The sequence below is a fragment of the Lontra canadensis genome, unplaced genomic scaffold, assembly GCF_010015895.1.
Source record: "Lontra canadensis isolate GAN:19392208 unplaced genomic scaffold, GSC_riverotter_1.0 scaffold99, whole genome shotgun sequence".
In the NCBI taxonomy this organism is placed as follows: Eukaryota; Metazoa; Chordata; class Mammalia; order Carnivora; family Mustelidae; genus Lontra; species Lontra canadensis.
The window spans coordinates 4,646,855-4,790,379 of record NW_022631093.1 but is presented as its reverse complement, the minus strand read 5'-3'; the positions used below and the strand labels follow the sequence as shown (position 1 = coordinate 4,790,379).

At 48.1% G+C, this 143,525-nt stretch overlaps 1 protein-coding gene across 5 annotated transcripts; it reads left to right on the top strand.

Moving 5' to 3' along the window:
• The first annotated feature begins 28,128 nt into the window (after positions 1 to 28,128).
• On the top strand, positions 28,129 to 100,657 carry LOC116855197 (core histone macro-H2A.1). 5 transcript variants are annotated; one of them, XM_032837682.1, is made up of 9 exons: positions 28,129 to 28,286; positions 37,322 to 37,527; positions 58,811 to 58,917; positions 59,356 to 59,553; positions 76,658 to 76,768; positions 85,794 to 85,884; positions 90,267 to 90,356; positions 92,373 to 92,547; positions 99,899 to 100,657. In XM_032837682.1, the coding sequence occupies exons 2-9, from the start codon at positions 37,356 to 37,358 to the stop codon at positions 100,062 to 100,064; spliced, it is 1,110 nt and encodes a 369-aa protein (XP_032693573.1). In that variant the 5' UTR covers positions 28,129 to 28,286; positions 37,322 to 37,355; the 3' UTR covers positions 100,065 to 100,657. The 5 variants fall into 5 exon arrangements, with proteins under 5 accessions (XP_032693573.1, XP_032693574.1, XP_032693570.1 ...); XM_032837683.1 differs by having other exon boundaries at positions 28,131 to 28,286; positions 76,661 to 76,768; XM_032837679.1 differs by lacking the exon at positions 85,794 to 85,884 and adding an exon at positions 83,991 to 84,090 and having other exon boundaries at positions 28,133 to 28,286.
• Positions 100,658 to 143,525: the final 42,868 nt, after the last annotated feature.

Here is a 143,525-nt window from a genome sequence, read left to right as displayed (position 1 = left end):
TAAGCCCTTCAGAAGATGTGCAAATGGGGGTGGGTCGACCACATGAAGCGTTGGCGACAATGTGTAAACCCACCTTGGGGGCGCTGCTAATCTTTCAGGTCAGGTCCTGGTGCCGCCGGGCGCCCACTGCAGGCATTGGGGGCTGGGGTGCCTCCTGCCAAGTCCCCTGCGTGATCCTGTGGCACAGCTGGGCAGTCCTGGGGCTCCAAGGGCCAGCCTGCCGGACTGTTCGCCAGTTCCCCCCTCTGCCCTGCCGTGGCCTGAGTGCCCTGTCCAGCCTTCCCTACAGGCGAAACCACAGCAGCTTCTGGGCCACAGAAGCCCCGGGCTCACAGGCATCCCTGGCCCCCAGTTGTGCCCCTGGGTGAGGTGCACGGGGCTAACCAGAAACACCTGTGTACATGGAATTTCCTGCCCCAGTTCAGCCTTCATTTCCTCCGCCAGTAAAAACCCAAGGCGTGCAAAGGTGAAAGAAACCAGCCAGTCAATCACCCAGACGACGGCCACCAGGGCCGCAGAGACAGAACTTTCTAAATTAAATTTTAATTCCCACCCGATGGCCTGGCCGGGCCAGCCGTGATTCAAACCGGGCAACCGGCCGCCTCGGCCAGGCAGATGCCCGCTCAGGTCCTTGCAGGAATTCACCTCCCCCCTGGGCCGGGGACGGTGGCGTCTGCCTTGGCCCTCAGGTTGTGGAATGAGACCCTAAGAATGAAAGGGACCCCCTTTCCCCTCAACCTCATTGTGCAGCTGCAAAGGCTGCCCAGCTGATGAGCGGCTCACTGCCCTGGGGCTGTTTGAATTATTAGGTGCTGGGGAGATCAGAGGCCACCAGTGACTCGGGGACATTTACCAAGACAACATCAAAGCCCAAGGTGCCCGGGGCCGGAGTGTAGGATAACGGTCAGAGCCTGAGGGTCTGCGCTCTGTCCTGGCCCAGTGGGTTTAGGTGAGGAGAGAGTCATAAAAATGCCTCCGTTTTTCCAGAACATTTTTCCAGCGATTCCTGCTGAAGAGAGGAGGGCGGCTTGGGGCAAGAAGAAGGGCAGTGTTGAGCTGCCCGTTTTATGGTTAAACCAACCCAGACGGTGTCTGAGATCATCACTTCCCGGCCACATGGCCGGCTGCAAACAGGTCAGCGGACTGAGAAGGACGCCCCGATGGAGTCCTGCCTCTCTATCCCCCATCTTAGCCAGCGATGGGAGGGGCGGGAGAGTGGCCTGGAGAGGCAGCACTGAGGTCACGCAGACCTGGTCTCCTAGCCCAGCATGTGCCCTTAACAAGTTACTTCTCCCAGCATCAGGGACTTGGTGCCTCAACCTGGGAATCCCAACAGCCCCTCCTTGTAAGACTGTGAGCTTGAAAGGAGCACCTGGGAGGTGCTTCAAGCCTACGGAATGTGAAAAGCCAGGGGGCCAGATGAGGCAAACTTCATCTGATTCTCTCTCTGCCGATGGCAGATAAGCTATAGTCACCAGGGGAACAGAGGTGAAGACCCTCTCTTCAGGAGCACCTGGCCCCATTCTGGACACCCCAGGCCCTACCTCCCATTCAGCCGCATGTGCAAGATGCACAGGTCCCCCTTCCCATCTCGTCTGATTGGTCTCCACATCAAGGAGGTCAGACAAGAAGATGCATCATTGGTGAGGGCCGGTGAGCCAGCGGATGGGGAGATCAGCATAAATCCTTCCTAGATCTGGAGAAACAACCTCTAGGGCAAGCCGCCAGGGGCTGCAGGCCACGACTGTCTCCCTGGCAGAGAACTGCTGAATGTTCCTTGGGAAGTGGAAAGCATCCCAGCTTTTTAATAGCCGCCATCTGCCATCTTTCTTTAAAATAGCTTTATGGTTTTAAAAATAATATAGGCTCATTATAATATACTACAGCTACACACCATAGCATAAGCGAATCTCACCAACAGCGTTGCGCCAAAGAACCCAGATACGAAAGCGTTCACACTGCATGCACGAGTCCATCGGCACAAAGCTTTAAAACAGGCGAATGGAAACTGGGGTTTAAGTCAGGAAATGGGTCATCCTAGGGGTGGGAGTGACTGTAAGGGGACACAGGGGGACTTCTAAGAGGTCTGCTGACGTTCTGTTTCTTGATCAGAGCTCTGGTTTACACAAGTATATTCACTTAGTGAAACTCCACGGAGCTACATATGCCTATAAACTTTACTGCATGTATGTTATAGCAATAATAGATTTCCTGAAAATAAATTAGTGGGTCAGTGGTGACACTGGGTGTACAAATAAATAGATAGAAAACACTCATGATCAGGGTAGAACATGTGGTGGTTTTCTTTCCTAAAAAGGGAAAACTTGCAAAGAGCTCACCTATCTTACCATCCAGAGTTAATTCCTCTAATATTTCAGTATTTTTTCCCCTTCCTACCTCTTCCCAGGTATGAGGCATGCTTATTTATACATGTAGCATTATTCTTGTATAGGAAATCATTTGTACAACTTTTTCCCCCTTGTTATCATATTGTACAGATTCTTACATGCATTCTTAATCACTCCTGAAAGCGATCTCTAGGATGCTGTCTTGTGTCACTGTGTGGGCACGTCATGTGTTCACCCATTGGTTCCCAAATGTGGTCGAAGATGCCACTCCCTTTGGGGTGGATATTTTGCAAAGTCTGCAGACATTTTTGGTGGTCACAGCTTGGAGGCTGGTGGTGACTACTGGCATCTAGTCATCTAGATTTGCCCTTCATACCACTAGATATCCTATAATGCCCAGGACAGCTCCTACAACAAAGAATTTTCTGACCTCCAATGTCCACAGCTGAGGCTGAGAATCCCCGGATAATCCTGTCCTTATTGTCATACCTACAGGCTACTTTCAGCTTTTCCTGTCATGAATGAAGCAATAGCACACCTCCCAGATAAACTGTTCTGTGCAACTCTTTCTCCTTAGCGTCCGTTTCTGTGGGCAAGCTCAATGCTATGGCCACTTGAAAGAGCTTGATCTATCCTTCTGGGCTATCTTCCCGAAATCGGCCTCAGTTTACACTCAACACCTGGCCCTTCCTCTATGCCTTTAGTGACAAACTAGAGACTTTTCGTCTTTTAGAAACTCACAGACCTCCCCTACTCGCCTTTGCTGGGCTGCCCTCTCTCACTGTGGTCCATTTGCTTTCTCTTAAAGCTTCCTAAGAAAGTGGTCCCCATCCCTCTCCCCTCACCCTTGTCCCTATCCATCCCTCAGGGCATCACAGAAGCCTCTGACCCTCCCCCCCCAACTCTATCACCACTGTCCTCAGAGTACCACAGGCCCCCCTTGAGCCAAATGACAAGGTGGATTTTCCACGCTCAGTGTACCCAATTGTCAGCCCATCAGCCATTGGCGAGCTCCCCACTCCCCAACTCTCTGAGAATATTGCCAGAAATTCCCAAGCCCGCCACCTCTCAGGGGCCATCATCCCAGGGCTCAGACATCACCCTTTCTCACCCAGGGGCAGAGGGAATTCTAGCCCAGCCTGCTCTCCAGAACTCCAGACCCTTGTTTCCAATGGAAACAATGCAACTTGGCCTCATTCTGGAGCTAGAAGACTTGAGCCTTCCAAATCGCACCTTCTCTGGGTGAGCTTTCTAAAATAAAAATCATAACTGCAATATGTAGATTGGCTTTGAATCCTGATTCATAGAAATCAACCTGGAAACAAACACATTTTGGAGAGACTGGGTTATTTGGCTATGAACCTTGTTTCAGATTTTAAGAAATTACTGTTAATTATGTGAGGGGGGGATAACAATGGTAGTGTAGTTGTATAAAAAAACAAACAAACAAACAAACAAAACTAATTTATAAAAGATGTTCCCTCTAAAGAGTGTGACTTGATTTGCCTTAAAATATTTTAGCAAAGAAGAAATACATTAAGAAAATTTGGAAAAACATTAATAATTGCTCACTTGAAGTATGGGCTCATGGAGGTTCACTATACTCTGCTCTCCACTTTTTATGGAACTTGTCATACATTCAAAAAACCCCACAAACCTGATCACAGCACTCTCCTGCTCAGAATATTCCAGGAATCTCTAGAGTAGATCCTAGAAGATCCAGTCCAGACTTTTAAATGTGTCATGCCAGCCTGAAGGGTCAGGCCAGTTTCTATTTTCCATCTTCCTGTCCCCTCATCTGTCCCCACATTGACAGATGATCCCTTTCACTGTGTGGAGAACACGGGGACTAACCTTGTCTGCTCTGCCTACAAAACTACTCATTTCCAAGCATCTCTTCAAAACGTTCCATCATTTCTGATCTTCCCGGTGTCCTCCAGTCTCTGACCCTTCAGGCCAAGTCTCAAGACCTTGCCCTGTCCACTGATCAACTATTTCATAGTGGCTTCTTGTCCTATGTTCCCCATCCCACCCTTACCCTTCTGGGGACTGAGCTCCCTGTGGGGGAGAGCTGTGTCTGGGGGAGAGCTGTGTCTTGCTCACTCCCACTTTCCAAGACTGGTGTGTTCCCAGAACTTGGGTGGGATTCAGTGGAAGTCAGAGGAGTGAATGAGTGAGTCTTTTTCCTTCTTCCTCTTTCCCTCCCAGAGATGAACAAAAATTACATTTGAGTTTTTTAGGCTAGGTTTTTTCTGTGCTATTCTCTGCCTGGGACATGACTAGAATCGTTTCTGAAAATGAGTTTCAGGAACTCAGAGTAGAAGTGTAAACCAATCTCAAAGAATACTTGAGTTGCCAGGCAACATAAGGACACAAGCACAAACTCTCAAATATCAGCCCAGAAATGTTTTGTAATTGCTCAGGGTGGTTCTCTTTGCTAGTAATCTGATTACTTACATGCACAGAAAGGCAGAGTCAATAAATAAGAGTAAATTGCATCAGCCACTGGGAGAAGAATGCCAGAACTGAGATCATGTCCCTCTGATGAAAAAAGAGCAATCCTGACCCTGGTCCTGGGAGAATCAGAGACAAAGAAGACAGAAGGACCAACTCCAGAAGGGGCCAGAACCCCAAGCCACTTCCTGCCTCTGGCCTTCGCTGTAGCCAACAGACAAGCTTGGCTGGGAAGGGGCAGGCGGGAGAAGGGTGTGGGCCAGGGCTCCGAGGGCTGGCATGGAGGTGGGCAGATCCCACCGTAAGCCACAGGCTTACTTGCGGGATCCCTGTCAGTCTTCTGCTCCCAAGACTGCCACCTTCGTGTACAGCCTGGAGAGACCTGTGTGCCCGTCCTCACTCAGCTGGTGCATGGAGTGGCCTACCTTCCTTCCGCCCAAAGTGTAAGGTTTGAGTGTCCTGCCTCAGGAAAGTGCAGCAGGCCCTTCTCTTTTGCTTCCTTGTGTTTCCCAAGCAAGGCAGGTGGCATGACCGGCTGCACAGCTGCATGCTAAAGGAGGCCCTTGGCTCACCCACATTGGAGACCCTTGGCAAGCCTGCTAGAAAGGCACATTGCAGAGCCCCACCCCAGTCTTACTGATTCAACAAGTCAAGGAGTGGGTCCTTGGAGCCCGCACTGTAGCAAGCTCTTTCGGTAATTCTTTTTAATTCTGGTAAAATATATACAACACGAGATGTGCCATTTTAATGGTTTTCCAATGTTCAATTCAGTGGCAGGCATTAAATACCTGCACACTGTTGTATAATCCTCTCCACTGCTCCCCAGACTTTTCCACCACCCCAAACAGAAGCTTTGTACCCAGCAACCAGTAACTCCTCCAAGCCTCTGGAAACCCCTAATCCACTTTCTGACTCTATGACTTTGCCTGTTCTAGATGGTATGTGTAAGTGGAATCGTACTTTAGTGTCTCACTTATTTCACTTGGCATAAATATTTTCAAGACTCATCCATGTTGTAGCATGTATCAGAATTCCATTCCTTCTTCCGGCAGAATACCATCCCATTGTGTAGATGCACCACATTCTGTGTACCCATTCTTTTGTTGGTTGAGATTCTTCCACCTTTTGGCTATTGTGAATAATGCTGCTGTGGACATCGGTGTGCTGGTATCATCTCAAGCCCCTGGTTTCCTTTTTTTTTTTTTTTTTTTTGGTGGATGTACCCAGGAGTGGAAATGCTGGGTCACATGATTCTATATTTAAACTTTTCGAGGGATGTCAAGCTATCTTCCCCAGAAGCTGCAGCATCTTATATCCCACCAACAATGTGTGCGTGATGATTCCATGCCCGTCTTCATTAATGCTTGTTATTTTCTTCCTTTTTTTTAAGGTTTACTTATTTATTTTAGCAAAAGAGAGAGGAGACACAAGCAGGGGGAGGAGCAGATGAAGAAGGAGAGAAATCTGCAAGCAGATTCCTTGCTGAGCACAGAGCCTGACGCAGGGCTCCATCCCAGGACCCTGAGGCCATGACCTGAGCTGAAATCAAGAGTCGGACGCTTAGCCTGATGAGCCACCCTGGTTCCCCACTAATGCTTGTTATTCTCCATGTTTTTTTATTATAACCATCCTCGTAGGTGTGACATGGTTTCCCTTCGGGTAATTCTGCTCAACATTCAATAGAGAGAGACAGGGACTCACAATAAAGGGAAGGGAGATCTGGGTCACTTTTCAAAGAATGAGTCTTTTTTTTCTTTTGCAAATGAACACTGTCTCCTCAGACTGAGCTCAGCTCCATGACCCATCAAGGGCACCTCAGAGTCCTGAAGAGAATTTGAAGGGTTTGGGGGTTGCCAGGGTGGGGGCAACCCTGGGAAGACTGGACAGATGAGAGTGACCCAGCTGGGGGCGGAGCCATGGGCTTGGTGACCAGGGAGCTGTGGAAGCTTACCGCCGGGGATCCACTTTTAATAAGATTTGCCAGGGGAAGGGATTGAGTCCGAGCCTCTCTCCAGGGTCTGATGATTTTATTTGTTGGCTCTGTACGATCACTCTGCCTTTTAGGAAGAGCTGCCATGAGAAGGCACAGCGGGAAAAGCGCCACGCAGCTTTTAATAAAAAGCCACCTGAGTCAGGGGTGGGGAGACAAACTTCTCCACCTTCTCCCCGAGACATCTGTGGAATAGAACTTGGTGGGCAAGGAACCAGGCTTTGGGGCTGACAATCAGAGGGGTTTTCTTGCATTCCAGGATTTAAGTCCAGGCTGAGTGAAAATCTCTCCGGAGGCCGGGGATGCCCCTGATGGCCCTCCATCATCCTGATCAAGAGACAGCTGCCCATTAGCTGAGTATCTGGCAAGGGTGGGGTGGGACCCAGGGCTGACCCCCGAGCCCCTGCAGAGGCTGCCTTCTCCCAAATGTCAAGTCCTGCCAGAAGAAACACTCGCTGCTTTAGGTAGAATTTTGCTTCTTCGGCAACCCCGGCCCAATTAGCATAGCAGAGCTCTGTGGGTAAGCTCGCTCTCAATGGGGCTTGTAAGAGCCACAGTCAAGAGATCAAATAACCCCCTTGCTCTCCGCACAACAGGCCTGGACTCCATCAGAAGGACACGCCCAGCCAGCCAAGACATAACTCCGGTGCAGACAGCAGGGCAATGAGGCAAGCAATAAAAAGGCCTAATCTCTTAAGGCAACATGAATTGTTGGCGAGAACATAAGGGGAAAGCAACATTAGCCAAGGATCATTTTCCTCTTGTTATAGATGCCTGCTGACTGCTTGGAAAAACCAAAGTGGGAAAAAAATCCTGCTAGCAACAGTGGGCGGCAAGATGCAATTTACAGAACTGGTTTGCCCCAGTTTCCAACAGCTATGTAGTTACCCTTCTTGCAATCACCAGTGACTGCCATGGGCTGAGGGCTTCTTCCGTGACAGACATTTTATACTTAATAGTTTGACTAATCCCGTGATTCTAAAAAATTAGTAGTACCCATCATCCTCTGTCAATTTGGTTCAGTGTAAGGAACAGAAGTCATACTAGATATTTCCAGCAAAAGGGGGTTTTTGTACCAGGAATCAAATGCTTCCAAGACTCTGTTAAGGGCTGGAGGAGCACATGCAAGGAAGCGACAGCCAGCTGTCCGCTAGAAGGACCCATCACCTAGCTGAGACTTCTGGAAGCTCTTATAGCTGCCATCATAGCCACCGTCACAACTGCCTCTCCCAGCCTGAGGCTGGTGACCTCATCCTTGTCCACTCCTCAACTCACCAAGGCCAAGCTTGCCAGCAGCCTGAGCAGAAGGAGGAAAGCTTTCCCCAGCTCCACCTTCCACACCTCCCATGAGCACCATCAACTGGTAGAACTTAGTTGTCATCCAGAACTCCAGATACAAGTGAGTCTGTGGGTTTTCCGGGCTCCCTGAAGGAGGAGCGTGGGATGAAGAATGAAAGCACCTCCCATTCCCATCACTCAGTTGCAACCCGACAGGTTAAATCACTCGTATGGGGTTACACAACTAGTGGGTAGTGGAACCATGACGGGAGCTCAAGTTCACAGGACGGTGAAGTCCATCCTTACCCATAGATTTCTGAGCAATTAGGGGGGAAAGCACTCTACATATTCTAAGCATTTGTATTAATTATAATTATACTGGGAGCTAATATTAGGTGTCGGATTAGATTGCCAGGAGATTACTCTGAACTGTACAAAGATAATGATACTGGCAATTGTGAGAAATAAAGCATTTCAGTTTCAGAGGAGAGAGGATAAAGAAGGTATGTGTGGAAGAAAAAGATATGGGACTAGTTGGGACTTAGCTGCAGGGTAAACCTGTTTCCCCCCTAGATTCCCATTCCAAGCTACGGGTCCTTGATCCCCTGCCACGGGTGGCCTGGAAGAGCCCTGTGGCACTATTGTTGAAGGATTAGCACAGAAAGGCAAAACTCACAACTGCTTACTCACAATTAGATGCCAGGCACCGAGGATTAGCTCACTGCATCAGCATGAAAACTTGTAAGGTAGGTGACTGCCTCCTTTGAATTTCATAGGCACGGAGGCTGAGTCTCAGAGAGATTAAATGACCCACTCAAGGTCATACAGCCAGTTTGTGACTAAGTCAGAATTGGCATTCAAGTCTGCCCAAGTCCATATGTTATGTCCTTCGCCCCTGGCTATGCATATACCCCATTGACTCTACAACCTCTGGCAGCCCTTCACAGCACACACAGAGCTGGATTAAGCCAAAACAACGGAACACCAGTTAGGTGAACGTTACCTGTGGCACAGTACTGGGGAACGACGCCTGGTACCCCAATCTGGAGAACTCTGTGAAGACAGACCTAGGCCTGGGCACAAGCTGGGGCTAGGGCAACGCTCTACACAAGGGATTCTTTCCAAGTCCATTAAGTATTATCTCCACTGCACCCCATCCTGTAGGATTGGGGGCAATTCCTAAAACCAAGTTGTTCCAAGTCGACAAACCCTGGTGGCTTGCTGTTCCAAACCTCCCATTGTACGCACAGAGAAACAGAGATTCTAAAAGAGGAAGCAACTTGCCAGGGGTAATTCAGATGCTGCAGTCAAGGGGAGGGCGAATCCCAGATCGCTTTGGTGTTTCCTCACCTTTGGAGCTAACACTTAAAGGAGAACCCAAGTGACATACTAGCAACTCAGTACCCTCAGAATATCCTCCCTCAGCACCAAGAACTCCCCCACCCCACCCTTACTTGTTGGTTTCTAAGGTAGTGATAATGTGTTATTTCTTGATGCAGGTGATTGTCACATGACTACACCGACCTTGTGAAAGTCCATTGAGCGGTTTTCTTACAGGGGTTTTTGTTTGTTTTTCGTTTTTACTTTTCTAGATTACGTCAAACTTCAATAAAAAGCTTACTTAAAAATAATATTGACCAATTAGATCTCCCCCAGGACCAAGAAAATATTCCACGTTTTAGCTGAAAAGCAAGTTTCCTCTCATCTTAAGAGGCTGAAAAAATTATATGCAGTGTTGCTGTCAACTCAGGATTTGAATAACCTAAGGAGGTGAATGATCCAAGGAGGTTTGGGGGCTCTTTGCAAAAGCAGAGACATTCTTTTTATTTTCCTTTGGAAGGCAGAAACGGATGAGACCTGTGGCAGAGACTTGAGAGCTGTTCACGACCATTTACCTATTCCTCCTGGGCAACCCCCAGTCTATACTTCCCAGCCTCCTTTGCAAGCAGGTGCAGCCATTTGACTGGATGCTGGCCAATGAAATACCTGAAGTAGGTATAAGTGATAGATATAAATTCCAAGTCGGGTCCATAAACTTTCTTATGTGTAACCATTGACTACGTTTTCCCAGCTACTGGCTAATTAGAGAGTTCTCTGAGGTCCTAGAAGAGGGTGGAGTCATGACAAAAGGAACCTGAGTTCCTGTGACATCAGGAGGAGGAGAGTCATGTAGGAGAGTCCCCTGACCAGAAAAACCTTTGCTAGGACACTGCACAAGCAATAGATACACTTTATTGTATAGTGAAACGTGCTGCTTATTTGTTTCCCCAGTTAACCTACCCTGAAAAATACACAAGTCGTTTTGACATTCAGCAAATCCAATTCTCCAAATCACCCCTACCTTCTCAACCTTGAGCCAGCCCCAGAGTATTTTTTAAAATCCGAGATGCCAAAGTGGAGTCTTGCCTGTTACTTATGGATTCTTAGTGCAGAAACAGTTTTAACAGGTACAATTCACCAGTTCTGGGTGAGTTTAGGGCAGGAGACCAGAGGAAAAGACTCATTGTAACAAGGTGTGAGAGTTGGCAGTCCTGTTTTTCTTCTAATCGTTCTGTCTCCTCCTTCGCTGACAGAGTTCAAAATGGCAGCATTCTCCAGCAGTTCAACTCAGGGGCTAACGGCTCCATACCACCAGGGGGCAATGCTAGAACAGCTGGTGCACACCATGATAACTGAACCATTGTGAAAGGGAGAGTAAGAGTCAGCCTTTTTTTTTTTTTTTTTAAAGATTTATTTACTTATTTGAGAGAGCTAGAGAGTGCCTGTGAGTGAGGAAGGGGGAGGGGCAGAGGGAGAGGGAGAGAGAATCCGAAGCACCTCCCACTGCTGACCTTGGAGCTCGTTACAGGGCTCCATCCCAGGAGCCTGAGATCATGAGTGGACCACCCAGCCACTGAGCCACTCAGGCATCCCAGAACTTTTTTTTTTTTTTTGAGTCAAATTCTATGGAAAGGGCAGGAGGCAGATACCATAATCATGGAAAGGTCCGTGGGTGATGGAATGCGGCACAGTGAGGAAAACATCTTCGAGATACACCCCCCCACACTTCTATCTCCCTTGCAACTGTTCCAAGGACTAGCTCTCTGTATTTTTCCCACATGTATTAAAGTTTTCCAGACTACCAAATGACTTCACTTATATACAGAATTTAAGAAAAAAAAAAAAACAAAGAAAAAAAAAAGAGAGAGAGAGAGAGATAATACAAGAAACAGGCTTTTAACTATAGAGAACAAACAGATGGGTCCCAGAGGAGAGGTGGGTGGATGGGTGGGGGGACAGGTGACATAGGTGATGGAGTTAAGGAGGGCACTTGTGAAGAGCCCCGGGTCATGCATGGAAGTGTCGAATCAGTACATTGTACATCTGAAACTAATACAACACTGTATGTTAACTATACTGGAATTAAAATTATAAACTTAATAAAAAATAAAATTATAAGTGAATATTAGGTCTGATCCTCCATCAAGATTTTTCAAAACCTTGACAATTTTCTAGGAAAATATATATTAGCAAAAAATAAAATAAAATAAGATTCCCCAGCTGAAAGATAAACTGTAGGTAGCAAGGAAAATTGTACTAAAGGTAACTTCCACCAGCACACTCAAATGTGGAAAGCAGTTAGAAAACAAAGACACTGAATAAAAATAGAAATAAAACGAGAGGCATGTGAGGGGCAAGCCCACTCTTGTCTCTGCTGGGCTGGGGGCCCACCAGACTCTGTAAGGAAATACCAGTTTCTCTAGCAGGAGCCTGTGGTTTCCTATGAAAACCCAGGCTTGAGTTCTGCTTCTTGGAATGGAGAACTAGCTTTTGCCCAGACCAAGCTTCTAGCTGAAAATAGCTAGAAAAAAAAAAAAGACAAAAATATATATCTTTTAAACGGTTTAGTGGCAGTAAAGAGCAAAACAGGATTTCTAGAAGCAAGATCTCAGAGAGAAGGGGAGCCCAGTAATCTGAACCGGATATATGGTGTTTTTTTTTTCCTCCTGAGATATTAGCTAACTCAGGTTTTCAGGTTGAAAAGCTATCAGAAAGTGGCAGCTTAGAAGCTGAGTAGAACTTACGACAGCCTCTCATCATTCTGCAGGAGCGAGGGCTGAAAGCTGGAGACCTGCCAATCAGGAGAGGGTGTGATGAGCCTTCAGGTCTTCCGTCGGGGTCCCAAAGCTTGATACCCTAGAATAAAAGAGTCTTACTGCAGATTTCCTAGAATAGAGAGCCAGAAGCAAAAGCTTGCTTGTGGACACTTTACTAAGAAAGGCACTTGCAAAGAGGCTGGAGTGAGGGAAAAAGGGAAGTGAGGCGGAGCAGAAGGGAACACATGTGCAGGGGAGGGCACTCTGAGCCCCGAAGAACACCAGTGCTCCTCAGCACTCCCCTCAAAGTCAGGGAAAATTGGAGCCCATAATAGACCAGAGCAGGAGGAGACAAAATGACTGAACACGAAGTGGTTCCCTGGAACAGAAAACGTATGTTAGGGGAAAACTAATGAAATCCAAACAAAGTACAGAGTTTAGGGAAGAGTCACGTACCCGTGTGGGCTCTTTGGTCGTAAATGCCCCACGGTCATGTAAACCCTTAGTAATAGGGGAAAATGGGTGCAAAGTATGTGGAACTTTCTTCACTATCTTTGCAACTTTTCTGTCACCCTAAAACTAACACAAAATTGTATTTTAAAAAAAGAGTAAACAGTAGTTTCTTTTTTCTTTTTTTTTTTTTAAAACAAGTAGTTTAAACCAAATGAATTTTCACTTTGAAAACACCCATAATAATGTCTTGTGGGATTGTAAATATGTATTTAACATTGCTTGTAATTAAATCATACACATATTAAATATTAATAAACATAAACACACATAATTATATTTTATTAGATACATAATTAAAACAGACAGTAATAGCAGAAAAAGCAGGAGGAAGGAGATAAGTGAAGTTAAGAAGTTCTAAAATCCTAGTATTATCCAGAAAATTATAAAAATATTCATTTATATTGGATTTTAATAAATAAGAAATGCGTATTATAATCTCTAGGTTCATCACTAAAAGAATAGCTGTTGAATATGGAACTCAAAACTAACAGAGAAAAAATAGAATAATAAAAGTATATGATACAAAAGAGAGTAAGAAAGGAAATGGAACTTAAAGAGGTGGGACAAATAGAAAATAAATGGTAAATTGCGATGCTTAGCCCCAAATATCAGCTGTAACATTAAGTATAAATGATGAAAAATTAGGTGTCTAAGAGCATACTTAGAGACAGCATTAACCAAATGCTACTTTAAATATACACTTTTACTATAAGGATACAGCATTATTAAAAATTAATGGGATGGGGGTCCTGCCTGGCTCTGTTGGTAGAATGTGTGACTCTTGGTCTAAGGTCATGAGTTCAAGCCCCAAGTTGGGTGTGGATCCTACTAAAATTTAAATTAAATGATAATAAAATGACATAAAATAAAAATCTGAAAATAAAAGTAATGGGATGGAAGAGACATTCAATTCAAACAGTAATCAAAAGGATGCTGGTGTAGCTCAATGGACTTTAAAACAGAGCATTACTAGAGATAAAGAGGGATAGTGTATATTAAAAGGGCCAATCTGCTGGAAATATGTAACAATTCCAAATCTGTAGACACTTCACAACAGAGGCTCAAAATATAAAAAGCAAAACTTGAAAAAATGAAAAGGGAAAGAGACAAACATACAACTATAGTGGGAGGCACTAATACACTTCTCTTGGTAACAGAACGAGCAGAATAAAATCAGTAAGGACTGAACAGAATTAAACTATACAGTAAAAAATGTTGACCTAACTAACATACATAGACTACTACCTCCCAACGTGAGAGAATGAATATATGTTCTTTTCAAGGGCACGTGACCATTGGCCCAAATTGAACACATGTGGAGCCATAAGGCAAATCTCAAGAAATGTCACAGAACCGAAATCCTACAGAAGATAGTCTCCGACCACAGTGGAATTAAGTTAGAAATCAGGAACAGTAAAATTACTAGAAGAACAGTTGACTATTCCAAGAGTAAGTGATATACTTGTAAATAACTCACGGATCAAAGAAGAAATCTCAATAGAGAGGAGAAACCTACTCAATAGCCTTGAAGACACAGCCCGCTAAAACTTGTGTGCAATGGAATGGAGGACTTGATCCTCCCCCGCAAATTCCTATGTTGAAACACTAATCTCCAATGCGACAGCATTCGGAAGTGGGACCCTTTGGAGGTCATTAGGTTTAGTTGAGGTGATGCTGGCGGGATTCCCATGATGAGAATAATGTCCTTCTGAGAAGAGGAAGGGACCAGACTCCTCTCTCTCTCTCTCTCTACCATGTGAAACTAGAGCAAGAAGACCAGGAAACAGGTCCTCACCTAGCACCTTGATCTTGGAATTCCCGGCTTCCAGAACTATAAACAGTAAATGTTTGTTGTCTAAACCACCCACATTTATGGAATTTTCTTAGCTGACTGAGACACTGTGGAATATGGTCAGTCTGGGCTTAGACGGAAATCTGTACCCTGAAATTCACGTAAGTGATGAAAGGAAACAGCATCTGTGTGCAGGAAGTTAAAATAATGACAGCAAATTCAGCTCAAAGAGTTCCCCCTCCAGGTAAATGAGGTAGTTTGTGGCAAGGCAATGCCCCCACTGAGAAAACCTAGAAAATTCAGAGAACTTATAAAAATCATATATTCAAAAGCATCAGAGAACTACAGAGGCAATTACAGGAAGTAAGATTTCACTGAGGAGCGATCTTTCCGCAAATGACTGCAGGATATACATTCCTTTCGAAAGATGTATATATGGTCAATTCATTTTCAGTAAAGATGCCAAAACAAACCAAACAAATTTTCTCATCAACTGGCAATGGAACGACTGAAGGTCCGAATGAGGGAAAGCAAAGCTTTACTTCCCCACCTCACACTATACATAGATTTAATTTGCCATGGATAGTAGACCTAAACGTAAAAGCTAAAACCATAAAGATATTCAGGAAAATATCCTCATACTCTGGGGCCAAAGATTTCTTAGATAAAACTGGAAAGACAAACCTATAAAAGAAATCATTGATAAAATGGAATTTATTGAAAATAAAAACATCTGTTCATCAAAAGACTATAAATAAAATAAGTGGGCAAGCCACAGACTGGAAGAAAATATTTGCAAGATATATAAGAAATAGTTAGTGTCCAGAATATATATGAATATATATACGACTTAACAGTTAAAAGAACAAACAGTCCCACAAAAACAAGCAAAAGACCTGACAGACATTTCACAAAGGAAATATTTGAATGGAAAGTAGCAGGGGTGGGGAGCAATGAAAATTCTTCTGTTGCTGGTAGGCACAAAAAAGGGTACAACTGTTTCGGAAAAACTCCACCAATTTTTTTGCATGTTAAATGTACACTTACATTTGAACCCAACAATTCCAATCCGAGGGGTTTACTCAAGAGATATAAAACATGTTTGTGACCCAACTTATTAAAAAATGCTCATCACACCTTTACTCACAAAAAAACTGCCAAACCAAACATCCATCCATAAGAGAATGAACAAACAAGTCGTGATACATTTATACAATGTATTGATTGCTATTCAACAATAAAAATTCATGAAGTATTAGCCCACACAGTAAAATGTATTGATCCAGGAACAAAAACAATGGAGCATGAAAGAGGTATACTGAATAATTCCTTTGTATGAAGTTCTAAGACAGGCAAAACCAATCTGAGGTGAAAAAACATTGAAACGTTAGTTGTCTCTGGGGGTAGAGATTCACTGGGAAGGAACTCAAGGGCGATAAAACTGTTGTGATTGTGATAAAGGAGATAATCCAGTGAAATATCCATTTGTCACAATGACACAGGTAAAATGTGTGTACCTCCATATACATACGTTTTACTTACTTAAAATAAAAGATTATTATCCTCATCAATTTGATGGGTCAGGCCACACCCCACTGCCCATCTTTTAAAAATCAGTTTAAACTGGGCATCTACACCAACCAAAACTTCAGGTCAAGAGCTCTGAGTTCCCAGATTACATCAGATCGGAGTGGAGTATTCTACACAGCTGTTGAAATTGTACCTCCTAACTTCCTTCCTTAGAAAACAGTCAGATTCATCTACACCAGAAAGAAGCAGCTGAGGAAAAAGAACTAATTTCACCAACAGAAAACTCATTTTGCTTGTCAAAACACCTGTTTTTCTACATATCCTGATACTTACTTTTAGAGGTTTGGATTCTTCCATGTTTGATTTTGTACGAGAGATTCTGAAGTATCACGTGGCCTTTGCCTCCTTTTCCAACCAATCTAGTCATTCTGGTTTGCACATTCCATCTTCTGAGAAGCACTGACAAGTCAAGCTGTCAGGCTCGTGCTTTCCACGATTTATGAAAGTTTTCCTTCCTGTGCATTTCCTTTAATACCGTTTTCTCCGTAGCCACACCATCTTTATTTATATCTATAGCTATATCTACCTCTATACATCTGGTGGGGGAGGGGCAGGGGGCAAGGGACAAGCAGACTCTGTGCTGAGTATAGAGCCCCATACGGGTTCAATCTCACAACCCTGAGATCATGACCTGAGCCGAAATCAAGAGTCAGATGCTTAACTGACTGTGCTACCCAGGGGCCTCTCTTTTCTTATTTTTAAAGAAAAAACATTGAAGACCTTTGTGCAAAATTCCTCATTAAAAAAAAAAAAATCGTCATCATCATCATGACCATCAAGGTGAGGTTTGGTTGGGAGAAGATGCAAGAATGGCCAAATTTGAAAATTGTCCACTGGACTTTGTTACACTCTCCTTATTTTGTAAATGTTTGAATTTTCCCATAATGAAATTTCTTGTTAATGAAGCTGCAATAAAGTTTTGAGACTTCTTCCAAGTAGAAAAAGCAGAGAAGTGGTTGCCAGCACGAATGGCAGTCTTTTCAGGAAAAATAAAAACGACCCACGTGGTAACACAGATAGGCAGGGGAGAACGAAGAGCATCACGAAGAGTAAATATGTGGGTAAACATCAATGAATAGAACCGTACAAAGTAATCCTAGAAATGGAGTGGAGTTTAAATTATATGTAGGAGATTTATGAGAATAATGAGAAGTTGAGAGCTAAAGTATTCTAGGTGAAAATAGTCTAGGATCGTGTTATTATTGGGAAGATAGAAAAAAACAAATTGTTGGTAAAATGTCAAGGACACGTCTTGTAATATGTGGCAATTTGTTGTAACAGTAATCAGAAACTAATATAGTATCCACTGAGAGTGTTTGCCAAAACCAATCTTCATAATCACGGTTGTGAAATGCTGATTTTCCAACTCCAACCTTCTCTCAACGTTTGCTTGTTATTTCAGTATTCTACTAAAGTATTCAGTATTCTACTAAAACTAAACTTCTTCCCTTCCTCCTTGTAAGTATGTATTTTTAAACATACATGTTATAATGAAGTATATATGCATAGGTGTGCATATGTGTATTATGAGATCTTTTTATTTTCAGTGTGAACTCAAGAATCACTCACATTGTCCCAGATTTTGCTCATGGGTGCTTTTCAAACTGGCTGTTTTGCTCTTATGACTTGACCCCTTCGTGTGTGTGTGTGTCTGTGTGTGTGTGTGTGTATTTCTCTTACTTTCTGGCTTAATAAGGTATCTCAGCCTCATCTTGTATATTTTATGTTCCAGCCTTAGGCTCAGGCATTTCTCCAAGAAGCTCTGCCTTCTTTTAGTCGGAAGTAGGGTCCTAGATGTGCTTATTGCTGCAAGGGAGGTCTTTGCTTCTTGGCCCTTTCAGCAGCCAGAGCTAGGAAACATATGAATGTATGTACATATACATATACACACATATACATACACATTTATGTGTATTTTATTTTTTAATTTTTTAAAATAAGATTTTATTTATTTATTTATTCCAGAGAGAAATAGAGAGAGGAGGGAGAGGTGCAGAAGAGAGAGACTCTGCCCTGAGGGAGGAGTCTGAGAAGGAGCTCTATCTCGGAACCCCGAAATCATGACCCACGCTGAAACCAAGAGTCAGATGCTTAATGGACCAAGTTTCATATTTTGGTATTTTTAGAAGCGAGTTCACACCCCCAACCGCAGTTCACTCTCACACAGCTCTGTCTTACCTTCCTCTATTCCATATTTTCTGAAGACTCGTTTATTTATTTTAGAGACAGAGGGAGAGACTCCCAAGCAGACTCCCAGCTGAAGCCGGAGCTGTTGAAGCCTGGAGCCTTACACGGAGCTCCATCCCACGACCCTAAGACCATGACCCAAGCTGAAAGCAAGAGTCCTGAGCCACATAGACACCCCTCCTCCATTCCATATATATATATCCCTTCTCCCCTAGTGATAATCGGACTCCTAATAACAATATTTACTCATTTGCTAAAACCATAATAGACCTAGAGATGTCTTAGAAATGATTTTCCCATGCCACTACGAAAAACAAAGTCAGTAAAAGTGGTTCAGGATTTGTTTGTAATTCTTCCCTGATGCCCTTTCTCATCACCAACTGAAAGTATCAAATACTGTATTAAAAAATAAAGCTTATTACTTCTTTCTCCTTGCCCTCAAGAGGGTTATGACATTCCCCTGAGATATGCTTGGGTTCATTGGTTTTAGTTTGACTTCAGTTCTAAAAATTTTCTCCCTGTGAGTACAGATGAAAGGCTAGTTTTTGAATGTGTAGAGCACTAACCTGCTTCCAAAAACCAGAGGTATGCAAAACAATATACTCAGAGAAATAGCTCTGCGTCCCTATCTTTCTGTCCCTCAACCTTTATAGGTAACTGTCCTCAGTGTTTTCTGGTTTACCCCACCCCAATCCCCCGCATTGTCCTCTGTAGAGAGAATATGTATGTGTTCTTCTTTTCCTTATATTCCTACACAAAACACAGCATCCCATATATGGTCACACTCTGCATTTTTCAATTAATGTTATCTCCTGGAAATCACTCCATAATCAGTTTATAAAGATCTTCATTACTCATTTTTACCGTGTGTAGTCCTTACTGTGTATACACGTTGTATCACACATATGTGTGTATGCACATCCTATCTCCTACGCTTGGATATGTAAGTGTTTGCAATATTTTGCAATTACAAATAATGAAGCAATGAATAATCCTGTGGGTTTGTATTTTCCTGTCACTGGGGTGTATTTTCAGGGTAAAATCTACAAGCAGTATTGCTTGGTTAGGGGTAAACTCAGAGATAGCTTTATCAAATACTGTGGAAGTCCCCTCCATAGAGTTGTGGCACTTTGTATCCCTGCCAGGAATATATGAGAGCCTGTTTCCTATAGCTCTGCTAACAGAGCACCGTTTCCAGCTTTTGAACTTTTGCGATACCTTGGTATAGTTTTATTAGTACTTTCCTTGTGAGTGAAGTTGAACATCTTTTCATATTGTAAGCTCCATTTTTATATCTTTTTGTTAATTGTTCACAACTTCTGAGCACTTTTTCAATAGTTCTAATTTTCCCCTACAATTTTCTTTTTTTAATATTTTTATCTATTTATATGACAGACAGATCACAAATAGGCAGAGAGGCCCGCAGAGAAAGAGGAGGAAGCAGGCTCCCCACCCAGCAGAGAGCCCGATGCGGGGCTCAATCCCAGGACCCCGGGATCATGACCTGAGCTGAAGGCAGAGGCTTAACTCACTGAGCCACCCAGGTGCCCCTCTCCCACAATTTTCACAAGAGATATATATACACATATATATGACTGCTAGGGACTGAATTATGTCCACTCACAGTTCATATCAAAGCCCTAACCCTCATTGTGAATATATTTGGGAATAGGCCCTCTAGGAGGTAATGGACATTGAATGAGATCAGAAGGATGGGGCCCTAATCCAATAGGAAACATCAGAGAGTACCCCTAACCCCCATCTGCACCCTTGCCCTCACCCTCACCCCCAGCACAGGCACACAGAGGAAAGGTCAAGTGAGGGCAAGTGACTTTGCTTTGGAAGAGAAACTGAACTGAACCAGAGCAGAGCCTTGACCTTGGATTTGACAGCCACTAGAGCTCGGAGAAAATTCTATTTTTTAAGCCCCCCAGTAGATGGCATTTTCTTACGGCAGCCCAGACAGATTAAGGTGGGAACAATACTTTTTAACCTGTGTTAAATTTTCCCAATATTTTCTTTCAGTGTGTCACTTATCTTTTGACTTTATGTTGGATTTTTTCCACGTGGAAGTTTTATTTTATTTTTTATGTGTCAAAGGAGGAGTATTATAATAACCTTTCCAATAATTGTGCAGTCATTCTCTAATTCTGTACCCAAACTTTACAAGCAGTAGTTTCTTAAAGTTGCATAGATTATTAAAACATCAGTGAACTGTTCATACTCTGTGACATTGTGCTTTGAGCGGATTTTCTTTTTAACCTACTCATGATGCTGCAGTATCATACATTAGTCATTTGGAAAATGCTAGTTCGCTAAGTTGTACTATCATATATCAGATATATAAGACCTTTCCAAATGTGTGCAGATTTTATTATACAATATCAGAAAATCATACTTGTTAATACCATCACCAATCTCATCAGAAAGTTTTTAAATATTGGGAAGCTGTCAAATCACGGTGGCAGTTACAAAAATGTTTAAATCTGCTTCTTTTGGGAAATTTTTAAATAAGTGAAATGAGCTCGCTGTGTGTGTGTGTGTGTGTGTGTGTGTGTGTGTGTGTTGAAGAACCCCATGACTGCTAGCAGTTTGGGGCCACTGCCTGGATGCAACTGAGGTGCCAATAGTTGACCCACAAATGTTTTTTTAATCATCAGTGCAAAGACAGCATGGTGGAAAAGGCATGTAAAGCCTTAGCATTAATTTTTGTTTAAGATTTTATTTATTTATTTGAGAGAGAGAGAGAGAGAGAGAGAATGTGAACAGGGGAAGAGGGCTAGAGGGCCAGAGGGAGAGGGAGAAGCGGGCAGGGAGCCCGATATGGGGCTGGAGCCCGATATGGGGCTCGATCCCAGGATTCTGGGATCAATACCTGAGCTAAAAGCAGAAGCTTAACTGACTGAGCCACCAAGGCGCCCCAAGCCCTTAGTGTTATTATGGAAGTACTTGTGATGTGCAGATGCTGTTAAAATGTCTCACATACCCCTCGGGGGTCCAGGGGCTGCACTTGGAAGACCACCGCTCTACAGGTTGCCTAAATTTTTCACATTGCATTTTCAATTCAGCACTAACTTCAAGGAAACTATATTAAATCTAGAGATGCCCAGAAAGAGGGAATATAGTCCTTCTTCCTTCTGATGTACACCCTAGAATGGTTTTCCTCAGCCCCTTTGCAATAACGTCACTGAGGGTAAACGTTCACCTGTACTCCTCTTGGAGAAGGGCATTAAATGCTTAACGAAGATGAGATGGGGTGTGGGTTGCTGTAAACAAGGGAAAGTGTCAGATGTTGCCGCTGACTGCAGATCAAAGAGAGGACTTATCTCGGAAGTAATCGAGCAAGGAAGAAAGGCTCCAGCCAGCAGAGATGACAAATACACCTGTTCGATGGAAAAGAGCCCATCTGTCCATTTGCGGGGGCGGGCGATGGTGGGGGAGGGGTTTACCAGAGGTTTTCTTTCCTGGGATGCCGCCCCACCCAACTGCCTTGAGTGCACACACACACTGTCCTTAGGGTGATACGTGTTGAACAAAACCTTAGGAATGAACTGGAGATTCCCTGGCTGGCCTTCCACAAACAAGATCAAGGAGAACCAAGGGAAAGAGTGACCCCCACTGTTTGACCCTCAGATCATCAGAGGTCTTGGAGAACATTCAGGGTGGGGCAAAGAGGCGCTGGGCAATGCAAGAATGTTCAAGCCTGCGCACTAGGACATCCTGTCCCACCTTCCCTGGAGGGCCATTCGGCTACCTGTGTTAAAGCTCCAAGCTGTGGTTTCCTTGATGAAACAGTCGGCCTGTGATAACTTATCCTCAGCCATCAGATGTGCACAACAGGTGTATCTCTAAGGGGATTCATTGTGTCTTTGTAATAGAGTTAGAAACATCCTGGCGGGGGGTGGGGGTGGGGGGGAGAACAGTAAGGAAAGGGGTTAAAGGGTTGATGGAACAGCCCCAGGATATTTGGAACAGTGGTTCAGAAAATGGGGTCCGCAGGGCCCCGAAGGTCACTGACACCCTTCCCAGGGGGTCTGCAAAGTCAGAGTTTCTCATGAGAATACTAAGACATTATTTAGACATTTCACAGTCTTGATCTTTGCACCAACGATGCAAACACGATGGGGGGTAGAACTGTTGGTGACTTAGTAGAGATCAGCAAGGGCGCCGAACTGCACTGATAATCCTTTCGTTCTTTATTGCCAAGCACTTGCAGGAAAAGAAAAAAAAGTTTCACTTAAGAACGTCCTTGATGAGGCAATAAAAAGTATTAGTTGAATCTTGATCCTTTAGAACATATTTCTAAACATTCTAGGTGACCAAATGAGAAGTGTGGATAAAACACTTCTACCACATTACAAACTAAGATGGTTGCCTTGAGAAAGAGCCTTTGTGTGATAGAGTTGTGAGCTAACCTAGCTGTTTTTAACATGAAACTTTTTTTTAGAAGATTTTATTCATTTATTTGACAGAGAGAGTGAGAGAGGGAACACAAGCAGGGGAAGTGGGAGAGGGAGAAGCAGGCTTCCCGCTGAGCAGGGAGCCCAATGTGGGGCTCGATCTCGAGACCCTGGGATTATGACCTGAGCCGAAGGCAGACACTTAACGACTGAGCCACCCAAGCGCCCCACCAAACATCATTTGTACTTGAAACAATGACTAACCAACCACAGGGTTCTGTTTATACTTTCATGGGCCTGGAACACTTTTGCCTTTGTGAATCCTTTTCTCTGTATAGAAGATATAAAAATTACATTTTATGACCACACTGCTATAAAGATAAATTAATATTATTAATCAAAATATTTTTTCTTCTATCTAAAAGAATTAACTTGCATCTTCTTTTTTCTGATTTTAAAAGAAAATTTTTCTGTGGACCCATAAGGTCCTGTGAGCCTTAGCAATGTTCCTGTTGGAGAAGTTGGGCCTGACTGGCAAGCTATAGTTGTTCAGACCTGGTTATGTGCAGGGCCGAATTCTCCATAAGGCACAATTTAAATATCTAGTGTTAATATATTTGTATTTAAATCAATGGAGGTTTTTTGTTTGTTTTTTTTGGGGGGGGTTTATGTTTTGTTTTAACAGAGGAAGGGCCCAATGAATGCAAAATGCCTAACACCCACAGAAATCATAATTCAGTCTTGCGTATATGGTAGGCATTTTCTTGAAAATGCATGAAATGAACCTGTCACTTCAAGGAAAGTAACTAACATTATGTTGCCAATGATAAATTTGAACTTTTCAAGCAAAAATTACAGTTTTGGGATACTTGTACTTTGCTGCTATAAGCTTTACAACTTAACAATACTTTAGAGTCTTTTGATGGTATCAGAAAACTGTTGCTATTAAGGAATGTAATTTTCTGGGGTGCTTGGGTTGCTCAGTGGGTTAAGCCTCTGCCTTCAGCTCAGGTCATGATCTCAGGGTCCTGGGATAGAGCGCCACATCAGGCTCTGTGCTCAGCGGGGAGCCTGCTTCCCCCTCTCTCTCTGCCTGCATGTGATCTCTCTCTCTCTCTCTGCTTGCATGTGATCTCTCATGTGTCAAATAAATAAATAAAATCTTTTTTAAAAAAAAGGAATGTGATTTTCTGATATTGTACAATGAAAGGTGCTCATATTTGGAAGATAAGAAGAGCTATATAACCCTGTTGAAACAACTATTTTCTAAATGACCAAGGTATGACTTTACTAAATCATGCATGGCTAAAACATCCATTCAAGATATAAGACAGATTAATGGACTCTTATGTTACTGAGTTTATCGTTCAGTTTTAGATTCTGCATTGCAATTAACCTTTAAGAAATGACTACTTCTTGAATTTTGGTGTAATATCAAAGAAGAACATGCAAAAGAATCTTAGGAGGCTATTAAAATCCTCTGCTTTTCTTTTTTCTTTTTCTTTTTTTTTTTTTTTAAGATTTATTTATTTATTTATTTGATAGAGATCACAAGTAGGCAGAGCGCCAGGCAGAGAGAGAGAGGGAAGCTGGCTCCCTGCTGAGCAGAGAGTCTGATGCAGGGCTCGATCCCAAGACCCTGGGATCGTGACCTGAGCTGAAGGCAGACGCCTAATGACTGAGCCACCCAGACGCCCCTAAAATCCTCAGCTTTTCCCCCCAAATACGTATCTGTCTATGGCTGGATTTTTTTTCTTTTTTAAGAATACTTCAATACATGCAGTAGCTGATTAAATACAGGGACTATCAGAATCTAGCTATTGTTTATTAAATCAGACAGTAAAGAAATGTGCAAAATTGCAAAACAATGCTACTCTTATTCCCTTTTTTGTTTAGAGCATGTAATAGTTTCTCGTACAAATCATCATATATTTTTGTATATTTAGAAATGAATAAATTAATAAATATTAAAAATTTTCCTGTTTTAATTTCTAATACAGCAAATTTTGATAGATACAACCTACATAAACAAAAGCTCTTTAAAGTCCTCACTAAGTTTTAAGAGGATAAAAGCGTTTTAAATCCAAATAGTTTGAGAGTTGCTATTGTAGAATAACTACCTGGTAAAATGTTCAAAAAAGACCATTAAGCTTGAAAAGCTGGTGACAAGGAGTAAATGCAGTGGAAATACAAATATATTTACTATCAAGTGGATACGGATACAAGAGCTGGAAGAAGAGTGGTGGTTCTCTCCCAGTGGGATACTAAGGAGATTTTCATATTTTGCGCATTTTGATTTTCCAAGTTCCACATCGCAGACATGCATTTCTTTTGCAATTGGAGGGAAAAAAGCTGGTGAACCCCCCGAGCCAGATTAGGTGAGGGGACAGGTCACTGAGGAGGTGAAAGAACAAGGCATACGAAATAGGGAGGAGAGAAGAGAAAAAGAGAGAAGGTGGAGCCTTCTGGAGAGAAGGAGAGAGAGGGCCTTTGCCTGAACAGCTGTGGGGAACAATATTGCTGGTGAGTTCTACGAGAACAGTGCACTGTAGAGAAGTATTGGGGATAAGATGGCTGAGATCACCTCTTGGGGGTGGGGTATAGACTCTAACTCATGGAAGGTGGTGTGGGACTGAATGGGGAGAAAAAGACCCACTCTGCCCTTGGGGGGGGGGCGCGTGGAAGCCTAGATGAGCACCTAGAGGAAACCAACCCCCAAGAAGTATGCTTCAGGAGCAAGTTACAAAAACTCAGGTCCTGGATGAACCTGGATTTGAACCTCACTGCCTGTCCTCTCTGTGATCTCAGGCAGATTTCTTGCCCACCCCCCGCGCAAATGTATAGTGCCCTTATCTGTAAAATGGGAACAGAAATGTATGAGAAAGCCTGCCTATGGTGAGGGTCAAATTATGGGATATATATGCTCTTCACTAAGACAGAACCGATGCTGGGGTGGACGGTTCTTGGCCACCTAGGGTTGCAGAATTACTTCTTGGCCTCCTAGGGTTGCAGACTGGCATCTGTTAGACAGTCATCTTCTGTGTCTGACCTTGGCCATCGCTGTGGACCTGGGAAAGAAAAACCCCCAGGTCTGTCTGCTGCCAGGACACCAGCAGGCTATAGGAGCCTCCCCCTCTCCACACAGGCCTGGCCTTCCGTTCAGCTGCAGTGTTGTCTCTTGTTAAGGTTTCCAGGAGTACCTCCTACATTTTGGACCAGGGTCTGGATAGCGTGGCAACACATGGGCATGGGCCTGGCACAAAGTAGTTGCTCAGCACAAAGATTGAATAAACAAAGTCTGGCATCCTTCTGACTTGTTGCGGCCCACAGAAACCTCACCTGTTGCCTGACCTCTGCAAAACCGAGGGGCCTGCCCAAGGACCTGGGGAAGGACACAAGAACAAGGGAGGCAGTCTCTGCACCTTCCCTGACACCCATCTGTAGCTTCCTTGAGGGAGTCTCACACATCCTTAATGCTTTTATGGGGAACCCAAAGAATCATCATTTCTCCAGTTTCATCTGTTGTTACTCTCCCCTTTACTCATTTCACTCCAACTCTGCACTCATTATTCCCTTTTTTAAAAAATTGAGATATGGGGCACCTAGGTGGCTCAGTCGATTGTCTGACTCTTGATTTCAGCTCAGGTCATGATTTCAGGGTTGAAAAATTTAAAAAATGAAAAAAAATTTGCAAAACAGTGTTCACTACAAGCCATTTATGTATTCATTAATCCAGTTAAGTACTGAGGCCATACTTTGTGCCACACACCAATGTGGGTGATGAAGATTAAGCAGTTAAAAAAATAGGCAAAAATCCTTGACCTCTGGGAGTTGGAAATCCAGTAGGGAAATAAAGACAAGAGGCTAAAGAGTTGACCTGTCAGATAGTGTAACTGCTGTGAAGAAAACTAAGGCAGAGAAGAGGGAGAGTGTAAGATGGGATGGCGTTTCAAATTTTAGAGAAGGCCTCCCTGAGAAGGTGACATTTAAGCAAAGACCTGAGGGAGTAAGCCATGCAGATGGAGGAAGGAGGAAGTGTTCCAAGATTAAGAAGAGGAAGTGCAAAGGCCCTGAGGCAGAAGTGTCTGTGAGGTGGTCAAGGACTAGTATGTTCTGACTACAGAAAGAAGTAATTATGTGATGTAATAGAAGTGGTAATCATATTGCAACATATAAATGTATCTAGTCAACCCATTCCTTAAATTTACACATTGTTATATGTCAGTTTTTATTTATTTATTTGTTTGTTTATTTATTTATTTATATGAGAGAGCGGGGGTGGGGAACAGACGTAGAGGGAAAGCAGGCTCCACACCCAATCCAGAGCCCACAAGGCAGGGCTCCATCTCAGGATCCTGACATCATGACCTGAGCCCAAATCAAGAGTTGGAGGTTTGACCTACTGAGCCACCCAGGAGTCCCCGCTTTGCAAATTTTTAAAGTGTGATGTGAAAGCAGCACATCAAGGGGAGGAGGTTACCCCAGCTGCTACCACGACAGCCTGAAATCCGGGTGTGGTTTTGAATTAATTCTCTAATCTCTTCCCATCACCTTCAGCAAGGTACACTAAACTTCACATTCTTCCTGGCGGGTGTGTATTATTATTTAAATTTGGTCCACAGCTGGGTGCCGAGGTGGCTTCCACCATCGCAATTTGGCCAAGAAAGGGAAGGAAGTAGAGAAAAGGCCCTATTTAGGTATCCTGGATGGGGCACTAACGCCTTCGAGCAAGAAACCAATTTAGGACTATATAGATGGGCTTTGTAGTGGTTCCTTCTCTTTCTGCTTGTCTGCGGCTTAAAAAAAAAAAAAAAAGTGTGTGTGATAATCACTTTTGATGGCAGTAGATCCCAACTTGGGTCCAATAGTGAAGGTTGGATGAATCAAAGTAGTTAACCGCTTCCATGGACAAAGCAGGTCCAGATTTCCGGGGGTCACTGTAAAGAAGCCCAAGGGAGCCAAAAAGGGCTCGGCGGGGGCTTGCACCAAAAGACAGCGGCAAGTTCTGAGGTGTGCGGGCGGTGTGCACTGCTGGCTGGTAACAGCAGTTATGCCTCCCCTTCCCCGGGCTAACGGGAAAGCTTCTAGGGTTGAGTCTGCCACCGTGCCGTGCTCCGGCACACAGTAGGTGCTCAGTAAGTGTCGCTGGAGACGCAGAGGCTGGGAGGCGCGCGGGAGAAGCTTCTCTGCGGGGGACCAAAGCCTTTCCCAGCACTGGGCTCAGGGCGCGCCCGGGGCTCGGCCCTGCGTCCGGCGTCCAGCCTCCAGCCGGGGTGTCCGCGGGGCCTCGGGGCGGCCGGCGGACAGACCGGCCGACCTGCGGGCGACGGAGCGCGGAGGCCGCGGCCCGCGCAGCCGCGGGACCGGGGTCAAGGCCGGGGCGCCGGGGTGGCGCGGAAGGGGTGGCCGGACGCGCGGGGCGGCATGGGATGTGACGAGCGGCGCGCTGTGCATTGTGGGAATCCCGGGGCCGCGGCTACTGGTTCCAGTTCACTCGGCAGCGGAGCCGGGCGGAGGGGGCGAGCGCGCGGCGCGCGGGCGGGAAGCGAGGAGGCGGGCGGGCGGGCCAGCGAGGAGCGCGGAGAGAAAAGGCGCGAGCGGCCGAGAGGGCACGGGCCGGACACCTAGCTGCTGCCGCCGCCGCCGCCGAGCCGCCCCGTAAGTGCCGCGCGGGCCCCCTCGCCGCGCGCCCGGTCCCCCGCCGCCCGGTCCGGTCGCCGCTCTTCCGGCTGCGGGGACCCGGGAGCGGCCGGGCCTGGCGCGCACGGGCGGCGCTCGGCTGGGCTCGGGTCGCCGCGCTCCGCTTGGCCCACGCGGGGCCTCGCGAGCGCACGGCGCCCTCCCAGGCCCTGCCGGGCCGCGCGGGATTCTCTCTGGTTTTGTTCAAGCAGCAAACCCGGAAGCCAACTTCTCTCCAAACCGCGTCCTCCTGCCCGCGCCTGGGCGCTTTTGTGGGAAGGCAACAGTGCTGGCCCCTCTCCCGGCGACCCTTCCCGGGGCGCGCGAGCGGGCTGAGTCCGAGGCCCGGGGAGGCCCCGCGGCGCTAGCCGGCCAGCCTGGGCCTGGGCGGCCGGGAGCTGCGGTGCGCGGAGTTGTACTTGGTGAGGCTCCCGCCGGCCCGGGTGTTGCCGGCCCCCTGCACAATAAGTCGGGGCCGAGAGCCAGGTGGCGGCGGTGTAGGCGTCTGGCTCGGTCTCTGCGCAGAGGGGAGGTTGGCGGCTGGGGGTATACACTCGTGGGATCGGAGCCAGGCAGGGCCCAGGAGGGGGTTGTCCAGGGAGTGGCTGGAGAGGGAACGCGGGAACACTCCCCCCCTCCACCCCCCCGTTGCCCTCGTTCATCTTCTGATCGGCCTTTTGTTTGCTTCGTGGCTGGGAGTTTTTTAAAAGGTAACTCCAGAAGGCTGTAGGCTCCCAGGGTGGAGAAGGCCGGGAGGGAAGGGACTCGCTGGGGGGTGGGGAGGGGTGGGGAGGTGAGAGCGCTGGATGCTGCGGGCGGTATCACCTGACAACAGGTGTGCGGGGTGGCGCGCCCCGTCTCCACTCCTGGGACCACGGATCGCTCAGGGATCTGGTCAGTAGATTGGAAGATTCTTTCAGACAAGATGTTAGGGAAAATACTGCACAGTTTGAAAGCGAAAAACATCTGTACAAACAGCTAAGGCAAACTTTGAATTCAGCAATTACAATTACCATGAAATCCTTGTAAGATTTTAATGATCCAATAAACAGCATATAAAAATAGACAATTAGAGGGGCCTTCCTGCTGGCTTCTCTTTTTCTTCCACCTTTGTGGTTTGAGGTTTTACCGTTAAAGAGGGGGCAAAGTACCTTGTCCCAGGCTTCCTGCTCAGCAGACTAGGGGAGTTTCAAAGAGCTTTAAGTTTTAATGGGAGACTCTAGGTGTAAGTTAGGTGGAATCCACCTGCTGCAGGTGCCCTCAGAGCACTTATTGACTCTGAAATGCCCACCTTATGCCTGCAACTGGAAATTATACTCCTTGTAAAAACGGACTAAAGTCGGACAGTGTCATCCCAGTCTTGCACAAAAGCCTCTCCAGTGGGGATAGATTTGCTTTAAAAATTTAAATTAAAAATAAAAAAGCCAACCCAAACCAGAAGACCCTTGAGTCTTTAAATTCTTACCCCCTCTAGTTTTAGGAGGAGAGCAGGAAATCTCTTTATTCTGTTACTTTGTTTTAGCCTACAAATGCTGATAGCTAGATGAAGGCATTAAGAAGGAGGGAAGAGTTTAAGCGAAAATTACTTGAGGTAGGGCCTTTAGAATGAGGAGTGGTCTAGACTACCACTTGTGACACTCTAACACAAAGCCCCAAGTTACTGGCGTGGTCTGTACCCAAGGGACCAGGGGCAGGGAGTGGGACATCTTTGTCTGCCATTTCTTCTGGTCCTGGTGACAATAGAACTCCAAGACCCCTTATCCTTTTCCCATAGAGAGGCTTGGAGTACATATATTCTGGGACCTGCCTCTAATATGTTCAGAGCTAATGCTGTCCCTGGTCATTTCAAGGTGATTTATTAAAATAAACCAAAGTGCAAACCCCAAGCTGTCAAGACACATCTATATGTGCTATTGATCAGAATTATAGCAGCTTCTACTTTTTGTTGGATTGTGCCTTTGGGTTTATGTTAGGTTTTTCAGAGCTCCGTTCTTGGTACATAAGCTGGGAAGGAGCAGGGGTTGGGAGGCCCATGCCAATCCTGTGGGTCCTCCCCCACATTCTGTAGTTCTAGAAGCACATTGGAGGCCATTCCAGCTCTTACAAGAGAGCCCAAGTGGGTTCTGAAGAGTTGTATAGCTTGTTTGCTTGGATCAAACCTGCCAGATTCATATCTTACTGTCTTTCAATAAATAATTCCTGAGAATCACCTCTGGGTCAGGTGCTGGGGTCAGGAGCATGATCAAGAGATGCCCAGTCCTCATCCTTGGGAAGGTGATGCAAAGAGAAGACAGGCAAGTGGCTGTTGTAAGGTTGGTGCAGAAGGCCACAGTAACTCTCATGGTAGTCCCCAGAACAGTGACATAAGCAGGAGCAAGCCCTTCCTGGGTATAGAAAAGCAAGGTAGGAATTGGCTGGGCAGAAGAGGGCAGATGTGGATAAGTGTTTGAGGCCTGGGGAGCCCCATGTGTTGAGTCTTAGAACAGTGAGAATAGAGGTCATATGGGGGGACTGCCAGGGGCTCAGAATGGCTGAATCCTAGAGGGAGTCAGGTGAAGCTAGAAGAAACCATCGAAGGCTCTGAGCAGGAGAGAGACGTGGCTAGATGTTCTTTATTCTTACTGGGAATACCTCAGCCATTCAGCAAATACTGAATGGCTTCTAGATGCCAACCCCATCCAACCAGGGTCCTCCTCTATTGAAGCTCACATTAAACTTTTCCTTTGATAGCCTTCCATTGAAATGGCTACCTTAAAGTATGGCACAACCTTTAAAAGAGAGGAGGTGGGAAGGAAAGTTTCCTCTTGAAACACGAAGACCGTGCCTTGCTATTGAAAGGTAGTGCCAATTCCTTTAGCACAGATTACAAACTTGGGGGTTTACAGAGGTGAAATTTTAATTCCAGACTAGCCTTCTGGAAACTCTTTCCTAAATAATACTTGTGTTTGGCTTCTGTTTTTAACCCCACCACAAAAACCTGACACACAAGGAAGATACATGTGCTGGAACAAAATTTGCAGTTTAGGATTTATTTATTATCCCAATTTGTCCTTCTCTCCTTGTTTGTAATCCCTTGGCTCACTGAAGGTGTACCATAAATCCTTTGATCATCCAGCTCACTTGATGATGTAGTGTTTTATGAATGGAGAGAGATGTTTCTTCTGATTGGCTAGTGTACCAGAGCAAGTCTCTCTTCTCGGCCAATCAGAGGGCTGTTTCTGAAGCCCGGCTCTGTGAGTGATAGTTGTGGAGTAGATCCTTGTGCCTCTGGGGACATGACAGCAGTGACACCGTTAATCATCTGGTATGATGGGAGTAAATGGAAGAGAATGCCGTCAACAGGATTAGTGTCCCACGCTTCACAATTAAGGGCCTCAGGTTGGCTGTCATGATTGGAGTTGATGGGAAGTGACAAATGCATGCAGACACGTGGGCATTTATCCAGCTGCAGGGAGTGGATGGTGCGGTCCTCCTGCGGCAGCAGTGACTTGAACCGCTGATTGCTCAGATTCCCCCAACCTCGGGTGCTGGAAATAGGGCCTTTTGACTAGCAGCTCCCCAGCAGTTCCAGTCAATATTTCATTCGGGATCAATATGCACGAATTTCATTGCTTGGATAATAAAAGACTTCACAACCGCTGGTTACAGTGGTTTTGTAAGTGCCCTGATAAAGAGTTGTCTATGCTGTAGCCTTAGCGGAGGCCAGTCATGTACAGATGTGAGGAAGCTAAGTATTTCCCTCTGGTCTCTTTCATCTTTTACCGAGCTAGTCTCATGGCAAAAGAGAGGCAGCGGGAGCCATAGAACTATCAGGGAGTGGGAAGGCCCCTTCGTGGCTCCCACTTTAACTGTTGGTGCAGTTGTGGTATTCCCTTCCTGGGAATCCCTAAGGTGACTGCATGGGCTTCCAGAATTTTGAGGATATGAGTTCCCACAGGGATTGGCCAGGTATGTGTCCATGCATGGTCTCACTGAAGGTGCCTGACTGGTGTCCCGCTTGCCATATCTCTGAGTCCTGTGGCCTATGACCTTTAGAAATGCTGCCCTCATCTTTGTCAAGAGAACCCCATCTATTGTAAATGCCAACTGATCAGTCACCATCCAGCCAGCATTTTAGAGCCTACCAGATCACAGGTTGGTGGGGGCCTGGTAAGCAGAGCCCACTGGTGTATCACTTCACCACAGACAAGGGAGCTGGTGGTGATGATACAGTGTAGCAACTGCTAAGGTCGAGGTGGTTGATTTCACAGCCAGCCTTCTTCCTAGTCCTGTGCCATGAGGACAGATCACACGCCCTGTCCCATCTCGGTTTGTGGGAGGCCTGTGGTCAGAGACTTGCCACTCACTCAAGCCTGGCTAACTTCTCCATACAGCCGTTCTCCACCAGTGTGCGACTCTGGGTAAGCTTTGGGCTTCTGCAAGCAAGGTTTGTGTCTATTGTGATTGACTTGTAGTCAGAGGGGTTGCAGAGGTAAAGACCACAGAGATCCCTTCAGGATCAACCACAGAACCTTCATTTCCAGTCAAAAAAGACCCAGCTAAGATAATATGCCATGATGAATGAATGCCAAGGTTGCCTGAAGCCATGTCACCATCGTCAAAGCACGTGGGGGCCCTCTCTAGGGGTGAGAAACTTCCAGTTTCTTGAATGGGGTGCCCTCCTGGATGATTAGTCCAGGAAGGAAGCACACAGTTTTGTCAGTTTGACAAGATAGTGGAGCTGTTTCTCTTTTGAGCAACATCAGTGCCTTGAGAAGCCGAGTGTGTTAGAAGCCACTTTTTCTGTGACGGGGGACCATCCAACTCTCAGAAGAGGCTGGATGCAGGACATAGGTCACATAGGGCCCAACGGGCTTTGGCTGGCTGCTCACACCCTGGTTTCGTGGTCAATTTTTACCTTGGTTTGTTGTGGGATGGAGCTGGCTGTTTTCTCTGCTGACTGGATAGCTAAAGGACATTTCTCAGCTGCTCTTGCAGTTAGGTGAGACCATATGACCAAGTTCCAGTCAGTGAATCATGGTTAGTAGTGGTATGCCCCCTTCCCCCCTCAGGCCTGGCCCTTGAAGGCCTCCATGCGTTATCCTCCATGGCCTTTTCCCTTCTGTGGTAACCCTGGGAATTGCTCAGTGAGGGATGGGAGGGGTCTGGGCCCATGACTCACGTGCAGTAGCACCAGCCAATCATGGAAACCCACTTTGGACTTCCACGAGGGAGAAACAAGCTGTAGGGGCTTGTTTGTTAGAGCAGCTAGTGCCATCCTTGCCAGTATGAATAACCCACATCATCTTTCCAAGAGGTGGCCTCTTTTCAAATTATACACGTTGTTGTTATTTTTATTGGCTGTCCTGAGCACTCACTCCATCAGTGCTTGTCGGCCCTGTATATTCATGTTTTTGTTCTGTTCTCCAACCAACTGCTCGGTATCCATTCTGTCTTCATCCCCGCTTGATGGTAAGATAAGCTCTGAGGGTGACATTATGTCACATGCCCAAGAACACATAGGCAGTAAGCAGCAGAGCCACAACCCGAATGAAGCCAGTCTGACTTTGGAATTTGTCATTAACCCCAGTGCTCAATGGCCACGTCCATCACAGCCACTCTCTCCCCATGTGGGTGCCTGGCCATAGCCACCCATGTCTCCACAGACCCCTGGAGAGTGGAATGGACCAGGCAGACTTGCGGGTTTATCTGGAGACTGCCCAGCTACAAGGCGATTTTCTGAAAGATATTTTTAAAGTTAGCACGTATCACTGGATGTCGGAGGCTGCATGGCTTCACCAGAAGTCTCTCCGAACTGTGGCTACAGCTTGGGGACCTACAGTTAGAAGTGCGGGAAGAACATGGGGAGGGATGAGGAGCAGGAGCTGCAGGGTCAGCCCTGGGGGATGAAGACGTGGGGCTGTGTTATCAGGAACCTGACCAAAAGTTAGGTGTGAAGATGTTCTCCTCTCAGCAGAGTGACACTTGGGGATCCATGATGTTGAAGGTCCTGCCTGGGACCCAGGGACTTAGGGACGAGCTGACCACCTGGCACCAAGTCGCTTGCAGTGCAAGCTGGGGAGACAGGTGCACAGATAGGTGCCAGAAGGTGAGCTTCGGGAACAGGGAGCAGCGAGTGACGCCAGTCAGCGGTCGGGTCTGAGGACAGGGATGGCATGAGGACAAAGGGCATCAGAGGTGGGGGAGATATTCTGTACCCTGCATTGCAGGGCAGGAAGTCAGGGGCGGCGGGAAGCAGTGCCGCAGAAGCAGGTGAAGGATGCTGTTTGTGGCCGGCTCAGGGGGACGGGGAACGTGCAGGGGGGCACACATCCTCTGGCCTCCATGGAGAGAGACTGGAGCTGAGGATGATAGGTGAGGAGAGAGAGCTGAATCAAGACAGGGAGGCCGAAGAGAAGGGAAGAGGCCCGAGAAGTTACGAGGTGGGTTCAACAGAGCTTGGCTTGTGGCTAGGCACTGTGAAGATGAGCAGAGAAGTAGGGCCCAGGTTGACTGCTACTTGGTGACTTGGTACATGAGGTTGTCACTGCTGGCGCTGAGAAACCCAGAGGAGGGAGTTCCAGGTGCCCATGGGACTTTCAAGTGGGTCCTTGCAGTCAGAACAGAGCCCTGGGGCTCCACAGCCAGGTGTGTACCTGGGAGGCCCCAGCACGTCCATGTAAAGGCTGGAGTGGAAGGGAAGTACCAGGAGCATTTCAAGGGTCCATCGGGCTCGTGAATGCTAATGGCTCCTCTCTGGGACAGGACATTGCCTATTTGCCACAGAGGCAGCCCCGAACATACCCAGACAGCTCTGCCTGGGGATGGGAGCTGACACCAGGGCTCTGGGAAGAACAGGGCTGAGCTGCATTAATCATCACTGACCGTAGGCCTCTCCTGCTAAAGGAAGGGAAATGTTCAGATCTGAAAACTCCTGGTCCAGAGGTGTGGGGTTGGTCCGTGAAACACATTTGTAGTATAAGAAAAGACTGCTGGGAAACCCCATGACAGTTTTCCCTGCAGACACACATGTGCACACGTGTGTATGTATATTACTTCCTGCTCAGAGTCAGCATGGACACCTGATTGCAGGGACTCTTTCAAAAGAGTCGCAGCAAGAAATGGGGCCATTTAATTGTTTCAGAGAAACTCAGGCCCTTCTGGGGTTCTCTTTAGCTCGCAGTGATCAGTTAAGACTTGGTGCCCCTTCATGAGAAATGTAAGGTTCTCATCATAATTGTCCAGCCACCCCCTCCACTGCCCCGTTAGAGAGACCAAGAATCTGCGTCTGCTGTTTTGGCTATCTGTGTCAGGCAGAATACTTGAGATGACCTTATGTGTCACCCTGATGTTATATGGACCACAGTGTGTTCCGAATATAGGGTTGGGCATCAGTAACAAGGACTCCTAACTCCGTGGCCTTCGCTGGTGTTGTGGCATGGCCTGCTGGAGCTGGAGTGACCTACATAGCCCACAGCCTGCCCTCAGTTTACCAGTAGAGAGTCCTGCCCATTTGGTTCAGTGAAGAAATGTTCAGTTGAACATAGATGTCCTCTGGGAAATGCTTGCCTGGGGTCCAAGGATAGGCTGAGGTCTCTTCACAACCTCTCTCCCAGCACCTTCGCTGCCTTTCATGGTTATCACTTAAATAACTGTAGGGTTATTTCATCTCTCTCTGCCCCATGAGCTCCAGGAGAACAGAGAAGATCCCACCAGCCTTGTGCCTTGCTGTCTCCATTCCCCAGCACAGTTCTTGAAGCAAGTGCATGAATGACTTGAATGCTCTCACTGAACATTTGAGACCTTGAATCCTCTTAGCACACATGTAGACCTTACTGATGCTCTGCTAGGAGTGCAGCCAGGGGCTGCCCTCTGAGAGCCTGCCTTCTGACGGGAGAGATGGGGGCATAGCCACATCATCGTGGTGTCATGTGCAAGGCAGCCCAGGGATGGAGCGGCTGGATCTGAGCGCTTGGGGAAGGGTTGGCAGAACTCAAGTGAGAGGGATAGTGGCAGTCCTGGCAAAAGGGCAGGGGCCCTGCAGGGGAGGGCATTTGTGGGGAGCTGTGTGTGACTCCCCCTGTGCCTGAGTTTGGAGCACCAGGGGTATAGGGTGAAGCTGGATGGATGTGCCAGGCCTTGATTTCTAGGACATTTCCATGACGGGCCAGGGGTGTTGATTCTTCCTCAGGAATGTGGTAGCCAGAGAAGGCTTTCAGATCAGAGCCATTAACCATTCAGACGTTTCTGTACCAGCCTGGAGGGCAGGGCAATTGGAGAGTATGGCCCGCTGTGGAGAGACCTCTTCAGGAGATGTTCATGATGGCCTGGATTCAGTCACAGTCGGGTGGACAGGAGAGGCCTTCTGAGAGTTGATGGAGACAGAGTATCCTCTGGACTCGAGTAGCATTTTGGATGGGGATGGGGAGAAGGAGCAAGAAAAGACAAGCACTTCTCCGTCTTCTCTAAGGACAGGCCCAGCTAGTGGACTGGAAGTGTTCTGAGGGCCTGTGATTACAGCCCAGCATCCTGCTGAACTCTGGTGAGCTGTTCTTGGCCCCACGGAGAAAGGATCGTGAGGTAGAGACACTGCTTTCATCAGACGACCTAGGTAGCAGGCTTTCCATCATTGCTGGGGGCAGGTGCCATAGTTTCGCTTCACGAAGCCTTCCGCATGTGTCCATCCTGGTCTCAAGGATATGAAAATGCAATTATTGAACAAGTGTGCAGGACGTCACCAAGAAATCCCATTGCCTTTTACATCATGGGGCATAAAGGCAAGGCACTTAAGAGCACTCATTGTCAGAGTAGCATTGAAGCTGAGTGGCCGCTGAAATGGATGTTATGGTATCAAAGGTGAAAAGCATTGCCGTTCTCTTTCTAGGGGCGAGGTGCTCCAGCAGAGGGCCCCAGCTGGGCTCGGTGGGGGCTCAGTGGCTGCAGGCGGTAACCCTTCCCCTAGGGGCCGGGGAGCGTGGGCTGGGGGGCAGACACCGTTCCCATGGTCCTGACATCTGTGCCTCTTGCCTCCACAGTGTGCTTTACTGATCCACCTCCAGGGCTGCCGCCATGTCGAGCCGGGGTGGGAAGAAGAAGTCTACCAAAACCTCCAGGTCCGCCAAGGCGGGAGTCATCTTCCCGGTGGGGCGGATGCTGAGGTACATCAAGAAAGGCCACCCCAAGTACCGGATCGGAGTGGGGGCGCCTGTGTACATGGCCGCCGTCCTGGAGTACCTGACGGGTGAGTACACCTGAGTCCCCCTGGGGGCACCCCTGGATTTGCCTCGTGGCAGTCCGGACACCCTGTAGGGATCGAGCCGACCATTGGGCTCCTTTTCTCTTTAGACTTTTTAAACCTGCAGAGAAGCTACAGGAGTAGTACGATGGACCTTTTCACCCAGGCGCCCCAGTTGTTTACATTCTGCCCTGTTAGCCATCCATTTGGAAATTTCTTTAATCTCCCAACATTGGCCTTTGTAGTTTTTTTATGTGTATGGTTTTTTGTTGTTGTTGTTTTCTTTCCTGATCCAAGATCCATTTCAGGATCCTGCATTTCCTTTCGTTGTCAGGTTTCTTTAGTCTTATTTAAGTTGAAACAATTCCTTACTTTTTTTTGTTTTTTTCCTTTAAATCTTCCATGACGTGGACGTTTTTTGAAGAGTGCAGCCAGTTGTGTTGCAGAATGTCCGTCAGTCTGGGCTGGTTTCATGCTTGCATTTGGGTTGAGCACTTTTGACGGGGAGATCGCCTAAGAGCTCTTGCGTCCCCGTCTAGTATTGTGCTAGGAGCCACCTGACGTGGGTTTGTCCGCTGTCGGTGATTCACTGGGGTCCTATGGTTAAGGATTTCTGCACAGCCTGAATCACAGTCTTCCCCCAGTGTCTTTGGCATTCCTGGATGCTCTTACCTGAATCGGTTATTGCTGTAGTGGTTATAAAAGAATGCTCTTTCTGTTTCTGTCATTTCTTCTGCTTGTATTAATTAGTTGGCATTCTTCTGTAAAGAATTTACTTTCCTTCTGCCCATCCCTCTTTCTTTTCTTTGGACTCGCAGCGTTGCTTCATGGATATCTTTATTGGGTTATACACTACGCGTCATCACCCAGGATGGGGCTCGCGTTGTCTCATGTTTGACATTCAGGCCGCTTCTGCTGTCCTTTGTGGTGGCCTCTTCCATTCTTACACATTTTCTTGCTTTCCCCCACAATGAGATGTTCTAGTCTCACCCTGAATTTCCCCAGCCCCAGTCTCAAAATCAGCTATCTCTCTCGGGTCAGGGGTGGTCCTTTTACTGAAAATAACTTTATTGGTCTCACTGGTGGCTCCATGGCCACTGCGGGAAGCCAGCTGAGAAGGGATATCACCCCCATCTGTAGTGACTCGAAAACCAGCTTCAAAGTGTAAGAGAGCTTGCCTGGGGCCTCATAGAGCAAGTAAGGAGCTGAGAAGGGACCCAGATCCTACTGGGTCATTGTAATACTTTTACTGCTTAGTGCTCCATGCTCCTTGGGGTGTGTGGCAGGAAGGGCACCTGCAATCTTGCAGCCACCTCTCCCACAGCCAGACAAGGGGATTCAGCAAGACATGGTACCCCTTCCAAAGTGATAACACGCAGCAGGAATGCTGGATCACTTCTTGCTTCTCCCGTTTCTCAGTGAGGCAACACCAAGGGTTCCTCCCTAAAAACATGGTCATGAAGTTGTTGTGTTCTTCTCAAAGCAACGAGGCATGAGAAATCACTGGTGGGTTATAGTTGGGAGGCGTCCGCACTTCTGGGACATTTAACCCTCCACTTTGCAGACTCTCAAGAGGCAGCATGCCTGGTAGCATGAGCTAGGTGTGGTTCTTCTCATTCTAGACATGAGGAACCAGAGGCCCAGAGCTTGCCACATGCCCAGAAAAGCCATGTGGAACGTTGGCAGTCAGGGCAGAAATTACTAGATAGGCAACTAGAAGTTACTAGGAGGCAGAGGACACTGTTTTGTTCTGGCTTGTCAGTTTACATGCTGTGTGACCCAGAGTGATTCACTTAACCTCTCTGGACCCCGGTTTCCTTACAACTCATATGTTGACAACAGACCGTGCTCCACCAACTCCAGGCTGTTGTGACAGCCAGAGGGCTTTGTTTGAGTATGATGGGAAAGCTGACGTGCTTGGCATACCCAGTCAGACGGTGGTTCCTGGGTCCCGAAGGCCATGATGTCCCTGTCACTGAGATGTCCACAGATGCTGTCATTAAGTCAAGTATCAGATCGGTTTCATTTCTTCCTTCAAGCTTCTGTTTTTTAGTTGGCAGTGTGTGGGGCAGGGGTGAGGGGTTACCATTGCTCCAGCATATCCAAGGCAGTACTGTTTGTGCTGCACAGAAAATCTGGATGTCTTCCTCATCTGTGGCTGGCCGGCTCTGGAGCTGAGCACAGTGCTCATGACTTTGAGGTCAGTGGGCCCGTTCTCTTGGACTTTGCTTCTGTTTGCACCCACACCCCCTGTGCCTCTCCCCAGCTCTCGTGGGTGTGTGGTAGTGGTCACAGAGGGGTGTGGGAATGGCCAGGGCTGCCCATCACTAGCACTGGACAGTAACTCAAGGCAAGCTTTTACTCAGGTGTCAGCCATGTTAACCCCTGTATATTAAAGAATAATATATATTTTTACATTTTACCAAGTCATTCTGGCAGAGCTATAGTTCACTGACTCTGAGACATTTTTCTTTCTGCCTGTATACAGTGCTGAGTCACTGGCTTGACCATTGCCCTATGCCTGCCCCACCGTGGTGCCTGGCCCACATGACAAACACTTCAGGAGACCTCCTGCGATATTAGTGCTGTGCTTCGTCTTGTTGTGGTCACTTGTGCCCTGTAGCCAGTAGCTGAGCTCTGGGGCCACATCCAATGAAAACACTGTTCCAGGCCTCGGAAAAGCACTGCATGCCTGCACTGACGGACTGGCGCTGAGCACCTTGGCCTACAATGTGACAGCATGTGCATATTTGGAAGTCCTGAGTGTTCGCCCCCTCAGAACTTTGGTTTTGTTCCATGAGTGGGATGGGAAGGTGGACAAGCCCTCTCTCTGCTCTGCTTTTTGATTTTGCTTCCCTCCAGACACTTTCTTATTCATTCTACAACCTGTTGAGCACCTGCCATGTATCAGGCCCCATGCTAGGCTCTGTACAAGAACACAGGAGTGACTGCGGCAGAAATGGTCTCTGCTCTGTGCCGCTCATGGTCAAGGCTGGAGAAAGAACCAAGCAGCCCAGATGGTCACCACTTGGGATAGACGCCATGGAGAGCATGAATCTGCCAAAGCAGGGCTCAGGCACCTGGGCGCCTGGAGAGGAACTGGCTCAGGAAGGCTTCTGGGACGAGGAGCTCTCAGCAGAGACCTAGAGAAGGAGGTGGGGCCCGTCAGCCCCATGAGAGCTGGCAGTGGGGCTGTGCCACCCACTCACCTGTGCTCCAGGTGCCTACTGGGCACTAGCCTCAACCCAGAGCTCAGGGAAGATCAAGGATGAGGGAGGAGCCCATGTGCCAGCCCTCAAGCAGCTCAGGGCCTCGACCAGGGTGTGGCCCAGACGTGGTGCTCCAGCATGAGGCGTGTGAGCCAAGTCCCAGCCAATCAGCAGGACCTTGCTGAACTTGTCTCTGGCCCTGGGATTGAAGCCGGAGCTTCCTCCCCTGAGAGAGCTTTTTGTCCACAGACAGGTACACGCAAGAAGAAGGCAGTGCTGTGGGTTTGTGTTAGATGGAGGAGGCTTGTTAACCAAAGCCCCCCTGCTGGTCTAGCTGTCACCCAAAGGGCCCTGTAGAGGGACTGTGTTCTCTGTGTGGCCCAGACTCTTCTAGGTGGTGCACAGAGCTGCAGGCCTAGCGAGGGAAGTGCGTGGCTGATGCCCTTCAGCATGGCTGGGCCGGGCCTCCAGCATTCAGCAGGCCCCAGTGGAGAGATGAGGGGTGTGCATGAGGTTGCTAATAGGACAGCTGGGCTACCAGGGTCCTGCTGGGACTAGGTGGCTGCAGAGCAGGGGAGCTGATGTCTCCCTGGTGCCCAGCCCTGGGGACCAGATGGGACGCCACAATGTCCAGTGGATGTCACATAGAAGCAGTAGAGCTGGATGGTTAAGATGCGGACCTAGGTGTCCACAATTTCGTAATTGTGGCCTCAGGCCGGTTGCTCACATTTCTGGGCTATGGTTTGATTATCTGTACCCTGGGGCTAGAGGGGACTGTCCTAGAGGCTGCAGTGAGGGGACGCAGGAGAAGGGCTCATCCCAAACACACACAGTGTAAGGGCCCACATCTGACCCTTAGCATTGGGGTTAAGGCAGAGAGAGGAGGAAGTCCCTAGCACCCCCACTCTGGCAGTTGACGTTACTTCCTTTAGGATGGTGATGGGGGCTGTCACTGCCCACTCATGCGTGTGGTCCTTCAGCTGCTGAGAGCCCACCGAGCCTCACCAGCACCTGCAGAGGATGCCTTGGTGGCCTCAGTCCTGCTCTCTCTGGTTTGTTTCAAGCAGCACTTAAGTCCTCCCCCAAAGCCTGTGCGAGCCTCAACACCAAGATGTCCTGTTAGCAACATCATCTGTCTGATGTTGGAGGCCCCTTCCATCCCGGGCACCTGGCACATGCATGGACATCTACCTGAAGGATTTTTTAGTTAGCCAGGAGCTGGGCACGCCAGAGCAGAGGCGTGCCTTCAGAATGTCGGAGCCAAGAGTGGACCTTCAGGCCGGGAGCCATCAGAGCCCAGTGACACCCCCCAACCATGCAGAGCATGTTGTCATGGGTGAGGGACCCCATTCTCCTCCCTATGGCCTGCTCCAGGCTGGAGTAGGTGTGGGGAGGGGCATCTTGCTCTGAAATGTGAAGCTGGCCTCTGTTTCTCCTCTTGGGTCCAGAGCTCAATCATCTGTTGTACTTAAAAGGCAAAGGCAACCTCTAGAATATGCTTCAGTCTGGCCACCAGACAGCTCCTTCCCCAGATCCATGGGTGCCTGGCTCTGCTTCCCTGCTGGGCTCTCCAGAGTTCTTCCCAAGAAATGTGACGCTGTCCGTTGGGGCAGCCCCTGCCCAGCCATCACCTTCGCCCCATGGTACTGTGGTGCTTGTCTCTTCCATGACATTTAAATGATAACATTTAAGGGAATAGGGAACTTGACTTGGGTCAGTTCTGAAAGCCTCTGGAATCTCTCCCATGTGCCCAGCGTGGCACTGCTGGAAGGTATAGATGTGAGATGTGAAATGAGCAACTTGTGGCGTGGCTTTTGCCCCACTGAGATGTCCAGTGATTTTGGGACACATCATCCCAGCGACCAATAAAGGAACAGGACAGAAAAAGGGAGAAGTAAAAGGTGCTTGAGTCCTACTGTTGGGGGGGAGGGGTGGTAACTGAAAAGTGCATAGAAGAGCAGAGAGCAAGCACCCTTGTGATTTGTTGCTCTTTTCTTCCCCCTCAGATTTCATTTATTTATTTATTTTAGAGAGAGAGCACAAGGAGGTGCTGAGGAGCAGATAGGGAGGGAGAGGGAGGAAGGAAGAATCACAAGGGGACTCTACCCTTGGCATGGGCCTGACATGGGGCTCGATCTCCCAACCCTGAGATCATGACCTGAGCTGAAACCAAGAATCAGATGCCTAACCAACTGAGCCACCCAAGCATCCCCGATTTGTTGGTCTTAAATCATGGGTCAAGGCGCTGTGGGTCAGCATTGCTCCAGCTGTGTGTAGCAGAACCTAAATGATGAAATTTAAGAAGTATTCTACCAAAAAAACACAGCTCCATGGCCGAGATAGGAAGACGGCTAGATTCACATCTCCTCTTCTGAGATGGCTGTATGAATAACCTCAGAGGAGTTTCTCAGCAAAGGAATTTGTTTTAGTTTGGAAACCACCAAGAAGCAGCTGTGTTTACTGCAGGACTCTTCAAGCCTTTAACATGTGGGTGTCCCCGTGAATCCCCATGGGAAGGAACTGTCATCCACATTCGTTCCCAAACTTTTGTCACAGAAGTCTCTCAAGGAATACCTTACAACACCCTGCATGGTGCAGTGTGGGGGACCCTGGTACGGCTTACCCCCATGACAGCAGCACCGTGTGGCAGGCTAAGTGAAGAAACAAAACTGAAAGCCTCCCCAAGAGCAGGCTTTGGTTTGTTCCATTGAGGCGCAAAGCTTGGCTTAGAGGGGCCCGATGCACCGGCGGCGGCGCATCAGCGTTCGCTAGGTGAGGTGGTGTCTCAGGAAGCCCGTAGCATGTATTTCACTAAGCTGAGTTGCTCAGGTATTAACTTGGCGATGGCTTACTAGACCCCAGGCCCTGTGCCAGACAGTGATGGACCCGACAAAAGTCCGGCCCAAGGAACTAACTCCCTAGAAGGGAAGCACCTTTGGAGCCATTTACCCAACCAACCCCTGAGAGAACAGGCCTGGCTCCTGTTCATCAGATCCAAAAAGATAGGCAGTGACATCTTTTTCTTTCTATTCTTCCTTCTTTCTTCTTTTTTTCCCCTCCCTTTTCTTTTCTTTTCTTTTCTTTTCTTTTCTTTTTTCTTTTCTTTTCTTTTCTTTTCTTTCGTGCAGGAACCCTATCCCATAGCCTGATCACAAACCTCATGCTTCAGCTTCCCTCCTAGTACTCAGGCTTGTTGCAAAAATCCAGTCCACTCTCAGAGGGTTTCTCAACATTAAGGAGGATGGAAAGCTCTCAAGACTGAATGTGGATACCTTGTGATAAGTATGGACCCTCCCAAGATAGCCACTGATGTGAGTTCCTAAATTGTGTTCCGTTTAAAAACCCAGTGTTGTAGGATTTAAACCCGTTTAAAAACCTCTCACAAGATAAGGCTGTGGCTAGATTTTTTTTTTTCTGTCTTCTTTGGATCTAATCTACAAAATAATGAAGACCTCTGGATTTCTGTATTCTTTTCTTCTCTCTCTCTTTCTTTTAAGATCTATTTATTTGAGAGAGAGAGAGAAAAGGGGACAGAGTCGGGGGGGGCCGTGGGGAGGGGCAGAGGGAGAGAGAGTGTCCCAAGCAGACTACACACTAAGCACAGAACCTGATGCAGGACTCAATCTCATGACCCTGAGATCATGACCTGAGCTGAAACCAAGAGTCAGTCCCTTAACGAAGTGAGCCACCCAGGCACCTCAGATTTTTGTATTCTTAATCCCCTACTCCTTCCATTTTCCCAAGCCCTGTCCCCCCTAGACCTGGTCATCCCTCTCCTGTCTCGTCAGGGACCAGAGCCTCCCCCTTGTCCAGTCAGCCCCTGGCACCTTCTTCTGGCAGATGCTGTCATGGGTAGCTGCTGTGGTGAAGTTCACAGGGCCAGCTCCTGACCTGGGGAATAAGCAGGGTCCCCTGGGTGACCTTACAGCCACTTTGCAGACTAATGGGGCCCCGCCCTTGTACCTGACTGCATCCTACAACAAAAACCCAAGGAAGAGGGATGGCTCTTAAGAATATACCTTACTGTCTGGTTTGGCTGATGAAATGATTATCTTCTGCCCAGGTTTCAGCTTGCTTGATTTCTGATCCATAAGTGGGTCAGGTATTGCATATCCCTTTGGTATTAGGGGTTGGGCTGCACCTGACCCCACCCTGTGTCCTCCAAGTGCAGGAGGGGGAGCCCTCCCCGTCTGCAGCACGCCCTGATACACATACTCGTTTCAGCAAACATCCATCTCATTCGGTGTTTCTGGCCTGGGAAAGGACCTGACAGGCTTGGCACATTGAGGTAGTCAGAACCTGCACTTGGCTCTGTCACTTACCTGGACTGCCTAGCACTTTCCTATCCAGGACACCCGAGTGTGTCCTGTATTCATGCAGCTAAAAATAGGGCAGGAAGAGGAGGACACCCAGACTGGCTCCTGATGCCCCGAGGCCCCCTGAGTTCCTCATGAGTCTCTGGTGTGTTTGCCGGACCACCCCTACCTTAGACTCACTTCAGGCCAGGGCCCAGCTAGCTCTCATGAGCACCTTCTTGGGCGTTCCTGCTGCTCTGGGGCTCTCAGCCCCCCACAGTGCTTCCTGTTCTGCAAAGAGCTTTTCTAGCTTCATAGCCCTGAACAAACCACACACACACACACACACACCCGTGCACATGTGTGCACACACACATGAGGGAGGACTGGGGATTTTAATGAGCCAGAGGGCTGCAGCTAGAAAAAAGTGGGAAACACCGAAGTTGAAACTAATGTGCTATGTACCCAGTGCACGCAGACAGTGCTTAAATGCCTATTCCCATTCCGGGTTATAGGAGCAACTTGTGTTTAAAAATGTAAGAAGTTGATACTCATTCATAATTCCACTGCCCAGAGGTAGCTACGGCACTGGACGCCCTTCGTGCGTACATGAAGCAAAGGGAGTTAGATTTTAGCCCAATTATTTGTTTTTGTTAATATCCGCTACTTGATGAGCTTCACTGATAGCCAGTCACAGAAAATCATCACCATCCGTCTCACAGAGCAAATTGCGAGGTAATTCAGAAGATGCTGCACGGGCAGTCCTCCCTCTGCCTCCCAGGGAAGGAGATGATTCCATGGTGGGAGACATAGGAGGAATGCTCAGAGAAGCGGTTTATCACAAAGCACCTTTGATACCTCCTTCATCACGTGGTGTCCGATGGCTAGGTGGGACAGGTCTCAGGCTGGAGGAGAGAGCCCAGAAACCTCCGAGGGGAGGGGTGGCATTCCTGGAGTTTTGCTACCCCTGCCGCAGATGTGGAGGACGGCGGGACAGCACGGGGATCCCAGAAGCATGTGCACCTGCCGCGGAGCACAAACACGGAGTTCTTATCTGTCCGCCACCCAGTCCTTCCGAGGAGTCCCTGAGGGGGTCCACGACAGTGTCAGCGTGACCTGGGCCCACTTCGTGGAACAGCGGCCCTGCTTCCCCTGCTTTCTCAGAGCCGGGGCATGGACTCTGAAACTGGGCTCAGAGAAAGGAAAGGCCTCATTGCTTTCTTCTGCAATCATTTTCTCCCAGTCTGTGACTGGTTTTCTTTTTCTCTTAACAGTGTCTTTCACGGAGCTGAAGTCTGTGATTGTAATGAAGGCTAGCGTATCATTTCTTTTTTCGTGTTTTGCTCCTTTGGTGTTGTATCTAAAACCTCGTCACCAAACCTGAGGTCATGCAGATTTTCCCCTATGTTATCTTCTGGGAGTTTTATAGTTTAGTGTTTTACATTTAGGTCTGTGATCCATTTTGAGTTAATTTTTGCAAAGGATGTGAGGTCTGTGTCTAGACTTTGCATGTGGGCGTGCAGCTGTTCCGACCTCTCTGTTTCCTTGAAGATGCGCTGCATTGCCTGGGAACACCCAGTGGTCATGGAGGCTCTCTTGCTTCACGATTTCCCCATGAAGGGTCACATGCCACTTTCATTTCTGCCACTGGGTCTGTAGATGCAGAGACAAGTTCCCTAGCAAGGATTCTGTTTTCGCTGGGGCCAGTAGAAAAGCCCACAGCAAGACCAAACTTGTTTCTGGATTCAGTCAGGGGAAAAGGTATGCCCCAAACTGAGTGTGCCTCTTTCTTCTCAGGTCTTCCATCTGGGATCACTTTATTTGTGATTGAAGTACATCGTTCAGAATTTCATTTTCTGAGTCCTTTTGTGATAAATTTTCTCAGGCTGTGGTTTTGAACATGCTTCTTTTATTATTATTATTTTTTTAAGATTTCATGTATTTATTTGAGAGAGCGTGCAGAAGCAGGGGACAGGCAGAAGGAGGAGGAGAAGCAGGTTCCCTGCTGAGCAGGGAACCTAATGCCAGGCTCGATCCCAGGACCCCGAGATCAAAGGCAGATGCTGAACCGAAGGCAGATGCTCACTGGACTGAGCCACCCAGGCATCTGTGATCATGCTTCTATCACATCCATAAAGTTTTTAGCTGCTATTTCTTCAATGTATCTATTCTAGGCTCTTTCTACTTATAAAACACAAGTCAAACACATTAGTGTCTGATTCTTTTTTCCATATTTGTTCATCTCAGTAATAGTTTTCATTTCTGTCTTGCAGAACTTATTTGTAGATAATTATTTCTGCTCTGTCTTCTAGAACTATCTCCCCATTTACTAATTCTCTCTTCAGCTATATCTTATATACTATTTAATTCAGTCACTGATTTTTATTATTATTATTATTTTGAGAGAGAATGCTGTGCAGGCCCCTGAGTTGTAGCAGGGAGGGGCAGAGGGAGAGGGAGAGAAAATATTAAGCAGGCTGTACACCCAGCATGTAGCCCAACTTGGTGCTCGATCTCCTGACCCTGGGATCATGACCTGAGCCAAAATCAAGAATCGGACACTTAACCAACTGAGCCACTTGGGTCGCCCAATGAATTTTTAATTTCAGCTTTGAAACTTTTATTTCTAGAAGTTGGAATTTTTTTTAATCTGCTTGGTTGTTCTTGATAATTTGTCTTCTCTTCATTTTCAAAATTTTCTTTAACTCTATTATATATAATAACATCTACTTAAATAATTTGGGTTTTTTTTTCAGTTTTATTAAGGAATAAATGACACATATAATTGTATATATTTAAGGTGTATAACCTGATGATTTTATATCCCTATACATTGTGGAATAATTACCAGGTTTATCTGAATAATCCTAATAGTGGCAGTCTCTTATCTATTTCTGCCAGATTTTGAATCATTGTTCAGAAAGTTTACTTCTCTCCAGGGTTACAAAGGAACTCCTTCATGCTTTTGCTTATTAGTCGTTTTGTGGTTTAAATTTTTTACATTTTTACTTTGATCCATTTGAAATTAATCCTGATACATAGTATGAGATAGGGATTGACTTCATTTTGTTCCAGCTGGTTACCCAGTTATCTCAACACAATCAATTCAATATCTCATCTTTTCCCTGGTGATGTGAGATGCTACCTTCACCACACATGAAATTTCTAGATATATTTAGGGCTATGTCTGGGCTTTATTTTCTGTTTCATTGGTCTGTCTAGTTACATACTTTATGTTTTTCATATTTGGTGGATCTTCCATTGTCTTTATTTTCTTTAGTAAGTGATGTATACCAATGGTAAAACTCGCACCTCCCCACAGGACACACAGTAAGACCTGCATTTACCTTTCTCCTCTTTTTCTGTACCCAGTTATCCTCCCAGGAGACAGCGTTAATTTCTTATGTGTGTTCTGTATCTTTCTGAAGATACTTTTCTTCTCCTTTTTCATTTCAAAATAAATCTTAAAAATGAAATGCCAAGGACTAATGAATCAGGATAATGGGTACATGTGATCTCAGTGACTGACATTTATATTTGAGCCCGAATCTTGGTTGGGAGGATCTGGGGATTGCTGCTCTGCCCCGAACATCTCCCCAGAACCCCCAGGCCTCTCTGCCAACCCTGAGACCTGACTTGAGACTGTGAGCGGAGGCTTGCCTGGACCCTGGGCCCTCTTGGGGCTGCCCTCCCCTGGGATGACTGCTTTATAGTTCACACTGCCTGCCATGGAGCCTGAGCCTCGGCTCTAATACATGAAACCAGGCCAGTGCCTTGGAGAGCGTGCCCACACTTCCACCCTGAATCACGGTCTGAATGCTGCAGGGCCTGATGTACTCTTTTAGCAATCCATCTGCAATGACCTATTTGTGAAAGAGGTACCAGGCTCTGGCCAGGTACAAGGTGCCATGCGGGCTGCTGAGAGTCGAAGGGATCAGTGTTCATTTCAACAGATCTGTAGTGAGGGTCTTTGGTGGGTCAGCCCTATCGGAGGTGGTACTCCCGACCCCAGGGCTGGGAACGTGCCTTCCCCACTTCTCCCTCAGCATCATGAGCTCAGCTACCAGCACAAGGGCTCACGTTGTGCAGCTGCTTCATAAGTAGTTTTTTGCTGAAGGATCAGAAACTCAGTTAGAGGATGATGAATTTCAGGAGGCCAGAATGTTGGTGATGGCAGATGCTGCCAGACGTTGATGAGATTGGAGCCGAACCTGCCCCCTGGATTTGTAAACGAAGCCGGATTTGGGTTGTGCTAATGACACTGGGGCACAGCCGGACCGGCTGGAGGAGAGGGAAGCAGCAGGGCACGTGTGGGCAGGGCATGTATGTGGCAAATGGGAAGGCATGGGAACTTTATCAAGGACTGATCTCTCACCTCTGACTCAAAAGCCACTGAGGATGTCTCAGCTGTACCTTGAAAAGGAGAGGAAGCCAGGAGCCAGCCACCTGATTTAAATAGCAACATCGCAGGAGGGGTGCTAGCCACACCCCAGGGTCTCTCTTTGAATGATTGGCAAGAATGGTTTTAAAGCACCACTCAACTACTGAGAGGAGAAGGAAGTGATAAGAATTCTACAGGTATCTTCTCTCTTGCTGATATTTGAACAGAAAGATACCAACTAATAGAACATATTTATAGTTCTCTTGCTTTCTTTGCTTGCCTAAAGACTTCTCTAGGTCTAGTCAACCCAGAATAAAACATGGTGAAAGCAAAAAGTCACTCCTCAGAGCTATAAATACACTGTAGCAAGACAGACCCAAAGGGTATTAACCACAGTCAGCCTCCCCACCCCCAATCTCCCTGTCTGCCTCTCCCCACCGCCCCCTCCCGTGCTGGTTGCCAAGAAGATAACTGGGCCTCGCCTGGGATTTGCCATTCGCTGGGCTGCTCATCCCGCCTACAGCTCTGACCCTGCCTCCCATCCCCCCTTCCTCAGTGTCTTTCCTCCTTCATTTCATATCCCACCTTCCTTTTGAGGCATGTGCCTTCCAACTGGTGGCCTGGAAGCATGTCTCCCTGGTACCTCAGAGGCCTGTGGTGGCTCCTGATGCCCAGGGGTCCTGTTGTGGGACTGCTGTCATCCCCGCATACGCTGTGTAGAGTGGCCTTTATAGAAGACGTTTAGAGATGTCATCCGCATTAGAAGGAGGCTCTTGTTTTGCCAGAGCTCACATTTCTTGTCTGTAGGACGGTGGGAACTGTGTGAGAACGCAGGGCCTCTGGGAAAGACTAATCATAGGCCTCCCTTGCCATGGCTCTCCTGAGAGATGCCCCTCGTGGTAACTGGTGACTGAGGTAGTCTGTGGTCCACATTTGTGCGCAGCTTCTGTAAATCTGGGGGTTGACTGCTGGAAGTCAGCATCAGAAAATGAGGACACTTACCTTGAGCAGGGTCGGTTTCCTCGCCCTTCCACCTCCCCGCCAGGCCCTGGTGGTCCCTATTCCAGATGGAGAATGTGGCTTGTGGTTATGTTCATTAGAGGGGCATGGGGACCAGTGCTTTGAGTACTAGGCAGAGGTTGGCCGGTATAAGTAATGAAACGTCTGCCTTATTAGTGAGCACTTACTATGTGTCAGGCACTGGCTCACTGCTTTACATGTGGTAACACGTGGAATCCTCAAACTGCCTGTTTGACCTAGAAGGAGACTGGGGCTTAGCGCCTAAGAAATCTCTCTCTGCAAGGCCATTCTGCGTAATAACCCCCCCCCCTTGAGAAGAGCGCCTCCTGCAGGCTCTCCTTAGGAGTGCAGGCCTTAGCCGTTACCAGGAGAGCTTGCAGGCCAGGTTGGGGGTTGGTTTGCAGGTGCTCAGGGTCCCTAGGTCCACTTTGCATCTCCTGTGTCTCCAGTGGACATTGCGGGAGGATGCTAGGTGCCCAGTCCTGGAGGGCTGGCTCAGGTCCTCAGTGGAGCCACAGCCTGGCTGAGGCGACAAAGCCTCCTGAGAGGGGCAGACCCTGAGCAGTTGCAGGTGATGTGCGAGGGCTGGAGACAGTCTTGGGGTCTGGCCTGGGCAGAGGGGACAGGGGTCCTGCAGGGATGGGCCTGGAGGGACAAGGAGTCACTGACAGGAAGGAGATGGGTTTGAGCACGTGAGGGCTGATGGCTGTTGGCATGACATGTGCTGGGCCATAAAGAAGGGGCAGTCTGGTCAGTGCTGGGAGTGCTGGCTGCATAAGCAGCAGGACAAGTGAAATTCTGGGGGGAAGGGGAGCCACAGAGTCCTCGGAGAGGAGAGGGTAGCGCCCTGTCTGCCATGAAGAGATTATATGGCTCAGCAGCATGGAGGATAGACTGGAGGGTTGATGGCTTTTTGCCCGATGTCCCTTCATCTTCCATTTAGGGAAGAGGGGGACAAAGCTTACAGCAGACTTGTGGCCCTCAGCCTTGGGAATCCACCTGGGCAGACAGGGCCAGTGCCTCCTCTGCTGTGACACACTTGTAATGCTCTTAAAGCAGTCATGAAAAGAACCTGAAAACTCCACATGCTCAGAACCCTTGTGAGAAGCAGGATTAAGCAGGCAGGGACAGATGTCAGGGCAGGAGGGCGACATAGTGTCTCAAAGGTGAGGAGGTGCACACACCGTAGTTGCCGCTTCTCATTCACACCGCGTTTTCATTTCTTACATTTTGAAAAGACAGTTGTGCACAAGGGAAACAGCACCAAAGAGGGTCAACTGTCTCCCACTGATGGAGTCCCCGATTCCACCCAGAGGAGGCACCAGGGCGCCCCATCTTGGGGAACACGGTCGTGAGTGCAGGGATAGGTGTCGCCTCCACCCCCCATACCAGGGCTGTCCGCCATACGTGCCTTCCTCCTCATTTTCCTCTGTAAAAGTCTATCTGGGAAATGGCACTGTGTCAGGGCTCTCTAAATGAGTTTACTCTTTACATGACACTTTTCAAATCATTTCATTTCATCAGAGCTCTCTGAATGTCCATCTCTTCCTGAAAGGAGTTAAGAGCAAATGGCTGTGATTTTCCATATCCAAACACACACACATACTAACCATTTCCTTATAAATTAACAGTCCTTGGAAAGGAGTGAGTGGCGGGGCAGAGGGTCCTGCCCAGCTGTGAACCAGGGCCTGGGGGAGAGCAGGTTTCTCTGGGGCCACCTCAGCATGGCGTCCTTCCACCTTCCGTCCTGGGCCTTGACTCGTGCTCTCTGGGCAGCTGGCTTTGGTTTTGCCTCTGCCCTGGCACACGCCCCATGGGGGTCAGACGAAAGCCCCCGGTCCCATCCCAAGGCAAAGACCGCCTATGGGGCCGCTCCGGGTGCTGCATTCTATCAGGGTAAGTCTGGCAGTCCCAAGGTTAATCGGGTTCAAGTGCATTTTTCAAACATATGTAAACTGTTAAGTGTAACAGCACAGAGTAGACTGTCGATGAGGAAACACCAGGTTTTCTGTGTTTCTTTCCTTCTCCTGGCTCTCACCCACGTGAGAGCATCTATGCACTTAGCCAGCCCATTATTTTGATGGAGGAACCCAAGGAAAAGAAAGGATAGTTTTCTTCCCCCAGAAATCAAGCCTGGTGGGCTTTGCAGAAGACGAAGTGTGTGATCGTAGCCCCTGAAACAGCAGCTGACACCTAACCACCGTGGTAACCACGCCGCAGCTTGCCAAGTCAGGAATCCTCACCTGCCGGAAGGTGACCTCGCAATCATCCCCCTTCCATAGAAAGGGCACGCACACCTCCGGTGTGTACCGGCTCGTCTTCAGCCAAGTGCGTGGGCTCAGATTCACACTGGGCTGTCTGACCGCAGACCCCAGCTCTGCCATGGCGCCCCAGGACACTGCCACCCACCCCCCGCCCGCCCCCGAAGACATACCAAGAAGGTGAGCGGACAGAAGCGCAGAAGACTCAGGGGAAGACACGGGAAGGCTCCGCAGAAAGGGAAGGGACTCGTGTGCGGGGCTGGGGTGCTGGGTAAGAGGAAGGTAGTGTTGGTCAAGAATCCTCCCTCTTTTTTGTTAATGTGTAGAATGTAGATTTACTTATTTTCTACTTTGAAATCAGAAAAGCAGCTTAGTTTAGAAACTCCCAAATTACACTGCGTTTCTATCTTACTTTGAGACGTGGGGAAGGTGGGAGACTGGAGCAGATGCTCCTGGATTCTTAGGAGGTTCTGTAAGATGGGCTTAACAGCAAGGGACAAGTGTGTGTCAGACTTGGAACATCTGCAGAAAAGCAACAGAAAGGCTTATTGTTACCAAATACCTTGTATCCTGCACACATACACACAATTGCTACTTTCTGTTACTGCTTTTTTTTTTTTTCTCTTTCGAATCCCTGGCTCCTTTGAGGTCCAGGATGAGCAGACTGGAGAGCTTTGCTGTGGCCCATGAGTGAGGCCCTGAAGCCTTGGGTTGACAGGTCGGTGGGTTTCAGACTCTGCCGCTCATCTGAAAAGGTGAGATGTGGGGGCCGGTGGATTCTAGGTCCCCGGGGGCATTAGAGGAAAGTGCGGTGCAGTCAGGATGCAGGAAACTCTGAGCAATCACTCCCCGATTGGGGTTGATTGGGTTAAGGCTTTCCAGAATGGTGTAAAACAGTTCTGAACTCTGTGAACTGCTGATGGAAGCCTGAGGAACTGAAAGAAATACAATAAACAGATTGCCTGTCATGTTGTTGGCTTTGTAGCAAATAGCTGTTTTCTCCTTGGGATTACGTGAACATTTGCTTTCCTTTGATTTCTGGTTGTTCTTTTCAATCTCTTTTGTTAGGGGAGATGCTTCAAACAGCTCCGGGGAAGCCCCCGCCTTTTGCCTTTGCAAGGATTGTGTTTAGAGTTTGGCGCAGCCTGCACACGTCACCTGTTAGCTGTTAGGACTCTAATTCTGTAAGCCATGACTTCATCTCCCTCAAGGAAGATAGACGGAATGCTTCCCTCCAACAGATATGGTTCAGTTCAAGATGTTTGGGGTGGGGGGGGGGGGGGAGGGGAGGAAGACTAAGCCTTTGGTCTCTGGATGAACTTGGAAAGGAGACCTGTCAAAGGTATTCATGTTCAGACAGCTGGTCTGTAGCTGAAAGGCTGCCAAATAATGCCATTATTCACAGCTGTGGGAATTTTGTCAAGCGGCCTTAAAGCAGTCGTGCTCTGTGAGCCTGGGGAATGGTGGGCCCAGGGCTGTCTGTGCAGCGCCCGCTGCTCGGATTAGAGAATAAGGTCTCTTTGCTGGGCCCGGCCACTAGAGACGATGGATCTAGGGGCTCACTACTTGTCTGATTGGTCCTAGCCAGGAGTGGGAATAGGAGATATTGGGGTGTCTTGCAAGTTAGATCTTAAAAATCTTTAAAATGAAAACGTAGTTCAAAAGCTGGCCAGTGTTACTCACCATTTAACTTGGCCCCATGCAATGCTAATCATGGGGAACCTTACCGCACCTGCAGTCCTCTCCAGAGCCGAGCCCACGTGCTTGGTGTCCCAACCTATTGTTGGTCATTGGTAACAAAGCTGTTCCTGTTGCTGGCCAGGAAGTCCTGGCTTGAGCCGGTGGAGAACCTGGTGAGAGGTCTGTTTCTTCTCTTCGTAACTGCTCTTGCCCAGTCTCCTCCTGTGGTTTCTTGCAGATTCCACTTGTTTTGGTTATAGCCCCCAGGGCCATGGCTCCTGAAAAGTCCCTCCAAGGGAGGATCCAAGCAGTGAGCTCTGGAAGTCGTGAACAGGACTTGCATTTGTAGGTGTGGTGCTTTCCCGATTCTTCTCTTTCCCAGAATCCTTTTCCCTTTAACCCAGGTGGTGAGGGGGGTAACAAAAAAACTTTTTTTTTTTTTTTCTTAAGAGATGCATAAGTCCTTCCAAAATTCAAGATGAATCAGGTGCTGAAAACCCTCCTTTGCGGGAAGGCATGGGTTCCATGCAAGCTGAGGCAGAGCTGAAGCCGGCTCTGGTTCCCCAGGGCCATGGCCGGAATTGTGTACAGCCCTGAGCCTGGTCTTCCATGATCCTGCTGTTGCTGTCACTCGCAAGGGTGAGCATCAGTTACAAGAAAGGGAAGTGAATGAGGAAGTTCCTTCGGGGGCCTGTGCCCTGCCCCTGTTCCTCAAAGCCAGCACCTCTGCCCCTACAGAGTCAAGGGGATCTGTTCCAACCTGACGAGCAGCTGGCGTTGCCTGCCTCCCCTCTCCCCCTGCAGCAGGCAGCCCTCTCCTGGCTAGGAAAGCCCTCTTGTGATGGCTGATGCCGAAACAGGCCGAGGACGAGAGGGTGGGCGCTCATGAAGACTTGGCCAGGGCTCAGTTAGTGCTCTGGCTTCCTGCCTTTGTTCGCTGTCAGTTGAGGCCTACATCTTTCAGGCTGCTTAAACTGCCCCAGCTCTCTGTCAGCTGCCATGTACCCGGGGGACAGATGGGCATGGAACATGCTTCTCATCTCACCTCGGAGGTGCTTCTTCTCGCACGCACGTGTCCCTTGACAAAGGAGTTGCTATGGTAACTACCCTCTGGAAAACATGCAGGAGTAAACAAGATCAAGCTCTTGCTCAACTAGCTGCAGCATGAATCTGTGGCCTACTTAGTTGTCCCCACCTTACAACCCCTCCCCACAGGTGGAACTGAGGGCCCACCCTTGGGCGGTAGAGGGTGGGAGGGCCAGTCCTCTGGGCATGCGCAGATGGAAGGCAGGCTGGGTTTTGTGGGGGACAGAAGAGCCATGAATTTTCTTGCTCCTTGGTGAGACAGGCAGAGGAATGAGACACCCCTCCCACACACACGCTAGCTCTTAGCAAGGAGCTGCAGTGCTCCTCATCCCACTGGACAGACCTGCCCCTCAGGGTCACTCCCACATGGATCCAGGCTGAATGAACAGTAGGTGAGCGCACCCCTTGAGATTCCCAAGTGAAGTCACTCTGCGCATGGAGGTTTCAGCCACAGAGTAAGAGTCTGGGGGCTGGGCCAGTTGCGGGGAAGAAAAGTTCTTGGAAGCGAGGGAGAGCTGCTGGAGAATTGATCTCCAGATCTCTGAGCCGTGGGAGCTACTCACAGGCTACTGCTGTGCTTTATATCCTTGTGTCACAGGCTGCCTGTGTCCCACCCAAAGGAGCAGCCCAAGGCCACTAAGAGTTATGGTCACCCCTCCCCACCTCCCCGGTCTCCGTGTCCATCATCACATCCTCACCTGCACACCCAGAAGTTAAAGGAGCAGTGCCTAAAATAAGACCACAGGTCTCCCCATGGTGGCCACCGCCCTTCTCTTGGGAAGAGCCTTTCACTACCACTCCTGGCAGGAGGAAGAATTAAGCCATGTCCTCTTGCCTAAGAAGCCATAATTTCACAGGGGTGGGCTTAGGGCACCATGGTGGGTCTCTGCCTAATGCAGGCCAGGTAAAGTGTTCTTAGCACCTTATGGGGGAAAGGTTGTAATCCACCAGACTCCTTCTGTACGTTCTGGCCCTGCGGGTACTGTTTGCCCCATGTTTCCCTGTGGCCCCAGAAAGCAGGGCATGGTGAGGAGGTACGGGGATAGTGGGGACCAGGAGGAATGCCGGCTAAGGACTGCTCTGGTACCAGCTGTTCCTCTTTGAGCTTCTCGCTGCTTGGGTTCCCCCCAGAGACAACTCTGGCCAGCTCTCCTTTCTTTACCCTAGAGTCTGTGCTCGCATCAGCTGAGGTTCCTACGGGAGCTTCCTCCGCAGCCACGGGCAGGACCAGAGTGTTGAGGGTGTGGTGCCTCCTTCAGGAGTGGAGGAGGAAGAAGCTCAAGCTTGGGCCCATTTCTGTATCATGGCACGTGGGGCTTAGGGTCCCTTGGGCCTCCCGGGCCCCCTTTCCTGCTTGGCCGAGATAGGTCCATCTCTGCTGGGTGTTGGAGCCCACTGCCACCGTCATGTACAGGGAAGCCTCAGCTAAACTGGAAGGTGGGCTCTCTCCCCCACCATCTGCCCTCAGGCTGTGGGGGGAACAGCCCTGTTGAGATTGATGCTTAAGGGTGAGAAATGTGCTGGTTCTTATCAGGTCCTCATGGGGCCTCACTGTAGTGATTCTCAAATGGGAAATTCAAGGTGAGATGCCTGAGAGCATCAAGTAGGTAGGGGTCTCATGGTCTCTGGGTGTGGGGGGATGTATCTTCAGTGACTCGATTAGTGAGTTTCTGAGTTCCTGCCTTGGGTTCCAGGTGGAAACTTGTTCAGGCTGTGGCTAGTTTTCCACCGCTCCCAGGAGGAGAGTTTGTGTGAGGAGCCAGGCCTTTTTTCAGCATTTTATGCCCTAGTTACCACCCTAGGTGGCAGCTAGCCCTCCTTCATGTGGACCATGGAATATCATAAAGTTTAAGCACAGAACCTGTTCCCTGCTTACTTTACAATGATCTGAGTTCTGACTTTGCTGGAGAGCTCTAGTATTGATATCATAACTCAGAATACTAGAAATTCTTCAGTACCCACAGGGGGTCCAGCCTGGGCCAGGGTCATAGGCAGGGCCATGGCCTGGGCAGAATTGCGGACATGGGGGAGGGGAGTATAAGATACGTTCCAGGACAGTCTGGGTTTAGAAAATGAGGAAGCGATGATGTTGACATTGTCCAAGAGAACTGTGCTGTGGAGGAGAAAAAAACTCTTGCCAAGGGCATTAGCGATTTCGGCCCATGTTGGGTGCAATGGAAGCACCAGCGAGGGTCTGTCCTGAAAGACGGGCACATGAACCCAAGCACCAACAAGGGTCCGGGCTTCTAGCTGTCTAGGATGTAAAATGTTTTACAGTGCTGGGGCGCCTGGGTGGCTCAGTCGGTTAAGCCTCTTCCTTCGGCTCAAGTCATGCTCCCAGGGTCCTGGGATTGAGTTGGCTCCCTGCTCAGTGGGGAGTTTGCTTCTCCCTCTGCCCGACCCCTGCTTGTGTGTGTGCTCTCTCTCTCTTTCTCTTTCAAAAAAATAAAATCTTAAAGTGCCACAGTGTCAAGCATACACTATGCTGAAAGAGGAGCACTCTGATTGCACACCTAGATTTAATAGCACTTAGCGCACCACCACATTTACTCCGTGGAGTTGGTTGTGATTATTTGAGAGTAAATTGCAGACGTCAAGATCCTTCACCCCCAAGTACATACTCATGTATTTCCTGTAGAGAGTAGTGACATTACGGTCACTCCCAATAAGATCAATAATCCTTTAGTGTCTACTACCAGTCTGTGTTCAGATCTCGGTTTTGTCCAGAATGACGTGTATAGCTCTCTCTCATTCTTCTCTCTCTCTCTCTTTTTTTTTTTTGTAATCCGCATCCCATCAAGCATTGATAGGTTTGACACACTGCATTTGGTGTTAGGCGTCTTTGGTCTCTTCAGCCTCTTCTACTGCATCCTGCCTCTTTTGGTTTATGTTCTTGGGACGTTGACTTGGTGGAGTCCCGTCCTACCCTTTTAGTTCTGAGTCTGAATGTGTAGGTGTTCAGTGTTGAACCCCGACAGGACCCAGTACTCAGAAAGCAGAGCTCCCTCTAGGGCCACACTGCAGGGTGCCCGTTCTGGGGAACAGGGTCTCCTGGCCACTCCCCCACTTCTTACTGGGGTACCTTCAGCTGGTCCCTTCTCTCTCCACCTCCATGTTTTCATATCCCAAACAAAGGGGACGGAGTGGAGGGGTCTCCTGGTCCCACGGAGCACATCTGCAACTAGCCGACTCAGCGCTAGCTGTGGCAGGGCAGAGTGCCTGCAGCTTCATGCCTTGGGGTAGCTGTTTCCTGAGGCCCTGGCCATGCCCAGGCCCATGAACGTGGGACCTGGGAGGACGCCTGTGGTCCCCTGACATTCTAACATGACCAATGCTCTCCCCCTCTGCTCCCCGCAGCTGAGATTCTGGAACTGGCAGGCAATGCTGCAAGAGACAACAAGAAGGGACGGGTCACACCCCGGCACATCCTGCTGGCCGTGGCCAACGACGAGGAGCTGAATCAGGTATGGGTGCTTCTCTCCCTCCCCTGCCAGACGCTTGGGCAGGCAGTCCCTCTGCCCGAGAAACAGGGAGGTTGGTGTTTGGCTGGCTGTCAGAGGTGTGCTCTGCATTTTGGACTACTAGCAGCTTCTCTGACCTCCCCCATCCCCCACGTGCCCCGTGCCAGTTTTTCCTTGAGGCTTTATTTGGGGACAGGAGGGAATGGATCAAGGTATTTGGCTCTCCCTGTAAGAAAGGTAGTGAAGTTCCACTGGAGCAAGGGACTCTGAGGCCTTTCTCCCTTGTATAGTGAGCCTGGGTCCCGTCAGCATCCTTGGAGATGCCCTGGAAGAAGGAGCTTGACGGAGCAAAGCAAGAATGTGAATGGGGAGGGCAGACTTCTTGAAGGTCAGGGGCCTGGTGGACAGGCTAACCATCTGCTACTTTGATTTTCCTGCAAGCTGCTAAAAGGAGTCACCATAGCCAGCGGGGGAGTGTTACCAAACATCCACCCAGAGTTGCTAGCAAAGAAACGAGGATCCAAAGGGAAGTTGGAAGCCATCATCACACCACCCCCAGCCAAAAAGGCCAAGTCTCCATCCCAGAAGAAGCCTGTGTCTAAGAAAGCAGGAGGCAAGAAAGGGGCCCGGAAATCCAAGGTACACGATGGGGCAGGGCTGTGTGCGTTGGGTCAGGACAAGTGCATGCAGATGAGGTCCAGAGTGGCTCCCTCCTGCTGAGGGCTTATCCAGAGACAAAGGAGGAACCTGCATGGGAGCTCTGGCAGAGAGGCTAGCCCAGCTCCAGCAGCTAGAATCTGAGCAAAAACCCGCATTCCTGCAGGCAAGGGGAATGTGGGGAGGAGGCCGGGGCAGATAGCCCCAGGCTGCAAGGACCCCATTCCTGGCCCACAAGGGAGAGGCTCACACCTCTGCAGAGGGACCTGGGTATGCCAGAGCTTTCCTGTGCTGGGGCAGCTGCCATCGAGTCCTACCTAAAGGCACTGGCTGCCTCCTTGCCCCTGATGCTCTCAGAACTCTCACTGTGTTGCCATGCCTGCATGTCCTCCTCTGAGCGTCTTTGAGGGAGGTTGATTCAGACAGTTGGCTCTTCAGAACGGTTGCCTTGTTAAGGAAGAAAACAGATGTGTTATTCAGATGCTCCTGCCAGACCCAGCTTGGCCTGAGATGAGGTCATAGGTGCTGATGTTTTTGTGGCAAGTGAAGCGTTCTCAGGGTGGGACCTAACGTCTTCATGGGGGTGGGGGGGACAGACCAGTTAATCCCCAGCCCCGATCCTCACAGTGGAGAAGCTGCAGCCCACCCTTGGGAGGTCTGGGCGTGTGCGAGTTTGCACCCCCCTTGTCTCAGCATCGGCGGGAGACCCCAAAGCACCTGAAACACATGTTCCGTGTTTCTTCCTCCCTGGACCTGGCCTCTGGGCTTCTTGTCACAGCCTCTGGGGCCAACCAGCTAGTGACCGGGCAGTCAGAGCTCCTCCTTAACAAAATGGAATCTTAAGCTGTCCTGCTCTGCCCTGGGGCACCCCTTCAGGTGTGAGCCTTCTGGTCTCCAGCCAGAATAGGAGGAAATTTCCTCTGGCAGAAGGTGACCTGCCTGTTTTGTGAAACCCTCAGTAGTAGTTCCTTGGAGAAGCCTTGTGGGTCAGATGCCATGTCGGCATGTTCTTCCCACCAGAACCCAAAGCCTTTGTCCTGATGAGATGGGGAGGACACCCACCAGGCCAGGCTGCAGGAGCACTGCCCCTGTGCCCCTCTCCAGTCCACCCTCCCAGCATGTACCCTGCTCTGAGTGGGTCCACAGAGCAGGCCTCTGGCCCCCAACTTTTGTCTACACTGTTGCCCATCCTTTGGTAGTTGAGGTGGACGTGGCTGTACTCTTTGTCCATGCTGGTGGGTATGAACAAATGCTTCCCCCAAAACACAAAAATCTGAATTCGTCTTGTCCGCAGGCCACCACCCTGACCCACCCCACCTAGCTGAGAATCAGGCCCAGCTCTCTGAGAGGGAAACAAGTTACTGAAGAGCATCCTGGAAGCATTTTCCAGGCACTTACGCTCCACTCAACTCCCAAGTCCTAGGGGAGGCTCCTGGCCAGGCGGGGATGTCACAGAATGCTCCATTACTCGTTTCTGCCGAGTATAGAATTAGCAGTTTGAACTGTTTCTGTCTCCCCTTTCAACATTCACGTTTGCAGGGAGGAGCAGGATGACAGGGAAGGCAGGGGCAAAGCGCCTGTGTATGCCTTTCTAAACGTTAAAAGAGACGATGAAGATGCCAAGACCATCATCTCTGGATCACGGGCCCCAGGGAGCTGGCCGCCCACAGAGCAGGGCCCTTGGTGCTTGGCTTAGCGTTCCTCCAGCTGTGGCCCGAACGTGGCCCTTGTTCGTGCGGACCCACTGCTCGTTGACTTCAGAGCAGCCCCTCTAACTGTGTGCCCTGGGCAACCCTGGGCTGAACCCTGCTCCCGTCACCCCGGTCTTCCCCTAGTAGTTAGTGCCTGACGACTTTCTGGCCTTCCCACTTTACCAAACACTAGGAACGCTGTTTCTTTCTTTTTGGACTGGAAATGAAGGGGGTGTGTGTGTGTGTGTGTCTTTAGCTCTAGTAGCTATATTTGGAACTCACTGTTTCTAATAACCATATGCCAATAATCACTCAAACACTCAGCTTTCCCCTCGATTACAAAAGCAGGAAGTCTGTTATGGTGGTCTGTTTTTCTTCCACACAATAAAACACATTGTCTGCTTACTATACCAGTATTTGGCTAACATTAAACCCTGGGGGAAGCTGAAATTGGAACCGTGAACAGCTAATTTTCAAAACATTTGTTTAATGTAAATTGTGGTGTCAGCTCCCAGAAACAGCAGAAAACCTGCATCTCTAGGTTTAAGTGGAATGTTCTGAAAATAACCTTTCCAGAGACATGCAGAGAAAGCTTTAGTAACATGCTAAAGCACTTGGAGGAAAAGGGAGTTGGTATTTTTCAAGTGTCAACACTTGAATTCCAAATCATAATTTTCCCTCCAATTCGATGTAATTGGGAGGTTTTGAAAGTCTCCAGTTGTGACAGCTGAGTCAGCTGTCATGGATCCAGTGAGAGGAGGCCACAAAACCCACTGGGACTGGGAGTCCGGGGCCCTGATGGTGCCATGGGACTCTTCCTGCCTGCCTGGGTGGCCTCAGGCAAGTCTGTGCCTCAGTTTACCCCCTCCCATAAAATGATGGCATCCATTCCAACCTCACATTTCAATGCCTGAACGTGTGCACCGTGTTTCTGACTACGTAGCACGTGTAAGGGTGGGGATGGTTCAAAGGAGGATGCTGTAAGAGCTCTCACCATAGGCCCCTGCCACTTTGCCTCTCCAGAGCAGTCTCTGTAACGTTGATGTACCTTTCAGAAAGTCTATGCATGGAAAAGCGTAGAGATCTGTAAAGCTCTCCTCATCGTCCCTTCCTTTAAATATAAATACATGTAAAAGATGTTACCCCCCATTTTGGCAGGGTGGTGCAGTGGTGAGGGGTGCCGGCTTGCTGGGCTTTGTGTTCTAATTTGGCCATTTTCTGGCCGCGTGACCTTAGGAAGTGACTGAGTTTCTCTGGTGTCACAGTCTCCTCATCAGTGGAATGGAGCTCAAACATGGGGCTTGGGAGCCTGAGGAGAGAACGCTGTGGCATCCTTTCAATGGTGCCTGACACACAGCTTTGCCGCTGCTCTTACTCCCTTGCTCTTCCGCAGCGCTCAGTAGAGAGCTGGCTCTGGAATATTCCATGGTGTGGTTCTAGTGCCCTAGACAGGAAGCACCACTCTCCTTACCAGGTCTCTGTGAATGGACTTGCCGTTATTCTGAGCATTCCGACCGGGTCATATGTAGGTGTCTGTGCTCATGAGTCTGCATGACAAAGTCCCCAAGGGGGACATGCTAAGGCAGACAGATTTCTGGTGACTGTTGCTCACCTAGAGAGCGTCTGAGCCCATTCAGAAATTTCAGACTCTGCCTCCTCCTCTTAATAGCGAACACCAAAGTTGTTGAAAGAAGATGCCTCCGTTGGATCGACAGTTATCGCCCCTGCACATGCTCCTCAGGGTACGGCAATGAAGGGCAGGCCCTTGCTGAGCTTTGGTCTAGTGAGGGGGTCAGAGTCCTTACAGGGGTGCGGGGAGGAGGATGCCGTGACAGAAACACCTCAGGGACGCCAGAGGTGGCGTTACCCTCAGAAGCCGTCGGGTGAGGCTTCTCCAGTCAGGTGGCACTGGAAGAGAGGCCTGTGAGAGGAGGGTATCGGGGGTTCAAGTGACTGACGGGAGAGCGCTTGTGGCAGAGGACCAGCCAGCCAGCCTGCCTGCCTCCTCCCAGAGAGCACCTGACAGGATTTGGATGTGAGGTTCCTGACGTTTCCATAACACGCACACCTCTGGCAGCTGGAGGGTCTAGGAACCCTTCTTAAGATTAGATTTTCCAATGCGTAAAATCCTGAAGATTCGAAGGAAGCCATTTAGGCTTCAGTCTTCCAGGTTAAGACCCCTTGTCAGAAAGATCACTGAGATCCATAGGATAATCTCTAAGAAGACTGTTTTTGCCAAAAATCTGGATTGAAAAATTCTCTCACCTGATTTCTTTGTTTCCTTTTTTTTTTTTTTAAGTTTTTATTTTAATCCCAGTTGGTTAACATATGGCATTGTCGCAGTCTCAGGTGTACAATATAGTGATTCAGTCTCACCTAGGACTTTTCAAACAAACTCTCAAAACCCCCAACCGAACTCCACCCCCATGCGGAAATCACCCCCTGAATTGTGAAGATAGGCTTGCTCCTCACTGCCTGGCAAGAAGCCCATGATGAGTTTAGTAGGACGCCCGTTTCTTTTTTGAGAAATGAAAATTTAAACTGAAAATTGAATGATGAATGTTTGGGAAAGGGATGCCAAAGAAAGACATTGGTTCTTGTGAGAAGCTGCTGTCCTTGCAAAATCTTACTGGCCTTTTAATGAGATTCCTAGCAGGTCAGACATCCGGGTACAAGAGCTCGGGCAGAGGTCATCTCAGGTTGGCGATTTCACATAAGGCTCTTTGCACACTCAGCCCTGCGTGTTCTTAAATAGGTCTCCCCCTGACTCTGATCGAATAGGTATGTGCTGTTCAGAATGAAGCTGGGTTGCAGGTATGATTTGTGGGAGCTTGTGGATTTGTACAACAGTATGAAATTCCCCAAAGTCAATCCTTTTGGAGACTGACAAAGAGTCTTTGCTTGTTAGCTTTTCCCCCTCCTGCCACGATCTGAAAAAAATCTACCACCTCCTGTCACCATTTCATAAAATGGTATTTGAATCCGAAAGGCTGGGCAAGGAAGTAATCCCTGACTACAGGTTTTATGTAAAGCTTAGGGGAACAGTTACTGTGATTTCAATGTAGTGACTTCTCAGGAGGCCTCTGAGTGCACCTCAGCTACCCTGTCGTGGGCTGGGATCCTCGCACGCAAGAGACTCAGCTTGTGTGCCAAGTAGCCAGACTGGAGAGAACTGGGAAGGAATGGCTTGTCTTATACAGACAGGTTTTGGCAGCTTTCTCTCGCGGCCACTGGTTTATCAGATCTCCCAACTTAGACTCCGTTTTCCCACAAGGAATCGAAGGGAGAGGGAAGTTAAGCAGCATGCTCTAGTAGTCAGTAGTAGAACCAAAAATCACATGCAGAATTTCAGAGCCCAGACTTCAGGCCCCTCATGTGTCCTGTGACCGCGGAACCTTTACTTGCCTTGGCAGAGCCCCTCTGTTCTGTAGGTGGATGGCTGACCGCTCTCTGCTGGAGGCAAGTGGGGCCAACAGCTTACAAACATTTTTGTTTTAAATCACACATCCTGGACTCTCATTGAATATATTTGTGCATTCCTGATACATACTCTGCTTAAAATTTCCACCTCTTCTCCTCTCCAGCACTGTTTCCCACTTTTATCCAGATATCTTTGACATACAGCACTACATATATTTAAGGTGTACGGCACAAGGACTTAGATCAGTTGTGAAGTGGTTACCACAGTAAATTCAGATCATTCATTATCTCGTGACTCGGAAAAAAAAAGTTCATTTCTCTTCATGATGAGAACTCTTAGGATTTGCTCTTAATAACTTTCAAATATACCATGCAGCATTGTTAACTGTAGCTGGGAGCTGTGAATTACATCCCCTCTACTTCCTTATCTCAGAACTGGAAGCTTGTATCTATTTTTGTAGTATTTTTTAAAAGTATAGTTGACCTACAATGTTAGTTTCAGGGCATACAACATAGCAGTTTGTTTTCTCTGTATATTTCACGGCACTCAGTGCCAGTGTAGCTACCATCTGTCACCCTGCAACCTTACTATAATACCATGGATTTTATTCCCTGTGCTGGACCTTTATCCTTGTGCCTCACTCTATAACTAGAAGCCTAAACCTCCCACACCCCTTCACCCATTTTGCCCACCATCCCGCCCACCTCTCCTCTGGCAGCCTGATGTTCTCTGTATTTATGATTCAGTTTCTGCTTTTTGTTTTCGTCCTCTCTTCTGAGTTTTAGATCGCACATGTAAGTGAAATCATACGGTATTTATCTTCTCTGACTTATTGCACTTAGCGTAATATCCTCTAAGTCCATCCATGTTGCATATGGTAAGATCTCATCCTTCTATATGACTGAGTAATATTCCATTGTGTGTGCATGTGTATAATATATGCACATGCCACTTCTGTGTGTGTTCATCTCTTGATGGACACTTGGGTTTCTTCTCTGTCTTGGGTATTGTAAATAACACTGCAATAAACATGGAGGTGCATACATCTTTCCAAATTAGCGTTTTCCTTTTCTTTGGGTACATAAAGAGTGGTGGAATTACTGGATCATATGGTAACTGTATTTTTTATTAGCATATATGTATTATTTGCTTCAGGGGCACAGGTCTCTGAATCATCAGTTTTACACAATTCCCAGTACTCACCAAGCACATACCCTCCCCAGTGACCCATCACCCAACCACTCTATCCCTCCCACCCACCCTGCCCTCCAGCAACTCTGTTTGTTTCCTGAGATTAAGAGTCTCTTATGATTTGTCTCCCTCCCCGGTCCCATCTTGTTTCATTTTTTTCCCTCCCTAACCCCCATGACTCCCTGCCTTGCCTCTCAAATTCCTCATATCAGAGAGGATAGGATAATTGGCTTTCTCTGATTGACTTATTTCGCTTAGCATACCCTCTAGTTCCATCCATGTCGTTGCAAATGGCAAGCTTTCTTTTTTGATAGCTGCATAGTATTCCATGGTGTGTGTGTGTGTGTGTGTGTGTGTGTATCACATCTTTATCCATTCATCTGTTGATGGACATGGAGTTTCTTTCCATAGTTTGGCTATTGTGGACATTGCTGTTATAAGTATTCAGGTGCATGTGCCCCTTCGGATCACTACATTTGTATCTTTTTTTTTTTTTTTTAAAGATTTTATGACAGAGTGGCAGGCAGAGGTGGAGAGAGAAGCATGCTCCCTGCCAAGCAAGGAGCCTGACGCGGGACTCGATCCCAGGACCCTGGGATCACGACCCGAGCTGAAGGCAGGGACTTAACTGACTGAGCCACCCAGGTGTCCCACTACATTTGTATCTTTAGGGTAAATATCCAGTAGTGTGATTGCTGGGTTGTAGGGTAGCTCTGTTTTCAACTTTTTGAGGAACCTCCATGCTGTTTTCCAGAGTGGCTGCACCAGCTTGCATTCCCACCAACAGTGAAGGAGGGTTCCCCTTTCTCCGCATCCTTGCCAACATCTGCCATTTCCTGACTTATTTTAACCATTCTGACCGGTGTGAGGTGGTATCTCACTGTGGTTTTGATTTTTATTGCCGTGATGCCGAGTGATGTGGAGCACTTTTTCATGTGTCTGTTTGCCATGTCTTCTTTGCAGAAATGTCTGCTCATGTCTTCTGCCCATTTCTTGATTGGATTATTCTTTGGGTGTTGAGTTTGATAAGTTCTTAATAGATTTTGGATACTAGCCCTTTATCTGATATGTTGTTTGTGAATATCTTCTCCCATTCTGTCAGTTGTCTTTTGGTTTTGTTGACTGTTTTCTTTGCTGTGCAAAAGCTTTTGATCTTGATGAAGTCCCAGTAGTTCATTTTTGCCCTTGCGTCCCTTGCCTTTGGCGATGTTCCTAGGAAGATGTTGCTGCGGCTGAGGTCAAAGAGGTTGCTGCCTGTGTTCTCCTCAAGGATTTTGATGGATTCCTTTCTCACATTGAGGTCCTTCATCCATTTTGATTCTATTTTTGTGTGTGATGTAAGGAAATGGTTCAGTTTCATTCTTCTGCATGTGGCTGTCCAACTTTCCCAGTGTCAGTTGTTGAAGAGGCTGTCTTTTTTCCATTGGACATTCTTTCCTGCTTTGTCAAAGATTGGTTGACCATAGAGTTGAGAGTCTATTTCTGGGCTCTCCATTCTGTTCCATTGATCTGTGTATCTGTTTTTGATGACAGCTTTGTAATAAAGATTGAAGTCTGGAATTGTGATGCCACCAACTTTGGCTTTCTTTTTCAACATTCCTCTTGCTATTCGGGTTCTTCTCTGGTTCCATATAAATGTTAGGATTATTTGTTCTATTGCTCTGAAAAAAATTGATGGTATTTTGATAGGGATTGCATTAAATGTGTAGATTGCTTTAGGTAGCACAGACATTTTCACAATATTTGTTCTTCCAATCCTTGAACATGGAATGTCTTTCCATTTCTTTGTGTCTTCCTCAATTTCTTTTGTGAGTATTTTATAGTTTCTGAGTACAGATTTTTTGCCTCTTTGGTTAGGTTTATTTCTAGGTATCTTATGGTTTTGGGTGCAATTGTAAATGGGATCAACTCCTTAATTTCTCTTTCTTCTGTCTTCCTGTTGGTGTATAGAAATGCAACTGATTTCTGAGCATTGATTTTATATCCTGACACTTAACTGAATTCTTGTGTGAGTTCTAGCAGTTTTGGAGTGGAGTCTTTTGGGTTTTCCACATAAACTATCATATGATCTGCAAAGAGTGAGGGTTTGACTTCTTCTTTGCCTATTCAGATGCCTTTTATTTCTTTTTGTTGTCTGATTGCTGAGGCTAGGACTTCTAGTACTATGTTGAATAGCAGTGGTGTTAGTGGATAGCCCTAGTGTGTTCCTGACCTTAGGGGAAAAGCTCTCAGTTTTTCCCCATTGAGAATGATCTTCGCTGTGGGTTTTTCATAGATGGCTTTGATGGTATTGAGGTTTGTACCCTCTATCCCTGCACTTTGAAGAGTTTTGATCAAGAAAGGATGCTGTACTTTGTCAAATTCTTTTTCATCACAGATTGAGAGTATCATATGGTTCTTGTTCTTTCTTTTGTTAATGTATTGTATCACATTGATTGATTTGTGGATGTTGAAACATTCTTGTAGCCCAGGAATAAATCCCACTTGATTGTGGTGAAATGGATCCTATTGGCTAGTTTTTTGGTGAGAATCCTTGCATCTGTGTTCATCAAGGATATTGGTCTGTACTTCTCCTTTTTGGTGGGGACTTTGTCTGGTTTTGGGATCAAGGTAATGCTGGCCTCCTAAAGTGAGTTTGGAAGTTTTCCTTCCATTTCTATTTTTTGGAACAGTTTCAGGAGAATAGGTATTAATTCTTCTTTAAATGTTTGGTAGAATTCCCCTGAGAAGCCGTTTGGCCCTGGGTTCTTGTTTGTTGGGAGATTTTTGATTACTGCTTCAATCTCCTTACTGGTTATGGGTCTGTTCAGGTTTTCTCTTTCTTCCTGGTTAAGTTTTGGTCATTTTTATGTCTCTAGGAATGCATCCATTTCTTCCAGATTGTCAAATTTGCTGGTGTATAGTTGCTCATAATATGTTCTAATAATTGTATTTCTTTGGTGTTGGTTGTGATCTCTCCTCTTTCATTCATGATTTTAATAATTTGGGTCCTTTCTCTTTTCTTTTTGGTAAGTCTGGCCAGGGGTTTATCCAGCTTATTAATTCTTTCCAAGAACCAGCTCATAGTTTCATTTATCTGTTCTACTGTTCTTTTGGTTTCTATTTCATTGATTTCTGCTCTGATCTTTATGATTTCTCTTCTCCTGCTGGGTTTAGGCTTTGTTTGCTGTTCTTCCTCTAACTCCTTTAGGTATAGGGTTAGGTTGTGTACTTGAGACCTTTCTTGTTTCTTGAGAAAGTCTTGTGTAGCTATATACTTTTCTCTCAGGGCTGCCTTTGCTGTGTCCTAAAGATTTGAACAATTGTGTTTTCATTTTCATTTGTTTCTGTGAATTTTTTTCAATTCTTTTTTAATTTCCTGGTAGGCCCATTCATTCTTGAGTAGGATGCTCTTTAGCCTCCATGTATTTTTCTTTCCATCTTTCCTCTTGTGGTTGAGTTCTAGTTTCAAAGCATTGTAATCTGAAAATATGCAGGGAATGATCCCACTCTTTTGGTACTGGTTGAGACCTGATTTGTGACCCAAGATGTGATCTCTTTTGGAGAATGTTCCATGTGCATTCGAGAAGAATGTGTATTCTGTTGCTTTGGGATGGAATGTTCTAAATATATCTGTGATATCCTTCTTTTCCAGTGTGTCATTTAAAGCCTTTATTTCCTTGTTGATCTTTTGCTTAGATGATCTGTCCATTTCAGTGAGGGTGTGTTAAAGTTCCCTACTATAATTGTATTATTGTCGATGTGTTTCTTTGATTTTGTTATTAATTGATTTATATAATTGACTGCTCCCATGCTAGGGGCATAGATATTTATAATTGTTATATCTTCTTGTTGGACAGATCCTTTATGATATAGTGTCCTTCCTCATCTCTTATTATAGTCTTTAGCTTAAAATCTAATGTAACTGATATAAGGATTGCCACCCCAGCTTTCTTTTGATGTCCATTAGCATGGTAAATTTTTTTCTATCCCCTCACTTTAAATCTGGAGATGTCCTTGGGTCTAAAATGAGTTTCTTGTAGACAGCATATTGGTGGGTCTTGTGTTTTTAATTCATTCTGATACGCTGTGTCTTTTGATTGGGGCATTTAGCCCACTTACATTCAGGGTAACTATTGAAAGGTATGAATTTAGTGCCATTGTATTGCCTATAAAGTGACTGTTACTGTATATTGTCTCTGTTCCTTTCTGATCTGTTACTTTTAGGCTTTCTCTTGCTTAGAGGACCCCCTTTCAATATTTCCTGTAGGGATGGTTTGGTGTTTGCAAATTCTTTTAATTTTTGTTTGTTCTGGAAGCTTTTTATCTCTCCTTCCATTTTCAATGAAAGTCTAGCTGGGTGTAGTATTCTTGACTGCATATTTTTCTTGTTTAGTGCTCTGAATATATCATGCCAGTCCTTTCTGGCCTGCCAGGTCTCTGTGGATAAGTCTGCTGCCAATCTAGTATTTCTACCATTGTATGTTATAGACCTCTTGTCCTAAGCAGCTTTCAGGATTTTCTCTTTTTCCTTTAGATTGTAAGTGTTATTATTAGATGATGAAGTGTGGACCTATTTTTATTGATTTTGAGAGGGAGTTCTCTCTGCCTACTGGATTTTGATGCTTGTTCCCTTTGCCATATTAGGGAAATTCTCTATTATAATTTGCTGCAATATACCTAATGCCCTTCTCTCTTCTGGCCATTTTTTAATCAAGAAATTTTTCCTTTTGCTATTGAGTTGTATGAGTTGTATGAGTTCTTTATATATTTTAGATATTAACCCCTTATCAGATATAGATCATCTTTGCCTTATGATCAGGCTATGTCCTGGTAAACCCACTGTAAGTTGAAAATATTATTAAGTTGAAAACAACATTTAAAACACCTAACCTACCAAACATCATAGCTTAGCCCAGCCTACTGTAAATGTGCTGAGAACACTAATTTGCTTACTGTTGGACAAAATCATCGCACACAAAGCCATTTCACCTATTTTGTAAGAAAGTGTGGAATATTTCAAGTAATTTATTGAATACTGTGCTGCAAGTGAAAAACAGAATGATTCTGTGGGTACAGAATGGTTTTATAAGTATATCAGTCATTCATCCTCATGGTTGTGTGGCTGACTGGGCACTGTGACTAGCTCTTGCTGCCTAGCATCACTAGAGAGTATAGTACCACACTTTGCTATCCTAGGGAAAAAAAATCAAAATTTAAACTCAAAGTATGGTTTCTGCTGATGTGTGTGTAGCTTTTGCACCACTGGAAAGCTGAAAAATTAAAAGTCAAATCATTGGATGTCAGGGACTGTCTGTATATGATTTGCAAGTTTCTCTAAAGGTTGACTTTTCATTTTGTTGATGGTTCCTTTGCTCTGCAGAATTTTTTTCAGTTTGGTGTAGTCCCACTGTTTATTTTACTTTTGTTGCCTTTTTGTGATACCATATCCAAAAAATCATTACCAAGATCAATAACAAGGTCCATCTGTTTCCTAGGAGTTTCTGGGTTCAGGACTTACATTCATATGTGTAATCCATTTTAAGTTAATTTTTGTATATGATGTAAAATGTTGGTACAGTTTTATTCATTTGCATATGGCTGTCCCATTTTCCCAACACCATTTAATTGAAGAGACTGTTCTTTCCCCATTGTATATTCTTAGCTCTTTTGTCAGGAATTGATAATATATATGTGGGTTCATTTCTGGGCTCTCCATTCTGTTCCTTTGGTCTATGTGTCTGTTTTCATGTTGATACCTTACTGTTTGGATTATTATATCTTTGTAATATAATTTGAAATCAGGGAGCATGATGCGTTCTCCTTCATTTTTTGCCATTGCTTTGGATTTCAGAGTCTTTTGTGATGTCATATAAATCTTAGGAGTGTTCTGTTTCCTTGAGAAATGCCATTGGAATTTTAATAGAGATTATATTGAATCTTTAGATTGCTTTGGTTGGTCTGGACATTTTTACAATTTTAATCTTTTCAATCCATGAGCAAAGGAGCTCTCTCCATTTATTTGTGTCTTCTTTAGTTTCTTTCATTAATGTATTATAGTTTTCAGTGTACAATATATAGTTTTCAATGTGTAGTTTTTTGCCTTTTTGGTTAAATTCCTAAGCATTTTATTTCTTTGATGCCATTGTAGATGGGATTTTCTTAATTTCTCTCTTACAACTTGTTATTAGCATATACAAATGCAACAGATTTCTATATATTAATCTGATATCCAGCAACTTTATTGAATTCATTTATTCTAACAGGTTTTTGGAGGAGTCTTTAGGGTTTTGTATATATAATATCATGCTGTTTGCAAATAGTGACAGCTTTACTTCCCTTCTGATTTTGATGCCTTTTATTTCTTTTTCTTGCCTAATTGTTCTGGCTAGACTTCTAATACTATATTGAATAAAAGTGGCAAGAATGGGTATTGTTGTGTTGTTCATGATCTTAGAGGAAACACTTTGAACTTTTTACTAATGAGTATGATGTTAGCTTTTGGGTTGACATTTATGGCCTTTATTATGTTTAGTTATGTTCCTTCTATACCCAGTTTTTGAGAGCTTTTTATCATAAATGGATGTTGAATTTTGTCATATGCTTTTTCTGCATTTGTTGGAGAGATCATATGCTTTTTATCTTTCATCTGTTAATATAGTGTATCACTCTGATGGTTATTAAACTACCCTTACATCCCCAGAATAAATCCTACCTGATCATGGTATATGATCCTTTTAATGTACTGTTGAATTCAATTTGTGAGGCTGATTTATAACAACCTATTCAGTTTGTTTCAAGTTGATAGTGCAAGTTTGAACACATTCTAAAACTCTGCGTTTTTACCCTCCCCTCATATTATTGGTATCACACTTTGTCTTTTAATCTCATGTGTCCATTAATTAGTTATTGTATTAATTTTTATTCCACCTTTGTCTTTTAACCTTCATATTAGCTTTATAAGGGATTAAGTCACTACCTTTAGTATACACTTGTCTTTACTAGTGAGAGTTACACTTTCATATGTTTTCCTATTACTACATAGCACTATTTCTTTTTAGCATAAACAAGTCCCTTTAACATTTCTAGTATGGCCAGTTTAGAAGCCTTTGGCTTTTTGTGTGTCTGGAAAAATGTTTCTCTCTCAATTTCAAAGAACACTTTTGCCAGGTAGAATATTCTTGGTTGGAAGTTTTTTTACTTTCAGTACTTCGAATATATTGTGCCACTCTCTTATGGCCTGCCAATTTCTGCCGAAAAATCTGCTGATAGTCTAATGGGAGTTCCCTTGTACTTAACAAGTTGTTTTTCTCTTGCCGCTTTTAAGATTCTCTCCTTTTCTTTAATTTTTGACATTTTAATTGTAATGTGTCTTGCCGTGGCTCTCTTTAGGTTCATCATTTTTGGATCTCTGTGGGTTTCCTGTCAGGATTTACTGATTTTTTATGGCTGAATGTTTCCACAGTTCTTTATCCATTCATCTGACTGTGGACACATAGATTGTTTCTTTGTGTTGGCTGTCATAAATAAGGCTGCTGGGATCATGAGGTGCAGTTACCTCTTTGACATAGTGCTTTTTGTTTCCTTTGGTTATATTCCTAGAAGTGGAACTGCTGGATCATTTGGATTCTACTTTTTTAAATGTTTGAGGAAGCTTCATACTGTTTTTCATAGTGGTTGTACCAGTTTACAGTGTGGGCATCAGCTTTAATGGAGGAGGCCATGAGCAAATGAGCCATTGCTGAAAATCTCCAGTATTAAACAACACAGGCTAAGCCTTATAGCTTGGCTTCATAGGCAGCTGCTGACTTGTACCAGGGGCACAGGGAAGCTGTCGCAGCCCCCTCCTCCCAATACAACCAGCTCCATTTGTTGAATGTTTGAAATTCTGTTAGTTAAGGCTATTCTACCTTTAAAAAAAAGTCAAAGTGTTTTTGGGCATAAACACTAAATCCTTATCTACTTAAAAACTGCATCCCAATCCCAAGCATTTATTGAGCACCTCCTGTATGCATAGTATTCACTGGGTAGAGCAGTGATTCTCAAACTTTTTTGCTTGCCTACCTCTTATAAGAATTTTGAAAATCTTTGTATCTCACGCATTTAGAATTTGTATAAAAATTGTTTCATCACTTATCCAAAGAAATCAAAACACTGCGTTGATTTTGGAATACTGTCATCATTTAAAAAAAATGTAGACAAGCTCTTTTTTAACAAGTAGAAAATTTATATCACTTTTCTCCCTGAGCCTGTATGTCCCTTTCACTTGTCCCACAAAATTTTATCCTAATGCCACACATTTAATGCTGGTGGTGATATTGTATTGATCTTCCCAACAAAAATAATGTATATAAATTTAAATATTCTTGAAAAAATTTCTTGTGATCATAAAGGGACTAAATGTTACGGATTTTACAGGATTAGACAGTTATCACACTTATTAACATACAGTTGATCAAAGCAATAAATATTTTACAAATTTAATAACTATTAAGGAGAAAATATTCTTGGAACTGTATCTATGGATACTGTGTCTTGGGAACTGTATCCCATCTGTGGGATAGATGGAGATCGAGATAGCAATTTTTTACAATTAACTCAAGTTCATAAAATAGTGACTTACTGTTAAAACGAGGCAGTGTTCAGCATCCCATATTTGTAAATTTACAGGCATAAGTACTGGGAACGTCTTGTTCACCAAAAGTAAGTGGAAACGGAAAGGATTCTGTTAAAGCAACATCACTCAGTCCTCTGAGCTCTTAAGTGCCAACAGTCACCTAGTAATCTGTCATCAATTCGTTTTAATGCATGTTTTATTTTACAGTTGTTTTAGATTGACAGAAAAGTTACAGAGACACTACAGAGAGTTCCTCAATACCCCTCACCACGTTCCCCGTCGTAACATCTTCCATCGCCCCAGTACACTGGTCACAACTAAGAAACTGGCCATGGTCCATAACTGTGCGGTCCATCGGCCTTTTCTTTAATGGTCTCTCAGCTGTTCAGTCAGTTTGGTATTTCTCCCATTTTGGTGAAAGCACAGAATTAGAAACATCTGAGTAGTGAAAGCATTTGTCATCCAGCCTTTCCCTTTCTTGTTTCCTGGAAAGTGTATCAACAAAGGCTTACTAAGACTTACAGCATCCCTGTAGGTTATACCTTGCACTCTTGGGTTCCCTTTCACTGGTCAGATCTGGTATGCTGAAAGAATTAGGACAACCAGAATGCTGATCATTTTAACATAGCTTTGTTAATGCCCTGTTTCTTGATAAAATGCCTTTTGTCTCAGCATTTATATCCAAACCTCGGAGCTTTAGATTTAGCTCACTGAATTCACAGAACACATTCCAGCTCGGCCGTAGACCTTAAATGTTAAAGCAGCCCTTCTTGTTAAGCAGACCATAAAACTAGACTATTTTTTCAGTGTAAGCAAAAATGTTAATATGTGAATGAATGTGAATCCCTAAACAGGCACAGACTTTGCCCTGAGTTTGTGGGTCCAGAGCCTTCCTTTAGGAAGGCTCTGGAATACCTCTCAGCCTTTGCCTTCTTGGTTTGCTTGCACAGGAGCATCCCCTCAAGAGTGATGTACTTTTTTTTAAAAGATTTTATTTATTTATTTGACAGATGGAGATCACAAGTAGGCAGAAAGGCAGGCAGAGAGAGAGGAAGGGAAGCAGGCTCCCCACTGAGCAGAGAGCCCGATGTGGGGCTCGATCCCAGGACCCTGGGATCATGACCTGAGCTGAGAGCAGAGGCTTTAACCCACTGAGCCACCCAGGCGCCCCGAGTGATGTACTTTTTGATAGTAACTGGGGGGAAGGGAAAAGGTAGAGTGTCTAAACACAAACTATTATGGTTCCCACCATCCTCAGTCTATGATATATCTGAAGGCGGACATCCCCCAGTGAGACAAAATACCCATTTCTAATACTGTCCTCCTACTTAACAGAAATGCATGAAAGACTCTGTAAAGCCCTGTATCCCTACTTCTGGGGGTGGGGGGCTGCCAGGCTAGTAATGGGAAGTGGGACCAGGGTGGTGGTACAAGGAGATGGGGCGTGAGACTTCTGTCGCAAGTGTGTATCACTCAGGGCCTATGAGTTTCAGGAAAAGTCCATTAGAAAGTTGAGGGTCTTGAAGTTAAACCTCTGGGGACAACGTAGTTTGCAGGGCTCTTGGGAATTAGGGTATACATACTTGAGTCTAGTTGGGATGGGGAAGGGGCCCATGAGCGTGCTGATAGCTGTGCCCACCAGGAGGGTAGGGAGTCCCCGGGGACAGCAGGGCTCACCAACACCCACCTCAGGGATCCTTCTCTACAGCTGGTTTCTCAAAGGACAGTCAGGGAGTGTCTTACCTCCTGGGCTGGGGAAGGGTAGAGAGTTATGGTCCTCGGTCTGACATTTGGCTCTTTGAGAACTCATGATCAGAAACAGTTCACTTTCCCCCCTCAGACTTGCACAGTATGTCCACATCTAGAAAACGAAGACCCTTAGAGACTTTTAATTGGTCTAAGTTAATGAAAGTAATTGTTGTAGATTATCACTCTGCAATACAGTTGTGCCTTTAAGTAGCAGTATTTTGAGATTACAAAGTGATGAAACTACTCTTGGTAGAACTCCTGGACTTCACAGAGCCTGCGGCTCCTACTTTGAGAAAGGCCAGAAACTGGTGGTGCTGTAGTTGCCTATTTTCTGCAGGATGATGGGCAGGGTCCAGGAGCCACCTCCCTGTTAGAGAAGCCAAGATTCCTTGGGTATCTGCCTATGGGGCCTCACAGTGACTCTTGTATTTGTGCAAGAAGAAGCAGGGGGAAGTCAGCAAGGCTGCCAGCGCTGATAGCACCACCGAGGGTACGCCAGCTGACGGCTTCACGGTCCTCTCTACGAAGAGCCTCTTCCTCGGACAGAAGGTAGGCAGATGCGCGGCCTCAGTCGGCTTGCGGCCCTGGGACGTCAGGTGGAGGCCACCTCTGCTGCAGGAAGGCCCGGGGATTCCCGAAGGCCGCTCCTGGCCTGGTGGGTGTGGGTGGAAGAGCGGGCGGCGGGGACTTGCGGGATGGTCTCAGGGAGGGCCTCCGCAGGAGCACTGGGGGAGACTGTCTCCAGGGTGGGAAGAGGAGATAGGGCTAAAAAGAGGGAAGGCCGCTCCTGTGGTGGGAGTGGGGGTGGGCAGTGACAGCCTGGGGTTAGTCTGTGGAAGGAGCTGCTAATGTGGGATAAATGGGTCATATAGCTCCGGCCAGAAAAACAGCCTGAAGTCAAAGCTGGGTCTTGGAAAAGGAAAGGTCTAGCGGGCAGCCCGCTGGCTCCCTCGCTTGCTGTGGAGGGCCCTGCAGGCAGAGCCTCTGATAGGGGCGGGATTGTTTCTAGACGTCCTTAGGTAACAGGGCACTGAGCCACCTCTCGACTTTCCTCAAGCCAATCTTTTGTTTGTTTTAACCGTGGGCACTGTATTTTCAGCCATCCCAGTGATGCAGCTTTGCCAGGACGCCATGGTTTTGTAAAAGATGATTCACTTTTGTTGAAAATAAAAATGATGCAAAGGCTTTTAAGACCTGAGAGTAAGAGTTAATATTTCTCTATTAACACCCAAAAAAGGGGGGGGGTGGAGAGAGAGGGGATTCCACTTCTCTTAATTTTTTTAATCCTTCATGAAAGAAAATGAAAGGCATGAATTTGACCTTCCGTGTAAATTGCTTTGTGGCTAACAGTTTGGTTCCGAAGCTGCATCATTTTTACAACCTCACTGTCAATTTTCTTTCGCATCTCAAGTGACACAGCCCTCCTGCTCCTGCCTTGCAAGTGCTCCTCCTCCCCTTCCCCTTCCTTCCTGTCCTGATTGCACTCAGGCTCTCATGATGCATTTCCAGTGGTGGACCCTGTGTTCCAGCAAATAACCATCGCAGCTGACATTTTATAACCATTATCTGTATTTTGTATGCATTTTTCAAAGGGAAAAAAAAAAGCAGCGCTTATCATCTTAAGGTCTGGGGCTTTGCAAGTTTTCGTTTAAGATTATTTTTTATTTATTTTAAAAATTTCAACTCAGCAGTGAAGGCAACCACCTGGGTCTGCTTTCACGCCCTTTAATGTGTCCTTTGGGTCATATATTGGACGTTAACGTGAACCGTCGTCCCATTTGCTGGGGTTTGGTGCTGCTCAGGAGGCACTCCGGTGTGCTTTAGATCCCCAGTGTAGACCGTCTGCAGGGCTGGCAAGCCTGCCATGCCGGTAGAGCCGTTCAGTCCCTCCCGCCATCCCCACCATCCCTCACCCTTTCGTCCACCCCACCTTTGGGTGCCCCGACCCTGGCCTCTCCCTTCCCTCTGTGGTTCTTGCTGCCTTCTACCAGCCACTCCAAAGCCAGCCTCCTCTCAGACCTCCTCACACCCCCTGACTGGATGAAGTCAGGTATTTCCAGAATAGCCACACTCAGCCATGCCAGTCCCACGAATACTGACAGTACTCCATTCCGGGGCGGGGGACCAGACAGCTCTAGAGAAGTACTGATACTGTCTAATAACTTATGGGGACGGTGGGGGGGGTCCTTTAGTGTTCTTTAAGAACAGGAAAATGGAAGAGGAGACTTGACTGAGAAACTCATGTGCCCATTACTGATGTCCTGGCTTTGGAAGGGAGATCTGAGAGGATGGGTTGAGCTGAACCCAGGGTAGAATGGCCCGCTGTCAGAGAGGGAGCGGAGTGCAGACCTAGAAAGACCACCCACCGGCTTTCCCACATCCCACAGTCAGAGGTCAGCAGGGAAAATGGGCACCAAGCTCCCACAAGGCTGCACTCCACGTTAGTGTGCTTCCAGATTAATGACCTGGAATTAATTAATCCACACATCCAGGACAGGGCACCCCCAAATCCAGGACCACACATGCCCTTCTCCCCAAATGTGGCATTGCAGAATAAGGTGGCACTTCGGGTCAGCCTGGGCCCCAGCGTCAGCAGTGTGCCGGCGGCCCTTCCTGGGCCCCTGGGCCCCTGAGGGGTGACATGCAGCTAGCGTTGGTTGTTGGGAGTGCTTTTTGCAAGCAGTACTTTCTGGCCCTTGATTGGCTGTTACCATGGGGTGAAAGTCATGGCATATATGGAAAAGGGGCAAGAGTCCTAAAACTGACGTGACTTTTCCCACAAAGCACATTTTAAAATGTCATTCTTACAGACGACAGTTTTGACTTAGACTTTTGGAAATGTCCTAAGAAGGGTACCCCAGAACGAAGACCATACAGTGCCCGGTATTCTTTGAATCTTGTTTTCCCATCTGTGACAGTGAAACTGAGGCTTGACTCTTGCAAGCAAGTGACAGTAGAGAAAGGTGATAGGGTGCCCTGCATGGCCCTGCCAGGCCCGGTTGCTAAGCTATTCTCAGGAGAAGCCAGCCCTGGGCTGAGGAGGCTGGGATCTTGTTATTGTTGATGATCAAGTCTCAGGAGTAATCGTCCTTGTGACTCTGCTTTTACCCAATGTTCACACACATTGTTGCTGAGTTGTTTTAAAAAAGGAGATGGTTCTGTGAATCTGAATCCACCAAATGTTTTTGCTTTGTGGTTCAACAGAGATTCACAGCTTCCTTTCAGAGATTTAAAAACCTGACGGTTTTCTTGCCAAAAAAAATTCTTCCAGGGTGTACTTATAGAAATCTGGGTCAGTGGCAGTAAATGATGTAAGGCTTTCTTGGAAGGGTCATTATTATTTGAAGGAGTAGGGAAGGCAGCATGAGGAGGCTACGAGTGAGTCTCCAGGCCCCCCAGACTGTTAGGATCGGAGCCACAGCCCCTTAGGCCACTGAAGGCGGGGGGTAGGGTACCATGGGTGTTCTCCCTCCCAGACACATACACCTGACTTGCAGGGGCTGGCATAGTGTCAGAAGAGAGGGAGTGATGAAAGCAGCAGTGAGGAGGGAGGGGTCGACGCTCTCTTTCTACCCTATGGCTCAACAGTGCTGGCTCAGCTCCTGGGCCTCCAGCAGGGCCTGTCTGTGTCCTTGTCTTTGTGTGACAGGTTCTAGCCAGAGATGCACCAGATGCCACCTCCAGACCTGAGGCCTTTGGGAGACCTCAAGCTGGGGATGTGTGCAGGGTAGGCAGCAGAGCACGGATAAAAAAGCCCCTTCCTTCATCCAGGGGCAGGGCAGGCGTGGGCCATGGAGAAAATGTGGTTCTCCATCAGGGGCTGCAAACAGTTTTGTGGAACACCTCACCCTTTCCATCTACCTTGGTTGAAATGGACTTTGGGGACAGGACGAGAATGACATTTTGTAGGCTAGCACAAGGAAATACAGCTGGTCATTCTTCTCCCTTTCTTGCCCATCATGAGGCCACGAGAGACACCAAAATTGAAAATTATAGGCTAGATCCAACGTGTCACTCAGATACTGTTTATCAAATACCTTCATTTCCTAAAATTGAGTTTTAAACAATATATATATATATAAAAATAGGGTTCCTGTAGCCAAGTAGGTCATGTCAAGGCATAGCTCACATGTCTGTCTAGTAGTTCCAAGCCATGGCTCCTTCCCTATCACTGGCAGGCCACCTCCTGACCTGCCATAAGTGGTGGGGGCCAGCCTTCCCTTCCAGAAGGCCAGGTTGGCCCTGAGCCACCTCAGGTCCAAGCCAGGCCAAGGGCTCAGGTCCTGAGCTCTGGCATTTCTGTTAGCCCTACTTTAAGAGAAGGGAGATGGCCATTTCACCTCAGAGTTGTTGGGAGGCTTGACATTCAAGTCCAACTCTGTTTGTGTCCCCGTAGCAACCTGAGCACCATCTCAGGCATTGTGTGGCACTTGGGGCTAAGAGTCAGCCACACTCTGCCTTCTAGGAGCTTCTAATAGTGAGTTCAGTCATGAGTAGAGTACAAGGACTGACATGGACATAAGCAGTAGAGGGAAGATGTGGGCATAATAGAGGGGGACACTGGCTGTAGTAGAGCCAGTGGAGAGTAATCAGGGCCCAGAAGTGGAAGGGTCTTGTAGGACACGGGCTAAGTCCCCTTCTTCCAGTCCCACAGTCACGTAGGACCCTCTCCTGCTCTGTAACTGGAAGTCTCCCTTGGTCACTCTCAACAGTGGCCAATAATCTTCGGATATTTTAAATTCCCCATACTGTGGATTAAAACTTATTTTTCCATAATTTCCAGTGATGAGACAGAGGAGTAGTGACCTTATTCAAATTCTGAAATCATCAGTGACACTCCTCCCCACCCCCCACCTCTCAGAGAATCAGACTTAATATGAGAATATGCACAGTTGTGCAGAGATCTTGTCTCTAGGGGAGGAGGGGATGGGACTTCCTAGGACAGGCCATCTTTCCTGGTCCTACTGGCCGATTTGTGCATAGCCACCAGACCACAGGATCCTTGTCAGACTGCTGCACGCATGGCCTATTTGTATGTCATGCTCACGGGGTTTCTTCTCCTGTCCATGGGAGCTGTGGCCTTTGTTCTTGACCATTTCACTGTTGGCTTCTGTCCATGGGCCTGCCTGCCCAAGCCAAGCTGGTTACCCATTTGTCTTTCTGGAGTGCCTGCCCCGGCTTGTCCTTTCCCCTCCCTACCCCTTCCTCTCACGGATATACACACAGAGTAATCCCCCCGACCCGAAACACATGCATTATAGTCCAGAGGTGGTTTTTAACAAATACTTAAATATATTTAACCACAACAAAACTGTTCTGTGGCTCAGACCCTCAGCCTGGACTAGTGCTGAGCCTGGTGCCCAGCATAGGTGGAAAAACAAGAGTCAGGCGTAGGGGAGAGTGAGACAGTACTCTGTTAGCTGCGAGTTCTCCTGGCTGGTGGTAGTGGCTCCCTGCGGTGCAGTGGTCTGGACTTCCAAGAGTGGGGCCCCTCTTGTCAGGAAGGTGAGGAGTCCAGAGGGAACTGGGAATTCTCCAAGGAATTTGTTCGGAAGCTCCCTGCCACCCCCCCCCCCCCACCCCCCAAGTTTCTCCAGAGATCCCATTCCCCAGGCAGAGTCAGAGATAGTCTTCTGGGGTCTTCTCTGCTAGCTGAATCAGAGCCCATGGAAATAGCTGGTTTTCCAGTGAGGTGCTCACAAATTAAGTTCAGAAGCATCTATACCGTTGGGAAAAAATAGTGTGAGTTTTAAGGATTTGAACATACGTATTTTTAAACAAACAGGAAAGCAAACTCATAGATCCTTTTCAAGTATACTCCTCCATACCATACCAAGTCAAGTGTTGCCTTCCCCTTCTTCTCCTTTCCCTTCATCCTCAACAACCTCCTGCTACTTCATAGTGTAGGATTTTGGGGTGGGTTTTTTTGGGTGGGAGTCGGGGAATATTAGCTTGAGTTTTTGTAAACAGCATTTGCTTAAAGTTAGATACAAAGATGCAGTACTTACATGATATCATGATCAAACCCTCTATCTTATCCTGAATCCTGACCCATTCACTTGCCTTCCTGGAGCGCCCCCTCCCCCTTCTGTCTGTGCCCACCCATACCCCTTCTCCCTGAATGCAGCACTTAGCCCCCTCACCCTGATGCTGGTCTCTTCTCTGCCACTGTCCCAGCCCCAGAGCCTGTAGTGCAGACAGCTGTGCTCTGTGAGACCTGCCCCCCCTACCAGTGGGCTTCCTCCAGCTTTGGGGATGTTGGCAGTCCCCTAAACCCCCCAGACCCCAGGAAGTCCCTGTGGAGAAAACCTGTTCCTCTTCCACCTTCCAGGCCTAACTAAAAAAGGGAGCCGACTGCCCTGTGGCAGGGCCTGGCTGAGTCTTTCCCCAGCCCAGCGTAGGACCAGATTTATTTCCCCAAGTGCTTTCTCACAGAGGATGAGTTTTGGCTTAAGTGGGTCCATTTTTTTTTTTTTTTTTTAATAATCTACTGAGTGCTTCTGGGAATGAGAAATATGGGTTTATATTTCTGGTGCTTAGAGAGTGTTAGGTTTTCTGTTTGGTTTTGTTTTCAACAAAACATTTGGCCCCAGCAATTCAGTGCCTTGAAGCCAAGTTGCCAGGAGCCTCCCTGCCAAGCGTCTGCATATGGCCCTCTCGTCCGAGTATGCACCTCAGCTCCTGCCCTGCTGGGCCCTGTGGCTGTGGGCTGCTCGTCCAGCCCCGGGCACAGTTGATCCCAGGCGCCGGCTCCTCTGGGGACTGCTTAGGCATCGCTCTTGGCTGCAGCTGAGGGGAATTCATGTCACTGAAAGATAAGCATCATTACAGAGAGAGAGAGAGAGAGCAAGTGAGTGAGCACACTTTGCTTCAGGCACTGGTATGTAAGAACAGGAAGGGAGAGAGTAGGACCCTGGACAGTAGTCCTGGGCCAGCTAAGTCCTCTTCCCCTTCTGACAACCGAATCTAGAATTCAGGGCTTCTCTCAGCCAGAGGGTTCCTATAGCAGTGGGGTAACTGTGAGGAGGGAACCCATTCAGTGGCTTTTCAAAAAAAAGCCAGTTAGTTTTGTGCTCATGAAACTAGAGGAAATCCTTGACCCAGAGGGGCTCAGCAAAGTGCAACTCTTGAAGGGCGACCGTCTCGCTGGAGAGCAGCTCTTTCTCGTCCTGTCCTTTACTAGAACTTCAGTATTACATGACTAATAGGCACGTAAAATTAGATGTTACTAAGCCATAGACCATCTTGCTCTTGGCCACCTCTGAGCAGGGCAGGGGAGCCAGCCGGCCAGGAGGCAGGGTGAGGGGGACACCCTGAAAGACCCGTGACCACTTGAGGAGAATGGCAGAGCTCCTAAGGCTTTCCCAAACCAGCTAGGACTTGTGTACCATCCCGGGGCTCAAAGAGGAGGTCACATATACTGCCCTCCCACGCCCGGCAGTGAACACTCTGATTCTGGGTCCTGATAGCTGCTGTTACTTTGTTTCTTCAAAGGGAAGTGGATCTATCAGTCCACATGGCTTATGCCTCCCTTTTGCCCCAAGCCTCATCCAGGAGATCCTGGACCCTCAGCCTAGCCTGCTTCCTTCCAGCATCCTGAGCAGCACTCGAGTCTTGTCTGAAACGGATTCGTTTTAGCCAGCGACTCCCTATTCCCCTCTGCACCCAAGGCAGCTGGAGTGTCCCCTGCCCTCCATCTGTATCCCAAGGCTCACTTCTCTGTGACTTCCCGGCTGTCCTGTTATTTCCCACCTCATGCTTTTCTTTTCAGCTGAACCTTATTCACAGTGAAATCAGTAATTTAGCCGGCTTTGAGGTGGAGGCCATAATCAATCCTACCAATGCTGACATTGACCTTAAAGATGACCTAGGTAATTGGGGATGGGGTTTGGCACCGCCAGCTGTCAGATGAAAAGTTATGGAGCCCAGAATTTAGGCTCTCCATCTTCTCAAACTTCAGGGGGGCAAGCCAAATTCCCAAATCCAAGATGGACATTTGACGGTAGACCCCGAATGTTTACTCACGCCAAGCCATTTCAAATGGAAATGATCTGATGATGTTTCATTAAGTGCAATTGGCTACTTTCCCCTGGTTGGTCAATATACTGCTATCTAAATTCTCTTCCATAATGATCATACTGACTGCTGGTTACCTGGGAGGGATTTTTTAAAAATGTGTTTGTTTTTTTTTTAGAACTGAAAAATCTCAGGTTGCTACAAAATGATAGTTTCTCCATTTAAGCCTTAATTAGAAATGACAAAGCGTAGACGTACTTGAAGAGCCAGTTAAACTGCATCGGTTCATCATTGGCTTTAATCCACCAGCAAATTGGTTTCCCCCAAATTTACCACCTACTCAGCGTTTTCTATGACCGAAAACAGTATATGACTGCATGCCAACTTCGTGAATAATTATTTGATTAGAGGATAATATTGAACATCTCTGAGGGAGTTCCTACAGAGGAAAGCTCTGCCCCAGAGCCATGGTGTCTGCCCAGCTCAGGGCAAGGGAAGAGGTACCGCTCAGGTGTCCCAGTCTGTGGCTTGATGTTTGCACAGAGGAACTGTCCACTCAGGGGCTCAGTGAAGGCTCCTGTCCTCCTAGCTGTGAGCCTTGCCAGGCGCAGCAGATGAGCTAATGCCCACTAAGGCAGCCTCTTGCCTGATGCTGACCTAGTTATGTTTTCAAAGCCTTTTGTTCCCACCTTTGGCCACCTGTGTCAGGTAGCAGCATCTCTTACCAGCAGAGATGCTCATTCTAGAGCCTGGGCCCAATCCTCACAAACCAGATATAATTGTGGGCTGGAAATATGGGAACCGGGACTCAAGAATGCCCTGCCCAAACTTATTTTCCACCCATATACTTTATTCATGCAGATATTTTGTTTAAAAAAAAAAAAAGGCCATAAACTAGAAAAGGCAGGGATCATACCTAAAGTATGTTTTTATATGTAAAATACATGAAAATAAGATTGGCTAGAATAAACAGCAGACCTGAAAAAATATTTTTACCCATTGAGGGGGAAGATAAAGGCAATTTTCTATGCACACATACTGTTTTCTTGGTTTTCAAGAGATGGCCCTCAAAGGCAGACAAAACGATGCGTGCCCTAGGACTAAAAGCCCCGCTCTGAATGTTGCTGCTGACAAAATGGAGAAACTTGTCATTGTGGTTGGCCTGATAGTCCACATTTTTTTTAAAACAGATGCCATGTTTTTAGTAGTCTTCTCAATGGGGTGCCAGTTTTAGAGGCTTTTGCGAAGTGAAATGGGGCATTCGTTGTTTTGTTCTTTCTTTTAATCTTTGGAAATGATCTCATGTGTGTGTTTCTCTTTTTTTGGACATGTCATTCAAATGTTTAATTTAAACATGTCACATTTGATATTCCTCCTCCTCCTCCTCCTCTTCCTCACCCCCATCCACATGTGCGCACACTTCGTGGACTGATTGCCCCTTGGGCTCATATGTTGGAATCGACCAGGTAGGCCAGCCCTGCCATTGGGCCTTAGTAAATGTGCCTGTGCGTGGGTCTCGGTCCAACACAGTTGATATACATTTGTTTACCTGTTATAGTTGCAAGTTGTACAGGCTGACATTGCCTCGATCGACAGTGATGCTGTCGTTCACCCGACAAACACTGACTTCTACACCGGTGGTGAAGTAGGTAATGCCTAGCCGGGTGCTGCCCAGTGTGTGTGTGCATGGTCAGTCGGCCGCCGCAGACAGCTTGATCCTTTGACAGCTATGCAGGGCTGCATTCATTTCACACTTCCAGCCGTCCTGACCTTCCCGAGGTCCCCCGTCCCCGGGCTGTGACCACTAGAAATCGACAGCTCGCTCTCCGCCAGGGTGCCTCCCACAGCTCCCAGACAGATGGGCACACTTCTGGTTTGGAAACTGGTTCAGCAGCGTCCTTCCTGCATTTGCTTCACGAGGCGCAGCTTTGTTGGAGACTGGGTTCACCCTGGATTTCAGCAGCCAGGGGGGTGGGCCGAGCGGCTGCCAAGCCTACTTCGGTGAGGTCCGGGCATCTGGATGTTTTGGCAGGAAGGCGCAGGGTTAGAGCTAGGTGGAAGGGGCTTGAATCCCAGCCTTGCCGTTTCGTGGTTAGGAGGGCTGGGCAAGGAACTTAAGTCCTCAGTGCCTCAGTTTCCCTATTGATGAAAGAGTGATCAAGATGAGAGGCACCTGGGTCTGTGCCTGCCCTATGATGGGTGCTTCCTGTCTGGTCTCACCCTCACATGCACCTAGGATTTGGCCAGTAGCTAGCTGTGCCTGTCCCGAGCAGAGCACAGCATGCTGGTGGTAGATTTGAACACCACTTCCTAAAGCAGTGCCCTTTCTAATACAGGGCAAAAGTGCAGTCAGCCTGCAGGCCGAGGCTCCTGGGATTTTCCTGAGTGTCCCAGATACTGAAGGGCAAACAGTGTTAGCAGTCTGAGGCTGTCCAGCTCTGTTTAGCATCACGAGCAAAGCCTGCCGTTCCCGGTCTGCCCTAGCCACTGCGATTTGGGCTGATTACTCTCCTGGGCATTTTGGATTTGGGACATGGATGGAGAAGACACACTGGCCGGGAAGTCGGGATTCGCCAAGGCCTCCAGGCCAAAATGAAATCGGGCTGCAGGCAATTAAAATAAACTCCACTTTCATAAGATGTTGGAGGAGTTTAAGAGCTCCTAAGTCAGGCAGCTTAAGAGAAATATACTCCTTTTCTTAACCAAATGAAAACTTGATGGGAGGGAAATACTTATTTGGAGGAAAATAAACACTAAAGAGAAGAGCTTATCTTTCTGCCATGAGTGACTAAGACCTGGGTTCACCCTGCCGTCCAGGACTTGGGGCGAGATGGAAATAAGCAAGCTTCCAGTGCAAAAGTATCTCCCCCAGTCCCAAGGAGAAGGGAAATGGACTTTCTTTGCTGTGGAAGGTGTGTGGTCAGCAGGATTCATGATGCCCAGAGGTACAGCTGGAGGCTTTGAGATGGGGGCAGGAACCAGTTCTGAGGTAACATGCAAGGAACCTAGTCCTTCCAGAACTGTGATCACAACTGGTGTTCTTGGAATCGTGACCGTGCTAATACTTTGCCCTGTGAGGTACTTGCCCCCAGCCCACTGAGACAGGCAAGAGAGGCACTATTAGCCTCGGTGACCTGTCCGTCACCTGGCCCCCAGAGCTCAGCCAAGGTCATGTGGCACATCGCTCATGAACACCATCACAGCTGGCAGGCACCTCACCAGGTCCAGACCGCTTTACTGGCTGAGGAGGACCCCAAGTGACTGTGCCAGAACCCAGGTCTTCCAAAGCCCACCTCAGTGCTGTTTCTAGTGAACCAGTCCAGACTAGTACTGAACCTATCTACCTTTGACATTTCCAAAAATAATGACAAACCAGATTCATCCATGGCCTCAATTTGTGCCAGCTCCCACTTTGATGTGTGAGGGGGAAGCAGAAGCTAGGACACGGCCGCTCCGTTTCTTTCCCGGGTGTGAATTCCTGAGACCGAGACTGCTGGAAGAAGGAATGCCAGTGCAGGAATGCTTAGCCCCGTGATTAACTCTTACCCATCACAGTTCTTTCTAACAGTGAAATAGACCACAGACTTAGCCTGACATTTGTCCAAGCCTAAATTTTCGCTGAGGCTGTTTTGAACACTGATACTTATGCCTGCTTTCTGAGCATGAAATAATGTTCTTGTTCTCATGGGAGTAACACATGTTTATGCTTGGGGGCAAAGAAGCCAATTGCTTTACTACGATTAACCCTGAAGTGGAGCCTAAAAAGCAAGAGTCTTCCATGATGAGTGTTGACAATACACTTGAAATGGGCCTGTTTCTTGTTACAAAGTACACGTGTGTCTACATGAACATGTGCATACCTATGTGTGTGTAGGGGTCCGGTCCTGGCCGCGGTGAATGCCTGCATTTTTCAATCTTTTTTTCAAGGTTTTCAAAAGGTTTTCAATCTTTAAGTTTGGGAATTGCATTGAGTGTATTTTTAACTTGCAAGTTTCACTTCTAATTAAAGCCAGATTTAATTACAAGTAAAAATTTTAAAGTAAACGCTCTTCCTAAGATAAAGCACCTTTAATAATACATCAGCCCATTTTCTTAATCCCATATGCTTTAGAAAGGAGTTGTTAGTTTGAATATAGTACGGATTTTATTTTACCTTCCAAATTTCTCAGTTTTCCCCCAAAGAGTATGTCTGATAGAGAATGCAGACCTAACATAGCTCCGCTTGGAGCAGCTTTGTTTTCCCCGCCTGGAGCTGGAGAGCAGGTCGGCAAGGAAGGCCAGACCAGGTGCGGTGGGCAGCAGTGTTTGGGACCCAGCAGATTCAGACTTAAAGATTCCTTTTTCTCGTTGCATGATCTTCTGAGTGATCCCCTAATTGGGCCTCACTCCCCCACGGGTATCCTCAGAGCCTGCACTTCCTGTAGGGTGGAAGGGACTGTGAGGCCCGACCCTGCTCCCTCATGCCTCTTCCTCCACCTTCTGTGATGCTGGTCTTGGCCCGAAATGCGCAGCAGCTGCGGCAGCCGGCAGATGGAAGTCTTTGGAGTGGATGTATTTTCCTTCCTGATTCCTCTGCCATTTAAAGCGTCCGTCCGTGACTGCTTTCCAAGACCAGCGCAGGCGTGAGGGTATCTTCTTAGCTAATGTGGGATGCTGGCTCCCTCCCCAGCATCCCACATGCTAATCTCTCCCTTCTCCTGGACATCTGAGAGTGCCCTGCGGGGGTGGGGGGGTGGCGGCCTGCTGGTCATATGCATTCACACCGCCTAGACCTGCTGCCCGCCAGCCGGTCAGTGCCTGCCATTGGCCCGGGTGCTGATGGGGGACGGTGCCCGGGCTGTGTGCTCTCCCTTCCCAATACTTCCCGGGTTAGTTCGCTCCTCCACGGCCAGTCTGCCTGGGAGGCAGGTTCGTCTCAGATAAACAGACCTAGTCACGAGAGGGTGAAGAATCCAAAGAGAATTTGGGCTGGTGCGCTCTGATGTGCCGAGTGACACGTATCACAGCGTGCCAAGTGCAACTGAGAATTTTCCAAGATAAACGGTGAATCTTAAGGGGAGTATTTCATCCTCTTGTGAGGAAAAGTACTTTAAAATGTGCAAAACTGATGAATCAGAGCTTAAGGAAGACTGAGACCCCATTCTGGCCAAACCTGAGAGGAGGATGTGGTCACTCGTTCAGAACGCTGTGGGCCTGTAAGCTGCAGGCCACGTAGACGCTGGCCATCTCGTGTGGGCACCCGCCTTCACAGCAGGAACTGAACGCTCAGCAGGACCCCCAGCTCAAGAAAAGGGGCTGCCTACCTCCACTGGATTTAATCCTGGCGGTCTGGCCCCGAACAGGCGGTCACCTTCCATGGGGTACAAGCTCGCCTTTAAGCTCTGCTTCTGATGTTGCCTTCCTTTACCTAAAGTGATTGAGTCATGAGTGTGATGAAGGAAATACTGTCTGAGGCCATTTTTTTTTTTTTTTTTTTTTTTTTTGTATTCACATATGAAGCCAAAGCTGCAAAATAGGAACGGAGCATGGTAATAATGCCGGTCCAGAGGTGACCAAGTCTGAATGCTTCTGGGCCTGCTGCCAAGGGCAGACCTGGCTCCCTCACAGGAGCACGGTATGCTTTCCCTACAGCCTCCTATTTGGGGGGTTCTCCTCAGGGACAGGAAAATCTAGTGGAGGCCTGAGCCTCCACAGCCAGCACCATCTGGTTTCTCACAGCAAGGAAAAGCATGCAGGACAGGCACGCTTGCAAGCAGCAGGCTTGTCCCATGTCCCTCCCATCTCCAGCCCATCTCCGATGACTCCAAGTCAAAATGTGGGACAGCAGTGACCTCTCGGGCAATTGGCCAGTGGTGGATCCTTTCCAAGTGTCACTTTGATAACCTCACCAAGGCTTAGTTCGTGTTTTGCAGCCATATGGAAATTTAGCTGGTCAGATCATTTGAAGTCTGTAATCACCTGACATGCTGAGTGTCTGTCTGTGCCCCGAGATGCAAGGATGATTGTCTGACCTCACCCTGTCCTTGTCTAGGAAACACGCTGGAGAAGAAAGGCGGCAAGGAGTTTGTGGAAGCGGTTCTGGAGCTCCGAAAAAAGAACGGGCCTTTGGAAGTTGCTGGAGGTGAGCTGGGGAAGTGCCCTACTTATCCGGGTGTGGTTCATGCCACATCAGGAGAACAGGGCTATGAGGCGTCTTGGAATTGAGATGTGCATGACCACAGGCACCTGTCTCCGAGCCGGAGCCACTGGGACACCTGTCAGCTTTACGACGTGGGCTTAGCACATGCAAACTGTCAAGGGGAGCTTAAGGGTTGTACAATGTTCCCTTCCACTTTTTTCCTTATTGCTCAAAATAGCTTTTGAATGTTTGATGCCTAGACCTCACATTTTAAGGAATTAGAGCAGCCGAGTTTGGCAAAGCTAAGAGTCGAGACTTGTCGACAGTGATACTGAGCCATCTGCAGAAGTGCTAGGGAGACATGCAAATGAGTCCTTTCCATTCAGCCATCTGTGTTTCTGATGGGAAAGATAAGAGACATTCTCCATTTGCCAGTCCCACCTCTCCTGATTCCAGGGGGGTAAGAAAATGACTTGGAATCTGGTGTAGGGAGAAGGATTGCTAAGAGCTAGAACCAGGTCCTTCTTCCTGCTGCTGGTCTGGATTCTGGCGCGTGAGGTGGTCAAAGGGGGATGGCATCAGGGTACAGGGCATTTCCAAGCCCTTCTAGGTATTGCTACCAAAATGCCATATGGGACAAGGGAGGAGCTTGCATTATTAACTACTCAGCCAGGGCCTCCTAGCCTCTCCTCAGTCCCTTCCTGGCCCTTCTCTGCACCAGCCTGGAGGTCCTTCCCTTGGGTGATCCTTGGGTAGAGCTGTGACAAGGGGCAGTCCTGGTGCTACCACTCACCCAGGTCAGCTAGTGACACCTGACACACAGCGGAGGCAAACCCATTACATTTAGCGAGGCTAACGACATGTCTGTTTTAATAACTCCTTTTGTTCTTGGTATTAGCATCTATTTTACAAGATGTTTTAGGGCACTTTGAAACATAGAAAGATAGTATAAAACACAGCCCCTCCCCACTGTCCAAAGGTGATCCCTGTCAGGATGTTTTCTTCAGTCTTTTCCCGCACGTCATGTGGCTGTGACTTCTCCCAGGGACACACCCCAGTCTCTCATTGCCAGAGATCAGCACTTCCTCCCAGAGTTCTCCAGTCAGTCAGGGAGCAGAGCCAAGACTCAGATGCAGACCTGTGACTTGGCTGGGCTGCCCCGTGAGATGCCACCCACACATCATGCTCTCCTGGTCTCTAGTAGTGTCACAACCTACCGTGACAGGTTGTGTCAGCCATGAGGACGGTTGTCCCTCGGCGTGTGGAGGCCTCCCTTTGCTCCCGTGCGGAAACAGAGCAGGCAGTACTCACTGCACCCTTGGACCCAGAACAACTGGCTCTGCAGTGTGTCTTGGGGGACGGGAGTTGCGGAACCTGCTCTGGGAGACCCTTCGCTGACATGCCACCCTGGCTGGGGTGGGGAACACACTGGAGGCCAGGCTCTCTGGATCTGACAAGGGAGAGAGCCTGAGGGCAAGAGCTGGCTGTGGCGTGGACATGGAGAGGTAGACAAAGTGGCTCTTGCAGGACTGGAAAATAGCATCGTAGAAGAGCTGAGTTCTGTCCACACTGAGGGGGACGGTGAGGGAAAAGAGGCAGCTCTGGAGCTGTCCGTCATGGTGCTTAGCAGTTCATGGACCGGAGCTGCTTTCCTGTTGCTTTTTCCTAAACTGTGTTGGGGCAATCTAGCTACGTTGTCATTATCTGTACATGAGTCCACTGGAGGAATGGGGCTTGGAGACCCCAAAAGGCACATTTGAGGCTGCTGACATACTTGGTCGAGTGAGGTGCTCCAGGCTCTGCCTCTGGGAGGGTACAGAGAGAGCTCGCTGTCATCTTGGCTAAAATTCCTGGTGGTGATGGATCCTGACGCCAACTTTCCAAGGGTGGGCTGTGGCCCAGTGTCTCCCTTAAAACGACTAGTTGGGGAGCAGCCTCCAGAGGGCTCTGGGTTGGGCATCAGGTGCCGTGAGCCTTGCAGAGGGATGGAGCTCACTGTTTCTGTCTCATTCTCTCCAGCTGCTGTCAGTGCGGGCCATGGCCTGCCGGCCAAGTTTGTGATCCACTGTAACAGTCCAGTCTGGGGTGCAGACAAGTGTGAGGAACTTCTGGAAAAGACAGTGAAGAACTGCTTGGCCCTGGCCGACGATAAGAAGCTCAAGTCCATCGCGTTCCCATCTATTGGCAGTGGCAGGTAAGGACACTTGGCTTGTGATGCTGTTAGTGGATGTGCTGATTTGCACATGTGGCCCATCCTCCTGGAGCTGTGGCTTGTGCAAGGTCTGCTGAGGCTGTCCTCGGGCCACCTGATGTGTCGAGTAGATCTGAAGGGAATAACACGAACATGAAGCAATGATGAACAGCAATTGAAGAGACGCAGTGAGACAGAAAGCCTGAGGCCAACAGAAAATTTTCAGTATCATAGTAGATGCATGGGAAGCGAGCTCAGGGTGTGCTGAGATAGTGAACCGTGCAGGACAGAGGCCCAGGTGTGGAGTGAGTGGGGAGGACAGGGCAGGTATGAATGCTGGGATGCTTGTACGGAGGGCGCCCTCCCACCACTGCACCATTCTCGGCCTCTCAGCTTTTTTCCCAAGCGTCCTTCCCCTCCCCCAGACCTGCGCACTCTGCCTCTGTCCCCCTGTCCTGCTGTTGAGCTCAGGAGGGGTGTGCTTGAGTGGGCACTTAAGTAACCATGAAACAGGGCTGGGCCCAGCCGACCTCCCAGCCCTGAGCAAGCCCCAACAGATGGTGTGTGCACTAGTAGCATCAGAGGCACTCTGAGAAGGGAGAGGGCTTTGGGAATGTAACAGCAGGCTGCAGAGGTGGTGCCCTGCTGCCCATCCTGTCACGGGGTCGTCCTGGAAGGCTCACAGTCTGGATTGGGCACTGAGGCCAAGGGAAATGGGCCTGCAGAGGCTGAAGGGTAGACATCTTGGGCCCAACAGAGACCCCAACCCCGGGCTCTGTCTTGGCCATGGCTGCACCTAGGGCATCCCATCCAGACTGTGCAGCTCCCTGGGTGTCTGCCGTCAGCTCCTCCCAGTGCCCCAGGAAGGCAGGACCGTGTGACGACACCACACTGACTTCCCTGGGCCCCACAGGCAGCGCTGGGAGAGCCTGAGTATTGCTCCTCGGACTCCTTCCTCACTTTTCTAGAAAGCTCCTCTTTTCAGAGCACTCCTCTTCCCAACCCACGAGGAGGACAGAGAGAGCAGTTTGCGGTTTCTGCCTTTGGCAGGCTTCCTGTGTCCTCAGACTGGGACCCCCTGTGTTCTGTTCTTGGGCACCGCGCCGCTGTGGGACCTTTGCTGAATGAGTTAGCCTCTCTGGCCTGCCTTATCAGGGAAGGGGCTCTGACGGCTTTCCTCACAGACGGCTCCGAGGCTCAATTAGTGCTTCAGACGCACTTGGATCTCCACTGATGAAAGGTGCTTCCGAAGAAAGCAGCAATAGGAGCCTTTATTGGAGGCAGTGATTGCATGTTCTTTCATGTGGGTATTGCCTAAAATAATTCTCTACAATTTTCACAGAGCAAAAAGTTTTTAAAAACAATCAATTGAAAGCTTTCAAGAGGGCAGAATGCCAAAGGCGAGCACGTGTGCACAGCCCCTAGCCCCACGGAGCCGCGTAGACGGCTGCCCTGTCTTTCCTGAGCAGAGACTGGGATTACACCAGAGCCGGCCAGTAAATCACAGTGGGTTTCAGGAGGGGAAATAAAACAGTTTGTGGCAACCACGGTCTCTGGCAGAAAAGTCATGGTGGAATTAAGACAGTATAGAAATGAAAATACGTTGGTAAAGAGTAGCAGGAACCCTTGCTCTCAGCCACGGCCCAGCCCAAGCAGGATGACTAAAGCAGTGCATGGCCACCCTCAGCCCGCTGGCCCCACTGCCAAGCACTTGAGCCCACTGGAGGCCACGGCTGGCCTCAGGGTCACCACCTCTGGCCTCTGGACATCCTGTCCGTGGGCACTGCGGTCACAGTATTTACGGATACCCCCACTCTTTTGGATATTTGAGGGCGACCCATCCCTGGGGGGCGTAGCATAAAGAGAAGAGGTACTCTGGGGCCTTGATTAAACTCTGCTTAGGTTTATGAGCTTAAAAGAACCGCCAGTTTGTTTTTCTCAAGCTCCCACTTATGGGCATTGCTTGAGTCCCAGGCACTGTGCAAAATTCCTGATCTACATTATCTCCCCACAACCCGACCAGGTGAGCACTGGCATTAAGTCCAGACAAACAAAACCAAATGAAAAAAACGGAAGCTGAGAGGGGTTAATACACGTACCTGAGGTGCCACAGCTTGGACTGGGTAGAGCCAGAATTTGAGGGGAAGTCCTTTGCGTCAGTGCTGCTGAAATGAGGTACATGGAACCCCTTCCTTCTGTCCCAGTTGGTCAGCAGACGATTGTCCCACTGCTTGAGCACTCTCTACAGGAGTGGATTTTAGGGAACTTTGGAAACCCCACTTTGGAATTCCCTGACCTGCCTGGGCCTAGACATCAGCCTCCTTCCACCCTAGGAACCAGCCTTAGAAATAGGACAGAACCAAACCAAATATACTTAGTATATACTTAGTAGCCTCAAACAAGAATACCCTGGAGAGAGAGAAGTAACAGGCCACAGCAGGCTGGTTGTGCTCCCTGGCCCATCTCCATGCCTGGAAAGGCCCAGTAGCACAGGGTGCGGGAGACCTAATCCTGGCAGCAGAGTGACCACACGCGGGCACACACACTTTCCCAGCATCACCAAACCTTCCGTGCCATCCAGCCCTACCCTCTTCTGGACCGCCAAGACAGACCGGTGGACCGGTCCAGCACAGAATCCATCTAGAATCCACCTTTGATCCTACCTTGCCTTCCAAGGCAAGCTCCCAGATGGTCTCCTCCAGAAAGTTGGCCTGGACTTTTCCATCTCCCAGGACACAGCCTCTCTGCACAAGAGTCTCCAGCATCCCTGAGCAACCTGTTCAGCACTGCTCCTGGCCTAGAATCCTTCCTATGTGCCTGCCAGCCCCACAGGGGAGCTCCCCAATAACAGGGATGCTTGGCGATGCCCCATCAAAGGTGGGGGCTCGGCAGTGCTGGAGGAACGAAACCCTCTTCTTTGATGTGGCCCTAGTGAGCCCAGAACCCCTGCCGTCCAGGTGGGATGGAAAGACAAACAATACGGAGCCCCTGTCATTCCTGACCAGGCTGGCCCAAACGGTGCCAGATCACAGCAGCCCCTGTGGTCCGCTTGCCCCAGTCTAGGGGAGCTGACGCCCAGGACACTGGGAAGGGCTGTCCAAGACAATCGGAATGATTTCAGGGGAAGCTCAGCCATCTCCTTAGTCTGCTCCAGGTCGAAAGCACTGGCTGCAGAGTAACTTGAGGACTTTGCTGGACTCGCAGCCCCTAACAGGCCCCATAGGACTCGAGTGGGGCCAGGAGGCTACACCCACCTGTGGGGAGCAGCAGCACCCTGGGCATCACCAGCTGGCACCCAACTACCCACAATGCTTGGAGAGGTTAATGCCCCTGCCCCAGGGAAGCTGGGATTCACACCCCAATCTGACACCAGAACAGAAGCCCCAACCCTCTCTTGCTCTGCTGTATCTTGGGGGGAGGGGGGACAGTATCTGGTCTTTTCCAGAAGACAGATAAAGTGACTGTCAGCAGGGGCAACAGGCCAGAGCTGGGGGAGGAGGCCAAAGGTTTGGCCAAGCTGGGAGGGCCATTACAGAAAAACAACCAGCAGGGAACATAAGCAGCCATAAGCAGGAAGAACATAAGCAGGAAGCCAGGAGAGGAGCAACACCCTGTGGGCTGTTGGTCTCCTGAAGCTGGCCCCTGCCACACTGTGCCTGCCAGCGGCCCCTCCTCTCTCTAGAATGACTAGGCATCGCAGACCTGCCAGCAGCTTTCTGAGCCGCCCCATGCACCCAGGAAGGTGCAGAGGCCAGCACCGTTGCAGGGCCTGGGGGGAAGGCAGCTTCCCCTACCGTGAGCCTTCCTGAAGCCACTGCAAGACTTCCCACTGGTTAGATCCGGGACTGAAAGAGGACCTCCTGTGTGGCTCTTGCTCACCACTCCCAGACTCCTGGGCCAGCAGGTACGTGGACGCCCCAGCCCACTGACCTGGATGGGCAGCAAGCTCCAGGGGCAGGGCCTGGACTCACACCCTGGGCAGCTGCTCGGCCCAGAAGAGTGGGGGGCCACTGCGTGTGCCACAGCTGCCCCCAACGTGTGGGCACAGGACCTGGTGCCTATGGCGGTCCTGTGGGAGCAGCCGCTTTGACATTCTATTTTGCCACAAATACTTTGAACTGTGGCTCTGCGAAGCCACTGCGCAACCCTGAGAACATAAGAAAAGCTCTTACCGGTGGCCTGTGCAGTCTGGAGCAGCAGCAGTCCCGTGGCTAGCGTCCTTCTAGAGGCTATGGCTGCCTACGACAGAGAGACGGGCTTGTCAACGGGAGGTGTTTCTGGAAACAACTGCGATTCCCCGTACCCAGCAGTGAGCTTCAGAGCGGACAGCAGCCCCTGTTCTGTTAGCTGTAGGGCCTGCCAGGCCTGACAACTTGGACCCCCACCTCTCTCCCCCACTTAGAGGATCTTCACCGTGGGGCCCACCGTGTGAGCTCAGATTAATACGCCCATGTAGGCTTCAGGAGAAGAGCGCGTTTCCTGGACCTGCTGAGTTGGACTCGCCAGGGGGAGCCCAGCACCCTGCGTGTGGACAAGCCCATTGCGATGCTGAGACCAGCAAAAATGGAGAACGGTTGATACAGGGGGACGGAAAAGAATGTTCCCTCACTGACCGTCACACAGCCCTTCTCAGGAGTCTAGAGCTGAAGGGGACGGAAAGCTAGAGGAGAAGGCCTGTGTCTGGAAGGGCAGGAGTCTGGCAGGAGTGACAGATGTGCTTTTGGTCAGCAAGAGCCAAGGAGCTAGAGTATCTGCACAGCCCCATCTGTCACCCAGCTCGGACACAGCAGCCACAGCGTTGGTGAGGGCAGCCGACAGAACTGTGCCCCCGGGCCCGCAGGCTGGGCCAGCGCGAGAGGAGGGCAGCTGCAGCCATCCAGCCCCTCAGCAAACTGCAGGGATATTCTACAGATCCTCACCGGAGCCCAGCATCCCCTGCGGCTGTGACGTAGAGACACACAGAAGGGAGCCCTTGCTATGGGGAGCCGGACTTCCAGGGCTGAGACCAACTCCTCATGGTCCTGCTCACCCCCACCAGCCACGTCCACACACGAAGCTCTGCGTGGTCCAGCAGCCCTCCGCGTTCCCCTGGCCGGAGCCCGGCTCCTCCCTGTGCTGCCACAGCTTCCTCGAGCTCCCCACTCCTGCAGAACCGGCGCAGGCTGCCGCTGCCTCAGGCTTTTCTCACCAGGGATGAACGGAGGGGCTGTCATTTGGCAACCCCTTTGGGCAGCAGCTGAATTTACAACAGGAAAATAAATATTTGCTCTTTGGGAGACACTCAGAAGGGTGACCCCTTATTCCAGTGACCCCATGACCCTGTGTCTGCACAAAAGCCGGCAGGACCGGGTGAAGGGCAGGCCGTACGCAGTCATGCAGCCCCAGCAGGGGCGAGGTGGACTTGCCCCAACACTCCTGTCGACACATGACCCTGGCAATGTCCTCACTGTAGATGCCTGCCCCCAGCACCCCCTCCCCCAAACGGAAGCTTAAGTTTAGGTCCTCAAGCGCTTGCCAACATGTGCTTGTTGGGGACAACCTATGCTGCGAAAACTGTCAACTGTCAGGGCCTCTCTGTCAGGTGCGAGAACAGCTGCCTCCCCAGATGAGTTTGTAGAGCTGAGAGGGGATGACGGGTGGAAGGGGAATGACCTGCCATGTGGGTCCCAGTTGTCCCCACTCCCAGCAAAACCCTTCATTCCGCACGGTCTCCACTACCCTCCATCCCCTCCCACCTGCTGGTCACCCTTCCTCCTCTGGTGGTAGACCGAGCACCCGGGGTCGGCTCTAGAGCAACCTGGGCCTGACGGCACCGCCCTGGCTGGCACGCCTGTGCCGCTCTCCCCTCAGCCTCGCAGGCGGAGAGGCGTGTGCGGGCTCTCCTGTGAGCGCGCTGTGGGGCTGAGGGGGGGCCCTGCTGTGAGGGATCGCTCACACCCCACTACCACCGAAAGGCCACTCTGCACAGGCTGGGAATGTGTGCCCTGGGTGACAGCCTTTGTCTGCTAAGAACAAGCTTCATTGTGAAGCATCTAGAAGTTACTGGGGATCCATCTTCAAAGCTGGGCAAAGCCCTGTTTGATGCAAAGTGGGTCACCAGAGTGATTTTCACCAGTGGCTCTGAGCTGCTCAGAGTCCTAAGGTGGTTCAGAACTCCCCGACACTGAGTGAGGAAAGCTCAGAGCGCTACAAGAGACCCCGCACCTTAAGCAATAGAGAACTTCTTACCTGGTAGCAGGTTCCGCATCTGCAGGAGAAGTGCAGCCAGAGCTGGCAGGCCGGCCCAGCACTCAGGCTACCAACAGTGCCCACGCTCAGGGGCGTTTGAAGGTTGTAGACCTGCCAAAGAACAAAGAAATCCCATGAAACCCGGCCCCAGACTCACCCCAAGTACTGTTTGCTGAGGATCTGAGTCCAGGGCCCCCGGCTCCAAAGCCCGCATGATTTCTGCCAGACTCGGCAAGCTGCTCCGTTCCTGCTGCCATCCCGGGTCACCTGGGTCCTGTGCCTTCAGGGTTGACCAGGAACAGCCTAAGGCACCCTTGGAGCAAGTGGTGTCAGTCTTTTTAGACCTCATTTGCAATTCTTGAGAATTCGGCACACCTATCTCTGCAGTTGCCACTGGGCATTCGTCACAAGCGGAAATAGGTGTGAATTCACAGCCATTTGGCCTGGAGACTCGGAAGCTGCCCCTCAAGAAGCAGAGGCCTCCTGGGCCAGGAGTTGTTCCCGGCACCCGCAGCTCCCCTGGACCCTGGCCTTTGGGTGGTGTGAGCTGGTGTGTCCTGGGAGGCATTCCGGGCCAGCAGCCCTGGCACTGTGTGGTCTCAGGCCCATGTGAGGGATGGAGCCCTTTTGCCTGTGTGCATGAAGAACAGTCCCCCCCCCCCCACACACACACCCTCGGAGAAGCTCTAGCGTCCCCCTGTCCCACGGACCGTGACCCACAGCTATGCGCCAGGCCCCCTGCTAGTCACAGTGATGCTGCGAGGAGAAACAGGAGCTCGACCTACCCTTGGGAGACTTAATGCCTCACACACAGATCCTGCCCGTCTGCTGGTTGCTCTCAGAAAGCCTGGTGTATCCCTTCTGAGGGCACATGGGACATCCTCCTGAAGGTCACAGTTCTCTGCACACTTGCCGTTCTGGGGTGTGGCAGGCACGGGCCTTTCTCAGGCCTGTGTATGAGCAGCCACAGGACCCCATAGCCCTCCGCCTCCTCCAGGGGCATTGAGGCAACAGGAGGCAAAGCACGGCACATGGCCTCAGCCAGCCTCTGGGAGGGAGGGAGCAGGGAGGCAGGGCCGTGGCAGTCATCATCTCTCTGGTTGCTGAGCGCTTTTCTCTCCTGCAGGAATGGTTTTCCAAAGCAGACAGCAGCTCAGCTGATCCTGAAGGCCATCTCCAGCTACTTCGTGTCAACAATGTCCTCTTCCATCAAGACGGTGTATTTCGTGCTTTTTGACAGCGAGAGTATAGGCATCTACGTACAGGAAATGGCCAAGCTGGACGCCAACTAGGCTGAGGAGCGACAGAGCCAGCCCGCACCGTGCCCCTGCCTCCGATCTGAAAGAAAGAACGAAAATCCCCCTTCACTCCTGTTGGGAGGCGGGAACCCTTTCATTTCCAATTTTGCTCATCTAGGGAAAATAAGGTTTTGGTTTCAGTTTAATTGTTTTTGACCTTCTAAAATGTTTTTACGTTAGCACTGATAGTTGGCATTACTGTTGTTAAGCACTGTGTTCCAGACCGTGTCTGACTTTAGTGTAACCTAGGAGATTTTATAGTTTTATTTTAATGAAATCCTGCTTGACGCAGAACAGCGGGGAGAGCAGTGTCTTCTATCTGTGGCCGAATCCAGGAAGCCTGTTTTGTAACCGTGTGTCGTGGTGCTTTATTGTACACCCAGTGGCGTTCTTTTTACAATAATGTTCTTTTTTTTCCTCAAGAAGAAAAATCATGAATTTGCAGCCGACTTAATTTTTGTTTACTTTTTGTCTTAATGATGGATTTGAAAATGAAAGATTTAAAAGGCAGAACAGAATCTGTTGTCCTTAATTATATTTGCAATTTGGAATTTGTGTGAATTGATTTAGTAAAATGTTAAACTGCTGTTTTGACTGGCTTGTTTCAAGTTACTGTGCCCCTGAGCCCTAGGTGGGCTCCTCTCATCACAGGACTGGGGGGCTAGGGCGAGGCAGCTGCTTATCCCTTCCCACCTCTCTAATCGTCCCCCCACCCCCGCCCCGCCTCCACTGAAGCACCACAGGGCCACTACTGCCCGGACACAGGGGCATCCTCAGTCCCTGATGGCTGGGAGGGGGAGCTCCTGTGAAGTCTCCCCTTCCAGCCTTGTGACGCCTGGGAAGCGGTATTCTCCCCAGTTCATGGATGAGGAAACAGATATACTGAACAGCATGCGGACAGCAATGGCACTAGTGTTCGAGTCCAGGTCTTTAAACTCTAAGCCCGACTCTCTCCTGCCATTCCCCGCCCCCGGCCCCCCATGGATGGTCTCCCCGCCTCATGGATGGGCCCAGTGTCCCTGGGCCACTTGCCAAATAGAGCTGCCGAAGCCTCGAGCCTTCTGCTGGGGATGTGTTGGACCTGCTGTCGAGGACCTTCTAAGGGTAAGGTGCCACCACCAAGGTCCCCAAGGTGTGCTGCCACCTTGTAACGCTTTCTCGAGGCCATGGGTTATCGTTTAGTGATACAGGTGACAGCTGATCCTTGAACAACATGGGGGTCAGGGACAGCAGCCCCCACACAGTCGAAAATCCACATACTTAATGAGTTCCCCCAGACTTACCTACCAGTAGCCTCCCGTCGACTAGAAGCCTTGCTGATAACAGAGCCGATGAGCGTATTCTGTACATGTAGTATATACTGTATTGCTACAATACAGAAAGCAGGAGAAAAAAATGTTAGTAAGAAAAACAGAGGGAAGAGAAACCACATTTACAGTACTGCACTGCATTTGTTAAAAAAAAAAAAATCTTGCCTAAGTTGGACCCACACACTTCAAGCCCATCTTGTTCAAGGGTCAGCTGTAGTTAGATCCCAGCTGGACCAGAGTAACACTTTTTTTACCTATATTCGGTCAGCAAAACACAGACACTGTTTCCTTCTAAAGGTATGTTTGCCTTTATCTAAATTTGCCTACAATGCAGAAGACTATTTCTCTCTCTTTAAAAAGACGTGCCTGCTTCTAAAACAGACTTTAACCAAGAGAAAATATGCAGCACATCGCATATAATGGACAGAGGTAAAGGACCATTTTTCCTTTCCAAACTGTGCCTAATGAAATCAAAATAGACCTTCTGAGCCATCACACAACCACACTTTTCAGTGAAAAAGCCACTACCACTAACAAAAACCTGAAAGATGATTTTTCCCAAGTTTCTCCTAAAAGTAAGGTGTTATTAAAACCTTTACCTTTCTTCCCCAAGATCTCTACCGAGTCTAGATTTCCTGCTTCTTGATGAGAATGCTTGGACAAGCCTGACCGCAGCCATTCACCCAAGAGTGTCACTGCTGCAGGGAGAGCCCACGGCGCACAGCAGCACAAGAAATAAGCAGGGCTAACGGGAGCTGGAAAGAGCGATCCTTCACTGTGTGCCGCGTGCCGTCTTGAGCCCCATGTGGGCATCATTCCTTTCTGTCCTAGGGATAGTTCTGTGGGCAGTGTCTATTATCAGAGCCATTTTACAGCTAAGAACACTGAGGCTGCGAGGACTTACGGAACTCGCCAATGATCACACTGCTTGTAAGGCACAACCAGATTCAAATGCAAAGATGCCGACGGGCATCCAGGACTCACTGTCATCAGCAACCAGAGAGAATCCGGGTTGCTCTGATGGTATTTCATTTCTTTTCTTTTCTCTTCTCTTTTTTCTTTCTCCCTTTCTTCCTTCCTTTCTTCCTTCTTTCCTTCCTCCCTTTCTCTCTTTCTTTCCTTTTCCTTCCTTCCTCCCTCCCCCTTCTCTTCCTTCATTATGTTATGTTAGTCACCATACAATACAGCATTAGTTTTTGATGTCGTGCTTTGTGATTCATTGTTTGCAAACAACACCTAGTGCTCCACGCAATACACACCCTCCTTAATACCCATCCCCTCACCCCAAACCCTCAGTTTGATTCCCAGAGTCCATAGTTTCTCATGGTTCCTCTCCCCCTGATTTCCCCTCCTTCATTTTTTCCCTCCTTCTCCTAATGTCCTCCATGCTATTCTTTATGTTCCACAGATAAGTGAAACCATATGATAATTGACTTTCTCTGATTTATTTCACTCAGCATAATGTTCTCCAGTCCTGTCCATGTTGATATAAAAGTTGGGTATTCATCCTTTTGAGGCATAATACTCCATTGTATATATGGACCACATCTTCTTTATCCATTCATCTGTGGAAGGGCATCTCGGCTCCTTCCACAGTTTGACTATTACGGACATTGTCGCTATGAATATTGGGGTGCACGTGCCCCTTCTTTTTACTACATTTGTACCTTCGGGGTAAATACCCAGTAGTACAATTGCTGGGTCGTAGGGTAGCTCTATTTTTAACTTCCTGAGGAACCTCTGTGCTGTTTTCCAGAGGGGCTGTACCAGCTCGCATTCCCACCAACAGTGTAAGAGGGCTTCCCTTTCTCCACATCCTCTCTAACACTTGTCGTTTCCTGCCTTGTCGATTTTGGCCATTCTAACTGCTGTAAGGTGGTATCTCAATGTGGTTTTGATTTGAATTGCCCTGATGGCTAGTGATGTTGAACATTTTTTTCATGTGTCTGTTAGCCATTCGTGAGTCTTTGGAGAAGTATCTGCTCATGTCTTCTGCCCATTCTTTGACTGGATTATTTGCTTTTTGAGTGTTGAGTTTGAGGAGTTCTTTATGGATCTTAGATACCAGCCCTTTATCCATAGTGTAATTTGCGAATATCTTCTCCCATTCTGTGGGTTGCCTCTTTGTTTTGTTGACTGTCTCCTTTGCTGTGCAAAAGCTTTTTATCTTGATGAGGTTCCCAAAAGTTCATTTTGCTTTTGTTTCACTTGCCTTTGGAGACGTGTCTTGAAAAAAGGTGCTGTGGCCGATGTTGAAGAGGTTACTACCAATGTTCTGTAGGATACTGATGGATTCCTGTCTCACACTGAGGTCTTTCATCCATTTAAAGTTTATCTTTGTGTATGGTGTAAGAGAATGGTCGAGTTTCATTCTTCTGTGTATAGCTGTCCAATTTTCCAAGCACCATATATCGAAGAGATTTTTTTTTCCCCTTTGGACATTCTTTCCTGCTTTGTTGAAGGTTATTGGACCATAGAGTTGAGGGCCCATATCTGGGCTCTCTACTCTGTTCCACTGATCTATGTGTCTGTTTTTGTACCAGTACCATGCTGTCTTGGTGATCCCGGCCTTGTAATAGAGCTTGAAATCAGGCAATGTGATGCCCCCAGCTTTGTTTTTCTTTTTCTACATTTCCTTGGCAATTTGGGTGGTATTTCTAACTCAGAGACTAAAACACTCAGGGTTAAAAATCTCAGGGTTAAAATCTTCTAGATGTGAACTGCCATTTCCTCAACTTTGAAGGACAGACCGCAGAAGCAAATCTTGTGTTTAGCGGGGATCCTCCACTAGATGGCGCTAAAAGGACTGGGAAGCAAATAGAGGAAGGGGGCTGGTTTCTGCTCGCCCTTCTACATGCACAAAAGAGTAGGTTGCATTTGTCAGGATTTGCGTGAATTATTTACCATAATCACCTAAATGTTTCTAAACTTTCACTAATCCAAAGTGCATCTCGCCCCTGAGATGTAGGCTCATTGAAGAAATTCTTTTCTGTGAAACGGAGGAAAGAGGTCAGCCAACTGCCTGGGATTCCCATCATGTCCAAACCACCCAGTTAGCTTTTAAAACCAGGATCAAAAATTGTTCTCTGATGTCAGCCTCATGTTTACAGGGAAAAAAGAAAACAGCTCATTACTTTAAAAAGAGGTTGGTGTAACTGGGAGGGAAACTTGAAATGTGCATGCGCCTCTATTCACAAGACTGGTTGGCAGTTATGAAATTTACCAAAAATGAAATTATTCTGCAACCTGGGGGCCACGCGGCCCTGCAATCTGGTGGTGGCACCAGCCAGACAACACCCCCCAATTTGTTTCTGAGGAGCAGTCCCAGCCCTCCGCAGCTGAGCTCTGCCCTGCATAATCCAGAAACCTCCCTCAGCTCCCGAATCTGAGATCTCACACAGCTCCATGGCTCCCACTGGGACCCAGGTGACCCATAATAATATCTCCTGTGTGTGTACCCCACGCACACCGGTCCTCTACACCCATATCTGCTACTTCCCACTGCAACCCCATGACGGTGTAACACTATCCCTATTTTACAGATGAGAGAAATACGACACACCTCTCTCTAGGCGACGCATATTGCCCCAAAGCCACACAACCCTCAGGGCTGGAGCTGGAATTCGAACCCAGCTGTCAGACTTTACAAAGCTCTCCCCACTCTACCTGAACCCCCAAAGGTGGCCTCTCCTTTGATATGCACCACGAAGTTTCACCCGGGTTAGGCAGGCCTTCTTGCCTATACACTGACAGGTCCTTTGTGGCCAGCCCTGGCAGCATAAACAGACGTGTTTGAGGACAGATGAAGAGAAATATGTAATTAAAGCAATCTAGGGGCCAGCGAGATATGCTGGGTACCTACTATAAAAGAGCCCTCAAATTGAGGCCTCTTGCAAAGGCAGATTAGACAGTGCCTCTGTCCAGCAGAGTGGGAGACCCAGAGCCATGCTTGCCGGATAGGCAGAGACTCAGGAGGGAGCTGTGCTCACTGGCCCAGCGTACAGGGTAGGTTCTGTGTAGCAGATGACCAAACGCCAGGGCCTCCTAGGATAGGCTGCCGTCTCCTAGGACGAGGGAACGAGGGGATGGGTGGTAAGTAGCCAGATGTCACATAGGCCTGCAGGCTGAGCTAGGGAAGCCACAGGGTCTGCTGGGGGCTGAGAAGCCCAGACCTGAACCCCACGTGCAGCCTCTGCTCCCTGCTCCTATCCCTGGCATGTGGGGCTTTCTGTCCGTGCCTCTGTCCATCTGGCAGAATTTCTTCTTCCTGTTCAGGGGTCAGCCAGCTACCTTTGGTCACAGCCACAGTCTGCCCTGACAGAGAAAAGGCGGGACGCGAAGACCGAAAAACAAGAGATGCACAGTCTTTTCGGTCTGTCGTGCAGTCTCGCCAATCCCGGTCCAGCCCTGGGGCCTGAGGCTGGAAGACCCGCCTGTGCCGGTTGAGGCCGGGGGCAGGCAGTCCTCAGGCAGTTTCCTCACTTGGCACTCAGGCTGTGTTGTCAGTGCCCCTGGGCAGGCCGGCTCCCCCCATCAGAGGCCTCAGTGGCTGGGGGCTGGTGTGGCTGCTTCCTTCACTAGCAACCGCGATGTTTAATTTTCCAGGCCTGGCGCCACCGTCCAACGTTATCTTGGGAGCTGGCCTTGGTACGGCCCCGGAGGGATCCCCCTGAAAGCACTGGGGTGGGAGGAGGGTCCTGGGCCCAGCCCTGGCTGAGAAGAAAGGGAAACGCTCAATGGCCAGGGGTGAGGCCCCCTTTTTCTCCGGCATTTCTTCTATTGAGAATCTAACCTGTTGTGTTTGTTTCTGGGGGCCCCCTGATATCAAAATAATATCCCATGACCCTCCTGACAGGGAGGTAATAAACCTGCTCATTAATCCCGGCCCCCATCACTGCCCCGCCATGCTCCTCAGCAAAGGTGTGTAAATAGATTGGCCTTTCTCTGAACTCTAAAAATCAACTCAGCCAGGCTGCTTTGTCCAACTCCAGAAAGAAAGTGCTCTCTCCGTGGAAGCCACCACCCTCCTCACACCCTACTCCCACCAAAGGGAGGATAACCCCCCACACCCCTGACACCCATGCTATCTCTCACACGCTCACACACACCTAGAAGATTCCGGAGCCCTGTGTCAGCAGAATGCAGCACTGAAGGACGTGCAGAGAAACATCCACCTTGAATGGGAGCACCCCGAAATCTGTCTCGCACAAAGCTGGGAGAGGCCAGTTTTGCCGTGTAAATGCAGACCTCTGCTAACAGTCCCCTTGAGTACCTTCCAGAGGGACCGCCAGACCCTCCGATGTCTGCTGGGCCCCTGCACGCAAACAAAGTGGAGGGGGAGCCATGACAGGTCCCAGAGCGCATGCCACAGGTAATGTAATCACTGGGGAAGAGGCCTCCGATTGCCCTGAAAACTGTCCCAGCGTCACAAGGTGAAGGTCACCACCGTGGCTGCGAGCATCTGACCACACTTGACTGAGGGCAGAAAGCTCAGAGTCCCAGAATGACACCTGCCAAATCTTGTGTCCAAAGCCTTGGAACGAGACCCATGACCACAGCGTAGGGTAATCCAGCCCTTGAACACACGAAAGCGCATCATACGTGCCTTGCTGGCGGGAGTCCCTTCTGTCCCTGAGCCCAGGGGGCAGGCGACTTTGGTCTCAATGACTTGGCTGTCAATGCCAGTCCCATCCCCACATACACCTCTTCCAGTGACGAGCCCAGCCGCCTGCGCCAGGACCCTGGCTGACAGCACGGCCCCCGCCGACCACCACGGCTGTCTGGTCAGGCCCCAGGCTCCAGCATCTCACCATGCCCGCCTGTGCACTCCATGCCTGGGCTGGCCGGGAAAGCCGCTATTTCTCTGCCTTGACACGGCCAGGCTTCTGAAGCTTAAGAGAATAAATTAGGGTAGACTTCGAGCAGGCTCAGCTGCAGTGGATGGACAAATTGATTTGCTTCCCATCTGGGAGATTAAATTCCACTGCCCAAAATGGCAGCGGGGTAATGAGCTGTCAGTCACACGGCCCAGCGCCGGGGCCGGCGCATAATTGAACCCCGGCAGCTCCTCGTTACGTCCCACGGAGGTCCTGCCTCTGGTGCCCATCTTGATGCAACCTCCCAAGCCCCAGAGAAAGCTCACCAGGCCCTCTGGCCCATCCCGGAGAGGGTCAATGCCACCGTGGGCAGGGGGTGGGCCAATGGTGGGGAACTTGCCCTTGGCCAAAGTGCGTAGGATACACTTGTCCACAGCCACGGACGGCGCATCTACAATGTAATTACGGGCAAATCCAAACAACTGTGGCGATGCTCACAGCTTGCCTTGAGGTGACGTGACACCTGAGGGACATCGCTTGGCAGGGGGCCCTCACCTGAACCCTCCCCGGCCTCAAGGGGCCCCAGTCACCCCAGCACCCAAAGCCTTCACCTGCTCAGCCCTTTGCAGCCTGCAAGACACAGGCGTGCACGCGGCTGGCTCAGTCCTCACCATCCGCTGTGGGGATGGTGCAGCATCTCCATCTGCAGAATGGATAAGAGAAGAGGGACCCATGCAAGTTCAGAGGCTGCCGTCCGAAGTTGCTGCGGGCTTAGGCTCCGAGGAAGGCAGCTCAGCCTCGCCCGCCTCACCTGCCCACCTCTGCCTCTCTTTCCACGGATACAGATTCTGTTTCGGGCCACTCTCATCTTCCTTTCAGGACTCTGTGTATGCCAGTTCCTCAGGCTGGAAACAGCCTTGCCACCTTTTATCTGTAATCCTGCTCAACCCTTCATGTCTCTGCTCTTAGACCTCCCTGCCACCTCCTCCAGGGAGCTTTCCCGGATCCCGTCGCACTCTGGGCTAGATGCCCTCTCTCGGTGCGCTCCGCATACTCCCCAGCCACAGCCCTGTGCCTCCTGGACAGCTATCCAGTGCTGACAAGCCTGTCTCCCCAACACACAGGGAGTATCACTCATCCGCACAGATCCCTTGAGCCCTCTGGGCCCAGCACTATACAAGGTCCCGGGCACGCAGCAGTAAGTGAAGGAAACCCTGCCCTCCACGAGGCCAGGGATCAGGACCTTTGCCCTCTATGGCACCCTCAGCGCCTTGCCCCAAGGGCCTAGGACAGGAAGGGCCATGCTCTCAGTGGTTACATGAATTACCGCTCCAACAGAGTCCACGAAGGACCACACAGGACCGCGAAGACCAGTCACCAGGCAGAGCGCCTGACCCAGAGAAGGCAGTGAGGAGACTGGGGAGAACATGATCACTGCTGACACTCCAGCCCTATACGAGTCAGCCAGAGGTACCACCCCGCTGGCTCTCTGGCTTCATGTGGGCACACGGTGGCTTCAGAGTGGAGTCTGATGTTGGCACCAGGCCCCAGCTCAGCACACTATTGCCACACTGCTAACCACAGTCCAGATCTCATGGCATCTGGTGTTTCTGCTTTCTTTGGCTCTTATTTCAAAAAGGGAGTGGTCACAGGAACATTCTGGCTAGATGCTAAATGCACGATATCAATAAACAGGGAAAATGGTAGAAAATGCTTTCAGGAGAGACCTCTGAGTTTCTGCAGCCAAGGGCTCCTTGCCTTCATGGCAGCGAGCATGGACACACAGAATTTCCAGGCAAGAGTACTGGCCCCAGGACAGGTGTCCTTGGTGGGCCCCTAGCGGCATTTCCTGATGGCCCAGCACACAAGCCCAAGTCAGGAATCCTCTTCTCATAGCCCCAGTCCCAGGAGAGGAGAGCCAAGTGTTGCTGCCTGCTATGCCCAAGGCCTGGATTCAAGCATTATCAGGCCCTTGTACCACCAGAAGGAGCACCAGGGACACACAGGTCCCTGACAGAATGGGTCTGACCCTCTGCTGCCCAGACACCATGGGACAGTGGCAGAGTCGCAACAACAAAGGGCCTTCAAGAACCCATCTGCCGCTTCCACGATCAGGGCAGAAAACAACAGACACAACACAGCCAGATGGGACCGTGCACGGAGAAGCTGCAGTGGCGTGAGTGCCCGGTTCTCTAAGGAGTCAGTGTGCATTCACCGGTCAAATCCTCCTCACGACCCCACAAAATGAGCATTCTGATCCCTGTTTTCTAGGTGAGGGAGCGAGGCTCAGAGAGGTCAAGTTACTTGGCCAGGCCGCACAGCAGAAGCTAGCAGACCCAGGATTTGGAACTAGGAATGGAAAACTGTGAAGTCAGCTCTCGCTCGTCCTCTAGTGCTGTCTCCCAGTGGCCTCCGAGGGGACACTCCCCATTCTATAGATGAGGAGAAGTGAGGAGGAGGTCGGTGGCTTATGCAATGCCATTGTCAGTAAGTGGCAGGCCTTGGGCTTCCGGCTGGGCCTCCCTAGTAGAGACCCAGGACCCCGGCACAGCCACCGCTGACACAGGAACCAGCCCCGAGCTCTGCTCCACCACAGGCTGGGGACCCGGCCGGGGCCTTCCAGTAATTAGTGGGCTCTTGTTAAGACCCAGTCGCGCCGAGCTCGAGCCAGGACTTGTTTTTGTTCCCGTGCGGAGGCCCTCGCAGGAAGGCCAGGCGCACGTGCGCAGCCCCATAAATCCAGCCGGCGTCGCTCATTACAACGTTCTGCTTCACGACCCTGCCGGCCCCAGCGCGCGCGGGCTTCGCCAGCCCCGGGCCTCCTTGCAGCCAAGCCCGGCTGCCCTGTGCCGCCCGCAGCCTCAGACATGAGCTCATCAGCGCGCCGCGTGAGAGGAAGTGGCCGGGCGGCACTCTCGGCAGCAAGGGGACAATGTGCCTATTAAGGTTGTCAGCTGTCAGCCCCCCCCCCCCCCCCGTCCCACCGATACACCCGCCCTGCTGAGGCAGGACCACCCCACGCAGGGCCCAGCCCGGGCTCCCATTGGTGCAGACTTGCCCTGTGGTGTGGCCTGTCCACTCTGGCAGCGGCCTCAGGAAGTCGGAACACGGCGGCAAGGATTCCGGTGATGGGAGAAGCCGGCTCGGAGACCGGCAGGCCCTGAGCACCATCCCTGCCCCTGGCGGACAGACCAAGGCTCTGGGGACTCTGGGCAGGTCCTCTGGCCCCTCTGCGCCTCCATTCTCACAGCTATAAAATGGGAAGCTACTCCCTGTTCTGCCCGGGAGAACAGCTCCGCAGCCCATGACCTTGAGCTGTACTATGGCATTCCACCAGTGTGAAACTGGCTGCTCCTCTGTCTGTGGGTTGAGGAACACGGAGGGGATCGGGGGCGAGGTGAGTCACCCCACCTCTTGGGGATGTGGTCTCCTTGTCTGTAAAAGAGAGCTGGCAGCATAGTGTCAGGGACAAAAACGTGAAGAAATGTGAACTACTTCTTTCTAATGCTCGGATTCCCATAAATGTTAGAAGCCATGGCAGGTCCACACCCAAACTCAGGCTGTGGTCCGCGTTTGAGAGTTAGCCAGCTTATCTCTATGTGGGCCAAGTTCAAGGGACCCTGGCCAGGTGGTTATCGATACCATGTACAATTCTAACCCAGCCTTTATTGTATGTAGTGGAAGGTGCTGGAATTATTGACAAATGCTTCTCCATCTGCTACTAACACGGCTTAGAGAAGAGCTAGGCAAGTTTGCAGGGAACCTTCTAGAACTGTGCTGTCCAATATGATAGCTACTAACCACATAAGGCTGTTTAAATTAAAATGAAGTAAAATATAAAATTCAGTTCCTCATTTTCACTTGTCACATTTTAAGTGCTCAGCATGGTGGGTGGCTTGTGTATTGGGTAACAGTGTTCTAGAACCTGTCTGTGAAGCTCTCCAGAAAGACACCCCAAGCTTTTCATACCATTTAATTTAGTGTATGGAGCAAAAAGCATGGCCAGGGCATGGCCACCAGCAAATGGTTCTAGGCTACCAACAGTGATAAAGACAGTGATTGCTAATCATGGTGACAGAAACAGTAATATCTATGTACTGGATAGTTCTGTTTTAGGCCCTGTGCTGGCTGCCTCACATTCTTGCATTGAAGCCCCCCGGATATTCTACAGTTAGTGACATATCCCCAACTTACTCATGACAAAATGGACTCAGGGAGACTAAGGAATTGACGCAAGGTAGAGAGACAAGACCAGCTCGGACTTCAAAGCCAGCCTGCCCCTCGGGGCGGAACCCACGTTAACCTCCTATGCCTTGATGAGATTTGCACCCAGAGGTTTGGCTATTCTTTCCAGAAGGTTTCCATCTCCCTTCTGCCTTTCTCTTGGCTTTGAACACTTTCTGCTCTCAGGAAAGCTCCGACCTATCTGAGCCTGGGTCGAGGCTCATTCTCGCCCTTGGTTGTTGTATGGGATTCCTTGCACGGGACAGGCCTGTGAAGGCTGCTGCTGGCCGCTGGGGCTGCCCTCACCCCACCCTCACCACCCTCAGTGCCCAGAGGGACCTGCTCACCAGGCCTAGGCACCGGCTAGGGAGATAATGGATGGACACCTCAGCTGTGCTGCCAAATGCCTTCAGTGAGCCCAGCCCTAGGCAGGGATCAGGTCAGCAAGGACCGAAGGGATGGCAGGTGTCAGGGGGACACCCCAGGGTGTGTGTTGTGAGCAGGACCAGCTCCTGAGTTCCTGCCTAAAGCCGCGGCTATGGAAAACACTGAGACCCAGTGAGCCGGACAGGGTGACCAGCTAGGCCCTTGGGGTGAGACAGCATCATTCACTGACCCATCTGTCAGCTGTGCACCAAACAAAGGAGCGCCAGGTGCTGAACCCCAAGCCAGGGCCACCTTCTACAGATCTCTCCCACCATTCCCAAACACTCCTCTCCCACTGCAGCCCCACGGCAGCCCCAAGAGGCAGGCAGGTGGAGCAAGGACAAGCTCCCAACTTGACAGATGGAGAAACTAAGGACTGAGGAGCAAAAGTCATTTCCCAAAGCCTGCAAATCACCCCCCAAGGCTTAACCCCAGGGCTTATGACCTGGTTACCAAGTCACTCTTTAGAGGGAATACTTTATATGGACACGGGGTGGGGGGGTGCCGTGGGCTCTGTGGTTCCAGAGGCACAACTCCATCCTGGGCCTCTGCCCTCTCCCTCACCCCAGCAGGCCATCCTCGGGATCCAAGTCACTAGGGACAATTATCACGAAACTCACTTAGCCAGTCACGGGGAACCTGGGACATTTCCTCTCCTGTGCTCGCTTAGAGACCCCAAGATCTCAGGTACCCCCACAGGGCCCGGGCAAGCCACCTCTCTGGCTCTTACACCCCAGTGGGCCACAAGGGCGGCCAGCCCTCCACAGGGACTCACCAGAAGCCAAACATCTGGACCCCCGCGCCCGCGGGCACCAGTCTTCTGCAGCCGGGCCAGCCAAGCCGGGGCTTCCAGACTCCAAGCTGAAGCAACAGCCAAAATGGGCTCACACCTCTGTGCTGAAGGCCGGGGGACGGATGGCACCCTCCCCAAGGCCCAATCCTACGTTTGTCTCGCTCAAGCCCTGGGACTCCAGTTTAAGAGCCTTTTTATAGACTCCTATAAAGGAGAAAGTGAACTTTTAACGTGTTTGCACTCCACTAAGTCAATATGCATAAACAGGACAAGAGTGGAGCTTCCTCTGAGCAGATGTCGGCCGGCAGGGCGGGCGGGCCACAGCAAGGCCATCCCAGCCCCCAAGGGCATGGCCAGCCATGTCTCCCCACCATGGGCCTGTGGTGTGGCCCCCAATTAGCAGGCCACCATCCACCAGGGCCGTGTGCGGCCACTAATGAAGCCGGAAAGCCCTGCCTGGCCCGGCTAACGGGTGGCTCCTGCCCTCACTCAGCCGAGACGGCCCCCCAGACGCGCAGTTTTCATGGGAAAATTTAGAGAAGCAGAGATGCGGAAGCCGTAAAGTTTTACCAGAAATTCTCAACCATCCTCCTTTGGCCCCCGACACTCACATTGCCCTTCATTTTTTTAAGAGAGCTTCCTTTCTGCTTTGAACTTACTCCTTAAATCTCAGCAACCCTGTGCCGGTCTCCAGGATCCAGGATCTGGGCTCCGTCTCCAGAGAGGCGAGCCTGCCCCAGGAGGAAGAGGAAGAGTCTGCTTGGGCACCCCCGAGGGCCTTCTCCTGCCCTGCCTTGCCCTGGAGCAATCCCCAAGTGGCCGTCAGCCTGCCTGCCATCGCGTCCAGGTCACGGGAATCCTGGGTTCATGCCCGAGGCCCGACATGGTCCTCGGAGTCAGGTTTAGAGACAACACACGCAGCTCTCTTCTCTTTGTTCACTCATTTGTGCCTACCGAGCCCCTAAGGTGTGCAAGGCCTTTAAAGGGCAGGAATTCACGTCAACTTCTAGATTCCAGTCCCAACTGTGCTGTGTACCAGCTGTGGTCTCATGTGCATCACCTGGTCTCTCAGAGCCTACAAGTTATCTATAAAATAGGAATAATACTACCCTTCCACCGCCCCCCACCATGAGGTTACTGCAAATATTAAACGACACAGTACATGTCCCCCGCACACAGAAAGCACTCCATAAATGGCAGCTTAGGGCTCTAACGGCTCTGCACAGAAGATCCCATTCTCCTCTTTCTGATAACAAGGGAACCAAGAACGTTCAATGACTTACCCAAGGTCACACAGGAGACAGTCACAGAGCTGGGTTCAGTCCCAGCTCTTTTAGACTCCAGGCCACAACTGTCAACGCTGGCATGCAAAGCATCCCAGGCCTGGGAGGCAAGCAGGTTCCTAAATCAGTGAGAAAAACTTAGGGTCCAGAAACCTACCTAGAATTTGGTGCTCAGCAAACCTATGAAAGCATTATTTTTATTTGAGCATCGTGGCTGAGTGGTGCTTCTTCCTTTGAGTTAGCGATGGCAGACAGAGGGTGGGCTACGATGTTTCCAGCGCTTTGGGGAATTGATTCAGTGCCTGGGGCCAATTTATCATCTGCTGCGGGAGATCAAACCCTCAAGTGCAGGGGTAGTTTTTAACTGTGGCTCCCGAGAAGCCAGTCCCTGTAGCACCCCAGCCGCGGAGGCCAGGTGGACAGGAGCCCTCTGGTTGTGCACTCCAGAAGGGGTAGAGTGGGGAGGGAGTGCAGGCAGGAGCCGAGGCTGCCTGGCAGCCCCTTCAAAGAGCTGGCATCCCTCTGCCACATCCTGGTCTGGAGTTATCAGGACGCTTGGTATCTCTCTGCAAATCCTGAGGCCTGCCTGCTAACCACCCTGTGGAATTCTTACTCTCTAAGAGAATTTTTTTTCAATCATTCACAAAATAGTTTCTCTTTGCTTCTGGATGGATCAAGGACTCCTCCGTGGGAAGCCGTGGGAAGCATGGGCCTAGAGCCACGTTCAAGCCTGGAGTCAATGAGTGCTACAAGTCTGGAGTGGATGGAGCCATGGGCAATATCTAGGTAGCAGAGAGAGAAACTGAGGCCCGGGGACAGAGGGTCTGCTCCAGAGCAGTGACCAGTCCTGTGTCTGTGCTGGGGATTAGGCAGCAATGTCTCAGTCCATCTGCATTCTTGTCACTGCCTCAGCCTTCTTTATAACAGCCTTGAAATGCTTCAATGCTGTGGTAATTGTCTGTGCTCGGTTCCTCTTTGATAGAGAGCTGATTAGCTTTCTTAGGTTGTTATAAGGTCCAGGGATGTGTGGATCCCTGGGAGGAAACCCTCTATGGGCAAAGGCTGGCCTGTTCATGGAAGGTTCCTGAGGCCTTAAATAAAGCAAAACCCCCAAAACTGTCCACTTCTACCCTCATCCCCCCCTTGTGCATCCACACAACCAGATAGTTCCACTCAACAAAGCCCATTGCCAGTCGTAGGCTCACTTCCGTAAGCCATGGGGAAGGTGGTGGTTTAGTGCTTGCTCCCTGAGGACCCCAAAGCCAAAGGAATTTCTGAGAAAAACTCACAGATCCTGTGGCCAGTATGGCTTTCTATACAGTCATGAACGTGGAGTGAGCTCTCCCCAACGTTCCCCGATGGCACACAGTGCCCATCTCTCGGCTGGCTCTCACCTTTCTGGAAGCTTCTGCTCTCTGGAGCACGGACTCGGAGCCAGAACTTACTGAAGCAAGCAACTGAAGGGAGAGAAAGTGTGGCCACAAAGCTCACAGTCGTGACTCCATAGGAAAAAGTCGTGACTCCATGTCGGTCACGATAACCCTCCCTTTTTTTTGCTCCTGATGTGCTGCAAGACATAATCCTGAAGGAAAGCATGCTCGTGAAGATGACCACCTCAAGCGCCAGCCAGTAGCAAGGGAAGAGGCAGGAAGCCCCTGGAGAAACTTGGCTGAAGAACAGCAGACCGCAAAGCCAAGTCACATGGAGGCATGGGTGCCTGACAGCAGCCTCCCTGGCCCCTCAGGAAGACTCACGGGGCAGGACGGGGCACACCAACCAATCAGAGTGGGGAGCCTGGGTTTCACTTACCAGGTTTCCAGAGAGAGCTGTGGGGGAGGGGTCATTCCCCTTCAGCTGACAGGTCACCGCCCCCCCTCCCCCGGGCCTACAGATGGCCTCCTCCCAGAGCTGGAGGGCCACAACCACACCAACACCAGTTGCTCAGTTTCTACACCAAAACTCAAAATGCCTGGGCTCTTTCATCCGGACTCTACTCTTGTCACTCTGACCAGAGCTACCACCACTCAGTACCTGGGACTCCAGGGTACCTTCAACACGAACAGCAATGGCAACCACAGGTAGCCTCTCCTGTCTGCTCACCATGCATTGGGCCCTGTCAGCAAGGCCCTCAGCAGCAACACAGACTGTTGTTACTCCTATTCTCACAGGTGGGGAAACTGAGGCTTTGAGAAGTTAAGGAACTTGCCCAAGGTCACAAGCAAGTTGACAGAGCCAGAACCTGAATTCAGGTCTGCCTGACTTCAGTGGCCACTTTCTGGATTGCTCTGCTGCCAGCCTTCCCCTGGGGTTCCCCTCCCATTCCAGAAACCCGCCCAGAGGTCCCAGCTTGCACGCAGCTATGCCAGGAAGCCCTTTGGAACTGATGGTCTGCTCCAGGCTCTGCATGAGGCATCTGAGTTGTCCCAGAGCCCACTCCTGCATGACAGCCCCCTGCCCCTGTGGACTGGGACAGTGGCAGGAACACAGCACCAGGCCCCTGAGTGCCCTGAGGAGGAGCTTCTTCCTGTTCTGCCCCCAGCATCTGCTAGAGTCTTACTGCTCAGTGGCTGCATAGAGGCCGGGGGCAGTGCCAGGGAGAGGACATGAAACGGGACTTTCTCACTGGAAAAGGTGCAAGCAATCACCATTGGATTGGGAGAGAAGACTGAAGTTTGGACTAGGATGCTGAAGTTGCCATCCTTGGGACTGACTTTGCATTAAAAACACAACCAACCAGGGGTCCTGGGTCTAGCGAGTCCTGATGGATAAGTGTTTGGGAGTGACCCAGCAACAAAGCCGCTAGATCTGTGAAGAGTCTGGAGCATGGCCTCATGGCCAAGTCCCCACTGACACCTACCCGCCTGTCTCTCAACCCAAGCATGGGTGCTTGGGTCACCAGAAGCTCCCGATGCGGGCTTCAAAGACTGCGCCTTGACAGCCCCTCCAGCCCCAATCATACCACAGCCCTCTGCCCTCACATATAGTACAGTAACCCTGCACTCTATTTAAGATCTATTCCTTTGGAATGTCTACAACTATCATGAAAAGGGAAGGGGAATCCTCTCTAAGCCCCTACTCGCTGATGCCCAACACCGTGTTCAACATACACACTCAGAGGCACAGGCATGCAGAGTGGTTCTGGAAGGGCCCTGGAGCTTCCCACACACCTGCCCTGGACAGTCAGGCCCACCTGTACTTTGTCCTCTGAAGAAGAACAGCACAGGGAGAAGGGGGTACACCTGGCTTCTCAGTCTGGGCTACTGACTTGATATGACACCGTGTGCATCCTGCTTGACATTTCCAAGCCTTTCAAAATGTTGCTGTGCTGATCAAGTAAGATGCTATGAGGAGAAAGACATGGCACTGATTGATGCAGGATCTGGCACACAGTTGGTGCTCAATAAATGCATGGTGGTCATTTCCTCTTTACCTCTTTGTGTCTGTGTGCCCTGTCCTCTCTCTGACAAGAACCTCGTACAGAGAAACTGGGTCTTTTCCTTCCCCTGGAGGCACACTGGGCTGAGTTCAGGCCTGAGCCCTCCAAGGCCTCAAAAACAAAAACAAAACAAAAAAACAAAAACAAAAAAACAAAACAAAACAAAACAAAAAAAACAGGGCATGCAGTGTGCCCAGGGAGGACTGAGATGAATGTACTTTAGAGAGAGGCCTCCAGCTCCCGGCAATGCACCAGGCCACCCTCCCACCATAAACATCCAGAAATGCTGGGTCAGACATAATAAATAGAAATTTAAATGCAAAGACTAATCAAAGGTGGAAAGAGGAAGGACAGAAGAAACATTGGGAAGGATGGAGGAAGGGAAGAAGGAAAGGGAAGAGGGAGGGAGGGAGGAGGGAAACTACAGGGCTAAGAGCTCAACCTGAAGAAGCCCGAGCCATGTGAGTGCTGAAACCACAGCTACTCTGGGGTATCAGCTGATCCCAGAAGCAGAAAAACCTCTGGCCCACAAAACAGGAGAGGTCTAAACTGGAAGCTCTGTCTGGACCTAGATCTTTGGAAGTTACACCCCCTCCTGTCCACTCACTGGAAAAGGAGACCATCAGGAAACATGGCCATGTCCAGCCTTGACTCTGAGGGAGATAGACCCAGGGAGTGTCCCATGGGAGGGCATGACTCAAGCCTGCCTTCGCTCGGGTGAACTTACAACACCTCCTCCATCTGGGGACCTCCAAGGAAACATGTAGATTTTAAGTGACCTCAGGCAGGTGACATTGCTGGACACCGAGAAGCAGCATTCACATGACCTCTCGGAGAGCACACAAGTTCAGCCCAGTCCCTCAGGAATTTTGCAGATGACCATCAGCTAAATATGAGCTCACCATGATAAATGACCAAATATCCAAGGAAAGAAGTCACTATGAGACCAAGTCAGCAGGAAGGGCAGCAAAATTGACCCCCAAGGGCCAGATTACACAAACGAAACATGAAATAAGGCCTGTGAGCTTAAACCCAATGGAAAAAGAAAATTTCCAAACTGACCAGGTATATTTGAGAAATGACCAACTAGAGTTTCTAGAAATGAAAAACGAAATCAGAAATCCAGTAAATACTACAGCTGGCACAAGAATTACTCAAGTGGAGAAGATGTAAAGAAAGAACTCACAAAGTGGTCCAGAGATAGGACGGAACAGGGGGCAGAGACATGAGAGAAATGCTTGAAGAATTGTAAGCTGGGCTCACATTCTGGGACATAGCATGAGAGAAGCGTACCCTAGAGAGCAGTCGCCCTTCAACCTTGGGCCCCACATGTACAACCACGTGAACCTGACCCACAGCCTGGAGCAGAACAGAAGACCTGTAGACCCCTGAGTAAAAAATTTTTTTGTTGTGAGCCACTGGAGCTATCAGGCTATCAGGAGTATTTTTGTTTTGTTTTTGTTTTTTAAAATTTTATTTTATCAGGAGGGTTTTTTTTTAAGATTTTATTTATTTGACACACACAGAGAGAGAGAGAGATCATAAGTAGGCAGAGGCAAGCAGAGAGAGAGGAGGAAGCAGGCTTCCTGCTGAGCAGAGAGTCCGATGCGGGGCTTGATCCTGGGACCCTAGGATCATGACCTGAGCCAAAGGCAGAGGCTTTAACCCACTGAGCCACCCAGACCCCCAATCAGGAGGTATTTTTGCTGTGGACCCAGGTGGTACACCGAGAGAGCAGAACCAGGACCTCATCCAGGAACACCGTCTAAGCCCATGATAAAAGGATCTCACAGCATTTTCCCAGGAGGAAGACTACCCTGGACCACTGCTTGGTGCCTCCCATTTCTCCTCTTTTCAGGGATAACTGAAGGATAACTGTGGTTACTTTGTCCCTGCTCTTCAACTGCATTTTGTGTAGGGGATTTTTTGAGGGGTGAGGGAGGCAAATACTCGTCCCTTCAGTTCACAGGCCTCTGGACCAAGAGAAATATGTCAGTCCCAAGATCCTGAGCCTGCTGGACTGACCGGATGAAACTTCCATCCTGTCTTGGGGAAGGAGGAAGCACATTTCTGTTCGAGTCTTCAAGTGAGTCTTTGTGCCTGAGAGGACAGGCTGGGGTAGAGTGCACTAGTGTTCAGCCAACAGCCACCTCTCCTCAACCCCCTCCTTGAGTCAAGTAGACTTTCCACATGCTCATTTGGGCTGAGCCACATAAGGTACTTTGGCCGGTGGAATCTGAGTAGACATGACATAGGCCAAGGTGAAAGGCACTGCTGCGGTCTATCTTGGCCTCCCAGGTACTTGCTGCCCCTTCTGCTTGGGTCCTGAGACGAGTACCCTGTGGACCAGAGTTGAACATGACCCTTAGCGTGAAGTGGAACCACCAGAGCCAACACACAAATCTATGAGTGAAATCTATGAGCAAAATTGTGCTGGTTTCAGTATTTCCCTGAAAAATTAAATGGAAGAAAGAGAAACTTTATTTATGAAATATCTCAATAGATTTCCTAAATAGAGTAGAAGAGATAAATCCTGACAGACCCTTTTTCAGAATGGGTAAAAGGTGTTAAGCCTTAGTCTAGGCAGTCCAGGGCATCCCAAGTAGTATTTTAAAAAAACAAAAATTACACATAGACGTAAAACTGCACAACCCCAAAGACAAAGGAAAGATCTTACATGTTGCCTGCAGAGGCAATGCAGCCCCTGCCGGGATGAGCTCCAGGCCAAGGGGTCTCCCTGTGGCAACAAATACTTATACACTTTCCTGTGGAGAATTGCCAGGCACGTGTCTCTGCAGGTATTATGACATCCGGAAGAAAACCTCGAGGGCCTCTGCTCTGGCCCCCTCGATGACAGATGAGGACACTGAGCTCCAAAAGGGAAAGGGGAAATGCTTGCACACACTGTCTCATTCTCTTGGCGGACACGAGACTCAAGGCCAGAGCGCTAGCTCCCAGCCTGTGTTTTCTCTCACACAGGGCTGAATGTGCCGGGGCCTGGTACGGGGGTGTAAACAGAAAGTGGGTGCTTCTCAAGTCCATGTGACAGGGCCTGCAAGAAGCAAGAAGAGGGGTGCCTGGGTGGCTCAGTTGGTTAAAGCCTCTGCCTTCAGCTCAGGTTATGATCCCAGGGTCCTGGGATCGAGCCCCGCATCGGGCTCTCTGCTCCACGGGGAGCCTGCTTCCCCCTCTCTCTCTGCCTGCCTCTCTGCCTACTTGTGATCTCTGTCAAATAAATAAATAAAAAATCTTAAAAAAAAAAAAAAAAAGAAGCAAGAAGAGCCCCGCAAAGGCTCTGATGCATAGGCCACAGGGGCAGACCCTCCTTGGCTCATGAGGGTTGTTCCTTGGAAAAAAAAGTGCCTTCTACACGATGTAAGCAGGCTCCTGGGGCCTCTCCTGGCTGGGAATACCTCTGCTACCACTCCCAAGGGAGCACTCAGCCCGAATCAGAATGGAGTCCTGCCAAGCAGGGGCATGCCAGACCCTATCAGAAAAGTCCCTGGCCAGCCAGCCCATCCCTTTTTGAATGACCCTCTCCAAGTGGACAAGGCATGATTTCCCTCAATCCTCAGCTGGCCAAGGTTGTTCCAAGGACAGTGGCCAACATAAACAGCACATAAAAATGAGTCCAGAAACCTAATTTCCAGCTCCGGGATGATGAACATCTATGTGTGTGTGGTAAACCAGACTTCCTGGGACAGCTTCCCAGAGCCCAGGGCCATCTGTCCTGCCCAAATCCCCACGCCCAAAGGTGTCCCTGGCAGTGTGGTCTCCAGAGATGACGGCTGTCTTGGGGATCTGCTCTCCCAACTCCCTCCCTCCCAGGCCCCAAGAAGGAAGGAGAGAGACAGCTCTGGGGTTCAAAGGGGCCCAGCCACCATGCAAACGAAGAGTCTTGTGGAACGTGTGGACTGGCAAGCGAAGAAACGGCAAAACGGTCTGGGCCTAGAGGTGTGACAGGCCATTACTCAGCTCATAACAACGAAGAATCACTGTGTAGTGTTTTCTTGGAAGGCACCCCTGAGGTCACCATTCACCCACAAGTGGCTTTCAATGGACGCTTCACTCCACAGTTGGTGCTGGCCAGTCTATTGACATCCGGCAACCTGTGGGCTTCAGTGCCGAGTAGAGCGCGCTCATTCCCACACTGACCTGTCAAAGCAACGCTGCTGGAAGCAAAAAGACCCCAAACCGAAGGTGATGGCACTCTCAGCTCTTCAGAATAATTTTGGAGCCGGCAAGAGGCCACAAGGAACCTGAGCAGACAAACGAGACCCCACAGACTCCACGCACGACAGCCCAGGCCCTGTCCCCACATGGCAAGTTCCAGAAGAATAGGGGATGCAGACCCTGACAAGCTTGTTCCTGTGGTGTCCCAGCCAGAGCAGACTGCCTAGGACAGGTAGGAGACCTGCAGGTGACCCAGTGGCAAGAGCAGAAAGGGGACAGTTACCCACCGAACACGAAGACAGAAGGAACGCAGCACCACACAGATGAAAAGAAATTTGGAGAAAAGTGGCCTGGGACCATTCTGGGCAGAATCAAACAGTGCTTCCCATCTGAGTCAGTTCTGAAGTAGAGCAAAGAACAAGGCCTGGCATGCCCTCACATAGAGATGAAATTTTAACATTTTTAATGTGAAACTACTTTAATTATTTAGTTTTGCCTGGATAATTATTATTATTATGACAACTGTTATATAATGACTATTATATAATGACTGTTATAATATTATAATTATCATTATAATGACTGCTGCAGGGAGATTTTCCTAACCTCATAACTGCTTCTATATTGATCCGCTGATGTTCTACTATGATGTGAGCTTTCTCTTCTCCCACACGTCATCGTTTACGACAGAGTGGACTCACGGATGGCCTTCTTGTGGGTTTTAAACCATCACTACTATCATGATCTATTCTGATGCTCCAGTGTCCCAGAATGCGCTAGTGAGAGCCCCTTCAACCATGTCCTGACTTTCTGGCAGAAAATATTTCTAGCACGTTGCGTGCTTTTCCTGCCCTGTCCCTGGAATCAGCCATTTCTCCAAGGATTCCTAGTCCCCGTTAGTGGAACATGGTGTTAGAAACCATTATCTGGGCAAACCAGGTGTGCTATTTGTCCTGGTTGCTAGGCCTTCCTAGTGGAAAGAGTGCCCCAATATTTGTATATGTAGATACACATCCATATGTATGGGTAATATTTACACACACGCTAATTTCTACATTTATCAATATCGGAAGCCGCAAGTTTACACAAATACCTCCAATTACAGTCCAATATAACTGTGTTCATTCTCACTTTCCCCTTTCCTTATCTGTAACTCCCTCCTCTAACAGTGGAAAAACCAGCCTCCTTCACTCTCAATGTATTCACTTATCTGCTCAATCCCAGTGTGTATAACCAAGGTCTCCAAACCACAAGGCTGCCACCACAGTGAGCTGCCTTCTTCGTGTGGCCTTTAACCTCTGCCAGCTTCCCTGTTGGCCCTGCATGAGTGCTTTCTTTTTTTCTTTTTCTTTTTCTTTTTTTTAAAGATTTATTTATTTATTTGACAGAGAGAGAGAGATCACAAGTAGGCAGAGAGGGAGGAGGAAGCAGGCTCCCTGCTGAGCAGAGAGACCCTGAGATCATGACCTGAGCCCGAAGGCAGAGGCTTAACCCACTGAGCCACCCAGGCGCCCCCAGTGCTTTCTTTTTTCAAAGAGCTTTAGTGAATTGTAAATGACCATAAAATCAACCCAGCCTAAAGAATACCAGTGATTTTTTTAGTAAATTCATACAACTGTGTAACCATTGCCACAATTTGATTTTAGCACATACTTCCATCGTTCCAACGAACTTCCCACTGTCTATTTCAGCCAGGCCCCATTCCCTAGCCCCAGGCACCCACCCTGCCCACTCTGCTTTCTGTCTCCATGGATTTGCCTCTTTCAGAGGCAAATATACAGGGAATTATGTATCTGTTGCAACTGGTTTCTTTCACTTAGCATCATGTTTCTGAAGCTCATCTGGGACTGGATGTGTATCATTGCTCTCTTTTTATTGATGCATCATACCCCCATTTTCTAGATATGTCACACTTTGTTATCAGCCAGGTGATGGACATTGTGACTGCTATCAGTTTGGGGCTATCATGTACAATGCTGCTGAAAATACTCATATGCAGCTTTTTGTGTGGACACATATTTTACTGTGGGTAGTGTGGTAGGGCAGAACAATGGCTTCCAAAGATGACCAATGTGCTCATCAGCCAACCTTCAGAAAACAAGGTCATCCTGGATTATTTTATATGAAGTCCATGTCTTAATCCCCAGAACCTGTGAATATGTTATGTTACACAGCAAAGGGAAATTAAGGTTGCAGACGGAACTAAGGCTGCTAATCGGCTGGTGCGAAGAAAGCAAGATTACCCTGGGTTCCCTGGGCAAGCCCACTGTACTCACAAGTGTCCTTTCAAAGGAGAAGAGGCAGAAGAAGTCAGAGAGATATTCCATGAGAAGGATATAGCCCACTGTTGCCAGCTTTGAAGATGCAAGAAGGAGGCCATGAATCAAGGGACTGTGGACAGCCTCCAGAAGCTGGCAAGTTTCTCCTCAAGAGGCTCCCAGAAGAAATGCACCCCTGGTGGCACCCTGATATTAGCCAGTGAGACCCCTTTTGGACCTCTAACCTCCAAAGCCATAAGATAATACATTTGTGTTGTTTTCAGCCTCTTACTTTGTAGTGATCGGCAATAGCAATAATGGAAAACCAACACAGATGGTCCCCAACGTAAGATGGTTCACATTACGATTTTTCGACTCTGTGATGGTCCAAAAGCAATACGGTCCATCAGGAAGTGGACTTCAAATTCTGTATTTCACTCTTTTCCTGGGCTATCGATATGCCGCATGATACTCTCTCTCAGTGCTGGCCAGGGGGAGGGGCTGTAGCTCCCGGTCACCGTGCCATCTTGAGGATAAACCACCAGTAATTTACGACCACCCTGTTCTCCATAGAACCATTCTGTTTTTCACTTTCAGTGCAGTATCCAAATATGCCATGAGAGGTTCGACCCTTTGTGTTACATGATCGTGCTCAGCTAGAAGCTAATATTAGTGTTCGGAGCACATGTACGGTCTCCTTGGCTAAGCTAGGCGGTCTGGTAGGCTAGGTGTATTAAGCACACTTGCCACGTACATTATTGACAACTTAGGATGAGATCCTTGGGATACCCAACCCACTGTGAGTTGAAGGAGATCTATACAGGCAGATACCTAAGAGCGGATATTGGGTTGGAAAATAAGTTTATATTTAACTTTTGGGGGGTATTTTAGTGTAAATCACTGCCAAATTTATATTGGTTTTCAAGCTGGATGTATCATTTTATGTTCTGGCCAGAAAAGTGTGATTTTGGTGAGTTTCTAGGACACTTAAATGGTGGTTTTTGACACTTTCGTCCAGTTTTATCACTATTCTGGGGGGTGAAGATTTGCCAAGCTTCTCACTCCACCAGACCAGCCAACACCCAAGGACATTTTGACACAATTATTGAAGAAGGGAGGAAGGAGGAGAGGAAGAGGGGAGGGAGGAAAGATCAAATACTTGTAAATGACTTACTGGCGATACTAGAGGGCCACAGATTTCAGGGGCTCACATGCTATCCCACTTCTTATTAACTGCATGATTTGGGCAAATAGTCTCCCTTGCCTGAGCCTGAGGTGACACGGATAAGGCTTACATGCAGCGCTCGACCTCTAAGAGTCACCATTTTGTCCGCACCACTCTTTGTGAAAATGGACTAATGTATAATTAATCATAAAAAACCCACAGCGTGGGCTCCTAGAAATATAAACATTTGCCTGGTTGGCCTATTTTCCAAGTCACTCGTAGATCTCAGAAGCCGAAAATGGAACTATAAAACCTGACAAGTCATGTGTTGCCAATGTTTACCCACACACCCTATTCTTCCATCCATAACAACTCTATACATGTGGACAAGATTCTGTGTTTTTAAACGTCTTTTCAGTACATATGTTCATGTGCTCTTCCAAAAACCCTAGTGGACAGACAGCACAGGAATGGTCACATCTGACCGATTAAGGAAACTGAAGACCAGAGCTGCCAAGTGATTCACTCAAGACTACAGAGAAAGGGTGGCAGAAAGGCCACCATTTTCCCTTTTCTGTAGCACATGTCTCCGATTTCCACCAGAGACTCCTTTCCCACCTCTCTTTCCCTGACCTCACTCACTCATGGACCGAGGAAAAGATGAGGGTTCGTCAATTCCAGAGATTCTAATCACACAGTCAACGTCCATGAATACACGCTGATTTCACTGTAATTCTGCTCATCGTGCTGGGAGCAGCCATGCATGGCTCAGCGAAAACTCAAGACTCCATTACAGAGTTAAACTGGCATTTGTTCTGAGCCCAGTGGCATTTTAAATGCATTTGCGAAAATGGAAATGAGTCGAGGCACCCAAGGCTGATTATGCAGGGCAAATTAAACACCCCCAGAGCCCACAACAAAGGCCCAGCCACTAGATCGATGGCTCTGCCAATGGCTCTCCATGCTCATCCTCCCAAGGGCAAGGCCTTCTGAAAGACTGTTCTCCTCACACAGCCCTTTCATGCCTGGCCATCTCAGACCAATCTTCACAATGGCCTGAGAACCTCAGTCCTACCATTCTCCTCATTTCACAGATGGGAAAGCAGAGGCTCAGCTCAGAAGGGCCAAATGACCCGCTTAACTCACGCAGCTGCTGAACTGTTGGATCCACGTCTCAGACTCAGGTCACTGAAACTCCAAGTTCCATGAGCTCCTCATGCTTTGTCCCTGTGTCCCTTGCACACAGACCTCCTCTTCCCTCTTCGCTAGGCTCTCTCAGTCAATGTATACTCCCCTCTGAAGAACACAGTGTACATGTTAGACAACTGTACCATACTGGGACTGCACATGTCAGTCCACCCAAGGCTATCTCTGTGTAACCTCCTCCCACCAAGGTTCATATACAAGGTCAATTTTTGACTTGAGGCCTTTTATAACCAAAAACGCTTGGAGATAGAAGCCATTTGTACAGAAGAGCAATGCCTGAGGGTCTCGTCAAACTTACAAATTTTGCTATTTTTTTCTTTTTTAAGATTTTATTTATTTATTTGACAGAGATCACAAGTAGGCAGAGAGGCAGGCAGAGAGAGAGAGGGAAACAGGCTCCCCGCTGAGCAGAGAGCCAGATGCGGGGCTCGATCCCAGGACGCTGGGATCATGACCTGAGCCGAAGGCAGAGGCTTTAACCCACTGAGCCACCCAGACGCCCCTGTTTTTATTCTTTATTAGGTATTAATTTTTGGTTCTGTTGCTCTGGGGAAAGCTAACCCATTAAATGAGTGATGCTTTGTTCTCCTGAGGCAGATCTTCAACTTTGTGGGAGGGCATGGGGGCGGATGCAGAGAACCAGAAAGTAACTGACAGACTTTCAAACCCAAGGCAGGTAAGTCATAAAATGGAGAGCCATGTAAGCCTACCATGTGTCTGTCTCCCTTTCCCTCAATTATCCACAGACATGACCGAAGTGTCTATTCCAGCCCCCAAAGAACATTTTCTTAAGCTCCCTCTCTAGGCTCTGTTCCAAAAGCCCTAGAAGCGCACACACACACACCCCATCTGGACACAGCAGTATCTGAGTGGGAGGGGTCACACCTGCGTGTCCCCAGAAGGGCAGTCGGGGGGCACATGCCATCTGCTCACCTTCCAGGAAAACTGGAGAGGGTGATCATACCCACAGCTCCCTGTCCCTTGTAGCCTTGAGCTGCTCCCCACGTTTCCAAGGATCAGTGGGAGCTGGGGAGGGAGAGGCAGGAACTACAGGATTTGCGGATTCTCCCTCACAAGGAAGGCTGTTCAGATTCATCCATTCATTCGCTCATGGCCAGACAGCAAGTCAGGAACCAGGGACTGGCAGCGGCAGAGCCCTCACCGTTCCCAAAACCACTTCCCACACGCTCTTCTTGACTGACCTGCACTGTCCCTGTCTGCCATGCCCATTTTATAGGCGAGCAAACTGACATCCCAAAGCAACCCAGTCCCAGAGCAAGCAGCAAAACCAGGTCAATAACCCAGAATCGAGGCAGGTGGGTAGACGTCACTGCCCATGCCCTCAGCACTGGGCAGCCTTCTCTCACCCACCAATCCCTGCCCGAGTTCCCAGAAAAAGCCCAACTACAGGTCTTCATTCACATCCCAGTTCCACCACTGTCTACCTCCACCTTCCTTGCCTGACTGTCCTCGTCTTTAAAATGGGCACAAGAGTAACTCCGTCATAAGACCACTGAAGGAGATAAAGGGGAGCTGTGCCCTTCACAGCACCTGGAACAGAGTGAGGACACCACCAACACCAACCGCTGGTATTACTGTGGCACCTTGGGGCCCTGCTGGGCACACTGCAGGGGCTCAGGACCCTCCTTGCACCCATGAGGCCCCTAGTCAGTGAGCTGGCTTCTCCCCTGCCCCGGCCGCCCAGGAAGACAGCAGGGGCTGAGAGGGAGGGAGCGGCCCATGGCAGGGCTCCGGGCAGCCTTGTGGCCGGGCACTCCCGGTGCTCGCCTTTGTCTGTGCGCCTGTAACTGAGAGGCCCGTCTAGACTGAGTGGCTACTAGAAGTAATCCCGGGAAAATCTCCCTGAAACCTGATCCCTGCCCTTATCGAGGGCCAGGCAGATTAGCCTGATTGATTGAACAGTGGACGCCAGGGCCTTAACAGGATCTCCGTGTGTCTACCGTGCAGAAGGGGCTCAGGCCAGGCGCGAGGTCCACTTTGCAGAGGAACCTGTCCTGCGGGGTCAGCAGGCCAGCTGGCCTCCGTACCCCCCATACCCCAGCCCCCGCCGGAGGGGCCTGGGAGGACTCCCTTCCACCAGGGCCGTGCCAGCCACCCTAAGCCAGCAAACCACAAGCCCTTGTAGCACTGAGGGGCTGCTTTCCGTCACCCACGGGCCCATCCTGGGAGCACCCGGCATCGTCACCATGAAGGTCCTCACGGTCACCGCCAACCTCACGGTCAGTGCTCAGAGCTAAGTGGCACCCTCAGGCTCCCACACTGGAGAGGAGCAGAATCAGAAGCCAATTTGGGCCTGTGGACACAGATGTAGGAGCTCCTACCCGCGCTCCAGTCTTGCCGCTTGGCCCTCACAATGCAGTGGCCAGCAAGCCACGGGCCCTCCAGATGACCTTCCGATGTCCTTCAGTGGAAAAGCCAGCCTGTGGGCCCCTCTAATGTAACCCAGGGTGTGTCAGCACCAACAGACACCCGCGAGCCAGTGTCGTCACCCAGATGGTCATTCTCTGTTGTTTTTCTCTGAACCATCAAACTTGGGAGCTCACTATAAACAAAGCAAGGCTGCCCCAAGCTGCCTCTACCAAGAGCCTTCCGGAGTGAGGGTGCCCTTAGCCGCACACGGGCCTCAGCTCAGCAAGGGACGGGCTGTCCCAGCCACAATCTACCGGTCCTCACCGAGGGCAGGCTGCAGAAATACCTGGTTGACACACCTTGTGGTCAGCATGTTTGGAGAGCCAGGGAAGGAGGATGGACGGCTGAGCTGGTCAGACCAAGGTTGGCAGGGTAGCCCGGGATAACAGTGCTCACAGTAAGCCAAACCTGACTTACTCCCTACCTCCGCCACTCACCTATGTGACCTTAGGACGAGCCCCAGCTGCTCCATTTCACAAATTACAATTTCAACCTCCTCCCCCGCTCAACCCTGCGCAGCTCTAAAGGTTGTCAGGAGCAAAATGAATCCATCAGTACCCTACATGGTGGGTTAGGCATGGCAAGAGACTTGCCCCCAACCAAGAAACTCTTATTAAGACTCAGAATTGGTGTAAGTGGGAATGAACTATTACCATGTGAAAGCAATGAGCCAGGAGGGTCACGTTCTATCCCATCCTGCAGAGTGAGTGCAGAAGGTAAGGGGTTCGGGAACACTGTGTCCTGGGGCAGCCCCCTCACCACTGACCACAGCACAGGCTGGGTGAGTCTCTCTCTGGGACACCCCCTGCATGGCTGGGCAGTCGCTGTGCTGGGACTTCATGCCACAGAGGAGGAAGACTGAGGTCCAGGAGACTTCCCCTTAGGACCCAGTGAGAACGTTCCCGTGGAAGCATGATCAGCTCATTAACGAGAGTGGGTAACACTGATCCCCCAGTAATACCTCTTTGAGGAGTTGTTTTTTTTTTTTTTTTTTTGCAACTCACATACCCATCTGGGGTCCTAATTCATTTCAGCAAATGGCATCTGTCTCTGCAATCTTAAATGGGATAATCCCTGCCCCTCTGGTTTCCTGTGAGCCAGGTAACACCTGTGCTTCCAGAAGGCCCTCACCTGCCCTCCCACTTGGCCCCTGCATGGGACTGATGTCAAGCCCTGGCCATCCCCATATCTTACCCCAGCATTTCCCATGTCAGTCCAGAGCCAGCCAGATCCTTAGCCTAGGCCTGGGCCCCATTCTACTCTCTGGATGGTGGGCCCTGAGGTCATCATCTTTTTCGTCCTCCTCAGCCCACCCACCCACGGAGAAGCAGCACCTTCCTCTCCCATCACTGGTCAGTTTCTTCCTCTACCTTTATTACTAGGCAGGGATGGGGCCCATGCCAGTCAGGGAAGGGGTTTGCAGGAGTCCTGAGACCATGAAGCACCTTGCATGCCAACGACAAAGAGGCTAAAATTAAGTTTTCCCACCCAAGTTAGCACAAGAAGCATTAGCAGAACACCCCCTACAGGCCAGTCTCTGTGCAGGGAATGGGGTGGGAAGAAACAATATACACCGCCTACCCCCCAGAAACCCATCTTACCAAGGCCACACATGCCAGGGACCCCAGGGGCTTGACAGAGGAGCTGTGATTGGCAGGGAGGGAGTGCCCTTCCAGGAGGGGCTTTGGAGACCCAGGCAGGAGGCCTGGGCTCAGGTATTCTTGAGGGGCAACTCAGTATGAGGGACAGCAGCCCAGAGTGGAAAGGGCCCAGCTCAGTAGGTCTCCTAGGAGAAGGTAAGTGGAGCTCATATCACAGTGTGAATTTGCACCGTGGGAAAAGGGAGGCCACTGATGATTGCAGAGAAGGGCTGAGTTCTGGAAAGACCACTCTGGTGGCACAGCAGCAGGTGCACGGGACAGGCATGGAGTGGGGAGGGTGAGAAGAACAGAGAGGGGACAAGTGTAATAGTCCCAGTGACGGAGGGCTCCAGGGCCCACAGTGTCTCCCATTAATAAGCTGTGTGACCTTGGGCAGGTTACTTAAACTTTCTGAGCTGTACTCACTCCCTCTGCCAAAAAGAGACTCCAACAACGGGGTGTCTTGTGGATTCAAACTGATAATGCCTGAAAAGCATTTAGCAGGATGCCTGGCACACAGTAAATGCTCAATAAATGTTTGCTTAGAAAAGCAAAAAGGCAAAGGCTGACACTGAGAGCCTCCTCCCTCCCCCAAGCTCCCCAATCAATAAAAGCAGCCCTTTTATCTAAATCCCTGGGACCAAAGGGAAACCAAACACAGCAGCTGGAGCTCTGCTTCCCGAGACCCGTGCCCCCCTGCCCGGGCTTCTCCCGTTGGGGCCCATCGCGGCTGCTGTGGCCGAGAAAAGAATGTTGGCGCCATGACCTGACTGTGAACCTTACCCCAGCCTCTGAACACGCACAAAAGCCTTTCTCCTGCCTCGGCAATGCAAGTACCACCCAGTCCAGCACCCCCTGCCCAGGGGGAGCCCACAGAACCCACACGAGCCATACAGAACTACACACCTGCCTCGTTCTGCTGCCTGCATCACGGCTGGGGCAAAGCAGGAGAAAAAAGGAAAGAAAAATTTGTTCTTAATATTTATGACCCTGGTGGTATTCTTGTGCACAGGGCTGAATTCCTGCATAAAGAGGGGAAATTCAATCCAGTGTAAAATGCGCTTGGTAGAGGAGGGGGTAACACAAGCTCCCGAAACCCTGAGAACTTTGGGTTGGTCTTTTCACAAGAAAATTGAGGGATCTTCCAGGTGGGCCGAGAGGTTGGGAGGCACAATTTCTACAAAGCTGGGTGGGGGGCGGGAGCCAGACTGGGCCAGACTCTCAAGGACTTCAGAGACAGGTTGTGCCGGCTGCTGTGGGAGGGTGATGTGGCCTGTCCCTGGCCATGATCCCCAGACACAAACACGTGGGGCAGGCTAGCAATTCGTGGTGGGCAGATGAAGCATGCTAGCATTTGAGGTACAAGGAAAGCGGCACTGTTTCCCTGGCTGTCTCTGGATCATCACTTATTTTCCATAGCAAGGTGTCACAAGCTCCGGGCTCGAATCCCATTTCCCCATTTACGAGCCATGCCGCGCACACATGGTGACCTGAGCCACAAGTGACAGAAGGACACAATGGCAGCTCCCCCAGGTGCCCGGCTCGAGGGTGACCTTGAACAGGATGCTTGTGAAACACTGACCTAGGCCAGGCACGTCCCTGTCCTCAGTAACAGGGCCCACTTCCAAAGGTGGCAGATCTACGCCACCTCCACAGTGGGCTGGTGGATCAATTATCTAGATAAAATAAATACTTTAAATGACGGTCACTAGGTAATTGAAATAGCAAGGCTTTTCCCCCCATGGAAATTATCTCAATAGCGTCAAGTTTCTTATGTGTACAATAGATATGAATGGAGAAACAAGGGACTTAGTGGTCCTCTTGGAAAAGCCAGCCCCTGCTCATATTTCCAGAAATTGTAAGGACAACCTCGCCTTTGCAGAAAGTATGATGTGTTCTTAGAACCAAAAACGCAATTCCCCATCTTTCACCAATTGCTGTGTGCTGGGAGCCAAGGCAAAGAGACTCTAGAGAGATACAAAGTTCCCATTAAATGGTAGCAAGCAAAGTCCTAAGGAGTGTGACTTGATTTGCCAACTTCCCCTCTCTAAAAAAGAAGCTTCTACATTTTTTTTTTTCCTGTTTTTAATGAGGAATGTCTCAGATCGGGCTGCAGGATCTTAAACAGAAAATCTGTATCAGGCTACGATTTGAGGAACCTGGTGAAACTTCCCATGGGCTCAAGGTCTTGGTTGGCATTTTTTTTTTCTTCTTTGTTGAAACAAAATTTAGGTGAAGTAAATGTATCCATTTTGTATACTTTGTTGCATTTTGGCACACACAGGTAGCCAGCACTGTAGTCAATATCTCAACTATTTCAAGCACCCTCAAAACTCCCCTGTACTTTTCTATACTCAGTTCCCCTCCCTGCCAGCCAAGGATACATGTGTCCTTCAGTCACCAGTTTTGCTTCTTGCAAAACTTTATGGAGATGGAATCACAAAGATGTGCGTCTCTGTCTCGGCACACTGTGTTTGCAACTCTTCCTCCATAGCCTGTATGTTACTGTGGGGCTGATGAGCATTCGGGTTCGTTCTAGTTTGGGGCTCTTATGAATGAAACAGCTCTTAATATGAATATTAAAAGCTGGTGGTGGACATATGTTTCCATTTCTCCTGAATAAATACCTAGGAATAGAAGACAGTCAAGCAGGAATGTGAGTTTAAAACAAGCTGCCAACCCACTTCCCAGAAAGGCTGCACAATTCTACACTTTGTGCGTGAGGTTTACAGTTAATCCATATCCTTGAGAGCACTTGGAAAGGTCAGCTTTTGTGTGTGTGTTTGAAATATTTTCTTATTCTGCAGATTTACTGAGGTATAAATCGTAGTCAAGAACACTCAGTTTGTCAAAAACACTCAGATACAGTTTGATTAACTTTGGTGACTATATATAATCATACAACCACAGTCAACAATCGAGATGTATAACACATCTGTCCCCCAAAATTCTATCCCCCACTGAGCCCCTGGGCAGTTGGGTCCCCTATCCATGAACAGGAACACTCAGCCACTACTGATCTACATTCCTCCCTCTTCTCTTATTTGCAATAGTTTGAGAAAGATCGGTATTAGCTTTTCTTTAAACGTTTGATAGAATTCACCTGTGACGCCATCTGGTCCCGGACTTTTGTTCGCTGGGAGGTTTTTGATCTGTGAGTCAATTTCGTCACTCCGTAATTGGTCTGTTGAGATCTTCTATTTCTTCCTGATTCAGTCTTGGAAGATTGTATGGTTCCAGAAATTGATCCATTTCCTCCATGTTGTCCAATGTGTTGGCATATCTTTTTTTTGTAGCAGTCACTTACAATCCTTAGTATTTCTGTAGTGTTGGTTTAACATATCCTCCTTCATTTCTGATTTTGAGTCCACTCTTTTTTTCTTGATGAGTCTAGCTAAAGCTTTATCAAGGTTGTTTATATTTGCAAAGAACCAGATCTTTGTTTTGTTTTAATGATTCATCTTGTGTCTCCTCAGAAGACTAATGTAATGCTTGGGACATTTTAGTGTGAATGACTGCAAAATCTATGATAATCTTTACTGGGTATTGCATACTGACTTGAATGCAGGAATATATGCCACTAGAGTCCTCAGGGACAAGAAAGTGCTATTTCAGGAATTCTTAAACTGTAGCATCTTTAAAAAAAAAAAAAACTGAAGTACAGTTGACGTGCAATGTTGTATTATTTTCAGGGGTACAACACAGCAATTCAACAATTCTATACATTACTCAGTGCTCACCAGGATAAGCCTAAGACCAGCTCTTAGTTTCACTGATCTTTTCTATTATGTTTTTAAGTCTCTAATTTATTTCCTGCCTTCTACTAATCCTGTTGTCCTTTTTCTAGATGTAAAGAGTGCTGGGTTAGATTGCTCAAGATTTTTTTTTGTTTGTTTCTTGAGACAGGCATGTATCACTATAAACTTCCCTCTTAGAATTGCTTTTGCTGCATCCCCAAAATTTTGAACCATCATGTTTCCATTTTCATTTGTCTCCAGGTTGGTTTTTGGTTTTTTGGGGTTTTTTTTGTTTTTGTTTTTGTTTTTTTTTACCTCCTTGATAACCCATTAGTTGTTTACTGGCATGTTTAGCCTCCATGTGTCTATGTTTTTTCCAAAATTTTCCTGTAAGTGAGCTGTAGTTTTACACTGCCGTGGTTGGAAAAGATGTTTGATATGATTTCAATCTTCTTAAATTTACTGAGACTTATTTTGTGCCCTATCATGTGATCTATCCTGGAGATATTGCATGTGTTCTTGGAAAGAATGTGCTTTCTGCTGTATTGGAATGGAATGTTCTGTATATGTTTGCTAAATCCATCTGGTCTAATCCTCATTCAAAGACAATGTTTCCTTTTTGGTTTTCTGCCTGAATGATCTATCCTTTGATGTAAGTGGGGTGTTAAAGTCTCCTACTATTATTGTGTTTCTGTCCATTTCTCCCTTTACATCTGTTAATATCTGCTTTATATATTTAGGCACTCCTATGCTGGGTGTACAGATATTTATAATTATTGTATCCTCTTGTTGGATTAACTCCTTTATGTAATGTCCTTCCTTGTCTCTTGTTCAGTCTTTGCTTTAAAGTCTATTTTTTTAGGAGTAGCTGGGTGGCTCAGTCAGTTACACATCAGACTCTCCATCTCAGCTCAGGTCTTAATCTCAGGGTCCTGAGTTCAAGCCCCACACTGGGCTCTGCACTGGGCATGGAGCCTACTTAAAAAAATAAAATAAACTCTATTTTTTTCTGATGTAAGTACTGCTATCCCAGGTTTTCTTTTGCTTCCATTTCCCTGGAGTATCTTTTTCTATCCCTTCATTCTCAGTCTGTATGTATCACTAGGTCTGAAATGAGTCTCTTGAAGGCAGTACAAAGATGGGTTTTATTCTGTTTTTCACTTGTTCAGTCACCCTCTCTTCTGATTTGCACCTTTAGTCCATTTGCATTTAAAGTAACTATTGATAAATATTTACTTATTGCCATTTGCTCCTGGTTTTCTGGTTGGATTTGGTAGTCTTCTGGTAGTTCTCTGTTCCTTTCTTCCTCTCTTGTTCTCTCGTGATTTGACAACTTTCTTTAGCATTATGCATGGGTTCCTTCCTTTTTATTTTTTTTTTAAATGTAACTATTTTAGGTTTTTGGGTTGTGGTTACCGTGATGTTCATACATAACTTCCTATGTAAATAGCAGTCCTTATGACGTTAATGGTTGCTTAAGTTCAAACACATTCTAAAAGCACAACATTTTTACTTCACCCTCCATGTATTAGATAGTTAACATCCTATTTTACATTTTTTAATTCTGTGTATTGCTTCAATTTTTACAGATATAATCGATTTTGCTACTTCTGTTTTAACCTTCATACCAGAAATTGCTGTACTTCAATAGTAAGTTTTGAAATCAGGTAGTTTAAATTCTCCAAATTTGTTTTTCTTGTTCAAAATTACTTTGGATATTCTAGGACCTGTGTGTTTCCATAGGAATTTTAGAATCAAGTTGTTAATTTTTACAGAAAAATTCATCATGACAGATTGGAATTACATTAACTGGGGAGCACTGACATCTTAACTATATTGAGTGTTCTAGTCCATGAACATGACACCTCTCTCAATTTATTTAAGTCTCTTTAAATATCCTCAGTAATGTTTTGTGGTTTTCAGTGTAGAGGTCTCACACATATTCCATTAAATTTCCCCTTATATATTTTATGGGTTTTTTTAATTTCTTTAAGATTTTTAAAAAATTTATGTATTTGACAAAGAGAGACACAGCCAGAGAGGGAACACAAGCAGGGAGAGTGGGAGAAGGAGAAGCAGGCTTCCCACTGAGCAGGGAGCCTGATGCAGGGCTCGATCCCAGGACCCTGGGATCATGATCTGAGCCGAAGGCAGACGCTTAACAACTGAGCCACCCAGGTTCCCCGGGCTTTTATAACTAATACAAGTGGAATTCTCTCTTGAAGTTCATTTTCTAATTGTTTGCTCCTGGTATATGGAAAAAAAAAATGGATGACAATCCATATACACAAATGAAACTATCCTCTGAATTTGCTCAATTCATGTTTCAGTTCTAGTTGTTTTTTCATAGGTTCCTTAGGATTTTTCTCCATACATGATCATACTACCCCAAAATGAAAACAATTTTAATTCTTCCATCCCTATATGTAGGCCTCATTTTTTTTTTTTTTACCTGACTTTTGGCAGTGGCTAGGATTTCCCAGTGCTGAACGGAAGTGACCAGAGTGGACAACATTATCTTATTTTTAATCTTAGGAAGAAAGTGCTTCACGTTTTAGCATTAGACTTGAGATAAATTATAGGTTTTTGGTAAATGTCTTTTATTGAAGAAATCCCTTCTCTTTCCAATTTGCTACATTTTTATTATAATGATGTTGATTTTTCTCAAATGCTTTTCCTATGTCTTTAAGATGATCGCACGATTTTCTTCTTTACTCTGTTAAGGTGGCTTAAAATAATTGATTTTCAAGTATTAAATCAACTTTGCATTCCTAGAATAAACACTGCTTGGTCATGATGTAGTATCCTTTTTCATACCGCTGGATTTGTTTTGATGCAGTTACATGAAGATTATTGTCTCCACAATGTGCCTCCTATGTTCTCCTGTTCAGGAAAAATATGATCTGAGAGTTTACGTACTTCTTCATCAGGTTTTGTTAGCAGGTCATGCTGTGTTCATAAACTGGCAAGTATTTCTTCTTCCTGTATTTTCTGAAGGAGTTAGTATAAAATTGCTATTATTTATTCCTTAACTCTCGGATAGAATTCACCAGTGGAATCACCTGGGCCTCAAGTTCTTGATTTCTAGGTTTTTAAAAACAAAATCGATTACTTTTACAGGTGTAGAGCTGTTCTGGGTCGGCACTGAAACCACAGAAAACACCAAAAAACACATCCATGAAAGGAAAATTTGATGGGTTCAACTTTAGTAAAATTTCAAACTTCTGCTTTTTCAAAGACACAGTTAAGAGAATAAAAAGAAAGCCCACAGACTGGGATAACTCTTAAAAGAAAACAACCCAATAAAAATGTGTCAAAGAGCTGGCCACCTCACCAAAGAAGATACACAGACGGCAAATAACACACGAGAAATGTTCAACATCCCAAGTACAAATTCATGAGACAGGTTCACGAAACCATACCCTTACCAACGTTATACACCTTGAGGTGTTATCTTTACACTACTGTTTAAGAAGGCAGAAAAGCATGTGATATAAGTGGTTAGTTCAGAAGCACAGTTTGTTTTCGAATTTGTTGCCGAAGAAAGAAAACTTGGGTCAATCCTGATAATTCATTTTAGGGGGACATCTCCTTTCCCAAAATGAAATTCTTGTTACGTATAATTATCACAATAACTGTGATGATATGAATGAAAGAAATGCCTGGTAACTGGAAGGTTACTAGTCACGAATATATAGTTAGTACAAATGCTTTACAGTCTATAAGTATCATAACCTGCATTTTACAGGAGAAGAAAAGCAAGCATCTTAGTCTGCTCAGGATAACAAAATGCAGCAGCCTGGTGGTATTCAACAGCCAGTTTAATTTCCCATAGGTCTAGAGGCTGGCAGTTCGAAGATCAGGGTGCTGGCACGGTCAGACCCTGGGGAGAGCTCTCTCCCTGGCTTGCAAACTATCATCGCATCCTCACACAGCAGGGTGGAGGGCAGGGGGTGCTGGGTGAGCCCATGACCAAGCTCTCTGGTGTCTTTTCATACAAGGGCACTGATCCTATCATGAGCCCCCTCCCCTGCTCATGCCCTCATCTAAACCAAATTCCTTCCTTAGCCCACCCCCCCACCATGAGTATAATTACACTGGGGGTTAAGGCAAGTATAATTACAACATATGAATTTGGGACACATTTGAGCCCATAGCACCAAGATTCAGAGAAGTTCACCTGCTCGATTAAGTGGCAAAAGCCACACTAAGCCCCTGTCCACCTGATTCAAAAGCTGATGTTTCCCGTAGACAACATCTCTCGCCAATAAAGCTGGGATTTAAGACAGCCTTCCGATCGGAGCTCCTGCTTCTGCCAATGCAGCACATGCCTCCAGGATATGCAAAAATGACCCATGAAAACCCTGAGACATCAAAAAAGCAGTCTGAAGAAAAAGCATGGTGTCTGTGTCCACTCACCACACCCCAGTGCTCTCCTAGGCAAGCCTACAAGGGGAGAGGCAGCCAAGAGTGTGGCACGGGGTGGGGTGGTGGGGAGGGAATAAAAATGTCCTGGGGCAGGAGGGTTAAGGCAAGTGCTGTGAGGGTCCAGAGCCCTCCATTCTGGCAGAATGAGGCCACCCTGGTCTTGGTTTCCCCTCGTGCCTGGACCCCCAGGCCTGCCCTTTGGATGCCCAATGAAGAGTGGCCTTTCATAAAGATACAGGGTGTTTTCACCCAACAGCCAAAAAGAAATCAGCCAAGTCTTAACGACTGCCTTATCACCAAGAAATACAAGTTGTAAAAGATTCAATCACATCTTTCTCACCCCTACCTCAACCCAGAGGCTCCCCGATTCCAGACCCTCCTATTTTAGCGATTGGATTAAAGTCAGGGACATCTATTATTCACCTCAATAGGTAATAAAATCAACCCTGTAAGCTCTAATTTTATTTTAAAATGTTTTTCCTTAGACCATGTCAAAGTGTCTCTGTGATCAAACAGCCAAGTGAGGATGTCATGATTCTGAAGACATATATCACTGAGTCAGCCATGTCAAAATGCCCCGCATAACCCTCCCCAGGTATTACCAGCTAGTAGGTTGGACACTCTCATCCACAGCCCATGCTCCCAAGGACAGAGAGAGAGGACTGGCCAGTCGCTGGAGCTGTCAGAACACGCCCATTTATCAATTAAGCTCGCTGTCCCATATAGGCTCAGTGTGGGACACCCACACACAATGACAAAGGTGACACCAAAGATCAATGGTCACAGGTCACAACAGCAAATAAAATAATGAGGAAGTTTGAAACACTGTGAGAATTACCAAAATGTGACACAGAGCCCCAAGGTGAGCAAATGCAATAGCAAAAATGGTACCAGAGGCACCAACAGGCTTTCTTGGTGCAAAGTTGCCGCAAACCTCTGATCTGTAAAAATTTTGCAATGTCTGCAAAATGTAATTTAGTGAAGCACGATAAAACGAGGTATGCTGGTAGTTTTAACCACAGTGAAAGCAAAGAACAGAACATCCAGATACATCAAAAGCAAACTGCAAAAGCACCAAAGATAAAGCAAAAATCTGGAAAGCATCTAGGGAAAACAACAGATTGTACAGGGGGAGCAACTATTTGAAATATTATGGACTTCATATCAGAACCCTGGGGGCTGGAAGGCAGTGAAACAACATCACTCGAGTGCTGAAAGAAAAACCTAGAACTCTGCATCCGGTGAAAATCTCCTTCATGAAAGCAAAAGAATGACATTCTCCAAAGAAGGGACCTGAGAGAATGTGTCACCAGTGGAACAGTGTTAAAATAAATGCTAAAGGAAGTTTTCCAGGCTAAAGGACAATGATCCCAGAAGGAAACCTGGATCTTCAGGAATGAAGAAAGAGAAGCAGGAAGGGTAAATAGAAGAGAATTCTTTTTTTCCTTTGAAGTTTTTAAAAACACAAGATTGTTGGAAGTGCACCTGGGTGGCTCAGTTGGTTAAGCAACTGCCTTCAGCTCAGGTCATGATCCTGGAGTCCTGGGATAGAGCCTCACATCAGGCTCCCGGCTTAGCAGGGAGTCTGCTTTTCCCTCTGACCCTCCCCCTTCTCATGCTTTCTCTCCCTCTCATACTCTGTCTCTCAAATAAATAAAATTAAAAAATATATATATATTTTTAAAAAAAGATTGTTGGAAGAAAAATGATAATTGGCAGAACCCTGAAGCTTTGAAGGACCCAATGAATGTTTATATAATACCCAAAACAACTTTAACATAAATTGGGGGGCAGTTAAGAGTATCTTTATGGCTGTAAAGCTTTTCCATTTTACCTGCAAAGTAAAACATGAACTCTAAATAGACTGAAAAGTTGGGATTTTGTTGTATAATCTCTAGAGCAACGACTAAAAAATATATCGAAAAGATGTAGTCAAAAAGCCAACAGATAAATGAAAATGGGATACCAAAAAAGATTCAGTTAATCAAAAAAAGGCATGAAATCAGACATGGGGGAAACAAAAGAGAGGAGGCAAATAGAACAACAATAAAATGAATGACCTGAATGTAACTATTGATAATTTCTTTGAACATAATGGTCTAAATACAGCAATTAAAAGAGATTGTGAGAGTGAATTGTTTAGAGATAGTCCCACTGTTATGCTGTATCCAAGAAATCTACTTTATTTTTTCCCAGTAATTTTAAAGATTTTGTATTTTTCTTTTTATTTTTCATTATATTCAGTTAGCCAACATATAGTACATCATAAGTTCCTATAGTGCTCGATGATTCACTAATTGCATATAACACCCAGTTCTCATCCCAAAACATGCCCTCCTTCATACCCATCATCTGGTCATCCCATCCCTTCACCTCCCCCTCCCTTCTATAACCCTTGGTTTGTTTCCCGCAGTCCAGAGTCTCTCATGATTTGTCTCTCTCCCTGACTTCTTCCCAAAAATCAAAACCACAATGAAATACCACCTTACACCAGCTAGAATGGCCAAAATTAACAAGACAGAAAACAACAAGTGTTGGCAAGGATGTGGAGAAAGGGGAACCCCCTTGCACTATTGGTGGGAATGGTGCAGCCACTCTGGAAATCAGTATGGGGTTTCCTCAAGATGTTAAATAAAGAGCTACCCTAATACCCAGCAGTTGCACTAGTGGGTGTTTACCCCCCAAGAACCCTACTTTAAATAAAAAAAGACATATAGGTTAAAAGTAAAAAGATGAAGAAAGACTTATCATATCAACACCAATCAAAAGAGAACTGAAGTGGCTATATTAATATCAGACAAAATAGACTCTAGAACAAAGAAGCTTACCAAGGATAAAGAGGGATAGTATATAATGATAAAAGGCTCAATACCTCAGGAAAACATAGGCACATATATAGTTGGGATCACTAACAACAGAGTTCCAGATTGGCATTTATAGAGTATACCACTCCATAACTATTACAATAAAAATTCTTTTCTTTCTTTCTTTTTTTAAAGATTTTATTTATTTGACAGAGAGAAACATAGTGAGAGAGGGAACATAAGCAATGGGAGAGGGGGAAGCAGGCTTCCCGTTGAGCAGAGAGCCCAAAGCGGGGCTCAGTCCTATGACCCTGGGATCATGACCTGAGCTGAAGGCAGATGCTTAACCGACTGAGCCACCCAGGCGCCCTCTAAACACTCTTTTCAAGTACACATGGATATTTTATCAAGATGGATCACATAATGGGCCATGAATAAGATTTAATATGTTTTTTAAAACTGAAATCAAACAAAATTTGTTTTCTGACTAAAACAGAATTAAACTAAACTACATTAATTAAACCAAGTTATTTTCTGACAGACAAGAGAAAGGATAGACTATCAACTTATTTTATGCGGCTAGCATCACCCTAATACCAAACCAGATAAATATATTATATAAGAAAAGAAACTACAGAGCAATATCTCTGATGACAATAAATGCAAAAATCCTTAACAAAATATGATTGAGTCACACCCAATACAAAAATAGAATTAGATATCACAATGTAGTCGCATTATCCCTGGAATGCAAGGCTGGATCAACATCTCAAAGTCAACCAACATAATGCACCATGTTAGCCAACTAAAGAAGAAAAACCAAAACATAGCAAACTGCAAAATCCACTCAGAATAAAAACTCATCTAACTAGTAACAGCAGCAAATTTCCTTAACCTTATAAAGGCCATCTACAAAAACAAACCACTGTTAAAATACTTAAGACTGAAAGATGGAGCACTTTCCACTTTAATGCTGGGAACAAGGCAAAGATGTCCACTCTTACCACTTCTACTCAGGTCATACTAGAAGTCCTAGCCAGTGCAATATGGCAGGAAAAAGATAAAAGGCATGCAGATTGGAAAGAAAGAAATGAAACTGTCTCTATTAGCAGATGGCCACCTTTAAGATGGCTCCCACAACTAAGTAAGTTTAAGAAGGTTGTAAGATATATGGCCAGCAAACAAAAATCAATTGTATTACTCTATATTAGCAATGAACAACTGGAATTCAACATTAATAAAGTAGTACTATTTACAATATCACCAAAAACTGAAGTAATTAGGTATAAATCTATGAATGTGCAGGATCTACAGATGAAAACTTTTAAGTCATGAGGAAAGAAATCAAAGCAAAGTAAACAGAAATCCATGTTTATGGATTGGAAGACTCAGTATCATTCAAAGGCTAATTCTCCCCAAAATGTTCTGACTACACCAGAAGTATAATCTATAAAAGAAAAATTGATGAATTCAATTTTATCAAAGGTAAAAACATGAAATGGAATACACTATTAAGAGAATGAAAAGACAAGCCATGGGATAGGAGAAAATATTCACAAATTATGTATCTAATAAAGGACTTGTTTCCAGAATATATAAAGTACCTCAAAACTCAACAATAAGAAAATAAGCAATCACTAAGAAATGGGCAAAAAATCTAAACAGACACTTCATCAAAGATACACAGAGGGTAAATAAGCATATGAAAAGATGTTCCATGTTATTAGTCATTAGGCAAAAGACAAATTTAAACCACAACGAAATCACTACATACTTACTGCAATGCATCAATTTTTCAAAATGACAATTCCAGCTGCTGATAAGGGTTCAGAACAACTGGGACTCATATACACTGCTGGTGGAAATGCAAAATGACAGAACTGTTGTGAAAACAATTTATCAGGTTTCTATAGATTTAAACACAGAAATACTATATGATTAAAAATTCTCGGTATTTACGCATGAGAAATAAAAATTTATGTTCACACAAAAAACCTGTATGTTTATCTAACATCTTTACTCCTAATCACCCAAAGCTAAAAACAACGCCAATGCTTTTCAACCAGTCAATGGATAAACACCATTCCAATGGCACAAGGGTACACTGGAATACTCTTCAGTAATAAAAAAGGAACAAACCATTGATTCATACAATTTGGATGAATCTTAACTGCATTTGGTTAAAGGAAAAAAGTCAGACCTAAAAAAGCTACACATTGTCTGGTTCCTTTTTTATGACATTTTGTAAAAGGCAAACAAGTGAGAAATCAGTGGTTGCCAGGGACAAGACAGTGGGGAAGAGGCTGATAAAAAGGGACAGCACGGG

Bases quoted from the DNA above. Each gene is read 5' to 3' on its own strand.
- LOC116855197 (XM_032837679.1), top strand. From the start codon at position 37,356: ATGTCGAGCCGGGGTGGGAAGAAGAAGTCTACCAAAACCTCCAGGTCC. The intron at 59,554-76,657 runs GTACACGATGGG...TATTTGTGCAAG, and splicing joins AAGGGGCCCGGAAATCCAAG to AAGAAGCAGGGGGAAGTCAG. The intron at 92,548-99,898 runs GTAAGGACACTT...TCTCTCCTGCAG, and splicing joins CCATCTATTGGCAGTGGCAG to GAATGGTTTTCCAAAGCAGA.